The following is a 143,291-nucleotide window of genomic DNA, read 5'->3' as shown; positions in this document are numbered from 1 at the left end:
TAAGTATTAAAAAATAGTTGGTTTTTAGTTTTTTTTTCCTCAGGCATCATGGTAAAAGGGCGTAAAAAAAGATTAAATAGGGAATAGTTTTATTTAGGAGTGTGCAGCCAATCCGCCAAAATTAACCCAACCCAACCCAACTCGCTGGGTTGGGTCGGGTTACAATTTTTTTTTATGGGTTTGGATCAAAAAATTCTAAACCCGCCAACCTGACCCGACTAGACCCATCCATATATTTAACATATATTTAAAATATATTATATAATTAATAAATTTTTTTAATGTATAACTGAGTTGTAATATTAGTTTATATATTAATCTATATTTTGTTTATCAACTCAAGAGACAGATGTGATATATTTTTTACTGCTCAATTTAATAATAATAGTAATAAAAAAAAATTGTCTAACTTATGGATTCAACCCAATACAACTTAAGGGTTGGATTGAGTCAGGTTGAATTAGACTTATGTGATGAGTTGGATTAAGTTAAACTTACACGATGGGTTGGGTCAAAAACTCACCTCAACCCAACCAGCCCAATCCATACACACTTGAATAAAATAAAATAAATTTTGTATCTCGCTCTCGCTCCCGCTCCCGCTCTCTTTCTTAGCTCACATCTTTCTCAACCTAAGGTCCTAAACACAGGTTCTCAGTTCCTCACAGGTTCTCTCTCTCTTCCTTCCTTATGTGTTTTTCTGTTATTTTCTCGGTAACTATACAGAGTTTTTGACTTTGGTTGATTTTGCTTTGCTTCAGATTCACCAAGTTGGTACAATTACATCCAAATCTTGTATACATTCACACTTTTCCCTATCCAAACCTTTGATTAGGTATCTTCTATACATTGATGAATCCAATTTCACATTCTCCTTGAAAACCTAACCTTCAATTTTGTATTTCTTTGTTTTTCCATAGATAGCATAAACGATTTGATTTTGATTTTGAAATTTTTGTAACTGCAAATCTAGAATTATTGTTTATTAATATAATTACTCTTACTTATCACAAAAATGGCTGAATTGTTATTTACCGCCATTGAAGTTGACTTTCTTGACCAATGGAAATGCTAGTTTAAACATGAAATTGAGTTTTGATGATCAGATAATTGACTCTCAATCTTTAACAGTGGCTATACTAGCATCTTTGATATTTGGTGAGTCCATTGGGTTTGTTGGAGGCACAGGGCTTATACTTGGTGTCATAGGACTTTTACTCCTTGAGGTAAACATTGATGTTCCTTCATGTAAATGCAAAATGCCTTTTACCTTCACTTTGATTTTTGGCTTCAGATTATCTCCTTTAATTGCAGACTACTCATAGGAGGAGTTGTGTTAGGCATTAGGCAACTCTGATTTAGATAACTTACCCATCATGATGTGATGAGGAAGTCAATGATAACACTTCCTCAACTATAGAATAACTTTTGATAAAGCCATATGTTTTTAAATTGATATTTCCTAACTGCTGCGTTAAGTTGATGTATTTCTCATTGCTAGACTCCTTGACTGGAAGTGGAAAACATTTACTATCCTTTAACCGGTCTGTGCAAGGCTAGACATAGAGTATGTGTGCCAAGTGCTTGAGGAAATTACCCAGAGAGTAAATAATAAATTAAAAGGAAAACAAAGAATAAGAGATTTGTGGAGGATAATTAGTTTTTAGCTTTAATAGTTTAGATTTAAGTTGTAAATAGACGGAATTTCCAGGAACTAACTTGTGGACAATGGATATTTGTGGGCTAGAAGTTACCACAAATTATTTTGTCAGACTTCAATTTTTCACATACTTGCATCATACAAGGCCTGCAGTAGTCCTCTGTGGCTCTTATTACTGGGAACAAATAAACTACTTCATTTTCTTTTACTTCAGTCCATGTTTAGTGCACTTGTTTTGATATGAGTAGGAATGCTTTTCAGAGACTAATATGAGTGGGAATCAGATAAGTTGCCTAAAATCCCTCCAATGAGTCTGACCCTAGGTTATATGATATTGACAGTAGTATTAGTTTTCTATTGGTTTGAAGGATAGGTACTTTTAGTAATGAAATGTCCTTAAGATTTAAAGTTGAAAGGAATATTTCATTAAGTCCATGCTTATATGGAGGTGATTGGGCTATAAAGTTGTAAAATGCGTGACCCTTATAGTACTGTGCTGGTTGTCCACCTCAATTTGTGATGTCTTAGTCTGAATTCCATCTCCAACTATGATAATTGGAAGGCCAGAACTAATCACAGTAGGTGGCTTTTCAAAGTTGGGTGAAAAATTTAGATAGAAAGCTTAGTGCAATTAGGAAATTTGCTTTGACAAGAACAAGAATGATAGTTATGTTCATTGTTTTTACCTGCCTACTGTTTGCTAGTCTTTGTTGTAGTTTGTTGTATATCCTACAAATTGAAGAACCCCAAGTTGCAATGAGATCTATAATTGCTATGTTTACACTCTGTTTTGTTAATGCAAACTGAAAGAGGGTGAAAGGCAAGGATAGAAGAGAAGGAAAGGAAGCGGTCCTCACAACAACCCCCCCCCCCCCCCCCCCAATCTCTCCCCACTTTTTCTGATTTAATTTTAAATTTGTTAAGGTGAAGGACAGAAGGGGAGCAAAAAGGTTACCTATCCACAAAAAAAAGGGAAGTAAAAAGTTGGTTTAGGAAAATATAGTATTTCTTACTACCATAGTTTCTTGACTTGTTTCTTTTTCCACCTTATCCCCCTATCATAGTTGCTTGGCAGAAGTGTCAAGCACACTTAAGTGCACAGACCTGCCGGTGCAAGTGTGCATTTGGTAACCTTTTCCCAAAATCACTTTTGGGCCTCATTAGACAAAAGTGCTTTGCACATAAGCACCAATTTGGCAATTATGTAAAAAGCACTATTTCAGGGTCGTTCTGCAATTCAAGGGTCTCTTCTGTTTTTTCTTATTTTGATTATTTGGCTAGGTACAAATTTTTAAAGCCTCATTTTTTAAGATATAGCTTTACTTTTATGTAACTTATTTTTAAACAAATAAACCCATGAAAATAAGCTCATTCAAACAGATGGTAAAAGTGCCAACAAAATACTGTCAGAAATTATGAAACAGAACCTGTTTGGGCTTTCTTCGCTTTCTTGATTTGCTTTTTATTAGATATGGAGCTGTATATTGATGAGTAATCAAGTTCAAAAGGTGGGGGTTGGTTCCAATCATTGGTTTTTTCTTTGTTTCAGTGTTGATTTTGTGCATGGTTTGGTGAGCTTGATGGTGATGTGTTTACAATTTCTATTGGCTTATTGAGTCATCAATGGTGATGACTGAAGTTAGGACAAGGTTGGCAGTGACAGTGGTAGGTGGCTAGAGGTAAGTGGTGGCAAAGATGATTTTAAAGTGTGGTTTGCTGTGATGGAGATGGAGATTATTGGTGAAAAGTGTTGGCTTGGGTGGATTATGAAGGCAGTCATGAAGAGCAAAAGGGAAATTCTCACATTAATCTGGTGCAAGGAAGGGCTGGGATAAGGAGATCTAATTGTCAGTGGCACCCATTTCATATTATGTGGAAAGATAGAGAGAAATCTCATTACTTAATGAAAGATTGTGTTTATTTCCCCCGAAAATCTTTGAATGAAGTTTGTTTTCTGTTTCATCTCTACTCTATGGCAGACTCTAATTCAATCCAGAGTAGCACAAGCTGCAATACTTGTGAAATATATGATTAAAAATTTTAAATTTCTGTGAAAGCCTAGTGAAAATAAATAACTTGTTGATGTAGGTTGAGTAACACACTCAAGTATGGAGGTGGCTAACTCTCTCAGTTCCAGAAAAGAATTAGAAGCTTGCTGCTGCATGACCTGACCAGAACAGAAGGGGTGACAGCATTCAATTCGTAATGACTTTGTGGTAGAGATTTTATAGGTGCGGTTAGGTAAAATTTATCATTATAGATATATGACTACTTGGCTCTTATTTTTTGTTGTGTCACTTCTCCATATTTTCTATGTTAATTGCTTATATTTTGTCTCTGACTTCCACACACCTGGTTGTAAGAGTTAGTTGATATTATGTTATGTTCAGTTAAAGATTTTCTTGTTGGTTAATTACTTGTACTCATTGGCTCATTGCCATACCTGTAAGAGTAACTTGATGCCTCATTTATTTATAAAAATATTGAGTATCAAGCCTCTAGCACAAGAAAATTCTGTACATATAAATTTGGTTAGGGATATTCAATTTATTGCAATTTGATTAGATTTAAATCAGTAGGCCTCATGTATTAAAATATTAGTAGTTTCATGAATGGACGTGAGCTAGATATTTATTTTAGCAGTTCAATTAGCAAGAAAATGAAGCCTTTAATGAGTAGTTATTACAGGCATTGTTCACATTACCAGTGCATTTACTTTCATAAGAAGAACTCTATTATGTATCATGATGACTTAGTATGGTTGACACAAGTTGTTTACTTAGCCCTTGGGAATTTAGGTGACGCAAATTTAGCGCATTGTGCATTTTGGTCATAAGGTTTTTTTTTTTTTTTTGGTGAAGCAGTTTTGAAATGTTGAGAGCCAAGCAGATCAGGCTCGTACAAGAAGAAGAAAAGAAGAAGAAGAAAGATATGGAAGAGCAACAAAAAATTGAAAGGGATAAGAGGGTGCATAGGAGGAACCGTGAAGGCACTAAACTTTTGCTTCCTGAAAAGTGTCAGTACAACAAGAAAAATCAGCCTAAAGCTCAAGACAAACAGGTATTCTATAAACTAGCTTGTAACCCCATACAATGCATGAGATTTTTATTTAAATAAAATTTTAAATACTGTTTATTTAGTCTTAATGGAATGATGAAAAGTATAACATAAATTATTATGAAATTATATCTTGATATGATATATTAATGTTAAAGTGCCCCAAAAAAAAAAAAAAAAATTTTTTTAACATATTTGAAGGGATTCTGATGTAAAGCTTAAATTAAAATAACCTAGGCTGACTATCATAATACAAAAACATGCAACTGAGATTATATATTAATTTGAAGAAGGCAATAAGACTTGCAAAAATGAGTTTTTTTTTAATCATTTTCAGGCCTCTTTCCCACCTTCATTGAAGCTGCACCAGATGAAATCATCACTTGAACAAAACACGTTCTCACATTCACCACAGAACACAGAGGTAAGATTCTGTGAAGCATCAATTAGTTAAGCCTTTTGAAAGGTTATCTATTTATTTTTAAAACTTCAAATATTTATTTGTTTTCCTTTTGTTTCAATGTATTAAACAAATCATAGTTGGTCAGCCCATATGTAAATAAAGTGTTACATTAACAATAACAGCTGTGATGATAGAGTTAGCAGTGGTGGAGGACATTGCAGTGGTAGCAGCATGGTTTGAAAGAGGTTTAAGGTGGAGAACTGTATAATTATGTGTTTAACAAAAAAAAAAAAAAGTATAGACTATGGCTCAAAAGATTTCATGAATCTCAAGAATGATAACTATGCCAACAAAGAGAACAGTGCTATTTGGGCAAGTATACTGAGAGCTCGTGATTTGGTTGTAAATAGTGGAGTTAAAGGTTCATTGGAGGCTTATAATCCCTCTTTTGCTGCTCGCCAACTTGTATTTGAGCAACTGATTCCTCTCCCACCTATTGTCACTAGCAATGTGCCTTGGCATGAGAGAGCAACTGTAAAAATGGATGAGATCAATGTTTTGAACTCCAAAGATGAAGCTCAAACAGAATCTTTTAAATTGAAGTTGTTCTGGAGGTGGTCTGAATCCTCTAAACCATTTGAGGAATGGTGGGACATTTACTTGTCCTATTTCAACACCCCTGAAGCACTTCAAGGCTTGTTGGATACCTGGCCCAAGTGTTTAAGGATCATTTCAGATATATTTTCTTTGATGTTATCAGAAATAATATACCTTTAATGGGGTTGAGTTACATCTCAGGAAACCACAATGGATCCTTCCATAGATGTTGAACTAGATACCTTATGTAGTATACCAATAGTTGGTTCCAACTCAGAATGTCTTCTTTGTCAAGCTATTATTAAATCTTCTCACAAGTTTACATTTTTCTCTAATCAATTTTCTCCTTTTTCAGGATTTTGCTTCAATGAATCTGACAGAAAAAGATGAAGGAAAAAGAGTGCAAGAAGCTGAAGAACAAGGGGATGATGAAGACATATTTGCCAAGGCTCGTGCTGTACTTGAGAATCTCGAAACAAGCATACCTTCAGCATCATCAAATATGGATTCCGTCAAGCTGAATGAGACCTTACTGTGCATTCGCTCTTATTTGGTCAATTCTGTAGATGAAGTTCTCCTAGATGATGTTGCTCAAGGTCGATTCTATGAACTCTGTCAGTCCATACTCCCCTACATGCATAAAGAAGATGGGATTGAAGGTCCAATTCTTTCTATGTTCATGGACCAATATGAGAATTCTGTCAAAGACCTTTCTCAGATCAGAGATAAAAGAGACAGAATTGAAGCTCTTAATCATATCATCTCTCACACTCCAGATCCTAGAGCAGCATTCAAAATTCAAGTAGCTGATGCTTTGCAAGATTTGACCACTGCATCAAATGAATTGATGCAAGCAGAACAAGAACTTTGCAAGGCTCAAGCCAAAGTCAATAGATGTGTTCAGAAAAAGAATGAGGCTAAGGCATTTGTGGATGGACTGCTCCAACAGAATGAAGAAGTGTCAAGACAGTCCGAGTCTCTTTCTAGATCTGAAGAAGAAATGAAGAACCTGACTATTGAAGTAGTTTTCACTGAGGAGAAAATTAGAAATAACTGGTCACTGATTCGCAGTATGTTAGATAATTTTCAATTCGAGGAATAAACTCTTCTTAGTCTATATTTATTTTCTTTGACTTAATTTTGAAAAGCTAGCTTGTATACCTTTTAACTGTTTGGCAGTTTGCCTTTATAAATATATTTTTTAAGGTTTCAATATGCTCGCACTATAACTGAACTTCTCAATCCTATTACAAATGCTAGTTTTGACCATTTATTTAGCCTTTAATATTTCTTTCCTAAAGTTTCTTATGTGAATAAGCCAATTCATTTCACGAAATTTCCTTTTAGTATGGGGCTAAGGTTTTTATTTATTTATTTATTTTAAAAGTGTGAAGATAAACAGAAAAAACAGCTCAATGATCCATACATTTTTGCCTGCAGCAAGCTATGGGTGTTAATGTTTCTTTCTTCTGGAACCTGTAGATATTACCTACAGTTTCTTATGATATGGTTGATATGTGCCAATTTATTGAAGCTCATGAAAACATACAGGATGTACTTGGTGGTTCAGAACTTAATTAATATAAGTTCATTCAGGTGGATCTTGTCATGTGTTCGAGAAGTTCATAGTTCCTAAATAGGCAATCTTTCACTTTCTAAGTATACTTCAAGCCAACTTTTTGGTCAATCTGTATTTCTCTACATGACTACATGCATGTTGCACAAGAAAAAGTTTTGTTGCTTTTCGAAAGACATATGAAAAGCAAACTGAAAATGGTAATTGGCAAACAAAACAAGAAACTTAACATTTGAAAAGTTAAGGTAATTTGAGTTTTTTTTTTTTAAATGATGTGGCAGTACAGTTAGCAGTTGATGTGGTATGAAAATTAGTTTTTTATTATTTTGTTTGACACATCAAGGATATAGCGGCATAGACTAAATTGACACGGTATTGAAAATGTCATGGATCAAATTGACCCAATCAAAAAATTAGGGACCAAATTGACATATGGTATAAAAGACAGAAACCACCTTTGTAATTTACCCAAAATATAGCCCTAAGACAACACAACACAACATATGCACCAACTCCTTAATGTTAAGGTGGCTTGGTGGGCAATTTGTTTCCCCAAAGAAAGGGGTGGTTTTGGACCTTTTGGCATTAGAAATGGAGTTAATTGGAATAGGAAGCAATCTTGAGGCATCTATGGCACCTTTTGCTAAGGTTGGGTTTTTATGGGTGGCTTGGATCAAATTTATAATCGGTTGGAAGTTATTAAATGATTCTTAATTTCTTATCTATTACTGTAAGAAATTTTGAATTGAAGATCAAAACAACCTAATGAGTATGTCCACAACGAGTCCAATCCAATCTATACATAACTTCTTGTAACTACCATTGTGAAATTCTATAAATAGGGTTTGAGTGTCCAGTGGGTAGAGAGAGTGCATGTGTAAATGCGAGAGAAGAAAAGCTATTTCTCTCTCTCTTTCTGTATCTACTATCTACTCTCAATGAAGAACATTTGTATGAACTCATGCAAAAATTTAGGTTTATTTTAGCATACAAACCTACTTTTTCTATTTTACATACTTTTCAAAACACCATATATCCGATTATCAATTTTACACTACATTTCATTAAAATATCAAATTTTCTTTATTTTTTATTTTTATTTTTATTTTTTTCCCTCTTTCTTCACACATAAAAATAAATAAATACAAAATGAATAATGTCAGTGTACACGACTACTATTGCAAACACATATTTTTATACAACTTTACATGATCTGATGTGAATGAATTTTGAGCTTGATTGGTTAAAATGTGGTACTTTTTCTATTATATAAACTGTAAACACTAATGTAAGTGCTCTTAGGCAATAAATTTGTGCGTCTTACTCTAGTAGCTAACAGCTTAACACCACCATGAGCAAAGACAAGAAATTATTAATGGTATGATATGAGAATTGAATCAAATCCTACCTGTTTAATTGTTTATACACGTTTTATGACACTCGAATCTTATTTTCCCTGATGGGCCTGGAACAAATAAGCCCAATTAATTTTGGCACAAGAGTACACTTTGATGTGGTAGTGCTAAAGTTTAAGAACTTTGCATAATGACCCATGGAAATTTGCTCTTGCTTGGTCTGATGTGATTAATCACATTCAACAAATTACTAGAGGTGTAGATTGACTGATTTGAAAAAGTACCCCATTCTGTGTTTTGATTTTTCTTCTAGTACTGCCATGTTATGTTTAGTGTTTTTTCTTAGCATTGTGAGTTGTTTTTATGTTGCTGGTTTGAGTGGGTGCAGCTTGCTGCCTTGTCTCGTGTTCTGTTTGCAGGTCTCATCTGGTTTGAATAAAATTCTAATTCATAAAATTTTTAAAAAAAAAGGCAAAAAACAAAACTTATTAGCCACTAGACAGTTTCTTATCCCCATCAACAATTATCTCTCTCTCTCTCTCATAAGAAAACATTACAAGATTTATGTGGCCTTAATGACGGTTAAACTTTGCAAAAACAGTGGCAAGGTTGTTCATACAAAATGAAGCCCAAAAATTCTAACAAAAATAACGGTCATTCAGGAAACTAAGATAATAGGAGTAACAACACTACATATTACCTGTTGTGCTTAGGGAATGCAAAAACACTCCCATGGGGTCTTCTACTTGCATAATTGAGGGGAAAATTGTTTTCTTTTGTTAAAATTCTCAGGAGAAACATATGCGTTCAAATTTCAGCCTTAGCCTAGTCTGATGAAGGATTCTCTGGTTAATGGACTACGGCACTGATCTAGACCTCTATCAACTCAGTTCAATTGTAATTTCTCATCTGAGAATCAGCTTTTATCCCTAACTTTATATTGTCTCCAAAACAGCTGTATGCCTAGGCTTGATGCAATCAATACACACAGGAACCAATATCCTCGGCTTCAAGACCAGCATCAGCACAACCAGTGAAGAATAGCTCATTAAAAATGCTGGCCGGGGCAACCTGATCCCTGCTGCTGCCAGTAGGCATAAAAATAGCAGCAAGATTATCAATTTCATTCTCTATTACATATAAGCACAGGATTTGTTATTACTGTACTACCATTCGATTCAATATCCATTGGTGGAACTGCTTTGTTATCCTTGGGCTTGTAACTTTTGAGAAGAAAGGAAAGAGTCTTGATCAAGTTTGCATATTGTTTCACATCTACAGGCACACATAAACAAACATATTAAGACCTACTTCTTTTCCCTTTTCTCTTTCTAAAGAGGGTTTTTGTCTAAGAATATGTAATTTCCAGGTTGGTGTCATCAACATGGAGAGTACATGTCATTCAGGTGGTATGACAAGACAAATTCTTTCCGTAGAGATGGACATCATTACTTATTTCACCAGACAAACCTCATCTATTTTCGTTGCACATAATCTAATACTAACAAAACCATAGGTTCAAATATTGTGAATATACTTTAACATCTTACCAAATGTTCACAAGTTCATACAGAACTACTATCATAATTTTTGCTTCTTTTGATGTGAAACTACTTATTTTAAAGGAGGGGGTGAGATACAACTGGAGATCTGTCCTAAAATTATCTATGCAATCAAGGGAGAGACTAGAGAGGGTGGAAGGGTTCTCACCAAAAGAGCCATAAAGTATCCAACTATTAACCACTCTAAAACAAAGACTAACAATGCCATGATAAACATGACAAACCGCAAAAGAACTTATCCATGTAGCAACAACTGACAGTGGTATCGCCAGTTTTTGACACCAAGAGTGACTGCAACATTAACACAGGCAGGATCTCAATAAAGAATTCGAATGCTTCTGGTCTCCCCTTTAGCCCTTTCAGGATATTCCACAGAACTCCTAGCTAAGTATGGTAAATTTTTTGGTCACTGAGCTTACTATATTTCTTTTACTTTAAACTATCAATACAAGTTTTCTAGTTTTCTAGTCTTCTTTGATAACACATTCAATGTCATCTTGTGGTTTGCTTCCTTTTGCTGCTCTGTATACTTTAGTTGCTTATATTAATGTCCATGCATATTGAATTGGTTAATGGTTAGTGTAGCTTAAAAGTGATTAAGCCACAAATTTTGAAATTTGGAGTCTAAATTAATACCTAGATTGTTAGGTATATTTCTCACATAGAAATGGTTACTCATATATTCAATTGAGAAAGTCTATAGAAGCAAAAATATTCACAACTGCTATACAGATTTTTAATAGTAGATTCAACTTTGAGTAAATTGTCAATTTCCTCCCTATTCCTCTTTTTCTTATCGTACAAATTTGACAGGCAAAGGTAAGGAATGGATTGATGGCTGTCTGAATCCCCTTGTCACTAGGACTCAAGTCACTCAACATGTACCCGTGTGCAAGAATAGTCAATCAAAACTCAAATTATAGCAAGACAACGATATAGGCCAAAAGCAGTTTCTTTAATTAAAAAAATGAATAAAACCAAAAACTCATATGATTTGAAGTATGAACTATTATCAAATTGGTTTGTTTGGTGGAATCCAAAATATCTATCCAATATCATTTTTCCAGGAAAATCATTATTTATATGTGATATTCAAGAGATTTCGACAAGAAATTAATCTTTAAATCTATAAAATGTTACAAAATAATAAAAACATAAGGATATTGGACTGTAACAGCCATAATTAGTTGAAAAATTGCCAAAACAAATCCAAAAACTTGGAATATATCAAACCAGATTATAAAGTAATATTAAACAACAATCATGCTAATTGAAGCAGACCAAAAAAAAAAACAAAAAACAAAAAATTGTAGTACATTACAATGAAGTTAAAACTTTCAAACATGTTTACCAATACCAATACCAAATAATAAAAAATAAAAAACTAAATTAGCATATAACTCCAAAAATCAATTAAGTAGAGTTTAGTTTTTAACGATTATTCCTCTCTACCAAAAAAAGACAACCCATTAAGGTTATAGTGAGCGTTTGGATTGTGCTTATTCTTACGTTTTCAGTTCCACGTTTTTTTTTTTTTTTTTTTTTTTTCTGCACGTGAACAGTAACTTCACATGGGTTCACTGTTCACATACTGTTAACATACTGTTCATGTACTGTTCACGCATTAAAAATATTAAAAATGGGTCCTACGATACTATTCACACATTTAAAAATTATTTTGCTACAGTACTTTCAGTTTTCAGTATTCAGTTTTCAGTTTCAGCAACAATAAACTCAATCCAAACAGACCCATAGTTTAGAAAAAAAGGTATTTAAAACCTTGTACTCCCATAATTTAGTGCACCAAAAAAAGACAACCCATTAAGGTTATAGTTTAGAAAGAAAGGTATTTAAAACCTTGTACTCCCATAATTTAGTGCATGAATAATAATAATAATAATGAATGATAGAAACTAGAAATACCTAGATGCTCTGTTTATGGAGTAGACACGCAGGCAGTGAAAAGTATGTTATCCATTTAATGGGCCCAATTTCATACCAGACTAGGGCTCTTATTTAACATGATGGCCCACTTAATAGTCTATGATCACTATTTATATATATATATATATATATTTTTAATAGACATGATTGTATTTGAATTTATTAGTATATTTCATAATGATTACTTTTAATTTATTTTTAATATTGTTAAAGATTTGATTTTATAATTTTAATTTGACAACAATAAATTTTATCAAATTGAACTAATTATAACCGATTAAGAGCCTTGTAACTCAACTGATTGACATCTCTTATTGTTTTCAAATGAAACATTTAGAATTTAAATATGTTATATCCTGTTGTAACTATCAAATTATAACTAATTATATAACCCCCTAATTATAACATCTTTGAAAGTTCTTTTGAAGGGAAGACAATCGTGTTTGAATGTTGGCAAGATGCATTTATAAGTTGTTAGCTACATTTTAGAAGGTTAACTTTATTATTATTCAAATTTCAATGAGGAGTTTTTAACAATGACACAATGAAGACTATGTCTATATGTTTGCTAAATGAAAACTTATTATTACAATCTCGAATTTGTAAGAAATAATAGTTTCATCACAATTAATGCTAACAATCATGAATCCACATATTTAGCAACTAAAAAAAAAAAAAATCACGAATCCACAAATTTAGAAGCTCCAAAATACATAATATTCTCTTTATAGTAAAAAACTGAACTGACTAGATTGTTATCCACAAATTTAGTAGCTCCAAAATACATAATTCTCTTTATAGTCACAAACTGAACTGAACTAGATTGTTTCATTTGTTTGGATTGAAGTGCAAATTAAACTAGACCGATCTCTTATGAATCCCACCACCCAGAACCTCAAGTTTTTTTTTTTTTTTGATAATCAGAAACTCAAGTTGTTTGGCAAATAAATCCTATGTCCAAAATAGACTTTCCCTTTTTGCTAGAGGGTTTTAACAACACCCCCAAGTTGCTATAAGGGTCAGAAAGATCTAACATTTAATGAACATTAAAAAACTCAACACATATACCTTGTTGCTCATATTCATCAAGTTCAACACTGGGTTTTCTTTTAATTTAGCCACAATGTTAAGTCCTGATTTTCTGTTGGCTTAATTTCGAACAAATTTTTATTTGTAATTCTTTTAATTTATTGTAATTTGTAGGTTATTTGTAATTGGATAGATGTGCTTGAGTTGAAGTCACTGTTGTTTAGAAGAGTATTTCGTTCTCAAAAAATACTGAAGGCAGAGAAAATTGTTGCATGCTCTATTCTTTGGGCAAGTCAATCCCAATTCATTTATTCAGTTCTTATCCATGAAAAACTCTTAAGGGTTTTGAGAGAGCAATATTCAGATAGCCCATTTTATCAAGAGAGAACTATTCCCATTAAAATAGTCATACACATAGCCTTTCTTCCTTCTCTTTCCCTCTCACCATTGTCATATCAATGAGAAGAGATTTTATCTTTAATATCTTCACCATACTTGTGTGCTGAGAGTTGTTTTGAGTTGGGAATCATTGGAGTAATACCACAAATCCAAGGTGACTTGGTGGCTTGCAGTTGATGACTCAACTTACTTATAATTTGGTGATTAGATGGAGAAAGGATTCAACATAATCAATTGCTAGCTGGAGATTAGAGGGCCTAAGTACTAGAATAGCATTAGACTTAGAGGGTTTATTGTGTATATTGTACTACAACTATTCATTTAGTGGATTATTCTTTGATAACGCATTTGATGTAATCTTGGTTTGCTTCATTTTGCTACTTTTTCATATTGCTTTATATGCTTTAGTTGCTTATATTTAATGTCCATGCATATTGAATTGGTTAATGATTAGTGTAGCTTAAAAGTGATTAAGTCGTATAATTTGGAATTTGGGGTCTAAATTAATACCTAGATTGTTAGGTATAGATCTCACATAAAAATGGTTACTTATCTATTCAATTGAGAAAATCTATAAAAACAAAAAATTTCGCGACTACTGATATGACAAATTATTAGTAATAGATTCAAATAAAATCTATTAAAAACTTGTTAATTTAACTACCGTGAAAAATGTCAATTTGCTCTCAATTCCTCTTTTTATTATCGTACAAATTTGACAGGCAAAGGTAGTAATGAATTGATAGCTGTCATTAATCCTCTTGTCACTAGGCTCAAGTCACTCAGCTCCTCAACATGTAACCGTGTGCAAGATTAGTCAATCAAAACTCAAATTATAGCCAGACAACAATATAGGCCAAAAACAGTTTCTTCAATTAAAAAAAAAAAAAAAAAAAAAAAAAAAAAAAAAAAAAACTCATGCAATATGAAGTATGAACTATTATCAAATTGGTTTGTTTGGTGGAATCCAAAATATCTATCCAATATCATTTTTTTTCAGAAAAATCATTGTTTATATATGTCATATATACGAGATTTTGATAAAATTAATCTTTAAATTTACAAAATAATAAAACATAGGTATTTTGGACTGTAACAGCCAGATTAGTTGAAAAATTGCCAAAACAAATCCAAAAACTTGGAATATATCAAACCAGATTATAAAGTAATATTAAACAACAATCTTTTTTTTTTTTTTTTGGTAGAAATATTAAACAACAATCATGCTAGTTGAAACAGACCAAAACAAATCAAAACAATTGGAGTTCATTACAATGAAGTTAAAACTTTCCAACATGTTTACCAATACCAATACCAATACCAATACCAAATAATAATAAAAAATAAAAAAAATAAATTAGCATATACCTCCAAAAATCAATTAAGTAGAGTTTAGTTCTTAACGATTATTCCTTTCTACCAAAAAAAAGACAACCCATTAAGGTTATAGTTAGAAAGAAAGGTATGTAAAACCTTGTACTCTCATAATTTAGTGCATGAATAATAATAATAATAATAATAATAATAATAATAATGAATGATAGAAACTAGAAATGCCTAGATGCCCTGTCTATGGAGTAGACACGAAGGCTGTGACGTAGAGTATGTTATCCATCTAATGGGCCCAATTTCATATTAGACTAGGGCTTTTATTTAACATGATGGCTTACTTAACTATCTGGGATCACTATTTATATATATATATATATATGTATGTATATATTTTTAACATATATGATTGTATTTGAATTTATTACGTACATTCATTATGATTACTTTTAACTTGTTTTTAATATAGTAAGGATTTGATTTTATAATTTTTTTTTGAGAGATAATTACAACATGCTGTTAACTCCGCAACTCGAATATTTTCTCTTTAGATTCCTAAGCACTTTGTGCATGGAGATGTGCAAATTCAGTTACAAGACCTTTGGCATTTTATAACTTTAATTTCACAACAAGAAATTTTATCAAATTGAACTAATTATAATCGACCAAAAGCCTTGTAACTCAATTGATTAACATTTCTTATTGTTTTCAAATGAAACATCTAGAATTTAAATGTGTTATCTCCTGTTTTAACTATCAAATTATAACTAATTATATAAGTCCCTAATTATAACACATTTGAAAGTTCTTTTGAAGGGAAGGCAATCATGTTTGAATGTTGGCATGATGCATTCATAAGTTGTTAGCTACATTTTAGAAGGTTAAACCTAATTATGTGTTTTGTTAGGAAATAAATTGGTAACTCAGTTACAAAGTGCTGTCTCACATGCTCTTTCAAGGTAGTTAAACAAGCGAAGCGATAGAGTGGGAAAGTGAAGCGGAGGAATAGTAGGTTCTGGCCAACAGCCCATAGTGGACAAGGGCTAGTCCGACTAGCCCGCAGCCGAGCGCTTGCATCAAGCGTGAGGGCCTGTAGGATGTCCTACATCTGAAGGGATGAGGGAGGTATGACCAAACTCCGCCCAGCTGTAGGCCAGAACATACTAGTTCGTAGCGCAGCGTCATAAGTGCCTTGCCTCTTCATAAATGAGCTAATGAGCTAACTCATTAGAGCTGCTTCTTGTATGCAAGAGACCCCCAAAGAGTAATATGCAGTTTTGAAGCAATTGGCCCGCTATTCTTGACCAGAGTAAGGAATAGAATAAAGGGCTGACCATATCAAAAGCTCGTTTTATCATCCGTTTTCTCTTTCGCTTCATTATCTCTAATTTCTTGCTTGTAAATAAAAATAAAAATATCCCAAGATAACTGTAAAATAGATGGAGCAAAATAAAAACAAACCTATGATAGGAAACTTCCACGTTAGGTTTGGAGATGTGGACTTGAGGAAAAGAAAAAACAATCCAAACCCTAGTTATTAGGAATAAGATCCTCTTCATCTTACGATATAGAATATATATAGGGTATCAAATCAGTTAAAAATTTAAATAATGTGTCATTGAATACACTTTTAAATTTATAATATATAATTTGAATTTCTTGTCATTTCTTGTTTTCTATAAATCCTCGTATCACTTTGTAGTTTGTAATAACATAGAATATATGTGACTTCCTTGTCAAACAAGGGACCATTATAAAAATGGACAACCATCACAAATTATAGTTTAAGTTTGGAATGAAGACAATGTATTAAATTCAAAATTGATCTTTTAGAGTCAATTTTAGTATCTAACAAGGTCTTTCTTGGAGATGACAAATTTGTTAAGGGGCCACTTTAATTTTAAAGAAAGCTAAACAAACCCTTATTAGTTTTTTACAATACTTGGAGTTGGATGCATCTTATTGGCACTATCTTAGTAAGCATGGCAGGTATGTATGTAAATGATGCTTTTGTATGGAATCCATGGACAATTTTGAGAAAGCCAATTGGCTTTTTGTTGACATCGTTTACACCTTTTTTACTTTAAAAAGCATAATATATTAATTCAATTAATTAACAACATTAATTAGGAAATGCAATAATTTTTGCCGACCTGGAACCTTCACAAAAAGAGCACATTTTTTATGTATCTTTTTTTTTAAATCCATCGATTTGACCCCTCCTTGTAACCATCTAACCAACCAAATCTTTTATATTCTAGGTAATTATGATCTGCTAGAACATAAAGATTGGAGATCCCAAGAGCTTTGCCAAGCTTTTTGTTAGTGTAACTTTTGTTGGGTTAAGAGAGAAGTAAACAGAATTATGTTGCTCATAATTCAAAGCTTAGACAAATGGGACCTTGAAAGCACAATAGTTTTGGTTCCTTAATTTTCTGCTTCCTCCTTGTCTGCTGCTTAAGTGTTATATAAAATTGTAGTTATTTAAAAATGTAATTATTAATTCTGCTAGAGCTTAGATGGCACTGTGCTTAAGAGTTCCCCCTATTATATTAAATTAAGGGACACAATATTTTTCAAAATTTCATTCACAACATATAATATGTTTTATCTTGATTGGTACATAATAAAAATAGTATTAGTAGAAAACTCACGTCAAAGTAATGGCAATTATTAAATTGGTTAAGATTTTAGCAAGTGTATTATAAGCGAGTTTGGTTGCCAAAGCCACTCTCAAGTCTCATCGAATTCTTAAGGCTAGTCATCAAAGTTGCAGGCAATATATATAAATAAAATATTGTCATAACCCATCCAAGCATAGCAATTTAATATTCAAACTTAGTCTCCTGAATAATGAGAGCAAAAAGAACAATAATGCAATATAATAATGACACCATAATATGTCAAAATTTCAATGAGGAGTTTTTATCTTTTGTTTACAGTTTACACTGACATAAAGATGGTGAAAAAAGAAAAGAAAATAGGGAGCTCAAAGTCACTATTTTTTCACCATTGCAGAAGTGGAATGGTATGAGATGATGTATATTATGTTCTCCAATTGTTTCTATTACATTGATTAGTAGACACTGTAAACAAAATTTATTCTAAAACTTGTACTAATAATAGATTAGTATGAAAGTAACATTGCACTGATCGAACATCTCAACAAGATCAAAACTTTTACTGGGTGAAAATTTCACTAATACCTTCATCAAGAAGGGAAATCAAAGAGCAGTAATGGCTGAACCAGTCTAGTCATATGGGACCCCAGAAAGATTCCATCTTTTATTACAAATATTTGCTGGGAACGTGGGCTGTAACCATAAATGACCACACGCGACTGTGACTTTAGACATTCTCTTGTTTGTGTTCTGTATGTATTTGTGTGTGGATTTTGATTTTCTTCTCAATCAATGAGAGAGAGAGAGAGAGAGAGGGAGAGCATGAGCTGTCTGTGACCACAAGTTTTTTAAGCTTGAGTGTGACCTTAGTACTTTCTCCTTTTTGTTTTCTTGGTGTACTGCTCTCAAGAGAGAGATTGCTTTAAATATAATCAAATGAATGAATCAAAGGATAGCCCAAGTCCTGATTCCAAGAGCAGATCTTGGAATTTAAAAAGCAAAATATGGTTTACTATTGGTCCAGTACTTAATAGTATTTATTTTTGAAACAAGTGGTTTTTTTACCTTCTCAAAAAAAAAGTGGTTTTTTTAATAAAACTGGACTTATGTTATGTATAGACTTTCTTGAACAAGTTCCTGCTTTACAGGTCTCAGCCAAGGAAGCAATTGGAGAAACTTCAATCTTTTTCTGGACCCATGAAGACATGTGGTACCTTAGGTGGCTCCATAATTATGATAGTGAACTGACAGTTTTATTGCTCTTTTCTTTTTTCTTTGCACAAAATGCTCTTTATTATATATGAATGTATGGTACATATGCAATTATGCATTGCTATTGGAAAAAAGGTTAGATTTTTTTCATGTTTTTGTCTAGCAATTGATTAATGGGTTGGTGGGTATTTTTGGTTTGAGCTTCATTGCTTGGTGTATGTTAGAATTTTCATGAGGTTTTCTTATTAGGTGCTGTAATTGTACAATGACACGTAATAATTATGTGGTCCATGTTGAGTTATTGATCTTGTTTTGGCCTAAATATGGTACCTTGATTGACATCATCCATGTTAATCATTGACTTATAAGAAGTTGGTAAGATTTCTAATCAACATTGCCAAGATGTAAATTCCATATCGTTATCATAAATAGAAGAAACAAGAAATTATAATCACATTTTATGATTACTGAAAACTACTTTCTTATTCTTCTTGTCTACTGTATACCCTTTTGAAAATACTTTATGCAGATTAGTTAAACATAAGAAAGAGGTAAGCCACCCTGGAAATTTTTAATTTTTTGAGAACTCTTTGACAGAGATATGTTTCTTTTATCCTTCAAAGTCCAACCTCTATTTCTTAATAAGTAATGGTGACAAACAACCAAGAATCTAGCGCTTTTGCTTCTTATAACAGTCATTACCTCAGGTGAAGAAGAAAAGGAGAGGAAAAGGGGAAGAAAGTTAGTGGGGGAAGAAAAGAAGAACAAGTGGGGTTAAAAGGGTCAGTCTTTCACTGAAAACCAGGGAACAATAATCATAGTTTTTCTTCCATTCTATTAAAAATACAGCACATTTCTAACTGAATTTGCTTTATCATGCACGTGTTGATTCATGCTTTAGGCATTCATTATCAGTAGCCGTTTGTATAACAGTAGTCATGCTGTTTGTGTGATTCTCAATTGAAACACTGCTGTACCTAAGCTACAATTTGTTTTCTCAAGTAGGTTGTGTTGTCTTGTTTGAGTTAAAGAAGTCTTAAACCGGTTGTTTATCTATATTTTGTATTGCTCTAGTCTTGGTTCAGGTAAACTAATGATTAGTAGTTTCTGTGCACCTATAGTTGTAATGAATATTTTTGTTCCCTCAATTATTGAGCTGTTCATTTGTGGAACCATGTGTATTAAGCATATTTGTTGCTCAAATTATTGAAAAGTTTTTGCTACATCAGCTTAATGTAGGCTCTTTTTCTCTTTTCAATTTATTGACGTGAATTCTTCAAGCTTTTAGCAGAAAACTATGAATTTCAGTTTTGTTTAGTGTATTCTAACTCTTAATTCCCTTTGCAAAGGAAAAGAAGCAAAGTCTTGAATAATGGATGAGAAGCAAATCTCCGGTTTATGTTCAGCCGAATTTGAAAAGAGGAGTGATAGCTTGTATCCAATGTGTTTTGGTGTTTCTTGTGCATTCTTTGCCCTCCAACTATTGTCAAGACCTGAATCGGAAGGTGAAAGATGGTCCAAAGTATGTGATAAAATGCTTCAAGGAAGTGCCCAGCTGCTGGGGTTGCTTGTGTGGAAGGCCCAGAGAGAAGGAGCCAGTGAAGGAAAGTGTGAGCTTCTCTATAAACTTGAAACTGCTGAGAGAGAGACGGAAGAGTTGAAAAAACTGAGACGTGAAGATGCAAGAGCCACTGAGAAAGTTGTGAGTATCTTTGCTACAAAAGAGCAGAGCTGGTTGAATGAAAGGAAGATTCTCAGGCAGCAGATTGGGGCTCTTTTGAATGAATTGAGAGTCGTTGAGAAAAAAAAGGATCATGCTGTTTCTGAATTGAATGAAAAGTTGAAGGAAATGGAGATTATGGTGCAGCATAAGGATAAGGAGTTGGAGGAAGAGAAGCAGAATAAGAGTGAATTAGAAGAAAAGCTAAAAGAAGCTGAAAATGTCATCAAAGAATTGAGAGAAACTGCAACGCTTGAAGCCCAAGAGCATTCTTCTGAGCTATGGAAGCACAAATCTGCCTTCATTGAAGTTGTGTCAAACCAACGGCAACTTGAAGCTGGAATGGGCCGCGCACTTAGGAAAATTGAAGCTACAAAACAAGAACTTGAAGTAGTATTAGAGCGAAAGGAGGAGGCAGACTTGATGGTTCAAAAACTATCAATGGAGATGGTAAAAATGCATAAGGATTTGGAGCAAAAAGAAAAAATTCTGTCAGCAATGCTTAGGAAGAACAAGCTGGATACGACAGAGAAACACTTGCTTTTAAAGGAGGTTAAACAATTGAAGGCTAAGAGAAAGCAAGCTGAAATAGAAACTGAAAGGTGGAGGGCAGTATCAGAGTCTAGACATGAGAGGCATTCATTAAGAAGTATGTTGACTAACCAAGTAAATTCAAAATTGGACTTTTACACAGGGGCAAGAGGGGTGCATCAACATGCAACAGGATCATCACACATTGGAAAGACAAGATCACAGCCAACTGATCTTGTTCTTGAGTATGGGCATATTGGACTTAAAAAGGACAGAAAGGAGCCAGAACTTTCTCCAATCTCTGACTGCTACTCACTGGAAGGAAATGAGGCATTGGGTAAGAACAAAGTTCCCAATTTTCATTAGGATTTAACATATATGAACTCTAAGCTTTAACCAACATTATCAATAGTGAACTCTAATACACATGTGCGCATGCACACACATATTCTTGATTTTATTTTCCTTTATAAAATCCAGTCAAAATGCTTTTAATTCCTGATTTTGTATCAAATTCTAGATTCTTATTTTCTTAATACCTTCCCTTTTCTTGCTTTTTAAGCTATGACAGCTGATGTTAAGCAATTGGAAAGTTGGGTACTGACAGAAGCTGAGAAGTATGCAACTTTAATTGAGCAAAGGCATCACTTAGAACTAGATGCTTTTGCAGAACAAATGAGAATCAAAGATGAGAAATTAGAAACATTTCGTTGGCAGTTGATGAGCATGGAACTAGAATCAAAGCGGCTGCAGTCCCATATTGAGGGAATGAATGAGGATATGTCACAGCTCAGACATGATAATATGAAATTGGAAGCCTTGTTATTGGAGAGAGAAGAAGACTTAACTTCCTTAAAAGAGCAACTAGCATCACAATTGAAGGCCCTAAATTGCCAAAATACTAATTTAAATTGTTCTGTACATAGTCCAGTAATAGCCCATGAGGCCATTGGCTCTGAAGTTATCAATAAGAGAAAACAGAATGAGAGAGAGCAAGAAACAAGGACTCCAAATTCGGAGGATTTGTGTCAAGAGGAAGATGCTGAGAAAGAAGAAGGAAACTCATCCTTTAACCAGTCCAAGGATGTAGGTTTAATAGCCCATTCTCCTGAAAAAGAGTTAGAAGATGATAAGGAAATTGCCAAAGAACGTCCTGTAAAAGAGGGAAGAACAAGTCCAGTGGATATTGATGTTACTGAAAAGCTGGCATCATCTAGTCAGCCCTTGAATAAGACAAACAATTCTCTTTGGAGGATGGATCTTCATGCTCTTCAAGTTTCTTATAAGATCAAAAGGCTGAAGCAGCAACTTCTAATGCTTGAGAGACTGACAGGGAAGCAAGAAAGCCTTGAAGATACAGAAAGCAATGATAATGGGCAAATTGGGATCAAGAGTTTCCTTGCATTGATGTCCTTGCTGAATAAACAAGTTGGCAGGTACCAGTCCTTTCAAGAGAAGGCAGATGACCTTTCCAAACGCATGGTAAGCCTGGATTAATTCAGTAAAGTTCAAAAAACTATGACAATAAATTTGACTTTTGGCAATTCAGTGTTCTCAACACTTTGATAGTTGCAAAATTTCAACCATCTCTTTTAAATATCGGTGCTTCTGTTTGGCTTCAATTAGGGCATAACACACTATATGACATTCTCATTGGCCTCTCTTTTGGCAGTTTAAAAATGTAGTCATTTACTTATAGTTTCTTATTTATATTTTTCAGCATGAGCATAATCTAACTGCGAGTGGTGGAGATTCTAGTACAGCAAGACCAAAGGAAGAAACTAAAGCACTACAAAAATTCCTAGACGAAACATTTCAGCTGCAGAGACATATAGTTGCAACAGGACAGAAATGGGTGGAAATTCAATCCAAGATTGCTTCTGGATTTGTTGGGGTCACTGAAGAAATAAATAAGACTGCCAGCTTTGACATGAAACGCTTTGCTGATAGTGTCAGAACTCTCTTTCATGAAGTTCAAAGGGGCCTTGAGGTTCGGATAGCTCGAATTATTGGAGATCTTGAGGGGACATTGACTTGTGAGGGGATGATACATTTAAGGAGGTAGTGAGGAGAGCTAAAAAAAATTAAAGATGAGGCTTAATACATAATAGACAGTCTTGCAGTTTGTAAGTGTTTCTACTGATAACTATATAGTTGAATTTGTATAGTGAAAAAACACAAAATAATTTTAATGCTATAGAAATGATGTTGAATAATTGTTCTTTATACTGATTTCAAATGAATCATCCATCAACAAGAAATGATTTTGTGCAATAGAATAGTCCACCAAACACCAACAACCAGGCCTTAGTCCCAAAGTTTTTGGAGTTGGCTATGGATCCTCAATAAATTAATCACGGTCAGTCACAATTATCCATGTTCACCTTGATTTTCTTTCTTTAATGATCTAGCAGTTCGCTAATTTGATGACTATATGGTTAATTTATTGGATGTAATATATTCTTCTTTTATATATCCAAAAAAATTGTTGGGAAGAAAATAGGAATGATAAATTTTTTTTTTTTAAATACATGTCAATTGAGGCAGTAACAAAGAATATGACTTCAAATAAGATATAATGACAAAAAGGATTGCCTGTGGCAGACCATGATTAGTTTATTGAGAATCTATGACCAATCCCATAATTTTGGAATTAAAGCTTGGTGGTTGATTGCTTTCTTTGGGAATGGGAGATTGGTGTGAACATAGTCCTATACATGGTTGTCAAAATCGCGATCCGGATTGTAAAATCGCACAATTTTACGATCTCACCTCACCAAAAAGTTTAAAATTGTAGCAAGATCACAAAAATGGTAGGATCGTATGGGATCCTACTGATCCCACCATTTGGCTTGATATATATTTTTTTTCTAAAGTGGGATTCATTTGGGTTAGATAAGCCACCTAAACCCACAAGCCCAATGGGTTATTAGAAGCCCAATAATGAATTGAAATCCCAAATTTACCCCTATATCAACATAAAATCTCAAAAAAACCTATAGTATTTAAGTTTAACGTTTTGGATGTTGATACTAGGAAAGATATATATGATGAAATGAGATATAACAATGACAGTGATTAGATTAGAAAAACCTTAGAATGAGAATTCTCTTTTGGATTTCATATTTGTAATTAGCTAGTTCACCTTAGATTGAGAATTCTCTTTTGGATTACATATTGTAAATTTGTAGTTAGCTAGTTTTTATATGCTAACTAGCCTAACTTATTTTGGATTTGGAACTTAGAATTTGAAAAACATTTTCCATATGTGTAGATAATATTTTGGTACTTAGTTGCTAATTAAACATGTATTGAACCTTTTTAGATACATTATGTCAAAAGTTCTAAAAAGTTAAATATATTTTGTTTCGTTAAAATGACATAAGAACGATGTAGTGCATGCAAATGACATTTTATGATGCAATTTTTTTTTTTTAATGGATGGATTCATATTTTAAGTAATTATATAACATACAAAGTCACTATCAATAGGTTTTTTGCTTAAAATCTGAAAATATGTAGGATCTTACGATCCACGAACCGATTTTACGATCCACGATCTGATCTTAGGATTTACGATTTTACCTACCTCCCACAATCTTAGATAGGATCCTGATTTTGACAACCTTGATCGTATTTCATAAACTTGATAATTTACTCCATCTTTGACATGTTCTTTGATGTTCAAAGTCACTGATTTGGCCTTAATCTTTCTACCCTTTAGACTAGATTCTGGCTATAATTTGGCTATAATATCACAGTGCATTTGCCTAAAGTTTCTTTGATTACAGCTTAGTGATTGTGAATTGTGATGTGAAATTTTGCATGTAGGGGTGAGGTTGACAAATGACAAGCTCACTTTTTGAGTTTTGACTTTTTCTTCTTCATTTCCTCTGATTGGGCCTAAGAAAAATATCCACATCAAATTTCCACGACCCAATTGATTACCCGTACGTAACCTTGATGGGACTTTGGGAGTTAAAAGGGTTAGTCTGGGTTCAGCATTCATTTCCTTAGGCATATTATTGATTAACTTAATAATGAAGTTTTAGGATCATTCCATTCTTTAGCCACAAATGAAAGTTTTTTTTTTTTTTTTTTTAATCTATATCTATATATTACTAAAAGTTGAAGTATGATATTTATTGTTGCTGAGCTCTTGTGGCACTATCTCATCGCCACATCATTCGCCACATAATTATTATTTATTATTTATTCATATTTTTTTTACAAAAAAAAATATATATATATATATATATATAAATAGATTATTGACTTTGCATGTTTATCTTTGTTGGTTTTAATATCAATATATATTTCTTTTTTATTTCCAATTTTTCTATAATTTTTTTTACATTCACTTATTTTTTAAATATTTACACTTTCTTCAACCTTTTTTCTTCCCTTACCTTTTCATTTTCCCACTACCCTCTACTTTAATATTACTATTCATATTTTCCTTCATCTTCCTTTATTTGTCTCTTCTTATCCCTTCCCTCTTACTATAAATTTGTCACTTTTTTCCATTCTTTACATAGTTCTCTCTCTCTCTCTCTCTCTCTCTCTCAATGTTTTGGTGGAATTTTATTTTTTATTGCTTCTCTGGTTTAGGTTGATAATTTTTTGTGTTTTTAAGAACTCTAATTTAGGTTAATACGATTTAGTTTTGTGTTTTAAGTTATTATTATTATTTTGCTCTTTGATTGTTAAATTTTATCCGATTACATTATAAAAGATTAAAGATAGTAGATAAAAATAAAATAGTATTCCATTACATAGTATAATTTAGTGTTTATTGTTATATCTTTCAATTTTTCTTTTTCTTTTTTTCTATTCTATTTTACTCAATATTGAAATTCAACCACATCCTCCTTATCATTAAATTATTTATATTTTCTCACTCTCTTTTTGTTTTAAAAAATAAAAAATGTAATATTTTACTTAAATTCAAATAAAAGAAAATTGTTCTCATCAAATTGTACTCATTTTTTTTTAATTAACATTTACACTTTCTCCAACCTTTCTCCTTCTCTTTACATTTTCATCTCCCCAAACATTCTACCTTGATATCACTCTTCCTCTTTCCTTTTATCTTCTTTTATTTTGTTTCTTTTTATTATGATCCTCTTAATATAAATTTGTCATTTCTTAATATAAATTTGTCATTCACTCTTCCATTCTTTAAATAATTTTCTCTCCCAAAAAAGTGGTTATTTCCCACTCTTTCTCCCTTAATTTTCTGGTGGATTTTTATTTTTATTTTTCTTGCATCTCTATTTTAGCTTGATAAATTTTGTGTTCTTTAGAAATCTATTTTGGTTAATGGGATTTAGTTTTTTGTTTTAAGTTTATTTATTTATTTTTTATTTTTTTATGACATGATTGTTAAATATTATCAGATTGCATTATAAATAATTACAAAAAAAGTATATAAGAATGTACTATTATTATATTACATTGAATTATTTGAATAAGTTAGTTTTTATTGTTATGTATTTTTTTCTCATATCATTTTATTTAACATTTAAATTCAGCCACATCCCCTATATATATCATTAAATTATTTATATTTCCACTCCTTTTTTATTTTAAAAAATTTAAAATATAATATTTTGCCTAAATTAAATAAATAAAATTGTCCACATTAAGTATGCTAGGGAAACACTCGTTCTCACACCCAATGCATCAAAGGAAGAATGAAATACAAAAAAAAAAAAAAAAAAAAAAAAAACTAATAATGCATATTTAATGTCATAGAATCATCATCAAATTTTGGAAAACAATAGGTTGCCAATGGAGAGAGAGAGAGATGGTATAGAAAAAAACCAATACAAAGTAATAAAGAGTAGATAAAGAAAAAAAAAACTAAACATCTATTAATAATCATTGATTGGAAAACAAAGAGGTTGTAAGGAGAAGTAAAAAAATAAAATAGAGATTACTGTGTGGAGAACATTAAAAACTGTACAGAGTAGTAACATAAACCGTTAAATTCACTTAAAAAATTAAATCAACAGTCAACAATTAGCCAAAGGTCTTGTAGCTGAATTGGCACCTCTCCATGCACAAAGTACTTGGGGGTCTAAGGGGGAAAGGGTTCAAACTGCGGGGTTAATAGTATGTTGTAATTATTTCTCCAAAAAAAAAAAAGTTAACAATTAAATACAATCATAGTACTAAATTTAAATTTAAAACTAATCAAACTCTAACTATGGAAATCATATTAATCATAATTAAAAAAGAGATGTTCTCTGATAGTAGTAGAAATTACATAAGAAATAAAGAGATGTCGAGGTTTCTCTGACCTAGGGGGCGGCTTCACAAACCCTAGACGTGCAGTAGAACGTGGTGTCTGCTTTGGGTAGTCTTCTAGTTCTCTTCGTTGCTACGACAGTGAGTGAGAGGTGTCGTGGTCAATTATGGAAAAGCTATCTGTTTTGTGGGAGAAACTAACTTTATCGGAGGGAGAGGGGAATATGTATAAGTCTGATCCTTTTGAACAGGGTAGTGGACAAGTGGTCGCGGCCAAGTTTTTCACGCACAGAGCACTGAACATGGAGGCCATTGCTAGAACGTTCAGGCCTTTTTGGTAAACCAGGAGTGATTTCGAAGTAAAGGACGTAGGGAACCACACGGTTTTGTTCGTGTTCTTAGATAAAATAGATGCGAAGAGAGTTCTCATGGGGGAACCATGGAGTTATGATAAACATCTTGTTTCGCTTCGCCACCTGGAACAGAGTATTGCGATCAAGGATTTGGACTTCAATAGGATGCTCTTCTGGGTGCAAATCTATGATCTTCCTATTGGTGATATGAATCCTCAGTCCGCTTGTGAGATAGGTGCGATTATTGGGGAAGTACAATCGGGGATGAAAGAATGGAGAACTCAGGACGGAAGTAGTTATATGCGTATTAGAGTGTCAGTGGATACTTCAAAGCCGCTTTGCCGGGGACGAAAAATCTGTTTGAAGGATGGCACGGTTGGCTGGGTTCGGTTTAAGTATGAGAGATTGCCTAACCTGTGTTATTGGTGCGGACTCCTAACGCATAGCGATAAAGATTGTGATCTGTGGGTTCAGAGTAGAGGAAGCTTGACTGAGAGTGATCAGCAATATGGAGGCTGGTTGCGTGCCCCATCTGCCAACTCCAAGAAGTGCTCAGTAGTCCGGGTTGAGGGCAGTGTTGTTTCGACAAATAAGGAAGTTCACTCTTCTTCACTGGCTAGGGGTGAGGAGATGGACACTAGTGAGATAGTAGTGGTTGACCGGTGTAGGGAGAATGAAAACCAACAAGGCTTGCGTGAGGAGCAACCCGGGTTAAAGGTAAATGAGGTAGATCCTGATCCAATGCCGGAACAAAATCTGAATGTTCAATAGAATTTTGAGGATAAGTTAAACGAAATTGATGTGGAATTGGCTAGGTTCGATGGTAATGCTGATTGTGAAGGATCTAATGGGGGTTGTGAAGGAGTTAAGGAAGGAATAGACGTTGACTCAGGGGGTTTTTTGACAGCATCCGTAGGTACTGTGCAGGAAGGGGTTGGGGATGGTGTTATTGAGATTGTTGTTATGAATGGAGTGATTGATGAGACTGATGCATTGGGAGGCCCGGTTAGAACTTGGAAGCGTTTGGCCCGTGAGAAGGCTTTATTGGTTAAGGTTAGTCCTCCACTTACTGTAAAAAGGGGCATTCAGGACAGTTTGGAGGGGTTGGAAGAATTGGTTCCTAAGAAGCGACGATGTGCTAACATCAAAAATAAAGAAACGGTGGAGGCTGGAGTCCAGCCCCGCCGAGGCCAATGAGTTGCTTAGCTTGGAATTGCCGTGGGCTTGGGAACCCGCGTGCAAAAAGAGAGCTTAAGGATTTGATTCAAGCACAAGGTCCCCTAATTGTTTTTTTATCTGAGACGTGGGCTGATAAGGAACAATTAGAAAGTTTGAAAGTTAAAATTAAGTATGCTGGTTTATTTTATGTTCAAAGCCAGGATAGAGGGGGTGGGTTGGCTCTTTTTTGGAAGCAAGGTGTTTCAGTTTGGGTAGATAGTTTTTCGCGTTTCCATATTGATGCGGTGGTCAATGGGCGTACTTTGGAAGTTTGGAGATTCACTGGGTTCTATGGCGAACTGGATACTAATGAAAGGATGGAGGCTTGGAATATGCTTAGAATGTTACATTCAAAACCTCATTTGCCTTAGGTTTGCATAGGAGATTTTAATGAAATCCTTTTCTCTGAAGAAAAGAGAGGGGGGCGAGTTCGTCCACATTGCCAAATGCAAGCTTTTCGAGATGTTTTAGATGTGTGTGGTTTTATGGATTTAGGTTTACAGGTCCGAAATTCACATGGCAAGGAGTGAGGCATGGGCAGGTTATTTGGGAACGTTTGGATAGGGGAGTGGCGAATTATGATTGGATGGCAAAATTTCCTACGGCAACCATTCGACACCTTCATTGTATTTCCTCAAATCATCGGCCACTCTTGTTGATGTTGAATCCGAATGGTGAGTTGGCTAGGTGGAAAAGAAAGCTGTTTCGCTTTGAAGAAATGTGGTTGGCGGACCAGGGTTGTGGTGACATAGTTCGTCGGGCTTGGGACATTGGGACGGATGGGCACAAGATGTATAAGGTGGTGACTAAGATAAAAAAGTGTAAAAAAATGTTGAAATCATGGAGTAAGGATCACTTTGGTAATGTGAAAAACCAAATCAAAGCTAAGAAGGACCTTTTATGGAGGGTTGAGGAGGCATCGGCAAAAGGTGGAGATTACGGCATGGTAGTTCAATTAAGGAGGGAGCTTAATGTCTTACTTGACAAAGAACACCGCATGTGGGTCCAACGATCTAGAACCCAATGGCTTGCTAATGGGGACAGGAATACTCATTATTTTCATAGGGTGGCCACAAATAGAAAACGTAAGAACTTTATAAAGGGTATTATGGATATGCATGGCACTTGGGTCACGGATGAAGAGACTATTGGAGCCACTTTTGTGGACTTTTATTCCAAGCTGTTTACTACATCTTGTCCATCAGAATTAGAAAGAGTTTTGGAGGGAGTCCAACCCGTGGTCAATGACACTATGAATGCTAATCTTACAAAGCCGTATGTCCAGGAAGAGGTTGATGTGGCACTTAAGCAAATGGCGCCTTTGAAAGCACCAGGTCCGGATGGAATGCCTCCTCTCTTCTTTCAAACATTTTGGCCTGATATTGGAAGGAATGTGTCTGAAACTGTGCTTTCTTGTCTCAACTCAGGTACAATTTTAAAGTCAATAAATCACACATTTATTACTTTGATTCCTAAAGTTAAAAATCCTGAAACCGTTGCTCAATTTAGGCCTATCAATCTATGTAATGTTATTTATAAAATCCTGAGTAAAGTTATTGCGAATAGACTTAAGCCAATCTTGAATTCTATTATTTCTAAGGCTCAGAGTGCTTTTGTGGCTGACAGAGTTATTACTGATAATATTTTGATTGCTTTTAAATCCCTTCACCATATGAAAACTCAGTGTTCAGGTAATACAGGTTTTATGGCCTTAAAACTTTATATGAGTAAAGCCTATGACAGGGCGAAATGGGTCTTCTTGGAGAAAATTTTATTGAAGATGAGTTTTCATGAGACTTGGGTGGCTATGATTATGCAATGCATCACAACAGTCTCTTACTCGATTATGGTGAATGGTGAACCCAAGGGTCTTATACACCCTTCTCGGGGTTTACGGCAAGGAGACCCTTTATCTCCCTTTCTGTTTTTATTTTGCGCAGAAGGATTGAATGCTCTCCTCACTCAGGCGGCTAAAGCTGGAGAAATTCGTGGCTACTCTATTTGTAGGTCGGGATCGAAAATCACCCATCTCTTTTTTGCCGACGACTGCTTGCTATTTTGTAGAGCAACCTCTTCTGAGTGTGAAAAAATCCAGAATATCCTTACCTTGTATGAAGGGGCTTCGAGGCAACAAGTTAATTCTAATAAGACTACAGCTTTCTTTAGTCGTAATACTTTTGAGGCGATACAAGGGGAGCTTCAAATTTTGTTGGGAGTACCGGTTATTAGAAATTATGAGAAATACTTAGGTCTTCCCTCTTTTGTGGGGCGACAGAAGAAAGCTTGCTTTAATCAGATTAAGGAGCGAATTTGGGCTAAGATGCAAGGTTGGAAGGAGAAATTACTTTCCCAAGCGGGCAAGGAAGTGATGATTAAAGCTGTAATTCAATCCATTCCGACGTACTCCATGAGTGTTTTTAGACTTCCCATTGGTCTCCTCAAGGATATAGAAGCAATGATTCGAAATTTTTAGTGGGGGTTTTCAGAGAATTCCAAGAAAATTCATTGGGTCAAATGGGAAACACTTTGCTCTTCAAAATCAGTGGGAGGTATGGGTTTTCGAGACTTGAGAATGTTCAACGATGCTATGTTGGGAAAGCAAGTGTGGCGACTTTTTCATGTGAGAAATTCTCTAGTTTTCAAGGTCCTTTTAGCGAAATATTTTCCTTCGGGTAACATCTTTGATGCGGAGATACCTCCTCGTTGCTCCTTTGCTTGGAGAAGTATTCTACAAGCTCGCGAGGGGGTCTTGAGGGGCGCACGATGGAGAGTGGGCGATGGGCAGAGTATTCATATATGGCAGCACAATTGTTTGCCATCTAAAGGGGGTGGTCGTGTTATTTCACCACAGTTGGACCCATCTGTGCGACTGGTGAGTGATCTGTTCCTACCAGGTTCAACAACTTGGAACGAGGCACTTATTGATCAACATTTCTATTCGTGGGAAGCAGCAGCCATTAAAAGTATCCCAGTTAGCCCGTTTGGAGCTGTAGATGCTTTGATTTGGCCACTGGCGTCTGATGGTGCATATACGGTCAAGAGTGCTTATCAGTTGCTATCCATGTTAAAGCAACAAGAGCAAGCTAGTCCGTCGGATATGGAGGCAGGGAAAATTCTGTGGAATGGCATTTGGAAGCTTTGGGTACCAAACAAAGTGAGGCACTTCCTATGGAGAGCGGTTCAAAATTCTTTACCCACTAAACTCAACTTGTATAAGCGTCAGGTGGTGTCTGATGGCTGCTGTGACGTCTGCAGAACCTGCCTTGAAGACAATACCCATGCCTTGTGGTATTGTGATGTTGCACGGGCTATATGGCAAACGGATGTTTGTTTTAATTTTATTCGAACTAAAAAATTTTCTACCTTTGCAGACATTGTTCAGTTCCTGTGTTCACATGGTTCTTCTAATCTGTTTACTCGGTTTGCCATGGTTGCTTGGAGTATATGGGAGCGCCGTAATAGGATGCGAGTGGGACAACCCTCATGGAAGGTAGATGAAGTAGTTCAGTGAGCTTCAGAGCTCCTTCACGAGTTCCAGGATGTGCAGAAGCCGGTTCGTTAGGCTGTTGGTCGAAGTGAGGATTTACGTTGGAAGCCACCTGACTTTGGCCTTTATAAAATCAATTTCGATGGTGCTGTGTTTGGTGATCAGGTTAGTGCAGGTATCGGGGTGGTCATTAGAGATTGGGAGGGCCAGATCATCGCTGCCTTGAGCCAGAAAGTGCGGTATCCGGGTTCGGTGGATTTGGTAGAGGCCTTAGCTGCGCGTAGAGCAATCAGCTTTGCCAAAGAACTAAGCATTCATCAGTTGGTGATTGAAGGTGACTCTCTGCGAGTTATACAGGTGATCAATGGGTCTAGACCAGTTCGGACTATGTATTGTCATGTTATAGATGATATTCCTTTTTTGTCGTCTTCTATTTCTTGTAGTTTTTTACATGTTAAGCGTAAGGGTAATAGATTAGCTCATGCCCTCGCTCGTCGAGCAGTTTCATCTGCAAATACTAATGTGTGGTTAGAAGATCTACCACAGGATTTGGATGATGTTTTTCAACTTGATTTTCAGTAATAAAGTGTCTTTACCATTTTCTCAAAAAAAAAAAAGTTAAAAAATTTAAAAATCCATTTTTTGACATTTCATTTAACCTTATTTATAATATATATATATATATATATATTTATATAATTTTCATAAACTATTACTTTCGAAAATCTAATGAACAATGCTACCTCTCATTTATTATCTTTGTTGTGCAAATTATCAGTTAGTAAATATATGATAATGATAAGAAGCGTTACAAATGAGATCACTAAAAAAAAATATAAAATTATTTAGCCACTATCATTATGAAGTAATAATCTATAATTTTACGTATCCAAAAAAGTGGAATATATAGAATTTTATTAAAGGTATGTGTAAAGATTCACTATATGTGTATGTGTGTGTGTGTGTGTGTGTAAAGGTAAACAAAAAAAAAAAAAAAAAAAAGGTATATTCAAGGTTTTTATTAACTTAAAAACTAATGAAAAACCAATAGTTAATAACTAAAATTATAGTATTAATAAAATATTTAATGAGATCATCCTAAAAAAATTATCACACGCAACGCACAGGTATGAGACTAGTTATTAATAAAAAAGAAAGAAAGAAGAAGAAGGTTTTGGGAGTTGGTTCATCAAGCTCCTGTACTGTAGCAATCAACAAGCTAAGAGAAACTACAATTAGTTGTTTGCATTCTATCTCTACCACTTCTAAATTTAGTTGTTTGCATAATGAGAAATGATATGTCCACAACATTTTCACAATATTTTTACAATAAATCCTAAGTGATAAGTTGTTATTAGTTGTTATTGTTGGGGTAAAAAAGTAATCTTAGTGTTATGTTCAAATTTGAACTAACAACAACTAATCACCTATGATTTGTTGTAAAAATATGGTAAAAATGTTGTGGACGAAGCATCTCTCTTGCATAATACATCAAACAAAGTTTGGCTCCAAACACATTTGGAGCATAAGGTTCCAACCACCAATAGGAAAATGGTATTAGTCCTATGTCACAGTTCAGACATAAGAATATGAAAATGGAAGCCTTGTTTTTGGAGAGAGAAGAAGAATTAACTTTCTTAATGGCCTATTTGGATTGAGACAGAGAAAGGGAGAGTAGAGTAGAGTAGAGTTTACTAAAAATACTTAACTTAAATTGTTTTGTACATAGTCCAGCAAATAGCCCATGAGGCCATTGGCTTGAAGTTATCAAGAGAAAACAGAGAGAGAGAGAGAGAGAGACTCCAAATTTGGAGGATTTGTGTCAAGAGGAAGATGCTGATAAAGAAGATGGAAACCCATCCTTTAACCAGCCTAAGGATGTAGGCCGATTTAATAGCCCATTCTCCTGAAAAAGAGTTAGAAGATGATAAGGATATTGCCAATGACAATGAGTCTTGTCAAACAGGGAAGAACAAGTTCAGTGGATATTGTTGTTACTGAAACATGTTTTTTTTTCTTCTCTGAATAAACTTTTACCAACCCCATCTTTATCATTTTTAAAACTTTTGAACTTCATAAAATGTTGACAAGATAGGAAATATTTTTCTTAACAAAAAAAAAAAAAAAAAAAAAAAAAACTAAGAACTAGGGGGAGTTATGTGTGACCAAGGACCAATTCCTCTCCTCCCCTCCCCTCCCCTCCCCTCAACGACATCGGTATTGTAATTACTGTTCAATGTGACAAAGTTATATGTGACATTGTTATTGCTTAATTTGCTTCTTCAAAATGACATTGGAGGAAAAAAAAAAAGGATTATAATGTAATATGGTGGATCCTATCATCGGATTTGTAGAGTGTAAAGTGTAAACACCATTTTTTTTTTCTTCCTATCACAATCTAGCATGAACAAGTAAAATTAAAAATATTTAAAAAACTGTGAAGTTAATGCTTATTGTCATGTGTGACCCTATTACTAATAAAAGTATCATAAGACAATAAATATATAATGTGTGGTATTATAGAACTTCTCAGTGACGATGACGATGATGGTAATAAGTGATATTATAGTAGAATTAGGCTGTGTTTGGCAATATGTAAAATGTTTTCCGAGTGTAAAATATTTTCAGTTGAAAACATTTTATAAAAAGGAAAATATTCTAAGTTGTTTGTTTGTGTTTTGGAAAATTTACAGGAAAAGTATTTTCAGTGTTTGGTAATGCATGTAAAAACCTATTTTTAGAAAACTCAACTACCACAGTCACCACCATAAACCCAACCACCACTAGCCACTACAAACCTAGCCACCAACAACCACCACATAACCAATTAACCTAAAAAAAATCATAATCAAAATCAAAACCCATTAATTTCAAAATCAATATCAAAACCCATCTACCAAAACCTGATAATGCCTTAAAATGTATACTTGTTATATATTTATATGGACGTTATCTCCTTATTATTATGCTTAATTTGTATAATTAAGTCATGATTTGCATTAGTCCCTATTATTCATCTTTACATAATTTCTTGAATAAAATGCTATTTATTGTGTGTAATTTTCTACTTTCAGGAAATTATGTGAGAAAGATGAGTTTACAGGAATTTGTGAGAGAATGGAGGCCAAACTAGAATTAAAGTGGAGCTAAAGGACCATGCTTAAATGTCTAAGGAGGTGCAGCTGGAGTGCTTGGATCGTCTACCATGATTGGAAGCTTCAAATAAGGAAAGAAATCAAAGAAGCAGAATCTGAAAAGGAAAAAATCTGATTTGAACACTGATCAGTATTTTGGGCGTATCTCTCTCCTCAAAAATCCAATTGACACAAGGTTAGATGGGTTGAAACCGTGACTTAAATATCTACAACTTTCCAGTTTTGAGTTTTTTGAAATTCTCAATTTTTGAAGGCCGCAATTAACTCACAAGTTACCGCTGTAAACCTAGACGAAAATTAAAATAGTAAATGTTTTATTTTCTTTGGACACTTAGACATTAGGGGTTTTGGAGGGAGGCTGGTAGAACGAATTTTGGAGAGAAAATCTTATTTCTTTTTTTTTTTTCTCTAATGGCAGCCTAAACTTTTTGCTAGGACTAGGGGTTATGTTTCTTCTATGCGGTATGAATATTCAATGTGATTCTTTCTAGGATTTTATATACAACATATTTGATTGTTCAATTAGATTTCTTTTGATGTATTAGTTCTTCCATGCTTTCAATAAGTTCAATCATGTTTTTCTTATTGTTTAGATGAATTTTTAATAGTTTCAAATAGAAATCAAGTTTTAAAGTGAATGAGTTTTTCTGAAAACTTTTCTAACCACATTATCAATCGAGGTTATCATGCGTTCTTGAATTGTCTCAGTTCAACCGAATCATAAGTTCTTAATTGTATAAGAACAATCAATTATGAAATAGATATTTTCTTAGATCACAAAGAATTTCATATCGATATAGGGAAACACTCCAATGCCCTAGTATTTACATTATTGATTTAAATCAGTTTTTATTATTATTCTTGTTAACAATCACCAAGCAAAAGTATTTTTCTTCTTCACTCAAATTGTTATTTAATTATATTGTCTTTGAATTTACCCTACTCCTTGTGATTCGACCTCGGTACTCCGAGAATTATATTGCTACGATCTCCTGCACTTGGGAGTGAGCAAGCAATTTTGGCGCCGTTGCTGGGGAGCTGCTGCGTGTTCAGAGGCAATTTTTTTGGAGCAAAGCATAGTTAGTGGAAATTCTTCTATTGGTAACTTCATTCCATTTTTTCCCTTATTTTGTTTTTATTTTTTTGTTTGTTTTTATTTTATTTTATTTTATTGTGCATTCATTGTTGCATGAGCATTTGGGTTAGAAACGAGAGAGGCAGACTAGAAATTTTTGAAACTTACTTTGGTAATCTTTTTGACACACCTTTGCCTTCACCTTCTTCATCAATCATGGGTGATGAAACACGTAATAATCATGAGGAGAATAGAAGAACTATGTATGAATTGTTGCATCCCACACAAAATTATGTTCCTTCATGCATCATGTTTCCACCTAATGCACCACATGTAGAATTGAAGCAAGGTTTATTAGCAATACTTCTTGACTTTAGGGGACAAGAAAATGAAAATCCTTATGTCCATGTTAGAGCTTTTGAAAAGGTAATTAGTAGTTTCTATGCACAAAATGTTATTGAAACTGCTAAGTTACGTTTCTTTCCTTTTTTACTTAAGGATAAGGCAAGAGGTTGGCTTTACATCTTGAAACCTAGGTCTATAGGTAGTTGGAGGGAGATGGCCAAAGAGTTTTTTAAGAAACATTTTCCTCCCCACAAAGTCCAGCAAGTAAAAAGAAGGATAGCTAGTTTTGTCCAAGGAGAAAATGAGACCTTATACCAAGCTTGGGAAAGGTACAAAGATCTTTTCAATTTCTGCCCAACTCATGGGTATGAAGATTGGAGGTTGGTTAGTTATTTTTATGAAGGACTTACACCTAGGGACCGACAGGTTGTTCAACTCTCATGCGAAGGGGACTTTTTACAAAAAGAACCCGAAGATGCAATGGATTATCTTGATGAGATAGCTGAAAACTCTAACACATGGACTGGAGCTAGCTCAATGGACTCCACTGATAGGACTAGAATTAACACTACCACTTCTAGTGGAAGTGTTTTCAAGTTGAGGGAAGATGATAACATGAGTGCAAAAATCAACATGTTAACTAAAGAAATAGAGGCACTCAAAATGAAAGGAAGTAAGAATGTTAGTGCTGTCTTTAGAGAGGACCCAATGGAGGTGTGTAAAATTTGTCATGAGATAAACCATGCTACAAATGAATGTGCATCACTTTCATCATTCTTGAATGTGCCAGAAGAACAAGTACATGCATTGAATTCATACTGGCCAAATAATTCTTCATATTCTAACAATTATAGCCCAAATATGCGAAACCATCCGAATTTGAGTTATAAAAGTGACAATGTGTTGAATCCTCCTACTCCAAGGAATTTTCATTCACCACATGCATCATCATCTTCTAGACCTTCCTTGGAGGATGCACTTAGTACTTTCATTCAAAGGCAAAGTGAGCAAAATCAAAAGTTTGAATCCATGATCACTAGGCTAGATGAAGAGGTAAGAGAGACCCAGAGTCATATAACTAGGCTTACAAATTCATTGTGTGGGATAGAGAGAGGGAAGCTCCCTTCCCAAACTCACCCCAATCCCATCAATCAAAATCTAAAAATTGGCTTTAAGGATAAACATGAGGAAGTAAAAGCTGTGACCATTTTGAGGAGTGGTAAAGAGATTGATAAAAGTTCTCCTTTAGTAACTAATAAATCTACGGAGACCATAGTTGAAAAAGAGAAGGATGAAATTAAGCCACTTGGGCTTGATGACATTGAACAATGCCCAATCCCTCCACCATTTCCCCAAGCCTTAAAATTACCTAGGAAATTTGACACCGCATCTGAGATATTAGAGCATTTGCATCAAGTCAAGATAAATTTGCCATTATTGCATGTTATCAAGTAAGTGCCTGCATATGCCAAGGTAATTAAGGGCCTATGCACATCAAGAGAAAGCATCATGTGAAGAAGACCGCATTCCTAATAGAACAGGTAAGTGTAGTTATCCAACATAAGACCCTGCCAAAGTATAAGGATCCAGGTTGTCCTACGATCTCTTGTACTATTGGAGATTACATCATGGAGCATGCATTGCTAGATCTTTGGGCAAGTGTTAATTTGATCCCTTTCAGTGTATATCAAAAACTTGGACTTGGTGAGTTGAAACCTACTTCAATAACTTTACAGTTGGCTGATCACTCTGTAAGGGAACCGAGAGGGATTGTTGGGGATGTGTTGGTGAAAATTGAACAATTTTATTATCTTGTTGATTTTTTGTTCTAGATTACCAACCTGTTTTACATCCTAATGTTCATACTCCTATTATTTTGGGTAGACATTTTCTTGCCACAGCTAATGCTTTAATTAATTGCAGGAATGGGAGAATGCAACTCACTTTTGGTTCCATGACTTTGGAGCTAAACATATTTCATGTGGCTAAACAACCACATAAGGATGATGACTGTGCTTATGTGAACCTCATTGTGGTGGTGGTTTAAGAAGAGTTTAATAAGAATTGTTTTTCTAATCCTCTTGAAACTCTTCTTAATAATTCTGTTGGTTCTTATGATTTAGAATGTGATATTCATGTATCTAAAAATTTTTCTTTGTTGGATTCCTCACAGGTTTTGGAAGAACAACAGATGATGGCAATTAATAAAGGGTGGGAGCCTTGCTTTGAGGAGCTACTAGAAAATGAAAAAAATATCGTGCATTCAAGTGAAGAGGCACCACAACTGGGAGCTTAAGCCGCTGCCCGGTGGTCTTAAATATGCATATTTAGGCTCAGGTAAGTTAAAACCTAGATGGGATGGCTCTTTCATTGTAAGGGAAGTGTTTAGCCATGGAGCTATAGTAGTTGAGGACCCTAGAGATGGTAGGATTTTGAAAATAAATGGACAAAGGTTAAAACCATTCTTAGGGGGAGTTATACCAAAGGAGGAGACTATGTCACTGAAGATCCCTTCCTATTGGGATGCTACGTGAACTCTGAAAGAGCCTTATGAAGTTGTACCATATTTGTTTTACATTTCTTTTTGCCTTTTGTTTTTGTTTTATTTTTTTTTTCTTGTTTTTGTATTTTGTTTTGTTATTTTTTTTTTTGTGAGCTAACATTTGCAGGTGTGAAAGAAATTTCAAAAAAAAAAAAAAAATTAAATGGTTAAGGTAACTTCTTCCCTTTATACTTGAATTTATTTTGGCTTTGATACATTGAGGACAATGCAATATTTTAGTTGGGGGGAGAGGTCTACACTTTTTGCTACACCTTGCATTATTTTTCTTTCTTTCTGTTCCAAAAAAAAAAAAAAAAAACCTTGAATTTGAATGTAGTAGAGTTATAAGCTTTATTTTTATATCATGTGATGGAATGAATAATGCTGAGTTGGTTATACTATTTGCTATATTAAGACTCTTTCATGAAAAGCACAATTGGAAACTTCTGAGCACAATAGCCTGGTTAGTGGACGGTTGGATGTTGGATATGCATGGATCATGAATAAGCCAGATATAAGCTGAAACTCAACCCATAGGGAGAGTTCTTAAGCCTTACTTTTCTTTGTGAGAGTATATCTTTGTTTGAACTCTTAAATTTCTCTCATATGCTTCACTTTTTGTAAAAGATCTCTATATTTTTTTTTTTTGGTTGACTACTGGAAACATTATAGGGAGATATACCATGATCTTACTTATTTTTGTCCTTAGGCATGCTGGTTTATGTGGAATTTTAGGAGATGAGAGCTTAAGGCCATCAATCTTCTATCACTAGCTAAACAAATATTCAGCCTATCTTTACATTAACCATTGCCACCATCATTTGAGCCATGAGAAATACTTCTACAATACCATAAAACATTTTTATTTATGGGTATTCTCATGGGGGTTCAAGTTTTGAGCAATTGATGTGCTTAGATACCACCATTGTCTCTCTTTTCTTCAAAAAAATAAATAAATAAATAAATCAAAAAGAAGAAGAAAAAAAAGAGAAAAAGAAAAAGAAAGAGGAGACATACATAATCAATCAATAAATCATTGGTGTCTTACACATCTTTCATGTATTTTAGAAGTGTTATATGGTTGAGTAAAGGTTATTTTGATTCAAGTTGGTTGCTACTGCTATGAGTTGGGTTTGGCTTGAATTTTCTGCATTTGATTCATATACCTCATATTTCAAAGAGAGCGGTTTGCCTTTACCTAGCCATAAGATTATACTACCACTGAGCTTAAAGTCCTACTTGATCCTAAAGGTGCATGGCTGGTATGTGTTTGGGATAAAAACTAAGGATGAGAATGGTATTAACCTTATGTTTCCAGGAATTCAACATCCTTTCCAAGAGATCTTTTTCCATTGTTTTAGCGGCTGTTTTTGTATACTCATGTGATATTCTTAAAACTTCTTCTTTCCTTTTTGTTCACATGTGATTTGAAGAGAGAAACCATTACTTCTATGTGTGTTCTTTCAAAGTGTTGATGACTTAAGAGAGGTTTTGGAGTAGAGGCTCTAATCTAGATTATTCTTGGTCTATGCATGTTTGGAAAAGCCGGTTTGATTGGATGGGCTATGCACACACACACTCCAAAAGTGAAGCTAGTGAAATCTCTTTAATATGATGAATAGTATCCCAACTCAAAAATTGAAAGTTCATTTGTATGATATAATGATAAAGCAGACTAACATTTGCTGCAGGAATTTTCAGGAAACCTTTGACTTTTGTGGGTAGAGTCACTGCAAACCCTCATGAGAGTAAACTCATCCACTAGGGTGACCTAAGGGTTCAAAGACTTGCTGCACATGGGAAGTGCAGTCGTGTAGCCTACGAAAGTGGCTTGTATTTTAGTTATAATTTTTCACTTTTAGTAGACATGGGTGCTTTGTAGATTGCTAGGGACTAGCAAGATTTAAGTTGGGGGGTGTGATAACACCTTAAAATGTATACTTGTTATATATTTATATGGGCGTTATCTCCTTATTATTATGCTTAATTTGTATAATTAAGTCATGATTTGCATTAGTCCCTATTATTTATCTTTACATAATTTCTTGAATAAAATGCTATTTATTGTGTGTAATTTTCTACTTTCAGGAAATTATGTGAGAAAGATGAGTTTACAGGAATTTGTGAGGGAATGGAGGCCAAACTAGAATTAAAGTGGAGCTAAAGGAACATGTTTAAATGTCTAAGGAGGTGCAGCTGGAGTGCTTGGATCGTCTACCATGATTGGAAGCTTCAAATAAGGAAAGAAATCAAAGAAACAGTATCTGAAAAGGAAAAAATCTGATTTGAGCACTGATCAGTATTTTGGGCGTATCTCTCTCCTCAAAAATCCAATTGACACAAGGTCAGATGGGTTGAAACCGTGACTTAAATATCTACAACTTTCCAGTTTTGAGTTTTTCGAAATTCTCAATTTTTGAAGGCCGCAATTAACTCACAAGTTACCGCTGTAAACCTGGATGGAAATTAAAATAGTAAATATTTTATTTTCTTTGGACACTTAGACATTAGGGGTTTTGGAGGGAGGCTGGTAGAACGAATTTTGGAGAGAAAATCTTATTTCTTTTTTTTTTTCTCTAATGGCAGCCTAAACTCTTTGCTAGGACTAGGGGTTATGTTTCTTCTATACGGTATGAATATTCAATGTGATTCTTTCTAGGATTTTATCTACAACATATTTGATTGTTCAATTAGATTTCTTTTGATGTATTAGTTCTTCCATGCTTTCAATAAGTTCAATCATGTTTTTCTTATTGTTTAGATGAATTTCTAATAGTTTCAAATAGAAATCATGTTTTAAAGTGAATGAGTTTTTCTGAAAACTTTTCTAACCGCATTATCAATCGAGGTTATCATGCGTTCTTAAATTATCTCAGTTCAACCGAATCATAAGTTCTTAATTGTATAAGAACAATCAATTATGAAATAGATATTTTCTTAGATCACAAAGAATTTCATATCGATATAGGGAAACACCCCAATGCCTTAGTATTTACATTATTGATTTAAATCAGTTTTTTTTATTATTCTTGTTAACAATCACCAAGCAAAAGTATTTTTCTTCTTCACTCATATTGTTATTTAATTATATTGTCTTTGAATTTACCCTGCTCCTTGTGGTTTGACCTCGGTACACTGAGAATTATATTGCTACGATCTCCTGCACTTGGGAGTGAGCAAGCAAAACCCACAACCCACCACCATTGAAACCCATAAACCACCCCAACCACCAATCCACCACCCCCAATCGGCCACCATCAAAACCCACGAATCAACCCACCACTGATCCTCCAAAACCCAAGAACAAATGTTATTTTAAAATAAATAAATAAAAACCAAAGAGGGTAGCGACAGCGTTGGTGGGGGATGGTTGAGGCGGCGAGATCAATGTGTGGAGGATCTAGGCTTGGGTTTGATAGAGATGGAGGAGTAGAGGTCGAAAATGGAAGAGAAGAAGAGATGAGGAAGAAGAGAGAAAAGAGAGGAAGCTTGGCTGGTTCGGTGGGGCAACGTGATCTGTGCAGTGTGGCGGTGGGGCAGCTGGTCTGAAGCTTAGCTGGGTTTCTAGCTCTCTCTCTCTCTTCAAGTTTTCAGTCCGTAAAAATGGGTTTGAAGGTAAATTAAGAGTATAAATGATTTTATGGGTGAAGGGGCAAAATTTTACAATTAAAGTAAATGGTTTTCAGTTTGGCCGAGTTTTACATGTGTACCCAAACACAAATCAGGGTGTAAAATATTTTCTCAATTTCATTTACACCCAAAACAAACACAGCCTTAGTTATTGACTTTCTCCAAATTCAACTCATGTGTATTAAATCGGCTCAAACTACTCATATCATACTGATACTGATACTGAGTGGTCTTTTGTGATTCATTTGATTTAGTATTGTTATAGTGTTTTACACTGACTAGGTATTATCAAACTGATATTAGTATATAATTAAAAATACTTTTACTTAAACTAAGTGATGTTAGTATGTAGTGTTTTTAATCAACTGATTGTATGTAAGTGCATAGATGTTGCAAGCGGAGCATTTTTGGATTGTAATTTGTAGATGCATGATTTTCACATTGGTAAGCTCTTTTTTGTTTTTGTTTTTGTTTTTGGGACTCTCAAACTATTTTTTATTTTTTTTTAAAGAAACCAAACTAATTGGGTTTTAATGATTCTATTAGGGGTGTTTGGTGGAATTAGAGGTGGCAATTTGTGTTCACATGTTGGGTTCATGTCATGTCGACTCATGAGTATCCGACTATATGAGCCAACACTGACCTGACATGTTTATTAAACGGGTTAAGATTCCTAAACCCTAACACGACCCATTTATTAAACGGGTTAATCGTGTTAACTTGTTTATCATATTTTATCAAAATGAAAGAAAAAAAAAATAGTAATAACCAAATTGAATTATGAAAAACCAAAAAAATATAAAATTTTAATATAAAATTCAGAATTAACGAGTAATTGCATCACAAATAATCATTCAAAATTAAAACATATCTCAATTTCACAATTAATCAATCATAATATGTTAAAGAAAATAAACCATAACAACTAATAAGTTTATATACCTAGGATTTATTTAATTAAATGGGTCAGACATGTCAAACGACCTGTAATGGACACTAACCCAACCCATTTATTAAACGAGTTAGTCATATCAACCAGAATATGACACTAACCCATTAATTTCATGTCATGTCAGGTTCGTGTCCAATTTTGCCATCCCTAGGTGGAATGTAGAAGGAATTTGTGTTTACATTTTGGAATTGTCTTACTTTCAGTCATGGTTGGATTCCATGAATCTTCGCTAATTTTAGATAGTTACTTTGTTCTTGCTAATGTAGAAGAAATGTTGAGAGCTGGGCATATCTCGCACATGCAAGCAGAAGAAGAAAAGAGAAAAAAGGAGAAGGAGGCGAAACAAAAGAAGGAAAGGGATGAGAGGAAGAGCAGGAGGAAAGGGAGCCAACAAGATAAAGATGAAGGGCCCTTTCCTATGCATCAGGAGAAGAACATAAGGTCTTAAAGCTTAGGTATTATTTATATATAATAGGTACTAAGATAAAAGTAAACAAGGTTATCAAAATCGAGATCCTAAACGAGATCGATGAGAGAGTTCAGGGATCGGATCGTAAGATTGGCACGAGAATCGTAAAATCCTACTTTTTGATTAAAAAAATACCTATAATTATAATTATAAATATATATTAAAGAAACATTGAAAAAAAAAAGTAATTCTTGACACAAATTAGTAAAATTATTAATAAAGTACCAAATTACAAATCACTACAAGAAAAAAAGCCTTATTGCAACAAAATGTTTTGTTGCAAAAAACTTCAAATTGTTGCAATAAACTTCTATTGCAACAACAAAAATTTGTTGCCCACTATTGCGATAAAGTTTGTGGCAATACTCTATTGCAACAAATATTTCATTGCAATAGAGTTTTGTTGCAATAAAATATTTTTATTATTATTAAAAATACTTTATTGCAAGAAAAAATATTATTGCTATAATTTGTTGCCACAAAAAAAAAGAAAAAAAAAAGTGAGGTTATAATAAGCTGTACCTAGGGGGAGGGAAAAAAAAGAAAAAAGAAAAAAAGTGAGGGGTCATTAGCTGCTCAATAAGCTGTAACAAAGTATATTTTTTTGTTAAAATATATAACAATACTAACAAAAATATATAACAATACTAAATGCGGCTGTAGAACCAGTTTTTTTAGTGTAACTTTCTAAACTTATTGTATATGGTCGTTGTGCCTACCATTTCGCCTATACAGTCCCCTTTTAGTTTATGTTGGCAATATTAATGTTACTGGTTTTGTTTTAGTGCTATATGTTATGCTGTAGTATTTCTCTTCTTTTTCTATTTGTTGTATAAGTTGTTCTGTTGTAGCTCTGTTTATTTTACTTACGGCGTTAGTTGCTTACTGTGACCCCATTTAACACGTTTTACTATAATATTCAGCTGTGGTATATTTTTGCTGTTACAGTTGTCCAGCCGCAACTACACCTTGCATTCAGCATGCAGTGCTCTCCCCAGTTTGTCTCAACATTGGGTAAGCCCAACTCGTGCATAAGCTGGCCTACGGTGCAATCCAAACTAGGTCAATGCCAACTCCCTTACCCCAAATTCACAAGCCTTAGTACAGCAGAAGGGTCAAGGCCTAAACATGCAAAAGGCCCCCACAATAGGATTTTACGATTTTCGTGCCGATCCTTGAACCCTCTCACTGATCCCATGTAGGATCTCAAACCTGATAACCTTGCTCGTATGAGGTATCAATCCATCATGATTAAGTGCTTAAAATGAGAAATTTTAGTATTAATCTAAATGTTTGCAATTGCTTAAGATTTAGTCATTGATTACAAGATGCCATGAATAATATACATTACCTTCATCTATAAGTATGTATCATAACCCATATGTTAATTAGCGGGTGACGAATAATTAAGGTGTTGTCAAAAATCTTGTATTGATACATCCTCATGCATAAAGTACTATCTCAAAACTTTCTCCAAAAAAAAAAAAATAAATAAAAAAATAATACCATCTCAAAAAAGAGAAAAAAAAAAAAAAAAGGTGTTAGTATCACTCATAGCTCATTGAGACATTGTAGCGTAATTCTTTCTAATTCTTAAAAAATATTTTGAATAATATTACTTGGGGTATTGTTCGAGAAGAAAACCACGTTGTTTTGTGCTTTTGGTTGTATTAATCTTTATTAAATTGCTATTAAATGCGATGGTTATGTGGCAATGGACAAAATCTGAGGATTTCTATGTAAAATATTATGAAAAACGAAAAAAGTTTCGTTTTATTTTTTGTTTTGGGAAGACATTATTCCCATAACATGTAACAAAATATAAAATAGCAGAGAGAGCTGTAGCGTTTGTGTACACATTTCTTTCTCTGCATTTTTTTTTTTTTTTTTTTTGTTGCTAAAATTCTCTGCATTTTTTAAAGTTGTGTGTGTGCGTGTTTTTTTACTTACAACAAATAGAAGATGAGAGAAGGCAGAGACCAAACAGTGCTAAAAAAGTTATTTTTTAACAGCTCACACCATAAAATAAGTCTCCATCAATGATGCTATTGCTATAATATTTAGCATCCAAGCTACAGTAAAGTGTCATATTTGACACTCTACTGTAGCTTCAAAGTTATAAATAATAATAATAATATTTTATATCATTCTCTCTCTCCTTTACATTAAAATAATATTTCTCTTTCTTTCACCATATCTTGTCACTCCTCTTTCTCTTCCTTTTTCTGTTCAATGACTTCAATCTTCACCATTTCTATCTCCTATTTCTGTCACTCCGTCTTCTCCCTTTCTTCTCTCTCTTTTTTTTTTTGTGTGGGTCGAATTCGTGGTTCATGGGTGGCTCAGCTCGTGGGTCTCGCAATGGGTTTTGGTGGGTTTTTAATTAGAGTTGCGGTGGTTTCCAGCGGATGTGGCTGGGTTTTCCGGCGGTGATTTTGAGAGGATTACGGGTTTGTGATTTTGGTGAGTTGTTTTTCTTTTTCCGATTGTTGGTGGTAATGAGGTTGTGGGTTTGGGTTTGTGATTTGGTTGTGATTTTCGTGGGTTATTTTTCTTTTTCTGCTTGTTGGTGGTGATGAGGATGTGGGTTTGGATTTGTGATTTTGGTGGTTGGGGGTTGTGGTTGTGGGAGGTGGTGGCAGTGGCAATTGTTGTAGCTGTGGTGGCTGCTGGATGGTAGTTTTTTTTTGTGTGTGTGTTTGGTGGTGGTGGCTGGCAGTAGCTAGCCGTGGGTGTGGTTATGGCTGTGGGTTTGCTTGGATGGAGAAGAAAGTGGTAGCTTTGTTCACGAAAAGGGGGAGACGGATAAGAAGAGAGAGAAAGAAACACACTGAGAGAAGAAAAATAATAATATTTAAATAAAGTTGTTAAGAAAATAAAGATATATCTCAAAATGATACGTTACAAATAAAGCAGTGTTTTGAGGTTTTAAATACTAAGAATTTTGTCCTCACAAGATTCCTCACAGTACACTTCACTATTTGTTTGTATGACTTCTGCTACTCCTTTCACGAGTCCAGAAAGTTTTCACATCGGTATTTTACAACTATCATTTTATCTATAGATAATAAAATAATACCAATAATAAGTTCAACTAAAAAAAATTAATAAAAATTTGTTAACTTAGTTGTAAAAAGTTGTATACGTAATGTTGATCTTTTTTTTCTTATTTTCTTCTTTTTTTTTTTTTTGGGGGGGGGGGGGGGTGTAAAATATTGCTTCTAAACCTCCTCTTTCATAGGATGAATAAGAATGTATTAACAATATTTTTTCCTGTGTTGAAATATCGCTTTCCCCTCCCCTCAATTTTTTTTTGTTTTTTTTATTCCAATAATTCTTAGAAGTCAATAATTGCTTCTTATTTAAGCACCACATTTTCTGGTGGTAGTTGAAGCCTGAAAGGAAGTGAGAAAGGTATGTGAGTAGAAAGGGATGTGTAGTAGAGGTGGTGGTCGGCAGCTCAAGAAAATTGAACAGTTTTGGATATACTTTGTCACTTGCATTTGTTTAGTTGGAAAATTTGCCATTAGACAAAGATCAGATTCTCTTCCTATATTGTCCCTTTTGGCCAGTTTTTGTTTATGGAGTTTTTAGGATTGTTTCTTCATGTAAAAGTATTATTCAACCCTCATTAAGGTTCAAGGGTGCTAGACAGCTAGAGCTAGGAGACAAGTTGCAGCATTTCATGTTACTTTGGTAGAGGTTGAAATTTCAAGCTCTTCAATAATGATTAGGGGTTTGCATCATTGAAAGCAATCCCTACTATATCAATAACTATTACATTTACATACAAATGTTATATATATTACACCACCGGGCCTGTTGGTCCAAGTAGTATCCAGTCTCTTTAGTGACCTTCAGCTTAGGGGATCGAGCCCTTGTACCTGCATAAACAATTACCTAACAAAAAAAAAAAAAAAATGTTATATATATTGCTGTCATGATATATAATTTCATATATTAAGATGTGTTTGTATGAGCTATTCAAAAATTATGTTTTGAGTTTGAAATGAATGTAAAAATTTTTGAGAAAAATATTATTTTAAATTTCCAAAATACTTAATTTAACGAACCCCATGAATATACCAAACACATAATATACATTTTTTTTTTTTTTTACATAGCACTTGATATCTAAAAAAAGAAACAAAAAAAGAACCAAGGATTGAATGAATCCAATTTAGATGCATGGTTTTACTGCCCATGAAAAGGAACATCTAGCAAGCTACAATGGTTCTCTTTGTTTTTTTTTTTTTTTTTTTTTTTTTTTTTTTTCTAATAATAAATAGCTAGTTCATATGTCCTATTCCATTTGTGATTGGATCAGAAATAAATGTTCTGAAAGAAACAAAAGTCTGAAAATCAAACTTCTGGATGTGACTATATAGGGGCAGCTGAAAAAAGGGTCATTTGTTAGATGAGGATGTCGGAGGAGTAAGATTCTGGCAGGAATGGGCTTACTAGTCTTAGTCACTTCCTCACTTTGAATGGTTAACATCTGCATTCTGCACCTGTTCCCTCTCTCCAGTGCACATTTCAATAGATTTGAGGTGGTGGAAATTAAATTTTATGAGATTGAGAGGTCAATGAAAGTTGTGGTGGATTCTGCTTGTGTCCCAGATTGTTCCATAAGTTGGTGTTTCAGGCCTTAATTTTTAAAGAAACTACAAGACAGTAATAAAACCAGGTGGGTGGGTGGGTGGGACAATGAATTCACTGAAAACCTCATTGATATTTTATTTTGTCTTTTTTTGTTTTTTGGTATTAAAAAATGGGGCAAAGTATCCCACCCAAAAAATAAAAAATAAAAACTCTTACTTTATCTTTTTGGACTACGTTAAATACTCATTAATTTCATTTGTGAGGATGAGATTTGTTGGAATCTTTTTTCAGTACATTTGTGAAAGTCTCGGGTTCTACAAGTGTTTCATTTAGAAGTATAGGATTTTATGTGTTCCAATTCCAATAATAAAACTATGAGACTCTTTTTTTGTACTTTCACTTAAGAATTTCATCTAATGAGGTTGAATAAAAGGAACTTCATACACTATAGAATCAAAGTTAACTCCATCCAAATACTTCTTACAGTATAATTTAAATTTAAAAGAGAAGAGATATCCATGGGTGGATTAATAAAAACAATAGAATCCAACAAATTTTTTGTGGGTTAAAAATGCAAAAACATCCTTCTGTTGTAAAAACATGCCCTATGGTTTCAATTCTTCCTTATAACTTAATGAGATTTTCATATCTGCCAAATCGATTTATAAGACTAACTTTAGTTTTTATGGATTAGAAAATGATGCAGGGCGAAAGCAACAATGAACACCTAGAATGAGTAGTTTCTTAATTGGATTTGTATTCAGTATATGTCATGTTATTTTTTAGATAATGTGAGAAGCAGTTTTGAATTCTTCATTTCATGAGACTCACATCCATTCTATTTTAACTTCAAAACATGTGTCTTGATCATGTCTTGTAGTGATTTTGTGCAAATTCTTTTTCCCTTATTAAGCCTAACTGTAGTTAGCGACCTTAACTATAGGGTTCATTTACAATTACATCCTAAATTATAAAATTATGAAAATATCAACTTCAAATTACTATTTGCAATCTCTACACGCCACCATCCAAACTTAGAGTTACAAAATTAGTGGTTTGATGCAATTGGATATTGCAAATTAATAAGAACTTGTGTCAATTTTGACATATTAGTACACTCCATCACCCAACAAATTTACTAATTTGTTAGATTTGACTCTTATTTTAGATGGTGGAATGAACATTATAAATTAATCATGGGTCATGATATTGCTCATAAAAACTTAACAGTTTAGAGTAAAGTAAACAATGTAGTTGACTATATAATGAAAGAAAGTTATTATAATCTTCTTTTCTATGATGTATCCCTCATTTCTAGAAAATAGAGCAAGAAGTGAATGACACGAAATAATCCAAAAACATGAAAAAGGAGACCTCGTGGGGTACAGAGTGGTTAGACTTTTTTGAGCTGGAATTTATTATTATCTTCTTTCCATGCTGGAAAAAACAGATCTTCTTTTCATTCTCTTTTTTGTTAGTTGGAATATATATTCAAGACAACCCCAGATTATTAAAAAGGGACCCTAGCAAAGGTCCTGAAAAACCATGGAGATCATTATTTGGGCCCCAAAATACCTTTCATGTTCAACTTTACAGGCCATCTAGCAATATGGAGTCTCCTCTAAAGTTTCCCTCCATGTACATACATGTTTCATGCATATTAATCTAAACACTCTTTATGATATCAAAGTTCACATAAAATTACAAATCTCATTACATTTGTTCGCTATATCATATTAGTCATGATGTGTCCTTAATCTCACATGAGCTTAATTCAGCTGCTAAGCATATCAAGTCATACAAAGTCTAAAAAAATTTATATTGTTTATGTAGGAATAGGAATGATTAGAACTCAGAAGTTTAGAACATTAGAGCTAGCAGTTTTTTTCAGGGAAATTTGATGATAATCAGTAAGACGGCACCTAAAATTTACATTTGCTAATGCATTCTTTTGTCCTCTAATTGTGAAGATGGTACCAATTAAAGCTTACAAATCTTATTACATTTGTTCACTATATCATATTAGTCATGATGTGTCCTTAATCTCACATAAACTTAATTAAGCTGCTAAGCATATCAAATCATACAGAGTCCAAAACAATTTATATTGTTTTTATGGGAATAGGAATGATTAGAACATTACAGAAATGTCTCTTTTATGGAAATCTGATGATAATCAGTAAGATGGCACCTAAGATTTACATTTGCTAATGCAATCTTTTGTCCTTTAAATGTGAAAATGACACTAGCATTATTAGGTTTGAAAAAAAAAAAAAAAAAAAAAAAAAACCCAGAACAAAGTCTAGCCCTTCCACCTTCACCACAAGAGGTAGCTAGATGACACACGTATGAGTGTATGACCCGAGGTACAAGTCTCCATGACCTTTGAGTCGCTATCTTTATTATTTTAATCCAACATTTGACTCACAGAAAGGAAGAAAAAGACAAGAAACTTTAGTCTTTTACTCTCTTGCAAAAATCTATCAGTATCGAAGTTTATGCCACGCCAAGGTCAAGATACTAATTTAGAACCAAAGAATAAATCAGATGTAATGTAATAATGGATCACCATCTTTAATTTTCTGCCAAGATTAAGATCTAGCTTGTTTAGGAGTAAGATTCTATTGTCAAGTTGATGTCACTATAAACAATCTCTTTTCAGCAAAAAAATTAAAAAAAAAAAAAAAAAAAACAATCTCTAGTTTTCTAACTTTCTTCCTACGCTATGCCTATTCCATTTGGAATATATTTTTCCACACAAACTATTACTTCCACTAATATCTATAAATTATCCAAACACCCCAATAATAAGTTGACACAACCTTTTTCCCCAATTTGTCACATTGATGTGATCTAAGTGAAATTGATATTAATCTAACATAGCCAACTACCCCTCCTCCCCAAAGTGTTTTGCTCGTTGACAAGAATTTTAATTCCAATAATTAGATCCGTAAAAAGTAATATCAGAGGAACGAACTTTTTACTAACCTTTTTTACAATTTGTTAAAGTCACAATATTAGTCAAGTAAACATCATTTTTCCTATGCTCAAACATCCACAATATATTTACATCCCACCAATCACAATAAAAGCATAAAACAAGCCAAAATTTGTGAAAAAAAGTGTGTTACATACATATTTATTGTGACTTGTAGTAGTAGTAGTAATTGTCAATTAGCATGACCCTTACCTAACCGTTACAAATTACCTATCACACTTTGCTTTTCTCTTCTTTTCTTATCAAAAAAACCCTCCCCAGCTATATATGACTTTTCAAAAGACAAAATTAGCTAATGAACGTTGATGATCAATTTACCAATAAGATCCATAGATCTCTCTAAAAGGTAGGGCCAGGGTGTGCAAATTTTCGTCAACAAAGGCTTGCTAATGAATATAAAACCTCGCAATTTCTCGTGAAGTAGAAGCGCCAGGAGCGTTTGCCTGTGACCGTCACAATTCTCATTCCCCACCACCTTTCAACCTCTCTCTCTAAAAACTCACTTTCTCTCTCTATAAAAACTCACATACCCACATAACAGAAAGACAAAATAATCTACTGGGTATGCATATTTTTCTTCGTAGAGAAATGGGTCTTTGAGTTTTTAGAGAAAGCTTAAACCTTTAGATATAGAGGAAGAAAGAAAATCAATGGGGTCCGAGGCAGACTGCGAAGCAAACTCCACACCTAAGCTCTCTCTTTTCTCATTCCCAAGCAACCCACCCGAGCCTACAGGAACGTTAACACCACCACCCCGAATCCAAGCTTCGGTTCCATTCCAGTGGGAGGAAGCACCAGGCAAACCTAGGCCATGCACGAAAACAACAACCGAATCTAGTTCCAAACCCAAGTGTGTAAGATCCTTGGAACTGCCTCCGAGGTTGTTGTTGAGTGAGAGCAAAATGACCAACACACCCTCCCCAACTACGGTGTTGGATGGACCTTATTTGGGCCGGTCTATCTCTTTCAGGTTTTCACTTAGGAGCCCAGAAGCTTTGGTGGGGAAGAAGTTGGCTAAAGACAAAGGAGGGTCTATGAGGTGGGGGAGTTTCAGGAAGACTAAGGAGGTTGTTGAGGGTATTTTCGACTTTTCATCATATCCGGTGGTGGATAGTGGTGGTGGTGGTGATACAAAGATGAAGATCACAAGGGTTAAGAAAAGGTCTGGGAGCTTCTCGAATCTTTCTCACACAAAGCCACATTTTTTGGTAAGTTCATTCCAAACCTTACTGTGTCTCATGAATTAGAATTACACATTTCTATTGCATGTTTATTTACCATTTAAAGAAAAAAAAAAGTGTATGATTATGAGTTTCTGTGTCACAAAAAGTTAAAGTTATGATTTTTAATCAAGGATCAGGCCAAACTTTCCTTGTTGTTTTGTGTATCTGCAGGTTGTGTTGCGATTTTAAGGTTTTATGCTTTCTTGTCATGTCATGAAGCTTTTTTTTTTTCCCCCACTTTTCTGCATTTTTCTTTTCTTCTCTTTTTTACTTGGTACATGTGAATATGGTCTGACTAGTTTGTTGATTATAAAGTTTTTTTTTGATAATCTTGATTATAAAGTTTTGGAACTAAGGCTTAATTGATTGTCGATGTTTACCTGTGAATATATACATTAATTGCTCTCATAGTCGTAGTGCATGCTATAACAAGTAACAGCATTCCATAACACGTTAAAGGGGTTTCAATTGCAACCAAGTGAGAGCTTATGGTCTTCTCAAAAAAAAAAAGTGATAGGTTATGGCAATTTTGTAGAAAGCTTTCTCTATTTCTTTCTATTTTTTGCTTTTTATAGGCTAAATTTTTTCAATCATTTAAAACCAGAACGATGCTACATGTTCCAATCTGAACAAGGCCATCCAGAACACAATTGCATAATCATAATTTGGTGCAAATTCATGTGCTACGTTTTGTGTTTCTTGTTTTCAACATACACAAACAGATTGTTCATCATTTTCCTTCAAACTGATTTTCCAGCAAATTTCTGTGTTCTCATACCATTTTTAATGCGCATTAATAATTTAATATAGCTAAGGTAAACCTCTTTGGCTCCTCTAGAAAATAAAAACACAAAGATCTTTAATGTATTAAAAAAATGTTAACAAAAGAAAAAGTTTCTTTAATGTATTAAAAAAATGTTAACAAAAAAAAAAATTTATCTCTAACGAGGTGGTTGACTAATTTCTCTAATCATTCATGTTCAATTATTTAATCGTACCTTATATATAATATAATTGCAGGCAAACATTTATGAAAGCTTAAAGCAAGCGGTCCCATGGAGACGTAGGCAAGAAAGACTAAGAAAGAGGGACTCTCACTCTGTGACTTTTTAGTTTTTACCACCCTCCTAGCTCCTCAATCATGCTGCCATAAATATATGGTCCTCTTAATTCTGTTTTGAAACCTTGTATATATAGCTCCAAAATAATTCAATAATATGTTTATATGTATATTCTACTTTAAGTGATGGAGCACCATTCTACAATAAAAACAAGTAATAATTGCTACCAAATTATTCTGAAAATCAGTGTAAAATTCATCAATAGCATATTTGGCTAAAAAAAAAGGATTAATAGGATTTTCACTTCTCAGTTGTAATATACTAGAAGATCTAAGAAAATTTATTAGTGTAGAGATGTGCTTTATATATATATATTATTGTTATTTATAGTTCTCAATGCAAGAAAAATTAAAATGGATTTTGTTATAACAATTGAGGGAGAAAGATTTAAATATTACTATTTTAGAATCAAGATTCTCTCCTTTGAAATAGCACTAAGCTACTATAGTGTTAACAAGCAAACAGTATTATTAGCCAAATTTGACTCTTAATTCTTATCCCTTATGTACCAATAGGCTACTGTGTTAGAATGAAAAGTGAAAACTAGTGGTATTGATCATTGACTCCAATGGTAGAGATTAGATTGTTGATATTGGTGACATACATTGTATATGGGCAATTGACAAAGTCTACAACCGCGTCTGATTTTTAATAGCTAGATAGTATCAGAAAAGTAAGCAAGAAAAATAATGCCAAGGAGTTTTCCTTGACTTAGAATATTTGGAACTGAAAAGCACAATCTATAGTCTTTAAGCAAATATCAACATCAACTTAATCCCACAATATAAGCCAGAAATATTTCTATGCTTTCAAAGCCTAAACTCTAAACAGACTAATTCAAAGTTTATCTTATCATTTCCCAATACGATTGCGAACTTGTATTGTCATTTCTGCTATTCTAGATAACAAACTATTAATTAGACCTTTCTCTCTCTCTTTCTATGTTTAAATGACTAGGTAGTCAAGCTTGGATAGCCATTCTTTTCTTCTTGTAGTTTGCTTTGAAGCAAGCCTGCCTCAGCCTCTTAATTTCCTCAGTCAGCTCCGTATCCGGCAGTATCTCTAGAAGTCTCTTCTGATCCTCCAAGATGTCTGCCTCCCGTTTGAAACCTAAATCCTAAAATACATATAACAAACAATTTTAGACATTGACTGTTGAGTCATGAATATGAAAGATTGAAAATAAAAACATCAAACAGGAATTATCTGTCAATTCTTCTATGTACCTCAACCACCAGAAGTTCTAACTCCAATCTTTTGTTCTGAAAATATTAAAGGCAAATTTTTAACTTTTTTTTCTAGTCAAGTATATCATTCATCCAAATAAAAATTTCAAACTACGAAGAATACAATTTTTACATGCCTTTTTACCTTAGGAAATAGAATACCAATTGAACATTAATGTGAAAAATCTTGACAGTAAATTTTTTTTACAGTAGACGAAGTTGAAATTTCGTAGCCAAACAACCACAAATTCCAAATTGTCAATGCATGACATTCAAAGATTATGAAAGCTTTGGCAGTGACCAGAACATTCCTCACTAAAATATGCATGTTGAACACAATAAACAATGTGTTATAAACTTATAATCCAATCACAATCAAACAACAAAACAATATTTTCTTTAGCCTTGAACTTGATCAATATGGTCAGTACCCTTTGAGGCATATCCGTAAACAAACACAGAGCAGAACAGAAGGTTGCAAAAATCCTTATTGAAAGGCTTATTCTGTCAACTTTCGAGACTCATAATGATGACAATTGTATATATAGTAACCCATACATATTGGACCTATCTGGACCCAAAAATTGACATGCATGCACGTACCTGAACATTCTTGATGAGGGAATTCAAGCTCTTGATCTTCCTATGTGGCCACCTCATGATGTTTAGCTCCCTACATCTTTTTTTCAACACTGTCAACCCCACATTCATTTCTTTTGCTGCTTTGGTGATTGGGACATCAAAGTGTTTCTGTATCTCATCCAACTCCAATAAAGTAGTTCTCTTTCTCCTACTACTTGTCCCTTTTTCCTCTTCACTCTTGCCAGAACTTGCGTACTCACTCTGACTTATCACTGAAGACTCACTTCCAGAAGGAGCAAATTCTGTAATGGGGTTAACAGGACTTTGGTCGAGTACCACATGATCTATGTCAAAATGGGATGCAAAGTCTTGTACTTGTTCCATTGAGAAAAAGTCATAAGGGAAATCTTCAAAGTCTTGGAACTCAGTGAAAGGAAGTTGCTTTGTGTAGCTATATGATAATGGAAACGAGTCAGATAACTCGTCAAAGTAGCTGTCTAGTGCGGGAAGTTCGAAGTTTCTGCAGAAAAAAAACACACACACACAAAATAGAAAACTTGCATAGTGAGTACATAATAAGCAAACCGAACAATACAAAATTTAGTATATATATCTTACTTTTTAGAATGTTCTTCCTGGTATACCCAGTCAAACTCATGTGGGTTCTCAATCTTTATGGGAATGTCATTTTGGATAGAACCCATTTGAGAGAGGGAGTGTGTGTGTGTGTTGGAGAGGGAATGAATGGAAAACACAAAGGTATAAATTGAGAATGAGATGGATTGAAGTTCGTGCACACACCTTGGGGGGTTACATTCTCGGTGGAATCTAGTAAATGTGATATTTAATAGTGAACGATTACCAATCAAGAAGAGGGGTATGTATCATTCGTGCTAAATTAATGCTTTACTATCTCTTTATATATTGATTTCACACGCATGTACATTACATTCACATGGTAAATTATACCATATGCATGTATACATGTTCCAAAAAATAAAAATAAAAACTTATGATATGATCTAAAGACTTTTCAAAAGTGACCAATTTGGTCTCTAAATCCAATTTAGTCCTAAACTGTTACTCATTTTTCTCCTCTTTCTCATAGTGATTAAGGACTAAGTTGATCGATTTGAAAGTCTTAAATTTAGTTGACATTAACCCAAATATCAAGGATATTAAACTGTATTTTACCTAATTTTTATTATTATGGGAAAACCAAAATTGAATGTGAAATACGCTGATAAGCAAAAAAAAAAAAAAAAAAAAAAAAAAAAAGTCTAATATTTAGTATAATGGTGGCAAACTTCTTTATTCACACACACAAGAGACATGATGACTTAGTGTTACTTTAAGTCTTTTATTTTTTTTTTTCATGCATGCATGTTACATAATTTTCTTAGAAATTAAAACCCCACCTTTATTAGAACATTGCATGTCCAAAAAAATCAGTATGAAGTTGGGATCTCTTAATTTCAAGTCCATTTTACCATTTAGATTATATATATACACATCATTTAATTTAATATTTTAAATAGTTTGGTACTAGATATGTTATTAGATTTATAATATCTCATTTTAATCATAAATAAATTTATATCAAATAAAGAGTATCATTTTCCAAATTATTCACCATATTTTAAGGGAACTTAATTCATTATTGTGGAAATAAGTTGAGATATCAATAATGAAACTTAAGATATAATTGGAGGTGCCACTAAACCAAATGGCTAGGGTTGTCTATGGGTCGATCCGACTCGGGTTTAGTAGCAAAACTAACAACATGACTTTAAAATTGTGGGTCTAAAGATTGCAAACCTGCTGCTATCCATGACTGCATGAGTTTCTAATTGCCACAAAACGAAAATCTGGCTATCAGATCTGGTCGGAATCGTTGACGCTTGAGCTTTTGTGGCGCTAGCCAGATCTCGTGTAGATATTGCTGGATCTAGCATAGATCTCGTCAGATCGAGCGTATATCTTGCCATATATGGTAGAGATCTAGCCAATTTTGGCTAAGATCTGATCGAGATCTTATTGAATTTCTCAGAAAAAGTTTGATTACCTTGTGGCGGCACACAACGAAGCACCAATGAAGAATGCTGAAACTTGCAACATTGGACAAAGGAATAACACTATATATGGACACACTCATTGACACACCCTTCTTATGTGTTAACTCATGATTAGTGCATAAGCTGACACAATATGTTCAAGTATCAATGGTGGACCTACGTGAATGTGCTAAAATCCAATCACAATTTAACACATAAGTAAGGTATGGATTGTATGTGGGAATATGCGTATTGGAGTCGAAGTCGTTGGTGCTTTAGACAAGAAACCAGTCACTTGAACCGATATCGACGATTGACAATGGGGAATTGTTGTTGACTGACTGAGCATTCAGATTGAACAGTTTTATGTTTAGGTGACTTGTTTAGGTGACTTTCGGGTCAGAAGGATCCTTCGGGTCCGGGTTATGCTTGGATAGTCCTAGCCATTAGTATAAAAATTTATTCAAATTAAAAATTAAAATTTTATCTTGTTTGCACTTAGCCGTATGCATCAACATTGGCACATACATGCATGCCAAATTAAGATGTCTATAATGAGAGGAGGTTACAGCACAATTACAGAGGTTGAGAGCATAAATTCGCATTAAAATGAATTAATTATCATACTAATACACATGAGTTCACTTACCCTCTTCATCATTTTTATCTTAATTCCGATTTAGGGGTTTTTGAGTATTAGTATGTATTTAATTAATGGGTTGGCTTCTCAAAAAAAAAAAAAAATTAATGGGTTGAGCCGTCATAACCGCCATTGGCGGCCCATTTATACATCGCTATACATATACTTTCCCTACTATTCTTACCTGCACATTCTGAATGGTGATGGCGACTACTAAAACGGTAGAATAGAATGTTTTGGCTTTGTTTGTTTATACATTTATGGACTTTATTACTTGCATATGTAGGATTGTAACTTATAATTGGATCTCATAAATCTATCTTGATGTACATTTAAGGAGGCCTTAGTGAATATTGATTGTTCAAATGGTCACGATGTCAAAATTGTCGAGAGTTACCAAAAGGCTTGTAACTTAAGTAGTCAGAATTGCTTAGTATTTCTAAAGGAGATATTTAAAGTTTAAATTTCTCACCCAAAAATAATGACAAGAGTTTTAAAATTCAGTAATATTACTAGATATTTTTTATGAGTAGAACCATATTTTGAATCGGCCTCCACCACTAGTAAAAATTATTTCAAAAAAAAAAAAAATTCATAGTGGTTATCATATTCTACTTAATTTTTTATGCTTGATAGTTGATAGATTTGAGTCATTTGACTCACCATTTTTCCACACCTGATAACAAGGATTAAGAGAGGAAGTTATTGTAAACATGGGACTTGCATATATGCATTGAGGTCGAGATTGAAATCAATACTAGAATTTGGCCCCCAATTACGGTGATTTTGTGTTAGACCTTTTAGCAAATGATGGGTTAACCTTTCACCCCCAACACTCTGGCTTCTAATAAGAAGAAGAATCCGAAATCTCCAATTTTGTTTGAGATATGTAATTGCCTAATTAGCCTTAATACATTTTAGGCCATAACAATGACCATAATGAATTAGGCATGCACTGCAATGACAATAGACAATATGAATTGTTTCAAAAGATGAAATTCCATTCCATTATATCAGAAGCCTTTTTGGAAATCTACCTTAAAAAGGCTTAAAAGCCCACATAGCCTTTCTTCTATCTTTGTGTTACTAAAGTTGTGTATAACTTTCTTGATAATCACAACATTCTCAATAATTCACCTATTTTGGCACAAAAGCAACATGGGCTATAGGATCTATAATCTTATAAAGAAGTGGCCTCAATCTTATTGACTAATAACCGAAAAGAAAAAGGATTGTTTCAATTTGATGGGTTTGGGCTTCTATGAGCCATGTGACCTCTTCTTGTGGGCTTTGCCTTATTTGGCCCATATATACACTGGATCCAAGTAATCAAAGATATAGCCCAAGTCCTTAGAAAGTTGAAGATCTACCAGGCCCAGGTGAAAGGCAAGCTACTAAGCTAGCTAGCTATGGGGAAAGAGAGACTCAACTGAGTCAACTCGGCTAGGCTAGTCTAGTCTGCAGCACAAGGGACAAGGGGATGAGTCCGCACGAGATAAGAATGAAGAATCATCATTCCTAGTCTCTTCTACGGGACCCATATGATTCCCACCAATCACGCCACTGATTAGTACTTTATTATAAAAACTAAATTAATGTTGTCACTCTGCAAATCATGGATTCAAAAAAAGTCCATACATTCAACCTAATAAAACCAATGTTTCTTTCCTTTTCTTTTAGTTGGACCCACGAACTAAGATTATTATTTGTTATTATAGTATTTATTTATTGGTAAGACAAAATTAGATTGTTTTGGGAAAGGAAAAGTAATCATAGGAGTCTATCAACTTGATTTTAAAAATTAAAAAACTAATAAAAAGTCTATCCCATTCTCCTTGTTTGCTTGTGGGGGTTCATAAATCATTGGGAAAAAAAATCTTATAAATGTATACATTTGACAAATTATCTTATATTTTTAGTTGTGTAATTCAAATCTCACACTTTCAAAGTATACAACTAATTTTCTTTAGAAGAAAGTATACCACTAATTAAATTAAAAAATAGAGTTAGATTTATCATTTGATGAGGAAATTACTAAATAATTTCAAAGATTTTGTACTCCTAGAGTGCTAAATAATATTTCACACCTATATTAGTGTAATAATCAAAAACCTCTAGCCCATTTTGCACACACAATAACAACACTAATTTTTGTTTAAGACAATGGTGGGATTGTTTTTGTTAAACTTTGAGAGAGAGAGAGAGAGAGGTATTGATAAAGTTTTCCCCTCTCTTTAATGTGAGGAAATAGAAGGTTAAACTAGTACACTTTTTATGTACTGGTTTTTTATTTTTCACACAGAATCCAACAAAAGTGAAACAGAGGTTTTGATAAATAAAAATGTTAAGGTTAAATTGACATAATTAAAAGTAATTTGTTTTTTTCTCCTCCTAAATCCTCATGAGATTAGGCCCATGGGAAATAGTTTGAAGCATTGATGGATCATCATGAATTGACATGTACACCTTTTCAGGCAAAAACATGTTGAGTATGGAAGAGAAGAGTGCATGTGGGTTATGATTGCTGACAGCGTCCTGTGGAGACTTCGAATTTCAAATGATGGAGTCTGCTGCTGCTTTCTGCTGAGTAGTGCACTGACTGACCAAGTACTATTGATGAGTGACTCCAAAGCTCACGTTTTTTCACCAACCTTCATATTGTCTCTAAAATCTTCATCTCTTAACGTGGAGCTCACTCTCTGATTTATTTATTTTTTTAGTATTAATTTGATTCCAACAATTCTGATTTGTGTAAGAAAAGTTTATACAGAACACATCAAGGAATATATGAAAATAAAGCATTTTGAAAGCTTAAAAGCGTATTTTCAAAACTCAAAACTTTGTTTCATAATAGCAACTTTTCATAACTTTTTTATAAATATTTATTTAAATTCAAAATACCGTTTTGCATCAGCTTATACAAACCTAAATTTAGAGGGGTTTGTTCTAACCTATTGTCCACCATTTTGAAAGCTTTTTGACAGAGGATTGTTCAAAATGTGAAACTTAAGGGCCTTCTCTGTTTAGTCTTTTTTCTAAATTATTCCCATGGTATTTGGAAGTTTTTAAAATAATGGAGTAAATAGATAGATCATAAAATAACTGAGTGAAATGGATTGTGGTGTATTTTCTTTGATATGATTTTTAAGAGTATATGATATATTTTGATATTTTCTTTAATGTGTTTGGAAATTTATAAAATAGGGAATGAAAAGAAAATAACAAATTTACATCTTTCACCTTTTGAATATCAAAATTGTTGTTTCCAGCTATTATTCTTCTATCAAAAGGCAAATTCTTACATATTACTCAACCGTCCACTAGCTTTTCGTTCAACTTGGATATATTAAGCATGTCGTCAACATTCATCATAAACCAATATTGAACTTTTCATGAGATTAATTGTTACATTATTTATAACTTTCTTCTTTATCAAATATTATCGTATCGGAGCAAGCTGCCTTTCTATAACTTATCTTTTCTTGTTTATAAAATCCTATATGTGAATCATTAAAAAAAAAACTTGTTCATAAACAAATAAAGCAAATTCATAATTGTCTTTCATTTCAATACATGACTTTTTATTTTATTTCTTTATTTTTGAGTAAAATACTATTTTGATCCTTAAACTTTACCAAACGTTTGTTTTCCATCCTTAAATTTTAAGAAGTTCATTTTTCGTCTCTAAACTATTGAAAGTTCATATTTCGTCCTTAAACTATTGAAAATGTTTTATTTATGTCTTTAAATTTTACTAAAAGTTTATTTTTCATCTCTAAACTATTGAAAAAGTTCTTTTTTCATTCTTATTTGTATTTCTATACTATTAAAAAAAACATTTTACAGAGTTTATAAACAAAACACAAACTTTTAGTAAAGTTTAGGACCCAAAATAGTATTTTACCTTTTATTTTTTTATAAAAGATTTCAAGACATGCCTTATATCCAAATGCTTTATTATTATTATTTTTTTTTGGAGTTTACTCCAATAAAAAGAGCCATCCCTACCCCTTCACATCAATCTCACCAATCCCTTATCTATTGATTCTATTCTCACTCCATCACAACGGGAGAGCAAGTCAAAATAGAAAGATTTACATTAAATTTGGGGATAATTAATCATGCTCTAATTGTTGACTTCCATCACATTAATGTGACACTCTATAGTTGAAAAAACATACACTTTTGGCTAGGAAAATAATAAATTGAATTCTCTAGCTCCACGAAATACTGAACTGACGGTCTCTTCTACTTGTCTACTCTTTTTTTTTTTTTTTTTTTGTCTACTTCAACAACCATAAGCTCGTGGCTCTCATTAAAGGACTCAAAAGTTGTTGTTGAATTAGAGTGTTGACATTAATGGTGATTAGAGAGCTAGCGTTGGCTTTAGGAAGAAAAAAAAAAAAGGCAAATGATAAAAAGTACTATCATCTTGTATCCATTTCTTTTCGTTTTTTTAACTAAGTTTCTCTCCCTTTTATGTGTGTATATATATATATATATATATATTTATATATTTCCCCCTCTACTTCCAAGTGCTTTTCTTTTCAATTTTCTCAAAATGGGATTTGTTTTTCTAAGAATCTTACATGAACACACAAAACAAAACAAAATTTGCATCTTTACATTTTTTTATATAAAAAAAAAAAATAATAAATACACAAACCTCTGTCAGGGGCGGTTTTTTGTGCGTAGCCACATGTCTTTCGCTGGAGGTGTGACTTTGCTAGGTCCAAATTTGTTTTGGAGAGTCTAATCCGGAACTCGACATTAGGTCACATAGACCAATGGCTTCCGGTGCATTTTAAGCCTACAAAATAGATAAGGTCCAAAGTCTCAGAATCATGATAATAGTTGAAATATATAAATAATATGCTTAGCATGATAGTTTTGATTAAATGGTGAGTTGATATGTTATTATTATGTTTCTTAAGTGATGTCCAATATTAGAAAGTGGTTAATTAAGTGTCATATATCCCATAATGGGATGAGTCCAATAGTCCATATCCAGCTGCAGTTCATGGTTCATGTTCAACATAATAAGGTATGTCTAGCAATGGCCCATGTCCAAATAATATATGTCCAATGGTAGTTCATTTCCAAAAAATATGTGTTTAGTGGTGGTTCATGTCCAAATAATATATGTGCAACGGTGGTAGATCGATTTATTAATATGTATATTCATTAATAAAGTATTAGTGAGATCATGTTTATTAAATAGTGAGATAATATTAAAGTAACTTGCATTTAGCGGTACAATAATAATGAATTAACATGTACTTAATAATGTAATCTTAAAGATAGAGAGATTTTGACTTATATTGTATGTTTCTGACTCCAGTTGTACATCATCACTTTGTTTTTTATATGATTTGTGGATCTAGCCGTATAGTGTTAGTGAGTTGATAACATTCCAACAGCAGAATGATATAAGTACAACAGTACAATGATAATAAATTAAAATATACTCAATAGTATAATTTTTGAGATAAAAATATAATGATTTATCTTCATAGTTTGTAGCTCCAGCTATATAATAGCAGTGGACATAATATTTCAACAGCATGATGAAGTGAGTCCAATGGTGCAGTATGATATTATGAGTCATTTCATGGTAACTTCATGATTGAAAGGGAAAAGTGGGTACAACTAGAAGGAGAGAGAACATGTCTAGCCGTATGCATCGGTTTGTTAAGTTTGTCCCCTTAATCATGCACTTAAATGATTTTCCTCATGTAATGATCTTTTAGTTTTTAGTCAAGAATGATTGATATTGTCTTCCATAAGAAGGGCTTTCAATTTTATAAGTTTGTGTCTTTCATAAGAACAACTTTAAGTATTAGAAATGTATGTCTTCAATAAGAATGACTTTAATATGAAGTCTGTTGATGGCCATTTTGGAAGTCCAAATGGAAAGAAGAAGCCCAGCAACGCGGACAGAAAAGAGTTGGTAAATGGATAGAAAACTCATTAAGCCCAAACGATAGGAATAATGGATCACAGACCCATGAGATAAACAAATGGGCCTTGAGAGGGTAAATGGGTTTAAAGGAACCTGGAAAGAGAAAATAAAATAAACCATGGGCAATATATGATATGGAAAAGTGAGAATGGGTCACGACAGACTCAAAGTAATGAAAGCAAAGAAAGTAAGGGATTGATGACAAGCTCATGAGCCCCAAGGATGAAGAATAATGTAATTAGGTCTGGGAAGCCCAAAGAACTCAATAAAAACCCATGGGAATGCAAAGTTAAGAAAATGGCCAAGGAAGCCCAAGGAAAGCAAATGGACTAGGGACACCCAAGAGAAAACAAATGGGACACAAAAGCCCGCCAGTGATGTAATAAAAGAACCAATGGCCGTACTGGGCCATTGGGAGAAGAATAAATGACAGACCTAAAGAGGCCCAGTAGGATTGAGGCAAACAATTTCGCAGCAGGAATGATAAAGTGGTATGGCAAAAGATGGTAGCAGAAAAAATGGTGGGCTGAAGAAAGGCAAAGCCCACCATCAAGCAAGGCCTAGCCCCTAAGTGGGGCAAGCCATAAAAGAAAGGGAAACTAGAAAATAGTCAAAAACGGACGGCAGACTGTGCAAGCTAACCACGGCAAACGCATGAGTAGTAGGCAGATTTTGGACATACATGGAAGAGAGGCACGCATAAAACCTAGACCTCACCAGCCTGTACCCAGCCAATACAGGACACAGTGAGGTCATGGGTCAGAGATAACAAGGCATGGTTTGGCGGTGGGGAAAGGTAAAAAAACCTATTCTGAGGTTCCTACTTGGGCTCTTTTGGGAGAAATGTCCTGCTGGGATGACATACCACTTAAAAAAAAAAAATTTGAGTTGGAACCACTAGGTGCATGCCCTGAGGGATAGAAAGAAAGAAGACACCCACACCATAGCAAGGAAAGGTGCCACAGCAAACAAACAAACAAAATAGTTTTCTTTTGTCTAGTGATGGGGAGTGGCATACAGACGGACCAGTGGTAGTCAGCAAGTACACCCAAACCAAACAAAGGTTGTTAAGGGCTAAAATAGTAAAACTTGGTCACGACAGGCACTATAAAAAAAGGTTTTTGCCGTGTACAGGGGATGACACCAGCACCATGATATAGGAACTTGAAAAATGGGAATAGAAAACAAGTATTGAGAAAAAGAGCTAAGAAAGGGGAATATTAGAAGAGAAGGAAATAAAAAGATAGAGAGTTAGAGCGGTAGGTATGCACCAATATGTTGATTCCCTCTCTTCCTCTCAAAGTCTTGCTCTCTACTAGAAATAAAGAATTCTCTTGTACACTAGCCATTCAGGTCTGTTTCCCTCAAAGTGATTAATTTCCACAGTAGGATTTCCTTCGGAGATTATTCACGTTGAGAAGAGACATTCTTCCCTCTCTGGTTTTGGTCCTGTGGATCATATTTGATTTGATTTCTTTCTTTTTTGGATTATCCCATATACTACCCACTTATTCCCCTTACTTTTCTTTATAAAGTAATTGTTGTTAAACTGTGATTATCTTTTTTTGATTAGGGATTATCTATTCACTTTAATTAAAAAGTCAAAGTACTTTCTTTTGTCTTATTATTATCATATCTATCTGCCACAATTCATCTAAAACAGCTCTACCTGCCGTAAGTGCACTCTTGGCGAACGAGGCATAATTTGTGCAAAAGTTGAAACAAATTGTGTTGCAGCTGGACCGATCTCAACTCCCTTACTCAGAATATTTGGGTCTAGTACCGCAAGAGGTAGCCTAGCCTGATATAACCAAAAAGGCCCACTACAAAGTCTTTATGCCTTTTAAGAGAAATACCTTAGTATTGATGTTCATATGTCTTTCATGAGATGGGCTTTTGTAATATGTTATTGGAAGAATGTTTGGCATCTTTTAAGATGTATGGAGATTATAAGAAATATATATATATATATATATATTATATTTATGTTTTGTGAGATATGGTGTTTATAAGATAGATTAGAAATATATATGAGAAATATGTATAGATAGTTTGTGAGGAATGTATTTGTGAAATATATGGAAGTATGAGATAGATGATAAAAGGTTAAATATAGTAAATACATGAGCTTATAGTTACTGCTGGAGTGATTTTTTGTGTTATGTCATGAGTTTTGTTGCTTTTTAAGAAGAGAGGTATTGTAAGAGAAATAGAGAAAGAGACGGAGACATTTTTTGTTCAGCAAAATGATGCAGTTTCAGAATATTAAAGTGTGGGAGAGATGGGTAGTAGTGTGTGTAATAGGTGTTATCTAAGTAGAAGGATTTTGTAAGAGAGATGAAGAAAGATATGGAGATATTTAGAGATAAGACAGCAAAGTGAATGAAGTTTCAAAATCAAGGGGTGAGAGAGGGATGGATAGTGGTTCAATTAGTGTGTAGCTTGGTCCTCTTTATATAGAGCCAAGTATGTAACTAGATTAGAATTAATTGAAGGAAAATTTAACAAATAAGGAAAAGTATTTGACAAAGTAAGTAGTTTCATTAGTGGATTTTTGTTTTTTAGCCAAAACAAAGAAAGTTTGAGACTTTAATGCTACTGGAGCTGCTATTACAATTGTCAGTCACAGCTGTAGCTGCTGGATGATGTCATCTTTTGCTGGAGGATAATATTTGACATTAAATTCATGGTTTGGTTAAAAATGGTAAGATAACCTTTATGGGACCTTCCTATTTCTGGTACTGCAACTGGAGGCTAAGGATCTTAGCTTAAAATGATAGGATTTTCTTTTATAGGACTCTTACTTCTTTGGGTATGACAGTAAGCTGTTGGGATTGGGCATTAATGGGCAAGTGATGTCATTTTAAGACATGTGTCAACTACCTAAGTTGCTGTTGGAGCTACTGCAGTTTCTGCTGGAGCTGTTGCAGCTTCTGTTGGAGTTGTTGCAGCTTCTACTGGAGCTGTTGCTAGTATTTTTGGCTAAGTTTCCTTTTTTGGAAAATTATATGTTTAGTCCATATATAATTTTGGTAAGTAATAGACTAGTTGATTGATATTTGATGAAATTTTAGAGATGTAATTATGGTTTTTTTTTTTTTTTTTTTTTGTATTTTAACCAAATCTTGGAGAGTAAGGAGAACATTTAATGCTAGATATGAAATATTAATATATATTTAGCCATGCGCTTGGGATTGATTTAAATGGAAATAATAATATAATTTATATGAAATACTATAATTACATTTTTAAACTTATATTATATGATGAACATTAATTTTTATGTAAAAAGCATGGGGAGTTTGATCATTTTAAATGTTATGTGATATAAGAGGCTTACCAAATGTTACCTATTGTACACTAACTTGTCAGAGTTCAGGGAATTGGGGAAGACATGTCAAGTAACATGCTTTCCTTTACCAACTTTGAACCATTGGAGTTTTATTGAATATACTTTTTGGCCCTCCAAACCACGACTCCCAAAATCCCCTCGTTGAGACTCATGAGCCGAAAATGAGATGTTGTGCCATGAGCTCGAACTATGGGCTTTGATGAGATTATATCGCCATGAGTTTTGGACCATGGGCTTCGGCATTATTTTGTGAATATGGACTCTTTTGGGTTTTAGAAGAGATTTTTCCAAAATTCATGATAGTGTTGATGTGGTGCGGGTCGCCAATGAAATGAAGTCATGTGACGTGAAAAAATTTTCCTCAACAAGGTATAAGAAAATAATAATGACCCCTAAATTTTAGTAACAATGACAATCGCACCATTGAGCTTATGAGGAGTACAACAAATATAATGAATTCCATGTTACATTATATCCCAATTTCCCTTATATGACCTCATTAATGTGAACCAACATGCTCTCTTTTTTTCTTTTTTCTTTTTTTCTTTTTTTTAAGGGGGAACATGCTCTTTGTTAAGAACATAAAATGTTATTTTTGTGTGACAAAAACTAACTATAGCAGTTGTCATTTGACTCATGCTTATTGTGCCCACTACCTTTTAAATAATTCATTCGCTTTTCTTTCTCCTGCACCCATGAGGGAGGGATGGATTGATTGATCATAAAACAAATTGGTGAGCCGTTGCTTTATGAATCACAAATAATTCATTCGCTTTGCTTTTTCCTGCACCCATGAGGGAGGCATGGATTGATTGATCATTAAACAAATTGGTGAGTGAATCAAAGCTATCGCCCATCAATTGAGTTTCACTAAGAAAAAGAGTGTTTGAGTAATAATATTATTAATATGCCCTTGCTTAATTGATAAATCTTTTGTTTTACCTATTGGTTAATTTATTAACACAAAAATTAGGAATATGAGTCCTCAAAAATAAGGTAATTTAATGGCTAAGTAAGGTTTTAATGGTATATGTTATGTTTATGGTAAAACTTAAGGGGAAGGCAGTCATTTTTTCCCTATACTTTGAAGGTTATTATTGTCTTTTTATACCTTGAGAAATGTTGGTTTAAATTTGAATCTTGAATATTGGCGTTCAAAAATTAAAAAGTGAAATCTAAATATTTAATATTCAAATTTGCTTTGGAATAAATAAACCATCCAGAATCATTTCGGAGAAAAAAAAAAAAATAGAATCTAGATATTGAAGAGTCGGATTTTATGTAATTCAATTCTCCATCATTCAAATTCTTCACATTCATAATTTGTCTCATTCAAAGTTCAAACCTCAAAAATGAATTACCACTATAATATCATATAAATGAAAAATTAGTCCTCATATTACTGCAAATTTTTAATGGGGAAGCTCCCAGGTCCAATTTTTTGTTGGAGATGTGATGGACGAGTTGTGATGCATGATTTAATAGCAAGATTGGGTTTTGAGTTCAAAACCAAACTCAAGGGGAGGGCTGTCATTTAAAAATAAAAATTTATTATTGTTTCTTTATATCTTGAGAAATGTTGGTTTAAATTCTTAAAGAGAATATTGATCTTGAACATCTGGCTTCAAATAAAAAAAAAAGTGGAATTCAAATGTTCAATATATGAATTTGCCTTGGAATAATAAATATAATTAAATGCATATGTCACATTTTGATTTGTTTTCAAGAGCAAAAAGACTTAGGCTCGTTTGGTAATATTGTTCTAGTAACGTTGTTTAAGTGTTGTAAAAATACATGTAGGTGAAAAAATGTTGTGGAAATATGTGTTGTGTTGTTTAAACAACACTACCAAACATCTGAATTTGCTTTTTGAAAAATATATTATACAATTTTTTTAATTCAACATTCAAAATGTTGACATTAATAATTAATATCCATTAAACCCAAAAACCTAATTTATATAACTATTTCACCAAATATTTGCCAAGTACCTCTAGAATGACAATAAGAGCATCTCTAGGAGTATCGGTATCCGGGTATATTAGCTAAAATTTGGAGAAATTGTGCATTGTTTATGCTCCAGCAGTGCTCTAGCAGATTCGGTAAACTTGGTTTTTTTTTTGTTTGCTAATGAACATAGCCCATCAGCCATCAAGTCTGATGGGCTACTGTTCATTCTTCAAATCATTTTTTTCTATTATAATAATTTGGTGTTGAATAAAAAAATGTTGGAAAATGTGTAGTTGTTAAAAAAATAATAAATAATGAATGAATAAATAATATTTAAATAAGATAGAGAATGTGATAGAGAATCTGTTAGAAAGTGTATTTAAAAAAGTAGGTAGATAAAGGTAAAAATCACTACTTATTCTTCAAACAATACAAAAATTTGATAAATTTGCTGAAGATGTTCTAATGAAATAAAAAAAAATTTGTCTTCATATCAATGTAACTTTTAATGGGGAAGTAGGTTCCCAACAACTCAAATAATATTGTTTGAGTTTTACCATTTTTCTTTTGTTCTTCTATTTTTTAAAAATTGGTACGCACTTGAAGTGGCGCGTGGGGTTCGTTTGGATAGAGTTGTGAGAAAGTGTGACAGAGCCATCTTTATCAAACTCAAACTTCTAAGCGTGCCTTTCAAGGCCGTGGATGTACTGGAATACTTTAGACTATTTAGTGGCCAACTTGCATATCATGCGCGTGGGGCTACCACTTTACCCAAAAACTGATAAAATCTTTACATTTAATCAGACGGCTGAAATCAACCCACCAGTTTCCCCGTAATTAGAGGAAAAGGGAAAATAAAATATGGGATGGGACCCAATAAAGTTGATATGTTTTGAAGAATTAAAAAGATTTTTTTTTTTTATTATACTAGAAAATGAAGGAAAATGCTCATGTGTTTGCAATCCTAGGGTAGATATATGTTCTTTTTTTGGCCTGTTTGGTCTTTGGATGACAGGATTTGGGTAATTAAAATCTAAATATCATATTTGGATAGTTTAGAGAGGGTTAATGATTTAGACTTGTCAAATCCACCTCAAAATTCTTGAATTTAAAATAACTTCTTAACCTATATAATTTTAGAAATTCATATGACATACTTAGAATTAACGCATTTCAAATCCATCATTTTAAAATTCAAACCTAAATTCAGGTATCCGAATGCAACATTTGTGTATTTCCAAACAAACATGTTCATGTTCTCATTTGGATTTGTTTCCTCCAAAATGGGACATGAAGTATGATTTCTTAATTACTTGTGTGGTGTCAACTTTTGAACACGATTCAAAAAAGTAATTGATAAATTTATCAATTACGTTGTAGCAAAATCAAATATTTGTATATCATGTTAATTTGTAATTTTTTTTTTTGGTAGTAAATTAAATTTGACAATAACTTTGGCATTTTCCTTCAAGGACTTTTAAGGAAATAAACTTATAATGTCTGATAGTTCAAATTATAAAATCAATTAAAGTAATCAAGTATTATTTTTTGCATTAGGTAATGTTAGGGACACAACTTTTTATTTTTATAACTTGTTAAGTTGTAATTAGAATAACATTATTTTCACATAGATTAACCACTCTAAAAAAATTACAACATGTTACATCACCATTCTTCTATATTATTTAGAGTCAAAACTTAATGGTATTGCCTCCTTAGTGAACCTTTTTTGTAAAGATAATGCTAAGGTATGTTCTTTTTGTTTTCTAACTTGAAAAATGTATTAAAATTTAAATATATAGAAAGAAATGCATTTTTTTTTGGGGAGGAGGCCCAGGAATGTTAACCATAGGTAAAGAATAATGAATTTTCCTTCATATTTTATTTAGGGTGCGTTTGATTCGGCTTCAAACGAATTCAGGAAATCGTTTTCTGGAAAATAGGGCGTTTGGCTCTCACGGAAAACATTATTTTCCGGAAAACATTTTCCTGTTGACCGAAGTTTGAAGCCTTGACCACGGAAATGAAATTCTGCCCTCATTTTCACTTCATTTCATTTCCGTGGCTTGCAAAACGCAGAGAGAGAGAGAGAAAAAACAAAGAACACAACACATCGGCGAGAGAGAAAGAACAAAAAAAAAAAACAATCGAAGAACACAACGATTCCAAGGAGCGAGATCACGAACCCCGATCCACGAACGAGATCGAAGCCAACGAGCGAGATCGAAGCCAACGAAGTGCGAGAGCTCCGATCGATCCAGCCACCCAGAGCTCCGATCGCGATCTCCGCTTCGATCTTCGTGCGAAGCGTCGATCTTCGCGCGATCGCGATGCGCCGATCGGAGAGATCGCGATCGCGATCGACGCCTCGCGCCGCCGAGCGCGATCGCGCCGACCGCTCCGATCACGATCGCGCCGATCGCGATCGACGCATCGCGCCGCCGAGCGCGATCGCGCCGATCGCAATCTCTCCGATCGCGAGCTCGCCTTCGTTTGTCCGGATTTGATGATTTTTTTCTGGGTTTTGTTTGTGTTTTGATGAATAAATGATATTATATAATCGTTTGGTAACCAAGAAAATGTGAGAAAATGTGAAAATGTGTTTTCTATGCTATTTTCAGAACACAACCAAACATCAGAAAATATTTTCCGAAATATTTTTTGAAATGCAACCAAACACATTAAAACATTTTCCTTTCCGGAAAATAGCATTTCCGGAAAATAGAATATTTTCCGGAAATGATTTTACGCGAACCAAACACAGCCTTAACGTTGAAACGGTAATCTTATTAAATATAACATAACACATATGCCTATTAAAAAAAAAAAAAAACACATGATTAAATAAATTTAACATAAGTTTCATCCTAAAAGAACTACAATGGAAGGACTTGAAAATAAAATAATCGAAATTCTTTCTTCTGATTATACTTGTCGACCGTAACAAAACAAGATAAAAAAGTAAAATGATTCTCTAACCCTTTTTAAATTAACATGGAGGAGTCAACCGGTTACTATATTAATGAAAACTAGAAACAAAGTCCATAGATTAGCATTTGAATAAGCGAGACATAATTTGAACCTGCACATCTTTGCTATAAACATAAAAAATGTGTCCATTGAACTTAAAACTCCTAACTTTGTTATATTAAACATCAATGTTTGGGACACTACAATTTTCACTTGTTAAGACAACATTGTTTTCACATAAATTCCTTATTCATATTATTTTAATTAGTGGGTTATAATTAATTCAATCGGTAAAGTCTTTCGTAATCGAAAATTTCCACCTACATTAAAAATAAATTTGTGTTTTAATATGATAATAAAAGAACAATTATCCCGAGTGACTATAAGATAAAACTCTACCTAAAAAAATATATTATTTTTATTGATATTCATTACAATATTTGATTTTATCTTAATGTAAAAATTCCTTCCACAACATGAGGGAGTCTGGGAGGTGCTGAAAAACCAGGAGACGATTTATGTTTCTCATCAGAGGCCAAAGCTCAGTTAAATAGAAATGGCGAGGGACCCACAGAACCAAGAAAAAAAAATGTAGGACCCAACTAAAGGCAATGATGAGTGAGAAGTGAAATTTCAGCTTGAGACCAGTTTTTGCTTCCAAAAGGGGCAGGCTTTTGCTGTGTTTGACAAACAAAATGCTCCGGATTCCCTGCCTAAAGTGCCTATACAGACGTGCTCTCCTTGATGCCTGTCCCTCTATTCTTCATCTCTCACTCTCTCTATCTAACTCATTGCTTTCTTTGTGTTCCTCATTACCTACCCTATAGATACAATTCGAAGTTGTCTTTTTCTCTAGTGTAGTCAAAATCCTGTACCAAACCACATTTGTCACTGTTTCAAAGAGGTTTTTTTATTTTTTATTGGTCAAAGAGTGGCTATTTATTATGTACTGTTAGTGTTTTTTGGCTGCCTTCATTTGTTTCGCATTTGCCATTCAAAGTTTGAATTTTTTTTGAAAGTGGGTTCATGCTTAAGGTTTTGAACTGGAAGTGGGTTTTGTCAGTTTTGTGTTATAGTCTCAGCTACAGGATTATAAGAGGAAGTTCAGTGTAAAGAAACACCAGGTTTGTCTCTCTCTCTCTTCATTTTTTGCTTGGACACAATTGCTTGTCGTTTTTGTTTTAGCTCTATTGAAAGAGTTGAAAGAGATTAACCCAAGAAAGTAACAGCCTTTACTCAGCTGAGCCTAATATATCAATTATTTTTTTCATTGTGCATAAGGTTTTCTTTTTCTTTAACTCAGTTTTATTAGAAATTAAAAAGAGGCTATTGAAATTTTACGGCTTTTGATGTTTTTAAGGTTTGGTTTGTCTTGTACTTTATCTGGGTTTAATTTTTTTAAAATTTTTTGATACAATGTGAGTATTGGTGAAGATTCAGACAAAATGGGCTTTTTGCAATGGTATCGAATTCCAGTGTTTAGTTTATTCTTTGTCTGTTGATTTTCCTGACTGGGATAGTTGTTGAAGCGTGGCAAAGCACTACATGTTTTATGCTGTTGGATTTTCGTAAATTATGTCATACACAACTAATCTTATTTTTTTGAAGGGGTTAAGTACAGCTAATCTTTTATTTAAATAGAGGTTTCTGGTATTTTATTGATGGTGACTTTTTAAAGAAGAGTCTCTCTCTCTCTCTCTCTCTCTCTCGCTTTCTTTTACACACTCAGACTTGCTGCTGTTGTTACAAATTCAATTAGGGGGTTTCAGTTGTCATAGTTATATCTATTATTTTAGACAGCTATTGCTATATAAATGTCAGGGTTGAAATGGGGTTTTGATTTTGGTTGCAAACTCTCTCTCTTTAGAAAAAAAGAGTCAAGTTTGCTATTGTTGTCATTGAAATATATTGGGGTTTCAAGTTCTCAGCATTTTAATGCTTTTCTGATGAGTTGTAAGAAGACAGCAACTTCTGTTTTTCAAAATTTTAAAACAAATTGAGGTTCAAAATTGGAATGTTTTCTCATCTAGTTCTTGCTTTTCCCTTTGCTTAATATTATCTTTTTTTCTTTCATACTAAATTGATCATCTTGGTTGCTGCAGGCTGAGAAATTATTGTCTTCCATCTTCTCTATCATGGGGACAATGACGACATCTTCCACACTGCCAGTCCCTCATGAAGCATCTAATTTCGATGAGGTTTCCATGCAGCAGAGTTTGATTTTCGCAGATAGTCTGAAGGTACTCCTGCTCCTTGTTTACACTTCATCTATATAAGCTTTACAATCTTCCTTAAAACTTCAAATATTGGCCAAAAATTGGGATTCGGACTTTCGGTTCATCCCTTTAGTCTGATAAGGGAATTGAATATGCTGCAGTTTTTTAAGACTTGACCAAGCTTATGCAATCAGGCTTCTTAAGATTTTATTTTCTGTACCAACTGTATTTTCTTATAGCATATGTTTGTTCAGGACCTGAAAAATCTAAGAACACAGTTATACTCAGCAGCAGAGTATTTTGAACTATCATACACCAATGATGACCAAAACCAGATGTGAGTTAATCTGATTCATAAATGCTGGTGTTTTCAAGTGAGGTTTCAATTCTATCATTTCTGAAAGAGGTTATCCTCACATGTGTGCAGTGTAGTAGAAACATTAAAAGATTATACGATTAAAGCTCTGGTGAATACTGTGGACCATTTGGGTTCTATTACATATAAGGTTAATGATCTCTTGGATGAGAAGGTTGATGAAGTTTCTGGAACGGAGCTCCGTGTATCTTCCATTGAGCAGGTGAGCTGGGATTGTTTCTTTAATCAATAAGATACTTGTAAACCTTGAATAGGCACTTATGGTAGGGATTCTCATTAGCAATCATTAGGGTAAAGATTTATGAGTTAACCTAAAGGGGATAGAAATAAAATTACTACTATTTTGGCCATTCACTTGATTTTGTTTGATAAAAAATAAATAACAAGTCAGTTCGGAATAGCAGCCCTAACAAAAGTTCAGATTCTTTTAAAGTTGGTGTTTAGTTTTGGTAAAGCCTTGTATTTAGCAAAGAGGGAGAATCATGATTTGTGTATTTCTAAGATAATGCGGTGAAAATATTGGTCAAATGTCTCTTGCACCACATTCTGATGACTTACTTTTCAGATCAAACATAAGATTTACCTCGCTGTTCTAGTTTAGTAACCATTTCGATAAATTATGCTTCTGTATTACTAATATAAAGGCAATAAGAAATGTAAGTGTACTTATAATCCTTATCAGTAAACATGAACAACTTTGATGTGCAAAGTATGATGTTAGGATATCCTGAAAATAACTGGGAAAGAAATGAAAAAATGAATACAAGAACTTACATGGTTTGAAGTGACCCAATTTCACTGGTGGAGAAGGCAAGAGATTCAGATGATTGGGGCTGAAAAGCATAAATCACCCTATGCCAAATAGCTGCTTCTTGCTTTAAAATTAGAAAGTTATTCTCATTATACTCAGAAAATATTTACTGTTAAGATGTCATTCATCTTTTTAAGGAATTTTCCTACTTACATTGTCAGCCTACCTATACTAAATATGACAATTAAACCTTGTTTGTAAAAAGTCCAACCCTTTACCTATACTAAATAGTAAATATGGCCACCAAGCCTTTTTCCTTTTACTTGAAACTATCAATGTACTCAAATTTTCAAAGAACGTACACAATTCTATATGTTCAATATACACAATTTTTTGATGTGTGGAAATTTTTCTTCAAAAATTACATTCATTACCCAAATCTTCAAAGAATGTACACAACATAAAGTTTACCTGGACACAGTGTAGTTTACAAATATGGGCAATTATCATAGATTTGGATATTGGGCTCTGCTTTTGGTTCTCTTACCAAAACATTGATATTGCCCTCAGATATGGCCATATGGGATTTAAGAGGCAAATGATGGATGATTATTACCCAAGAACATGCCGTGCTTAAATATTTAGTAGCAATGCTTTTATATCATTTTCATATCAACATTGTCATTACTGAACATGAGTGAATTGATTATTGGACCATAACACTATAACAGTATTTGTGTCATTAGCTATAGTTTTCACTCTATGAAAGCAAAATTTACATAATACTCACTTTTATCATTGCTTGGATGTGGAATGTTAGAGATTACGGACCTGCCAAGAGTTTATCAATCACGAGGGCATTACCCAACAGTCACTGGTGATAAATACTCCTAAGTATCACAAGCGATACATCTTGCCAGGCAAATATATAATTCTCCAATTTTTTCATTTATTAAATGTTATACACTAAATGCAAATTTAAACCCCCCCCCCCCCCAACCCCCTCTCTTTTTTTTCCTTGTCAGTTTTTTTAGTATTATGGGAATATTAAATTTGGATGCTTACAATTCCTGGAATTCATATCAGTTGGGGAGACCATGAGTGGTGCCAACCGTACTAAATCAAAATACCAGGGCCGCAGCCTGGATGATGAAGATGACTGGCATCAATTTAGGAATGGTAGGGTATTTTATCTCATGATCTGTGTCATTGCATATTTATTGGGCAACACTTTTACATAATCTAATTCTTCTTGTAATCTGATTGATTTCCCAAAGCTGTTCGAGCCACAATTAGAGAAACCCCACCATCTACAGTCAGGTATATACTAATGTTGTATCTTTGTTATGCATTTATCTGGTACTCTTGGTTTATTTTGTAATGAGGATTCTGATATTATAAGTCATGTTTCATGCAGTAGAGGGCATTCCCCCTCACCTTCTCCACGACCTCCCCAGCGATCTGCAATTTTTTCCTTTACTGCAACCATGCCCAAAAAAGAATTAGGTTCGTATGAATGTTGAGCTGACATATATAAATCTTCCAAATGCATTTTATTTTGTAGTCTCTCTCTAAATATGTCTTATTTATATGCATACATCATCTATTATCATTCAACTGAGATGTTTACCTTACAAATCAGACAAGAGAACAGTTTCACCATATCGGTTTCCACTTTTACGATCCGGATCTCTTTCAAGTAGGTCAGTAACCCCGAGCTCAACTCGGCCCACTACCCCTAACTCAAGTAGGCCGACCACTCCAAATCCTAATCCAAGACGACGGGTGAGTACAAAATAATATTGTCTGAATGTTGTGCGATTATAGTTGAATTTGTAATAGTATGCCATTTCACTCAATCTGAATTGAAGTATATCTTTTCAGTAGTCCATGGTTTCCTACAACTCCCCCCAACCCCCTTTTCGCCCAAAACTAAAAGATAAAAAAAACTCTTGTATTCTCTAACTGAAACTTTGGAGTTTGTTATACTTGTACCAGTACCCTTCAGAGCCTCGAAAATCGGCTTCAATGCGATTACCAGCTGAAAGAGAAAATGTCAAAGATGTTGAACAATACCCTAGCAAAAGTAAACGTCTCCTGAAAGCCTTGCTTAGCCGACGCAAGTCAAAGAAAGATGACATGCTATACACTTACTTGGATGAATACTGAAACAAATAGAATACAATGGGTTGAGAAAGAGGCCATGGGAGCAATGCTATGTCTGTAGACTTTTGCTTTCAGTTTTTCCCTTTTGTTTTGTACTTTATATAGTATTTTCTCTTTTATTTACACCCCCCCCCCCCCCCCCCCCCCCCCCCCCCTCTCATTGAAACATTCAAGTAATTCATTGATAATGTGATGTACCATTCTGAGTAATCTTGCAGTAATGTACTTTGTCTTCAATATTATACATAACATTTCTTTTGTTGAATATGTATAACATCGAGCAGTAATGAGAAGTGAGAACTACATATTTTAAGAAAGTTTGGCCCTTTTTTTGCTGTGTTTGTAGATAGTATGTGGGTAAATTAGGGTTTTTATTTTTATTTTGGCGCATTGAACGTCCACAAAGCTTGTATTTTTTTATAAACAGGTTAAACTTTCTCAGTAACTTCAATAAGCAAATGTCCAATTCAATCAATGCGAGGATCCAATTCATTTCATGGAAGCCAGTTAATGAACATAAATAAAACCTTTTCCTGAATGCAATCTCCCTGTCTTTCTATGATGCAACATCTGAAATTGCAAATTTATTAAATGGTCACTATGGACCTTGCCCACCCCGCTTTTGGTTGGTGACCATCTTGCAAGAAGATTGGTTTAAGTTGCAACTGATATTGACTTACAAATCAAATCCATTTCCGAATACATATAAGCATCTCATCAGCAAGGACGCGGTTAAATGAACATTTTTCTTTCCACATCTATATTGCACGATTTCACTCTTATCAGCATTTCTTGTGTACTTGGAAAATTTCAGTTTGAGTTTCTCACTCTATTTCATGTAACCTTGCTCATGCCGCAGGGCAGAGGAGAATCTGCAAGAATTATAAAAGGCGTGATGATTAATAAAAACAACCCCAGTAAATTTGGGTTATGGATTATAACCAGGCAAATCAGGTTCTACAAACAACTAGAGCAAAGCCATTTGGGCTGCATCACTTTCTCTAAAAATTTGAACACATATCAGTGATCATTCTAACATTAGTTTAAAATCTGTGTATTTAGTATAGCTATTGTACATATAAAAACTTCATAAATTAACCATTACTCAAAGTAAAACTCATACTACTGCATCTTAGATAAAAAAAAGAAATTTCATAACTCATAACCAAAAGTTTGCTACAGCCTAAGGTAACAAGATGTCACAAACAAAAAAAATGATCTATTTCACGGAACAACCAGCAGTGCCAGTTGGTGAATTACATATGGTGTCACAATTCCATTCCTTGTCCAAATTCTTCAATCGTTTTTGTGGCAAGTGTAAGGACGTCCACAAAAGCACTAAATGATGCACGAAGAAATCTTGCTTCTACCGCCTCAAAGTGCCTGTATTAGAAAGACAAAGAGATGGGAAGTTATATAAGGCAATCAGAGAGTTCATTTATATATAAAAGTGACAGGTTGTGGATTCAAGACTAGAAATCAGCCTCCCCCCAAAAAAAAATTGGGGTTAAAGCTACCCACGAATCACCTCTCCCAAATTGATCAAAAGTGGGAACTTGTGCACTGGGTATGTCCTTTTTTTATCGGTAAGATACATATGCATCCATTGGGTTTTAAATCCAAGACATCACCCTCAATCCCATTATTATGGAACAAGGGAGTGCTCTTTGAGCTAAAGCTCATTGGCAAGGGCTTTTATAAATTAAAATAATAAATTTAGTAGAAGATTAATACAAGCAGGCAAACAGGAATTCGTCCCAGTTTCTCAAACGATATATTGTGGCATCCTGCCTTTTTTTTTTCCTTAACTTTCCCCCCTCCTGCCCTTCTTTGCTGAGGATTTTCATAGTATTAATCAATACGCTATAATGCAATATAGAACAGTTACAATATTAATCATTAACATATAACATTATCACTTTTAATATTTTATTCAAAACAAAAATTCTTCATTGAAAAAGGTTCCAACTGAAAAGAGAGCTTACACTATAAGCTTTCCATTAGACACTTCCATCTGTCTTTTCACTTTGTCTGGCTGCAACTGCAATCAGAAATGGAATTGAGTAAGAATCTAAATTTGTGCCCACCCCCGAAAACAAAGAAAAAAAATGACTTAGGCAGCATGAAGGATCACCTCCTTATCAACAGCTAATGCTGCATAGACCATAGAAGCATTCTCCTCAGACTCATAGTCTACTTCCAAGTCGCTGCAAATATCATTTCAACTTAGAATTAACTTGGAGGTAAAATTTAAGTACCACTCTAAGGAAATAAATCCTCAAAGGCAGATAAAGTGAACCTGAACATCATGTCACTGAAGTAAACATGTAAACAATGATCGATGGAATCCATACTCCTTCTCAAAGATAGTTACCCTTTGAAGTTTGTAGTCTTTCATTAGGTCATTTCTAATGGTAAAGAATCTCCTAGATGTATGGTTTGTACCTACATTAGGATTTATGCAATTATCTATCTTAAAAAAAATTTAAAGTGCACCTTCACCTCACAGATGCTCATTCTTGCATATTTTCAGAAGTATCTCATAATTCCACTACTAGATTTACATGCCTTTCAGATAAACAATTCAAAATGATTTTTTTTTTTCCCTTGAATTTCTAAGTATTTTTCCTGAACAGAGCCCCTGTTCATAACTATGAATGAAATCAGTAAAAACTCAAGTGAAAATTTGGAGAAGAATGGCCAAGCAGGCTAGAAAAAGACACCCTTCAAAGAGTGCATAGTAGATCACTGATTGAGAGCTCTTGTGCAGATGATTAAAAAAAAAAAAAAAAAAACCCTTTCCTGTTACTAAACTCCTTGTGAAAACAAGTTTAGGCTCACTTCAATGGGAAATTAAAATGGAGCACCTAATAACAAAGCTTAATCTCACCCACAGTAATTAATATGGATATTAAGGGCCCATTTGGTTAGGCGTTTTGGGAGCTTAAAAGAGTGTTTTTAAAACCCAAAACTCTGTTTGCAACCACAACTCCTCATAGCTTTTTTAGAAACACTCATTTTAAACTCAAAACACCATTTTTCAACAGCTTATACAAACACACCCTAAATATCTGAAAGCAAGCAGATTGTTAACATAAAGTAAAGGGTTACAAAGTAGTAGTTGATATCAAAGGTTAGTGCCACTAAGAACTAATTATTTTCCTCATGTTAAAAGGTTAGATTTTGGTTTGTCCACACTCTTCCAAATTTGTTATACTTAGGTTGTTCTGCCACTCATAAAAGTTACCAAACCAGGAGATAAAAATAACCAATTTGACATAAGCTCTATGCAAAACTAAATCACTACTAACCAACCTTAAATAACCCAACAGAGAACACAGACAATAACAACATAAGCTAAAACTAAACAACAATTATATGAAAAATTACAAACGCACACACAACAATTACAAAAAAGATATGAAGAAAGTGAATGAAGCCCACATTGGTTTGGCAATAAAGATCCCAACTTTAAGAATGTAAATTGAAGAAAACGCTGAAAAGCATCAAAGCCCAGAAAACCCAGTTTACACTGAGACTTAATATGACAGAAAGTATTCAAATTCACATACAAATTAGAACAAGAATTCAAGAGAGAGAGAGAGAAACTAACCAGTTGAACTCCCATTGGGGTTGTGTGCCTGCCATGTCAGCAACTGGAGCAGCCATAGCTTCAAGCTTTGCGAAAGAGAGAGAGATAATGGGCTTTGGAAATTAGGGGTTAATCAATTAGGGCACTGAAATCGTCTCGTTCTCTCAAATGAGTCAAATGCTTTTATTTTTTGAGTTTGGGCTTTAAAAAAAACTCAACAGGCCCGGTAATAACTAAAAAAAAATAATAATAATAATACAAGAGTGAATGTTGTGTCCGGATTACGCCCACCAGTAATGAATCTCCACGTCAGCTATATATTAGAAAGTGAATATAATATCTCATTTAATCCCAAATTTTATTACATCTCTGTTACACGTGAGCTGCTGACAATCTCTGTCTCTCTTTTCTTTTTCTTTTTCCTTTTCCTTGGATCTAATCTAACATTTGAATCTCTCTCTTTTTTTTTTTTCTTTTTTTTTTTTCAGTATATTTTTTTATCCTTTTACAATGGCAATTGGGTTGACTGGATTTTGGGTGTGGCTGAAGTGTTCATTTGGAGTTTGATGTGGTGGTTGATGGCCAATTTTGTGTTAGAGGTTAGGTCCTTAGCCGATGTGGTTGAATCAAGGCGATGTTTTTTGGGTTTCTATGTGAAGAACTTGAGGATTTTCCTTTTGGTTTTCTTGGTTACCAAACATTGAATGAAGATGGAAATTTTTTTAGCTTTCCCTTTCAATTTTCTAGGCTACCAAATACAGAGTGGAGAAAATTTATGTGGCTTTTTTTGATTTACTCAGCTACCAAAAATAATCATTAATAATTTGTATTTTTAGAAAAAAATCAAAGAAAATCACAAACTATCAGAATCACCATGGATTGGAATTCGTGTGGAGCTTTATTACTCCGCCATCACCTGAGCCACAAACAATGACTCTCAAACCCAAAATCGTCTCATCCCTCTCATTCAATACCTCAAACTCTCACTCATCAGAGGCTGAGTGAGGGTTTACAGGGTGACTTGAAAAAAAACATTGCATCCATCGGATTTTCAACAAAGGACCCAGCACCAACCATGGCCATCTTCCTCATCATTTTTGTTTTAACTTATGTATTTTCTCATTTGGGTTTGTCTAGTTTTTGAAACAAGCTAATGGGTTTTTGTTCTGTTATTGATGTTGGTGTTTCTATAGATTTTTGGGTTAGGTTACTTCTTTGAGAAGAGCACTGGAAATGAAATGGGTCTAAATTTTTGTTTGTAAATTAGGCTCATTGAGGTGGCAGTGCTTGGATTTCTCAGCTAGGTTTCATTTTCTTGAATTTTCCCCTTCATAGTGGTGTGGCGGCTCCAGTGTTTTTTTTTTTTCTTCGGAAGTGACTCAGTTGGCTTTTGTGGCAACATGTGTGGTGGAGTGGGGGTGGAGTTGTGGAGGTTTGGTTTGAACGTGAGGAGGAGGGTTGTGTTTTGAATTTTGAATTTGACATTGTAAGCTGTTATTGTATGTTGGTGCTTGTATTCATATTTAGGTAAAGTGCTGACAGGGCACAATCTTATTGAAGGGCGTAAATACTTGGGTTTACGCCAAGTCCTGACTGAATTTAAACTCATAATACAAATATCATATTACCATCTCACAAACACACTTCTCTCACCAAAAAAAAAAAAAAAAAAAAAACAACTCACAAACACACAATATTTTCACTATCACTCCTCTCATTATTTCTCATTGTTCTTTATCTCATCGGTGTTGGAGCCATCTTATGACATGGCATCACCGATCCTGCCTATTTAAACCCGAATTCAACCTAGAATCATAATGTTAGATTGTTGATAGTGTGACACTTTTTGTTCATCTAACCAACCCGTGTATATTTTTAAGATACTTATTAATACATTTTTTCATGTTATAAATGTACCCAAATCCGATAATACAACGTGATGTTGTGTAGTGTAAGAATCAAATTGGATCATTTTACTTTTTTTTTTTTTGAAGGATTTGAATGCTACTTTTGCAATTCTAAGAGACAAATTAGAAAAAAGGATAAATTTTAAGTACGAAATGTGATTTTGGCCGTAGATTTTAACAACTTTGCTCTAATGAGTAATGTGCTTGTTATAGGTCATATATTCATTAGATATTAATCAAGAAATAGATATTGTGGTTTTTAATGAATTAATTCTGTTTACATGTTTCTTATATTTAGATTTAAAATAAAACATTTGTTCCATTTATTTTATTCTATAAAATATTTTATTTTTATGAATAAGTATTTAACAAAATTGAATACAACATATTAACACCATGGGTGAGTTATCCAATGGCGTAGTCACTTTTTTTCTTCTTTGGTAATATGGTCATCAAGATACATGTGGCCGAGTCTAACTATTCTATTAAAAGTTCATAATTGATAATAATAAAAAAAGGGGATTAAGGCTTAGTTGTTGTTGTTGACATAATCACTCCTGCATGCTTTGGTTGAGGTCTACATCTTGAATTATCCCCTTAAACATGTAACATTGATTCACTTAAGATACATACCGATTGAAGCTATAAACACCTTAGTGGAAGTCACTAGGTCAGGCTATAATCTTTAGTTGTTGGGATAAGATCCCCTTCCATTGAATCCACAAATTCCCTTCCATTCTTATTTATTTGTCAACCTATCATTTTCTTTCTTTATATAATAATAATAATACAAGGAAAAAGAAAAAAAAAAAAAGTTTGGTTCCAAATATATTTAAAAGTATCTTACTCCAACCGACAATGTAGCAATTGAATAAACCATTTATGTGTACTTTTAGGTACATAACTTTTTAAATGAGTCATGTAACTTGTTAAAATAATACACCTGGATAGCTTTATAATTTACCACATAATAAGTTAAAAAAAATAGCTTCTAATAACATGTTGGAGCCAAACTCTGTCCTATTATATGAATACTAGCCTCATCACATGCGCTTTGCTCGTGCGGTAAGGCTTTTTTTTTTTTTTTTTGGTTTAGTGTACGTGAGATTAGGACTTAAGGAAATAGGAAATTCAAAAAAAAAAAAAAAAAAAAATTGGAACATGGTCTTGAGGGAAATATTAAAGTGGACTGAGAAGTTTTTTTATTTTTTTATTATAAGTTTGTTTTGAAGATATGAATTAGTAGGAAAGTGTCATATTTTGTAGGCATTTTATGTAAAGTTAGAGATATATTTTTACCAAGTTATCTTCAAGTTTTGTCCCTATTAAACTTAAGGTCTAGAGGTATGTTTGAACAACACAAAAGTCCAATCAAAATAGAAGAATCCTCTTGTAGATAATATGGATGGATATGACATGCATATATTCGGTTCTGTGCCATGCCAATGATGCAACACCAAGGCCAAAATGAAAAAAAAGACCACTCAATGGTCCTAAGTTTTTTAAGATATTCATAATTTAAAAGTGAAAAGAGTTTATAATTTATAATTAGGATTCTATTTTTTATATTTAATTAACAATATACATATCATTCTCAAAAAACAATATACATATTATATGATATACATCAATTAATTTAAGTTAAAATCTTAAAAATGAGTACATTTAAAATGAAATGAAAAATAAGAAAAACAGGTTGCTAATTCAGAGAAGAAGAAAAAAAAAAGACAAGTTGCATGTTTTTGTTGCATTATCCATTTATCCTATCAATGAGCATATTGGTATATTCGAGCGGGATTCTTAGGAACATAACACGTAAATAATAGGATCGTACATGATTATATAGTAATCTAGTATAACTATAACTATTCTTAATTTCTTCTTATTGGATTTTAATCTACTCCTCTTTTATTGCTTTAAATATGCATGGTATATTATTCAGCACAACCTAAAGATTCTCTCTCTCTCTCTCAAAATTTCTTATCTTTCTTGTTTGTTTCATTATTTACCAACCTCTCTCTCAATCAAACAAAACTGAAAAACCTCAGACTCAGAGGATGTTCATCTCTCAGAAAGAAGTGACAGGCACGTTCTCTTTCTCTCCCTCGGTAAGTTTTTTTTTTTTTTTTTCCTGTGAGAATTCAAATGCTACCTTAATATTGTTGCTGACAAACTGTTTTCTTTGAAACCAAACATTGGATTATAATAACATATTAATTGTTTTAGGCTAGTATTTATATATATATAGTATATTGAATGTTTGATTTAGTCCACCATAACATGGAGGACATGAATATTGGATCACCTGAATCAAACAATAGTGCTTCATTCTATCATCTCTCCTTTTTCTATACATATGATGTTTATAGCTTTCTATAATCTATATATGTATTTTTTTTATTATGTGATTTCTAATTAGCTCGCCTAATAAAATCACTTATTTTTGGATAAGAGTTTTGGATTCAAATCATACTCATACTAAAAAATCCGATTATGATATTGATCTGAGGATGTAGAACAATCATTATGAACTGAAAGGAATTTCGTGAATTTTAATATCTATATATATACATATAATATGCTATTCCAGCTTTTCTTATAAAAATTTGTGGTTTCTTCTGCTATGTTGTATGTTTAAGTTGTAATAAGTAATAACAACTTTTGAATCTCATATTTAGTTATAGTTGGTTGCATTGTAACTGGGAAAACCAGTTCATTACAGCAGTGCTCTTTAAACATGGCCTTTTTGCAACATGGATGCATCACTTCCATTGTTTGGAAAAATTGAGGTGGCCGAACTATAGTTTTGAAACTGCTAATATTCCTGTGTTCGATAGATTAATTAAAATTTATGTAAAAAATTTAAATTTTTTACTAGTAAAATTGAAATTATATAATTATTTTGATAATTAATGAGTCATGTGATAAAAGTACACAATTTTACTATGTGTAATTCATGTTGATAGTCACTTGGCAGTTAGCACAAATTTAGTACCTAAGATGTAACTCTTTTATATTAAAACACAAAACTATGAAAAGTGATCAACATAATTAAAATATATAATAAATTTTATTATAAATTTTTTGAAATTTTGGGTAGTAAAATTTTAGTTGGAGTAGCACTCTATGAAGATTTGACCAAGAAACAAGTGAAGAAAAGATATTCATTAAATCTTGACAGCAATCTCGACAGAAAGACTTCTATCGAGGTTTATAGTCGAAACTTGACACAAGCTGTTTCTGTCAAGACTTACGAAATCAGAACTTCCAGATCTAATTTTCGGCCCAAGCTAAAATATTTGTATAGGGTTTATTTTCTCACAACCCTAGACATATATAAGGCTTATTTTAAAAGGTCGTCATGCATGCAGAAAGTGCCCTAGTTCATTTTTCTTTCTAAAGAAGCTACTGCGTCTTTATGCCAAGGGTTTTGTGACTAAAGAACTTCCTAATTTTTATCGTTGATGAATTAAAGAACTTTGCAGCCAACAACCTCTTCAAGTTGCTGGAGTTAGTCACGTATTGGGATTCATGCACATTGGTTAGTCACGTACTGGGATTCATGCATCGAGAGAAAGATTGTTGCTACAATACAAGTCCAATTGGGTATTGAGGTAAGAGTTCAACTGAAGGTTAGTATTTCGGGATAGGCCAAAAGGTTTGGTAAGATTTACTTATACTTGTAACCGCTAGTGATTGATAATAGTAGATTCTTGGGAGTGGTGACCTTAAAATCACTCGGTAGGGTTTTACCTCGGTGGTTTTCCCTATTCGTAAACAATCACCTGCGTCTTTATGCCAAGGGTTTTGTGACTAAAGAACTTCCTAATTTTTATCGTTGATGAATTGAAGAACTTTGCAGCCAACAACCTCTCAAGTTGCTGGAGTTAGTCACGTATTAGGATTCATGCACATTGGTTAGTCACGTACTGGGATTCATGCATCGAGAGAAAGATTGTCGCTACAATACAAGTCCAATTGGGTATTGAGGTAAGAGTTCAACTGAAGGTTGGTATTTCGGGATAGGCCAAAGGGTTTGGTAAGATTTACTTATACTTGTAACCGCTAGTGATTGATAATAGTAGATTCTTGGGAGTGGTGACCTTAAAATCACTCGGTAGGGTTTTACCTCAGTAGTTTTCCCCATTCGTAAACAATCACCTGTGTCAAATTTATTTTCCGTTGCATTTAGATAATTAGGTGATTTGTTTGTGCTGCCACGTTGTTGCATTAAATTTGATCTAATTAATTAACTTGAATAATTAATTAATTAATTAATTGCAAGGGTTAATTCATTTTAACCCAACATGGTAATAGAATTTTGTTTAAAATAAATTATCTTAATCTATATATATATATATAAAACCGAAACTTTTGAAGCTCCCACAATTTTCCACGTCAGCACAATATTTAAATTAAATTTAAATTAAATTAAATTTTCCACCTCATCACTGTTTTCCTTTTCCAATGCAAATTAGACTTCTAGCCAAATAAAGACACTCTCCCACCGCCTCTACTCTCTCCTATTTAAGAATTGCTTGCGTAGAAAACCTAAGCCCCAAAAACTTATTTTTGCCGCAACACAATTTTCTCTTTAAAACTTATTTTTCTTCAAGATTTTTTTTGAGGGCGGCTCATGCTTCACAATTCACATATTCCACTTATGTATTGGATTCCCCTCCTTCTTCGGTCAATGCATCAAGGTTAGGGTTATTTGATTTGTTCAATAAAAATTATAGATTTGTTGTTTTTTCTTATAAGTTTGTCAATTGTTGTTTTGTTTATTTAATTGCTGGGCCTAAATCTTTTAATTAAATCTTCAAATTTTTATTGAACAAATCAAATAACCCTAACCTTGATGCATTGACCGAAGAAGGAGAGGAGTCCAATACATAAGTGGAAAAGCTATAATCATGGATTCCCTTCTTTCTATTGTATTTCTCTATTGCGTAATTATATATATATATATATATATATTGTTTTATTTCAATACTTTTGAAGCTTTGAATCTTCTGATTTAAAAAAAAAAAAAAAAAATTTGGCCTTTTGGAAGTTTTAACATCATAACTTTTGGGTTAGAATATCCATGGATTATTCTTTTTGAGGGTAACCTATCTTTATCTTATATTTCTATTCCTAACTTTTTTTTTCCTATATTTTTTCTTTAATTGTCCGTGTTTACGTCTCTTTTGTTTTTCTTATTTTTTCTTTAATTGTCCGTGTTTATGTCTCTTTTTGTGTGAGTATGTGTCATCGTATCTGGGTACTTAGGCAAAATCTATAAAGACTAAAGATGCTTTTTTTTTTTTTTTTTTTTTTGTAATGAATCCTTTGTTTTTCATGACTTTAGTGAGTCATATTCTTAATGATCGAAATGAGTTTATTTCTTGGCTTATATTATAGATTGTAATATATTTATTCATCAAACTGTTTAGTTGAGTTTGTTTTCGAAATTGTTTTCAGTGTTGGACATTTTCTTGAAGCATGTTGGTATCATATATTAAAATACTGTTAAGTTGATAATAATAATAATAATAATAATAATAATATAGTTTAATAAATGTCTGAAACGTATAGCTGTTAACAAATGTTTTAGCTATATGATTTTATTTTACAAATTCAATTTTGGTGTTGTAGTAAAATAAATAAAGATTAAATTATATATTGTACTCAATACATTTCCCGTGCATCGCACGGGTTAGCGACTAGTATGGTTGATAAGCCACGTAACGCCGATTAAATAAAAAACCCTCATAACTCAAAAACCCATTACAAGAGATGTAACACATATTTTGAAACTATTGGTGCAATCATCTCAGTACTTGAAAACTCTTTTGGTGAGACACATGTTTTGATCTTGGTGTATGGAACATCTCAATGGGAGAAAGCTCCAGGTTTGTTCAGATATAGTCTCTCTTAGTTCTATGGAAATCAAATACATGAAAATCATTCCACTTATAATTTTAACTTTGACATAGAATTTGCCAACACTAAAATGATCATTTGTGTAGTTTCTAATATACTTCTAACTTAATTATTATTATGAGATAATATTTGCTTCTTTCATTCTTTGGAAGTTCCAGCTCTTGAATTTTGGACTTCTTTGGAAGTTCCAACTCTTTAATTTTGAACTTTTCTTTTTATTTTTTTAAGGGCAAGCTATTGTTATATATGCATCTGATAGGTCATAAAACAATATCACATTCCATAATACTCCAGAGAAAGTTGGTTATCTAAACTTTTCCCCCAAGTTTTTTATTTTTAAAAGGGAAGCTTATAATCTTTGGGGTCAAATCCCAAAATATTATTAAATTTTGATTAGAAGATCTTTCTTTTTATGTTTGGGTTCCATCTAGTACACCCCCTGCTGGGCACTTTAGAGCTGTTTGAAATTTCATTATTTTCTGTGACAAGTGACAGCTGCATTTCAGTACGTAGGTTTGGTACTTGTCCATTTCAAAGTTCCAACATGACTATTAGTTTAACTAGCATTTCATGGTGCTTCCACTAGAAACATACATGGTTTAATCCCCTTTTCCCACGATTATCGATTATAAAAATAAAAAATAAAAAATAAAAAAAAATGTTCCAGCAACCTTGTAAAGCTTTCTTTGTAATTAACTTATAGTTGCACTTATGCCTTTGAGATTCCAAAACTATGATTATTCTGTATCTCAAGTGTCAAGAAGAAGAGAGATTTTTAAACAAAGGAGTCAAGAAGCCTTTTTTTTCTTCTTATAAATTGCCACTCAAAAGGGCATTGAGTTTGTTGAAGATTAGACACAAGGGAATTTGCTACATCATCTTTTGTAAGTATAAACAATTAAAAATGAACCGATAGCAAGGGGAGAGGTATCTGCCTAAATATTGGCTGTCCCAATCTCCCACCTTTTTTGCCTCCAATCGCTTTGAAAATCTGAATGGCCGGATTGTCAGCCTCTCATCTTTTGTTAAAAAAATCGTTTTACGAATCCTGTGTATTCAGTATTCATCACTTTTTATGAATCCTGTGTATTCAGTATTCATCACTTGTTATGGTATATGAAGTAACGGAAGGGTGACATATCAATAAGCCCCTGCAAAAAGGAAAAGAAATGTTTAGCTTCTCTTATTTATGCTCTTAATCAAGAAAAGAGAGAGTGACAACAACAACAACAAAAAAGAAAAGAAATCTTGGAGTGGAGGATTACCTGTAAAAACATGGGTTCATTGACTATCATCTGATGCAAGGGAAGGTCCAACTTTAACTGGTTTTAAACTTTTTAGAAACCTTCGTCCATTCTCAAATGCCAAAAAAATGAGACCAAAGAGGTATAACAGGAAAATATTCAGTCTTGATAGAATGTAAAGCACGTTAGAGATATTGCTTCCTCTCTCTGTGTTTATTCTGATTAATGTCACCCTTGGCCCTATCCACCCTGCAGGAAAAAAGAAAGACAGCAACATGTATCAACACATGATTTCAAAAAGGAATGTAGAATTTTATATTGCACATGTGATTTGGTTATTGTTAGTTTGTTACTTATGATTTAAGTAATAGCATATTTTTGGTTAGTAGTTAGATTCATCAAAAGTTGTTCAACTAGTCTATTGAGGTTAATTTTATGAACATGTTACTTATTAATAGCCCAACATTCAATATCATAAAACATAGCTCATCTTAGTTCAACTTGGTTACACCCTGAAGCTATGATGGTTAAGCCCTTATTATGGTATACTCTAAGCAGTAACTTTGGTTAGGAGCTGAGCTAGTTTTTTTATCACAGCATACTGAAATCTAGAATTATAGTTAAGAAATTCCAGTGCAGTGAATTTCCTGTCATTAATTTAAATTTCCAGATCACTTTATCCACAATATTGATATGCAATGGCTGAAGGGCTAAAACTAGAATGTTACTTCTAAGTGCTATAAGGAATTATTGGGCACTCCTACAGCACTATACTTCCGATTTACATGCATATCTGTCCTACTCCTATCTGTGAACTCACATGCAAGGCCCTATTTTATGTTAGTAGGGATTGTGGTGCTCTGATAGTATTGGATAATGACTCCTGAGCTACAGCTAAAGGTCATGATGTCAATCCAATCAAAGGAAGAAAGAGAGGCTTTTGTCTTCAATGTGGAATACTTACCAGACTTTTTCTTTGGCAAATTAGTCCATTCATTAGGATTGATACTCACTTCTGATGCCTTCATTAACTCAAGAATTGCTTGATTGACCTGAAATTTAAGGGAAAAGAAAAGTTTTTAGGTTCTGTTCTCCTTGTAAACTATGGTCCAATCAAGTCACAGTCATAGATTTCAAGAAGCACTAATAATAATTATTATTATTATTAAGCACCAATTATTTAAATCCTTTTGTCTAAGATTTTCACCATGCCATAATCCAATGAGCTGCTTTATTGTAATCAAATCAATTATAGATGAAAAATATACCTCTTCGGTCCTCTCATGGCTCACTAGATGACCTCCATGAAGTTCTATCATTCTAGCAACAGGATGCAGTTTCTTTGCAAGTCTCCTTGCATAATATATTTGAGCAATTATATCATGCCTACACATTCACAAACAAAGTCTTGAGTGGAAATCCTGAATCAATGAAATTAAATGGTAAAATGTTCTAAAATTTATCCCTTCTGAAGCTTTAAAAATTGAGTTTGCAAGATATGCTTATTACTCATTGTACAAAAGAGTATTATCTTGATACATATCACAGAACATAACAACAATGCTCAAGTGCAATAAGAAATAGAGTTGAGAAAAGATTTTGTGACCAAGCACTGTTTAATTAATACAGAAAATATGCCTGCACACCTGCCATGGATGACTGAAACTAGAAATCCAGCTGAACGGATCAATTCAATTTCTGTTCGTGTCATTTTATGGGTCCAGCAAGCATTAAGTTGACCCTCAAAACCATAGTTAGACTGCATTCCAGTTGATGATATACCTTTTACATATTCCTGCAGCACACAGATTGTAGGTCAAGTTAGGGACATCTTAATGTAAAGTCTATGAACAATTAATTGAGAATGATTTTCCATTAATAGAAAATCCAATTCTATGTTTAACCTCAATACTTCTAGGTGAGTTTTCAAAAATTTACAACAAATAGTTAAAGGAACGCAATTGAGAAGTGATAAGCTTTTAACATTTCTTACTTGATATAAGATTGCTCTTCTTGTGTTAGGTCCAACACATTCTTCAAGATATTCCTGCAGATTGTAGATAAAGTGAAATTGTACGAGTTAACCACAAAAAGAATGGCAGTGTATTTCTAGTTTAGAATAAGTGAAAGTAAACCAGTGCAAAAAAAATTGTAAAATGAATATCAAGATTATCTTCCACTAAATGTTCAAATAAAACAGTTTTTTTCAGCAGTTGAACATCCAAATACATAAATAGCAAAACTCTGGACAGAACTGAGAGCATCTTTTTACCTTTGAGTAGTGGGTGTCCAAGTCAACAGCTGCCCGTTGCTCAGGAGATTTGGCCCGTAAGAAACGGATTGCAACGGATAAAGTTTTTAGATCAAGCTGCAAGAAACAAAATAATTTGAGCATCATTTTGAGGAATAAGTTACTTGCAAAATTAAGTTACTGAACATAATAAATTTATATCAGGTGAGAATTTTACAATAATATATCGCTACAAAGTAGCTTTTGATACAGGATATCCAGCAGATCCCCATAAGTAGAACATATCATGTGCCCATGTTGGGCAATGGACATCTTATGTTTGCAATAGACACCAATACATCTCATATCTGTAAAGCAAACCTATTGGTGATTGCACTTCCTTCTTTTGTTAAATATGCAGAATTACAAGCATATGCTCATAATTTGTGAAAACACATGAAATTTATCTGTAATTGATGACTTTGATTCAAGATGGCTAGAGAAGAACAGACTTGAGTCGAATGTGGGCCTTGTGCCATTCATGAAGTCCATGATAGTCTTTTGGCCCTTGGTAGCTTAAACTCTACTCTTGTGATAATTAGGGTATTTATGTACAGTTGGGATTTAATTAAACTAAGGATTAAAATTAGCTTTTATTAGGGGTTTCTGATTTATAAGGCTAGTAAATCTTTGTTATTGTGATTTCCAAATGAGATTTAACAACTCATGGTTTTTTTAATCTTGTGTAGTTTTTTCTCTTCTTCTTCTCTTCTTTACCTTGTAATCTCTGCAATCTTCTCTGATTTCTTATTCTCCTTCTTGGCCTCAACTTTCGAAACTACTTTGTTCTCCAGTAGTATCACCAACAGAACTGGCTTTGTTATTTTCTAACCAAAAATCTTATTTTAATATCCCCTTACCTTTCTACACTAAAAGCCATCTTCATAACACTCCGCAAAAGTTCATTGTGCACAATTGCCAAAAGAAGAAAAAAAAAATCACTTTTTAAGTTGCACATGATTGATCTCTGCTCCCTCATCCGGAGACTAAATATGATATACTGAAAAGGAGCATCTCTTAAGCCTTGCAAAATCAACAGTCCTCACTTCTTCTCCTCTCAATTCACAATCATCTCCTCCAATGACAAGTGGTGGTATATCTATTTGATTCAGTAATAAAATAATACTCACATTTACCTCCATTTAGTTTTGTACGAAGCTAAAGAAGTTTTGGTGCAGATGGTAAAACATATCTTTTGCGTTATGAGTCAAACTATGACAGCAATGCAACAGATCTCAACTGTGTGCATTCATACTTGATCACAAATCATGTTCTTGCAGTTCTTCCAGAAATTACACCCTGAAAGACTCATCTAGTCCAATATAATGTATAAAAGCTGCTGCATAGCTAACAAGATTTAGTTTCAACTGATAACCAGTACCTGTCCACCCACACAACCAGCCAACCAATGGCAATAGTATGGATTGTGGACAACGTGGTAACCTCACATTAGGATACAAGACAGTCTGCAATAATTTTGTTTGGCAATATGGATCTTTTTATATAATGCAAACCTTTTTTAAACTACTGAATACTTATTTAATAAGAAATACCCAGATTAGATTGGCCATGAGTAAACATAAAATTACAAGACTTGGTAGTTATGCCTCCCCAACTATAGTCATCTAAAAGCAGTCTTCTAAGATGAGTATGTAAACTAATGACAGAATTTGAGCAAGGACGAGCTAGATGTTTGAAACCAACATGGGTTCCACTATATTAAATAAAAATGTGGAAAGCTGCCACGTTTATTAAACATAATTGGAAAGAAACAATGAGGTTGTACTCATATGATAGACATACATCAATATTCCACAGTTCAAGAAGGAAATAAAGATAGTCAAGATGAGTGGTGCTGAGAGATATAAAGTACCTTTGGAAAACATTCGAAACCTCCACCCGTCACATTAAGTAAAGCCAAAGACAGAATTCTTTCAGGCACCATTGCTGCCAACTTGCAAGCTATCATAGCTCCTGTTTTGATAGTAAAAAGAAAGAAACTTAAAAAGGATTTGATTCAATATCAATCAAAGAAAATATTTTTCCTGCAATGTGAATCTAAATCAAGGTACCAAGGCATTATGAAAATCAACCATTTCTGGGTTCTTTATAGAACCCTCTTTGATAAGTAATAAACAACCATTTAGAGAATCTTAAAGTTGAATTTCAATATTTCAACCAAGTGATTACTGAAGCTTCATCAAAGTTGGAACATTTTTCTCTTAAACATTATAGCTAAAACACCACCAATAGAACCTTGAAAAATTCAGGGTCATAGACTTACCCATGGAATGTCCAAAAACATGAGCTTTTTTCCAGCCCAAATGATCCATCAGTGCAATTGCATCATTTGCCATAATCTTTGTTCTGCACCCCAACAATCAGAGCCCATTAATTAGAAATTCAATTCATATTTTAAAAAAACTAACCTCCTAGTAAAAGAGCCATTTGATTACTCAAACTTAAGTAAAATAAAATTGAAAAAAAGAAAAAGAAAAAAAAATTCAACTTTGTTATTTGACTTTGACTTGTACAAGATCAAAAATTCACTCCAACTAATAGTTTCTAGATAGTCTCATCAAGGAGAGAGCTGTCATTTCCTCCAATTCTGAATTTAAGTCACATAATCATTCAATAAAATGGAGTAAGGAAGAAAGAAGATTAAAATCCAAGCAAATGTGAAACATAACAATCCCAATGAACCAAAAATTTGGCAGAAAATTCACATGGGCACAAGCACACACGCGCGTCCACAGCACGCGCCTCAAAATGCAAGTGTGGATTCAAAAAGAGAATGAAAAAGACATTATATCCTCATCTCTGTCATGCTATGTGAATTGTGACCTTAAAAAACCAAACAAAAATCAAGAAAAAACTGAAAAATTGAACAACTTTATTAATTATTATCCTTGTCTATGTTATATCAAAGATTCAAGAACACGCACGCGCTAGATTAAACTAGTATAGAATTTTAAGAACTCAATTAACATACGTGTAATGAGATTTTTTGGTGGGTACGGAGCTCTGACCCATTCCACGATTATCAAAGGCACAGACCTCGATGCCACCGCCACTCTCATTGTCATCTGGAATTGGATTCCAATCACAGCCACCGCCACGGCCACCGCTCCTCGTTTCATCTTCATTGGGCAAATCGCTTCCCACCATACCTTTGATCTGTGGGCCCCATGACTCGTGGGTCCCAGCTAATCCTGACCATCCAAATTCATCAGCAACCAAAAAAAAACTATCAAAATTCAATCACAACCCATTTCAACACATACAGATTCTGAATTCAATTGACCATCAAAAATTCTAAATACCCAGAAATGAAAAATGAAAAAAAAAAAAGAAGAAGTGGCACCTATGATGAGAAGGACCTTGGTGGGTCCATGACCATAGGTTCTGTAAAAGATTTTGGTCCCATTGTTGTTGTTGTTGTTGTTGTTGTTGTTTTGGTCGTGATTGAGCTCTGTGTCTTCGCTGTCTTGCTGGGTTTTTCTAACCTCGCAAAACGGCATCGTTGTTTTTTTTTTTTTAAAAAGACACAGAGCTGAGAGGGAGAAAACAAAGAAAAACAAAGAAAATGTGGGCTTTTATTAAGGTTTGTACTGAATTGGAGGAGAGAGAAAGACAGAGAGAGAGAGAGAGAGGAGGTTTGGTCTGAGAGTCCTATGGTTTTTAAAGAGTTTGGTGCCGGCTAATACGTATACCTCGGATCCTACCACGTAGGATGGTCGGCTCGTTCCTTCCTTTCTAGAATGTAAACCAAACTCACTAAATCGGGAAGTTACTGTTATAAATTATGTTGCACTATTGCCTATGCAGACCCAAATAAAGAAAATAGAGAAAGCTTGTTTTTAAATTTTTTTTTTTTAATAATAGTAGTTGAATAATTAATTCTAGTGATTTTGATAATTAGGTGAGAAAGTAATCATGTTTGAGGGTCTCGTTTGAAAATTGAAAAAATTGTAAAAAATTTGGATTTGTTTGGAAACAGTTTTCAGTGTACAATATAACATATATTTTCATTACATTTTTTAACATGTATTTTCACAATATTTAAACTACGTTATTAAAAATATTTTATAAGCAGGTTTTAACCATTTTCTCATAAAAAATTCTGAAAATGGTATATAAGTTAGTAAGACTCTTATTTTAAGGTTTACCAAAAAAAAAAAAAAAAGACTCTTATTTTAATAATTAATAAACTGATGATTAGTTGATGATAATTGACTTTTTAGAAATGGAAAGTTTTCAACTCTCAACGTAGTTTCCAACTAATCTGGTGAATAATGGTTTACATTCTTGTCCAATTGCAAGAAAGTTGGGGTTCTTTTTGTGGGGGAGAAAAGGTCTGTTTGGTGGGGGCAAATTGCCAAAGAGTGGTAAAATGGGCGGTGGGAACAATGTCTAAGGTTGAGTCAGAGCCGCATACTTTGAATATTTCTTTCCATCTTTCGGTGTCAACAACATTTTTAAATAAAAGCTTTGACTTCATTTTTTGTGTGCCACTTCTTGTGGTCTACATAAGACAGCAGAGTACTATTTACCCTTCCATCATACTGATGTGGTTTTTTTTTTTTCATCTCATATGAGAAGGTTCTGTTAATTAAAGTCATGGTGAAATTTATTGTTGATGTATGTGAGAGAATAGAATAAAACGTCTTCTTACTTAATGGGAATAGACAAAATATTGTGAGAATTGGAATCTAAGATTTTGATGCTTCATATGGACTTTTTTTTTTCGTCTCAATACTAATACGACATTTTGAAAATGAAGTTTTGGATGAAAATCAAATTATAATAAAAGAAAACAGAGTAGATGGGGTCAAATCATGGACGTCATGTACTCACAATGTCTAGTATTTTAGGTGGGCAAAATCCATGCGAGGCAGGTTGAATCTAGGGCAAATTGAAAGTAGTTTTTACCATCTTTAATGAAGTCACTTTCAACATTAATGGAGTAGATATGAAAAAAAGAAAAAGAAAAAAGAGAAAGGGTAGTTTTGAAAAAGTTAGGAGAGAGATATATTCGCTCAAGGTATTGTTGGGTCTAAGGCGACAACTTTAAGTGAGATCTATTCTTTTAAGCTTTGAATATTATTAGAATATTTATTTAATTTTTGATTTTTTTTCATTTAAAATCTATTTTTTAGAAAAAAATTACAAATTAAAAAGAATCCATCGCATTATTCAAGGACTATACAATTAAAATAAACACTATTTATTAAATGAAGTAACCAAATACTAAAAAATTATGATTGAAAAGTTTAATAAAGTTATATATTTGATATTTCTAAATAGAATTTGAGTATAAATTTATTTACTAGTGTAAGATTAATGAGTTCTAATAACATTTATGTGTGAGAGATTAAATGATTGATCCATCCAATGAAAATATTTTTCTTTAACTGGTTTTTCTTTGATAAAAAACAACTACTTTTTATTTATTGGTGAATATTTAGGGCTTAATTAATACTTCTATTGGTACAAGAATATCTCTATTGGTAAAAATTTAGGAGCCTTTATTTATTGGGGGTCTTAGGCGGTTGTTTATTTGGCTCACCCATTGAGCCGGCACTGGAGAGAGAGAGAGAGAGAGAGAGAGAGAGAGAGAGAGAGAGAGAGAGAGAGAGAGAGAGAGAGAGAGAGAGAGAGAGAGAGAGAGAGAGTTTAGTTACAATTTCTTAAAGTTTATATCTTAAATTTTCTAATTAATTAAAACAGATGGTTGTAAGTATCATTTCCAAACTCACATCCATCTAATTTCTAAGTAGTCAAGACACTTCCTTACTTTAAGATGATTCAATTACACATCAAAATAGGATTCCGTGGAAATATCTTAATTATATGATTATATTTACAACTCTATCAAGTAAGTATATTTATCACATGTGTGATTTTTTATTCATTATAAATTTTACAACATAAATTACAAATTAATGTATTTACTTCTAAAATACCAAAAAAAATTAAATACTTTATTATTATTTATTTTTGTATTTTTTTATGTGACAACTAATTGTCAGTTTATTAGTAGTTCTAACATTCCCCCCCCCCCCCCCCCCCCCCTTTTTTTTTTACCTATGATATAAATTTATTGTCCAGTCACTAGTGTCCTTAGAATTTTCCTTACATAAATGGTTACATTAAAAGATTCTGGATATACATATCCTTGTCAGATATGGATAACATCTCAGATTCACAATGATCCTATTCAGCAAAAAGAAATTACATCCTCTAATATTAGAAAGATAATCTAGAGAAGGAAAATAAAAGAGTGCAATCCAAATATCCAAATTCTGAAACAGAGAGATAAACATCTATATACGTATATTGACATATTATTTATTGTTTGGTGGGTCATCACTATTCAATTTTGGAAGGTAAGGACGTGGCAGATAAGGAGTCCAACATTGAAATTGAATCCGCGTTACTGCGTTAGGTAGTCAGCTATCTAGGGGTGGATGGAATTATTATTGAGGACACAGTCAAGCCTTCAACAAGGATTCAAGGTCGAGTTTGGCTCCTACCCCCAATCATTATATCTTTGTTTGGGGCTCTATATATAACAATGTCTTTGTTTACAAATCCATCTCTAAAAGGTTTGGCATATTAAAAATGTGTTTGTATAAGTTACTGCAATCGCCGTTTTGGGTTTAAAATGAGTGTAAAAAGTTATGAGAGTCGCAGTTGTAAAATGGCATTTTAGAAGACTCCCAAATCATTTAATCAAACGGACTCTTAAGTATCATAGGACACAGCACTGCATGCTATTTTTTTTTATTTTTTTGTGTCTTTTTTCTCTATTTCTAGAATCAAACAATAGAAAATTTTACACCTATATATATATATATATATAATACATACTTTACGTTTGAGTTTGGTTAAATTATCATTTTCACCAATAATTATTTTTTATTTTTTATTTATTTTTGATATCATTTTAATTCATATACTTTAATATTTTTTGTTAAATTGATCATTTTGTTTATAAAAGTGACACTATTCATATATGTGATATGACATCGTTTTAAATTTTAATTAACTTAACAAGAAGTTATCAATTTTATAGACGACAATGGATGAAAAAATCAACTCAAGAGAAATATTATTTCACTTATTTCGGTGAACGTAATTATGTGAGGTTGGGCTTTTGGTCGTTGGAATAAATTTAAGGTAATTAAGTTTAACCGCTAGAAATCATTCAAACCAGCACCAAGCATATATATTCATGAAATTCGTTTAGGTTGGAGCATAAAAAAAAGTGGATGGCCAATTTGATAAGCTTATTCCCATGTTTAATGTTGAGGAGATATCTTGTACACCCATTATACATAGTTGTCTCATACTTGTGATTCCCACGAATACATAATGATATATACATGGGGCAGAGAAACTATTTTGCCTACAAATATCATCTCCAATTAAATTAGCTTGGTAGGATTTATTCCAATATACTGTGTGATAATTTATAAGACTATTTATGTATATTACACCAAATAAGTTATGTGATTAATTAGAATTACATATAAATGGTCTCTTCAACAACTCAATTGCCACGTAAACCGTTTTGACAATACGAATTGTAGTTTCATATTAAAACTACATATAGATAGTCTTTTTAATTGCCACATAGTGAGTTAGAGAAAGGTTTCTCTAAACTGCTTTGGAGGTAAATTTTTTTTGAAATTATAATTAAAGTTTTGAAGTGTAGCAATTGCCGATAGATATCGCAAATATGACATAGCACATGAAAGTAAGAACAAAATGTTACATTTGGCCTGTCGCTTTCATGTTCCATCATTCAAGCAGTAAGTCTCAACTCTCACCATATGTTCATAAATAAATAAATAACTAATTTTAAAAAAAAAAAAAAATCAACAACAACACTAAAATAAACTCCACCATATAAAAGAAGAGAAAAAGAAAAATCTCACGCAAACTCATCTTTCACATCATCACATATTCACATGTGTACAGTGTATGATCATCAACATATGCTACACGTTTAAAATGGCTCAATCATTGTTCTTTTTTGGCATGAAATGGCTTTCGAATCTCACTACTAGTGGGGATGCTATTATTCGTGATCATGATGTCAAGCATAAAGTATACAATATGCTCATCCATACGAGTTTTTACAAACAAATTTGTGTTATTACTATTTCTAAATTTGCAATAGTCTAATAGGGTAATAGGTCAACATTTTTAAAAGGATAAATTAACTTCATCTATGAAATAGATACAATATATATCACATTTTTTGTTGAACTGATAAATTAACTTCATCTACGAAATGGATACAATATCACAATTTTTGTTGAACTGATAAATTATCACAGTCTCAACAACTTAAACTATTATCAAAATAATTATGAAACTGGATAAATTTGGTTGTGAAACAAGTCCATATACACCCATTCATACATATGCTACTCTAATATATCAACTTACCTATTTAAGTTGAACACATTATAAATTAATTTCTTTCGCTGCTGGCATTTTTATTCCTTTTTTTTTTTTTTTTTTTTTTTTTTTTTTTTGTGTGGAGAAAATGAGTGAACAAGTTGTTTAAATAAATATTCTACAAAAAAAAAAGTTGTTTAAATAAAAAAAATTAGCTTGTCTCATGCTAAATCGATGCCAACTTTGCTTTTACCTTTAACAAACATATCACTTTCAGATTTAACCATTCAAAATATTTGGATAAAATGTTCATCTCTTCTCTAATATTCCCTTTAAGACGTAAGGGTAATGAACAGAATAAAATGGATTGATTTGGATTTTGTAGAGAATATTTCATTAATTCCTTCATTTGGAAGTCTAATAAGAAGGAATTGAATGATTACGAGGGAATGACCATTTCATTTCACCTCCTCCTAAATATTATTCGAAAGGGTAAAATACTATTTCGGTCCTAAAACTTTATCAAAAGTTTGTTTTTTATTCTTAAACTTTAAGAAGTTCATTTTCTATCCCTAAAATATTGAAAAGTTCATCTTTCATCCCTAAGTTATTGAAAATGTTTTATTTATGTCCTTACACTCTGTTTGTTTCGCTGAAAAACCTTCTATAAAGATAGTTTTCCACATTTTCCAGTGTTTGGTAGCATAAAAAAAACCTGGTCAATGGAAAACTATCTTTGGTCAACGGAAAACTCTAATAAAAATAAGACTTATTTTCTATAAGCTGTTTTCCAAAATTTTTTTTTGGAAAACAATCTCTCTCTCATACGTTGCATCTCCTATAAATATTATCTTTGTCTATAGCCATGGGAAACATAATTTTTTGACGCCTTCTCTCTCTCATGGTAAGTTTTCTCACTTTTTCTCTCTTCACACCCTCACCGTCACTAACTCTGGTCTTTCCTCTTCCCATAGATCTCTCTCTTTACTTTAAATTTCAAGCTCGATTTTCTTTTTTCTCTAAGAAATTTTCGGTTTGATGGATTCCAGGCAGAAGTTACTTCTTTTTCGTACATAAAGTGCAAAAAAAAAAAAAAAAAAAAAAAAATAATAATAGAAGAAGAAGAAGAAGAAGAAGAAAGAATGAAAGAAGTAAAAGATGAAAATTTTAAACATAGTAACTATATTGCTCTAAATTGCTTTTACATGGGACAATCTTTACCATGAACTAATAATATTGTTATATAATGAATGATAATTGTTTAGGAGAATTGCATTTGTTGGCAAATACATTTTTTGTTAGCAAATACTATGTAGTTATGATATATTATGCAGTACATTATGTAAATACATAATTTAGAGTAATATTGAAAACTTTTAGTTGACCATAGTAGACAAATGGTTGATATGTGTGTGTGTGTGTGTGTGTGTGTGTGTGTACGTACGTTACTGTCTATATATATGAGCAAGATGAGTGGTAGAGATCATGAAAATTTGACAACTAATTAATTTTGATTGTATCTATTGTCAAAATTTTAGATTAATTAGTATGAAAACCAAATTCATTCTTGGTTTTTTATTTATAATGATTACATTAGTTAGTTTACATAATATATATGTTTTAAATTATACAAGAAATATTTAAAAAAAAATTGCATACCAAACACTAGAAAACATTCTCAAGTGCATTTTCAAGGTCGTTACCAAACACTGGAAAATAAGACAATTTTCTAGAAAATGCTCTTTGGAAAATGAACCATTTTCCAGAAAACGTTAATGCTGAAACAAACAGAGCGGACTTTACCAAAAGTTTGTTTTTATCTCTAAACTATTAAAAAAAAGTTCTTTTTTCATCCCTATTTTTGTCTCTAAACTATTGAAAAAATTATTTACAAAGTTTAGGGATGAAAAACAAATTTTTGGTAAAATTTAAGAACCAAAATAGTATTTTATCCTATTGGAAATCACACTAGGAATATAAATGTATTGAAATAATTTGGATTTTCACTAAATCCAACTTTTATAATAATGAGAATTATTTTTTAAAATGTGGATATCCACACTCCTATGGATGATTTTTTTTTTTTTTTTTTTTGTTGAAACCCACTCCTATGCATGACAAAATTAAGTTGTATAAACTAGTAAGTTTACCCTACTCCTATTCTTTAACCAATAGAAATGGATCTCTTTTTAAGTATTAAATTTTCATGCACATGTTATGTTTTATTTTATTTTTTCAAAATAAAGCATAATTCCAAGGGTTTGTTTTGATACCGCTTATTTGCTGAAAATTGAAAACTTATTACTGAAAACACTGTAGCAAAATAATTTTTAAAAGTGTGAATAGCTGTGGGATCCAAAAATGCATGGGTATATACGCATTTTGCTGAGTTTGGTAGTCCCATTAACAGTGTAGTGAGACCCAAAAAAAGCCAAACGCACTGAAATGCGCATTTAGTGCTATCCAAACTCACACTAAATTTATCAAAAAATTATAAGGTAGATCAATTAATTTTTTTTATAAGACAGATTCCTTTGACAAGAACTAAAGTATAATTTAGGGAAGCTCGAAGAAGATAAGGGAGGTCCTTATATTTTCACCTAAATTCAAGGATAGTTAAAGAGTATTTTGCCCAAAAATATATATTTATATATATATATATATATATATATTGTGTGCAAAGACAAAACTTACTTTGTGTATTTTTCTTTTTATTGAAAAAAATTTTAATTTTAATTAATTAATTAATTAATTTTTATTTATGTAGTCCTTAAACTGCGTAGAAGAAAGACCTACAGCTAGTGTGGCATGTATATTATACACACATGCCAGTTCAATTTTATGACAACTTTCATGAAAGGCTGTCTATCACTGCTTATGCTACGCATAAGATTAATAATAAAGAAAAACAAACAAACCATTTGAGTAATCGAACAGATATTAACAAATGAATAAAAGCAACTAAGATTTGCAGGCAAATAAGCAAAATTTTATTTCATCCCTCGCTGGCTGATAACTTCATTTTGGCTTGTTTTCTATTCAAACAAGCTGATTCCAACTATATGGCTTTTACAAGAGCTTGAGCTTCTTTCTTTCTTTTTTCTTTTTTTTTTTTCTTTTAAAGAAATAGTCTCAATTTATGGCATGCACTCTGAGAGTTTAAAATAAATATAAGTTAGCTCATGAATCATTAGGGGGGAAATTATTAGGTACTCTCAGAGCATCATAAATGCATACTCTCCCCTCTCACATAAATGATGAGTCCCACTATGAATTTAATTAGTGGGACTCACCATTCATGTGAGAGGAGAGAGTACACATTTATGGTATTCCGAGAGTACACAATAATTTTCCAGGAAGGCCATAACTTTGTTTGCAGTATCATAAGTTCATACCCTCTCAAAGAAATCTATGAAAATTTGGCAAGCAACATATAGCCACTGGTGTAAGAGAGATTCACACAAAGTATGATAAAGCTTGAATTGGACTTCTTAAGCTTGGACCAAGCTTTAACTGAATCAAAAACTCAGCCTAGCCCTCATCAAGGACAGGGTATTGGATGGTGGGCTTGGCAATATTTTGGGGTCTTGGTGGTGAGTGTGGATTGGGTTTGCTGCCAATAAGGCCAAGAGCCTCTAGGAAAGACTGATGTGGGCTGGTTTCTTTCTAGAATGGCTTGCCTAGGTTGCCATGGACTTCTAAATTATCACATGTGGCTTCTAAAATAATCATAGTTAGTAAAATTATGTGAACTTTATCATAAATTATAGGCAGGGGCGGAGCCACATGGCTAATTCACCACCCCCACCCCCTCTTTCAGTCCAATAGCAATCTTTCTAGCACCAAAAAAAAGAAAAAAAAAAGTCCAATAGGCATCTATTATTGTAATCAAATAAAACAAAAATGGGCTCAAAACAAAACTTTCACATTTCATCCCCAAGTCAAGATAGCTAGGTTATTAATTTTTGGGTAAACTACATATATGATTCCTATCTTTTACACCATATTTCAATTTGGTCTTTAAGCTTTCAATTGTGTTAATTTGGTCCCTAACCTTTTAGTGTCGTGTCAATTTAGTCTTTGTTGTTATATCTTGGATGAAAATTGATGACATGACGAATGATCAAAATAAAATTTCAGTTTATTGTTACATTAACGAAAGCTAATTTTTTAGTTTGGCCATTAGAAGTGTCATCAATTATCTTCTAAAAAATGATTGTTAGGACTAAATTAACACGGTATTGAAAGGTTAGGGACCAAATTGACACAATTGAAAGGTTAAGGATCAAATTGAAATATGATGTATATAATAAGGACTAAATACGTAGTTTGCCCTTAATTTTTTTTTCTCCTTTGAAGCACTGCCAGCCCAGCCCAGCCCTAAATCCCAACTCAAACAAAACAAAACATTCATCAGTCTCATCTCTCATGCCTCCTTTGCTGCTCACCATCTGAAGAAGAAAAAAAAAAATGACCTTTTTTTTTCCTTCACGTGATGCCGCAGCCACCACAAAAAAAAAAAAAAAAATCTAGCTTTTTATTGAAAATTTTTTGCTGAAAGTGTGCTAATACTTGTACGTTGAAAATTTTTGAAAAAGTGAGAAAATGTGGATAAGAGTGAGGTTTTAAAAAGATGTACATAAAAACTAAAAACTAAAAGTTAAAGCTACTCCCAAACAAACTCTTAGTATATCGCTACTATGAATTGGCATCCCCAAGTAATAATTTCTGGCTACGGCCTTGATTATAGGTATATAAAATTAAACTCTTGTTTGTTATATACATTACAAAAATATTCTAAATGTGTACAGTTTGTATTAAAAGTTTTTCCTATTAAACATATACTGATATACAAAAATACTTCAACTTAACTTAATTTCATATTTTTATTGAAAGTGAAATTGTTTATTTTGTTAAGGTAGGTACTTCGAGATAGGCCTATAGGGTAAGATTTCTTATACTTGTAACCGTTTTTTCTTTTTAGTGGTTTTTTGGGAGTGGTGTCTTGAAATTTACCCCGTGGGGTTTTGTCTGTAATTGTTTTCCCCATTGTTATCAAATCACCATATCAAACTTATTTTCTATTGCACTCTAATTTAGTTTGGTGATTTGATTGTGCTTTAATTTGATTTCCATTTAATTTGACTAATTAATTAATTTGAGTAATTTAATTAATTACCTGAGGTCAATTTATAACCCAACAATGCCAGAGCTAGGATTTGATCATTGGGTGGGCTGAATAGAATATGTTGTCCACATTGCAGTAACAACATTTTTGTATTCTATTATATATATCCATATAGTTTGTAAATCTTAGCAAACATTATTGTGCTAACAAAATATGTTGATTCTATTATCTATTTATATCATTATATAAATTTTCATTACACATAAGCATAGCAAACCTTAACCTAACCTTAAGGAAATAAACGTTTAATATCATATAATGCATATTATACTAAAAATATTATCAATACAATTTTATTAAAACTTGAGAAACATAAAATACTAAAAAAAAAAAAAATCACCTTCCCAAGTTTTAGCTTCCAACCTTGAACTCAATATTCAATAATTTTCTAAAATTTTGTAGTATCTCAAGCCTTTGCTGCAATTTATGAATCAGGATAATGAATCTCCTCCTACCTTAATATAATGCTTTGGAATAAATAAATTTTCAATATTTAATACCATCAAGAAACAAGACTAAGTAAAGCCAATCCCAAAACTGGTAAGGTTTCTCTGTGAACTTCCACTGGGCTGTAGAATATTGTGTCCCTACTTGTAGGTGCTTTTGTCCCTTAGGATAACAAGTTTATCCTTAAGGTTAGTGGTTTTTTCTTTCGGGGGTTTAGGAAACAGTGTAATCATGGATGAGCTCATAAACCATTGTAAAGGTTTGTCGATTTTTGACAAAGAAGGGCCAACCTTCAATCTTGAGGAGGAAATAGCTACGCCAAAATTTATCATTGCTGGCAAATTCTACACAAGAAGGGCTCTGAATATGGAAGCTATTGCTTCGACTTTTATGCCATTGTGGAGATCAAAGAATGGTTTCAAAAGTCAAAAATATGGGCAATCACATAGTCCTCTTTATGTTTGATAATAAACAAGAAGTGGACTCCATTCTCTCAAATGAACCTTGGAGCTTTGACAAACACCTTTTGGTGTTGCAACGGTATGATAAGGATACGCAAATTGAGGATTTGAAATTCAATAATACATCATTTTGGGTGCAGGTACATGACATCCTAGTGAGATTCATGAATCCAAAGGTGGCAGAAGGGATTTGTAGTATTGTTGGCACGGTCATTCCGAAGGCTGAAACGGAGATGAATGGAGGGAGTTTCATGAGGGTAAGAGTTAGTGTGGATGTCACTCGTCCACTAAGTCGAGGAAGAATGGTGTCAGTTGGACAAGGCAAAGAAAATTGGGTCTCTTTCAAATATGAGCGCCTACCCAATATTTATTACTGGTGCGGCTGTCTTAACCATGACGGTAGGGACTGTGAGGTGTGGTTGGACAGTGAAGGCTCACTCAAAGTTGAAGAACAGCAATTTGGACCTTGGTTTTGCGCACCACCTGAGAGTCGTATACAAAAAAAAATGTCATTTCAGTGCTAGGTTTTTTTCACAAAATGAAAGGAAGCTCGAACACCCAAAGGGCTCCGTTTCCTCCAAGGCGAGCTTAGGCAAACTCCACGATGGTCCCTCCATCTCCAACGGCACTTGCTGACGTGGAACAGAATAGAGGGGAGCAGTTAATGGATTAATTAATGGGATTGGTTACAACTTCACAGAATAATTCACCCACGGTTTTGGCGCAAAATAATGATGAGGTAGAGTCATTGGTGAGTCAATTAGAGAACATGGATTGTGAATTAAAGAATATTAAATTGCCACCTGAAGAGACACGATCTCCAACCCACCAGCAATAAATCCGATTTTAAACTCTCCCAAAAAGGTAGCCAAGTCTATTATTGGCCCAAAAGACCCGTTGCACAATAATACTTTCCTTTCTAAGCTCGTTGAAATTGATGTGGGTTTGTCAAACTTAAAGGCCGGGCCAAGCACAATTAATGACCCATTGAATGCTGATATCTTAATCAATGAGCATGTGATCACTGAAGAAGCAAATGAGGCGGCTAGGGTTTCTCCTGTCCAAGGGGCCGTAACCCATGCAAGCACTCGAGCAGCCAAAACTGAAACTCAGAATACACAACCTCTATAGCAACAAGGATCATGGAAACGTTTGAACAAGGCAGATGCACCTAGTAAGACGGACAGAATCACAAGCACAGTAGAGTCCGTGCTATCGACGAAAAGAGTTTATGAGGAACTCTCCCATTCCAATGTGGCCATAGAGGCGGTGGTTTGGTTTTGTTGTGGAAGGAAGATATTCAAGTCACAGTGGAAGATTCATTAAAGTATTGTATTGATGTACTTATTGAGAAGAATACACCTCAAGAATGGCGTTTCATAGGTTTCTATGGTGAACCAATGACAACTAGAAGGCATGAGGCATGGATAAAGCTTCGAACCCTAAATGATAAGCCACACATCCCTTGGCTGTGTGCTGGGGATTTTAACGAAATCACAAGACAGGAAGAAAAGATGGGAGGAGTACACCGTGAAAATAGTCAAATGCAAACCTTTCGAGATGTTATAGACGAATGCAGTTTTATGGATTTGGGTTTTATTAGCCCAAAATTCACATGGAGAAGACATTATAATGATGGACACTCGATTTGGGAGAGACTAGACCGCAGATTAGCAACCAACCCGTGGTTCTTGAGGTTCCCTGGCACTCGAGTTCACCATCTACCTTGTCTTTCTTCAGATCATTACCCGTTGCTTATAAACCCAACAGGAATAGAAAATTCCCTCCTATAAAAAACCCTTCAGATTTGAGGAGATGTGGCTATTTGATAGTAGGTGTGGAGAGGTGGTTGAAGCAGCATGGAGATCATGTGTATCATTAAATCCGAATAAAGAAATCCTTGGAAAAATAGAAAAGTGTGGCAAAGATTTATCATGGTGGAATTACAATGTCTTTGGCAATGTAAGGAGGGAGTTAAAAAAGAAGAGGGACATGCTAGCTGAAGAGGAGGCCGTGGCATTAAGAACTGGTAGCAATGTACGGATCAAAGAATTGCAAAGAGAGATAAATGAGTTGCTGGATCGAGAAACAAGGATGTGGAATCAATGCTCCCATATTCTTTGGCTGAAAAATGGAGATGGAAATACAAAATTTTTCCATTGTGTGATTATGGGAATAAATGACATCCATGGAGTATGGAAGGAAAGGTAGAATGATATAGCAGTTGTCCTCATCCAATACTATAGTGAACTTTTCACTACCTCAAGTCCAACCATTCACCAAGAAGCTTTACACCATATCCCTCAAATGATCACCGAAGACATGAACAAAGAATTGACAAGCAGATTTAAGGAATGGGAAGTAAACTAAGCTTTGAAACAAATGGCACCAATGAAAGCTCCTGGACCAGATGGAAAGCCCCCCCCTTTTTTTTTTTTTTTTTTTCCAGTATTTCTGGCCAATGATTGAAGGTGATGTTACTCACTCGGTGCTATCTTGGTTAAATTCAAGTACTCTCCCAAACCTGTTGAATCATACCTTTATTACTCTAATCCCAAAAAAGAAAAACCCAACCTTAGTGTTAGAATATTGCCCTATTAGTTTATGCAATGTACTCTACAAAATTTTTGCAAAAGTCCTTGCTAATAGGCTGAAAAAATTCCTCAATTCTGTCATAAATGAAAACCAATCAGCTTTTGCTAAAGGCCACCCCATATCGAATAATATCCTTATTGCCTTCGAAACTCTACATTGCATGAAAAATTATAATTCAGGTGCAACAGGTTTTATAGCTCTGAAGCTTGACATGAGTAAAACCTATGATAGGGTTGAATGAGTGTTTTTAGAAAAGGAGATGAGGAAGATGGGTTTTTTTCTGAAAAGTGGATTGGGCTTATTATGGTGTGTGTGAAAACAGTCACCTACTCTATACTAGTGAATGGAGAACCAAAGGGTCTGATTCATCCCTCAAGAGGTCTTAGACAAGGAGATCCTCTCTCTCCTTTTCTCTTCCTCCTATGCACAGAGGGCCTTTATGGCCTAATCAATTAGGCAGCAAGCAATGGTGATATCCATGAATTCAATTTGTGCAAAAGAGGACTCAAACTAACCCATTTGTTTTTCGTAGATGATAGCCTTCTTTTTTGTAGGGCCAATTCCAAAGAATGCAGCAAGGTGTTGGAACTTCTATCATTGTATGAAGTAGTCTCAGGTCAAAAAATAAATAGGGAGAAGACAGCCTTATTCTTCAACAAAGTAGTTACTGAGGCAAACCGCCAAATCATCAAAGGGATTTTAGGGGTTCATGAAATCCATCACTATGAAAAGTACTTGGGGTTACCATCTTTGATTGGAAGGGGTAAAAAAGTAAGTTTCAATTATCTTAAAGAAAGAGTGTGGAGGAAGTTGCAAGGATGGGAAGGTAAACTCCTTTCCCAAGTTGGTAGAAAGGTGCTCATTAAGGCGGTCATTCAAGTAATCCCAACGTATGCAATGAGATCCTTTAAATTACCATTAGGGTTGTGTAGTGAAATTGAGGTGATGGTAATAAATTTTTGGTGGGGAAAAAGAGGGGAGAAGCAGAAGATTCATTGGCTAAAATGGGGTGAGATGACAAAAGCCAAAACGGAGGGTGGTATGGGCTTTTGTGATTTAGTGTTGCACAATGATTCCCTCTTGGCCAAACAAGCTTGGAGGTTGATGGAGGATAAAAATTCACTATTCTATAAGGTCTTCAAACCATGCTTCTTTCCAAATTGCACGATTATGGAGGCGGCAGAATCAAGTCGAGGTTCATATGCTTGGAAAAGGATACTCCAAGGTTGTGATGTGATTAAACGGGGAGCGTGTTGGAGAATAGGTAATGGATAGAAAGTCAAGATGTGGCATCATGCATGGCTACCAACTAAGCCCACTACCAGAATACTATCACCTGTTTTGGAGGGATGGGAGGAAGCCACGGTTGATAAACTCATTAAAGAAGGCACAAGGACTTGGGATGAAGATGTTATTGATGGTATATTTGTGCCTGAGGAAGCTGCCCTCATAAAATCAAGTCTGCTGTCAAGATATCCAACCAAAGATAAATTGTTTTGGCCATGGACAAACTGGGAAATACACCTGTAAATCTGGGTACTGTTTTTTGAAGTGCGAGGTTGAAGAATCAAGGGCAATGGAAACACAAGTGGAGGAAAGGAATTTTTGGCATAGCATCTGGGTTTTGAGAGTTCCAAATATGATAAAAAAATTTGTGTAGCGAGCTTGCCATGAAGCTATCCCCACAAAAGCAAACCTGAGTCGGCGGCACATTACTGAAAACGCACTGTGCAAACGGTGCTTGATGGAAGAGGAGACCACGTTACACGCACTATGGTCATGCAGCAAGCTCAGTTTGGCATGGACAACTTCGGAGTGGAGTGCTTGCTAGAATATAAGATCCACAAACTTCAAGGAGCTCTTATCTTGGATACTCAACAACCATGGCAGTTTGGAGCTTTTTGCGATGATGACGTGGGGCATATGGCACCAGCGGAACCAGGCTCGGCTTCATAGACCGTTCTACCCATCAGACCTGATCGCAGCCCAGGCAAAGGAGAGGCTTGATGAGTTTAATGCCACAATTCCTCCTCAACCCCCAGCGATGCCACGACCAAGAACGAAGTGGAAGCCACTTGATGTAAGCAGTTTCAAAATAAATTTTGACAGGGCAATCTTCAGACAGGAAAACAAGAGCGGGATAAGGGTGGTAATTCGGGATCACTCAAGGGTTGTTATTGCATCTTTAGCTCAACTCACTGCACCAGCACTTCAACCAATTGAGATAGAAGCAATATCAACTGCACGGGCTCTGGAGTTTGGACAGGAAATAGGCATCACAGAAGCAATACTTAAAGGCGATTCTGAACTTATAATTAACTTACTCAAGGCAGGTGGTCAATCAATAGCTTCAGTGGAGCCACTACTTTAGGATGCCATTGTTTTTTCAAATTGTTATTCAAAATTGCTATACTCTCATTGTAGAAGAGAAGGCAATAGATTAGTACATAGTCTAGTTAGATATTCTATTAATGTCTCTAACTTTGTACTTTGGATAGAGGAAGTCCCTACTCCATTATTGACAGTTGTTCAACAAGATGTAGCTGATGGGGCAATCCAATTTCAATAAAGAACCAAGTTGTTTCTCAAAAAAAAAAAAAAAAAAAAAACCATCAAATACATAAAAAGAAAATAAAAGTTTTATACTTAGTTACTTACCAAAGCTTTGAAAGAATAAATTTTAATTTTTTTAAAGTAAAATTGATTTGAAAAATCAAATAAAGATGGACTTTTAATAATAAATAAAAAGCACTGAGAAATTTCGTTTTATTAGTGGCCTTCATATGGCTCCGCCATTGTTCACAATGGTGGAAAGAAGACCCGTTGGGGGAGATTTTTTAAGAGAATATAATTAAACAGGTTTGGGGAGCTTGATATATGGTACCTGACCACCTCATCCGTGTTGGAGAACTATGGGATGAACAATGAAAGAAACTAGAATAAATAAAGAATAAATAGAAATTTTAGTGGCATTGAAATTGTTTTTCCTTAGACAATATTTGCTTACACACTTAAGTTGCTAAAATGTTATTGTAAACTTGTTCTCAAGATACAATCAAACCTATTGGGTTTCACAAATAGTAATTTTGGAGAAAACCTGTAGGATTTCTAATGCTTTTAGGTGAAAATCAAAAGTTATTTTGAAAATGGGAGTTAAAACCATATATATAGGTCATGTGTAATACCTGCTAAAAAAAAAATTAATTAGAAACAATTAATCTCCCAACACGCACAAATGCTTCTATATTAAGTGGTGCAACTTTAGAGAAATTATAGAGTCCTCTAGTGGATCATGTCACTTGTCTACCATTCTACTAAAAAACTTCCACTTGTTTAAAATTGCTGAGTCAGTAATTAATTTTTGTTTAAAAAATTTTTCTAATTAACAATTTTAAACAAGTGGAAGTTTTTTAGTGAAATGGTGGACCACATCACTTGTCCACCGTGTGGATCTTATAATTTCTCCAACTTTAGGCCATAAAAACTGCAGAAACCATCATTATCCATAATCTTCTCGCCTGATATTTGCCTGACATCTTGGTTAAGCCAGATTTCAAGCCAACTTATCAGAATTTTAGATAGAGAGCCTCGCCTATAACTTGCCTAAAATCTTGATCAAGCCAAAACTCACTTATCATCTCTGTTGACCTAGAATCCAGGCCAACTTCACTAACCTTATATTTTCTCACTTGTTTACTATTGTTTATTTCACTCTATCTCTTCTAAAGAGATAATAACACTCTTCTTGTACTTATGAAGTGATATTGTTGGAGAGACCACCAATGACGGCTCCAGAAATATTTTTTTGGGGGTCATTTAGAAAGTTAAATTAAACAAAATTTAATAAAAAGAAAACTTAAATATATTTAGTTATTGACAAAAAAAAAAAAATAGCAAATACATAAAATGTTACAATATCCTTCTATGAGTTTTCATATTTTGAAATCATTACATGATAATTCATTATCAATTCTTATTATCTATTGTCAATGTGGGTAGATATGACCATTTTATTTTATTGAGTTTGTATAACATTTTTAATTTTATCCTATTGTCACTATCTATTTGTCATTGTTTTTACAAAAATATTTTAAACTAAATGGCAAAACTCATTTTCACTTGCACTGTATGAATTATTGACTCACACAACCATCCACATCCATACATCAATAATACACTAAGTGTCTACTTAACTAATCAAACGCCTAAATCTCTCTCATGAATCTCATCTCATCTCTCTTCTTTATTTGACTATCTCGATATCTCTGATTCTAAGAGTAAAGAGTGAAAATTTGTTAGTTGTGCGTATGTGTCTAATATGTGCATCATCATCATCATCATCATTATTATTATTATAATAAAGTAATTTGTGTGAATTGTGATGTGTGTGAATATGGGCATGTATAGTGTAAATATAATATAACTTAATATAATTTAATAATTAGGAAATACAGAGGGTTTGATACAGGTATGTGTATTGTTATTATGCCATAATAATTTTTTATTATAAAGTCAGTGATTTGAGGAAAAAAAATAGTAAAGTTAATATGTGATCAGGGTGTGCAAGATTTAAGCCACAGTATACAAAAATATTTTTAATGATAGATTAAACATGTAAAAAAAATTATATATAGATATATAATATTTTTTTTAATAAAAAGTCAAGGGGTTCATTTGAACCCCTTGAAATCAAAGGAGTCAATACCGTACCGGAAAGCGTTTCGGTCTATTCAAAGAAATGAAATATTTCAGTACCGGTTAATATCGGCATACCGTTTCGAGATTACCTCTAATACATATATACCATATATGCATTGAGTTAAAAGTGTGTATATAGTTATTAAATTTATATCCAACCTGTATGTTGGGTAATTATTGGGTACTCTTGGAGTACTATAAATGCGTACTCCTTCCTCTCACATAACTATGGATCCCATTTATTAAATTTATGGTGGGACCCACAATTTATGTGAAAGGGGGAGAACGCATTTATGATACTCTCGAAGTATTCAATAATTTTCCTATAGGTTTAGTTCAACCTACACAATAAAAATGGCCAAAGTCCAACATATCATATCAGTCTAACATTATCTAAGACTTCATAAAAAAAAAATTTTAATTGAACATAAGAATGGAAAAAAAAAATAGAAAGTAAAATTTCAAAATTGAAACTTGTAAAACCCACGTGATTGCCTTGGAAATAGAAGAGAGTTGGTGTGGACAATAAGATTATGTTTGGTAACAGTTTTTATTTTCTATTTTCAAAAACTTATTTTTAGAAATATAAAGAAAAAAAAATGTCTTGTATTTTTGAAATAAAAAACATGTTTGGTTAGTTGAAATTAAAAAAATATATAGTTTTTTGAAGAAAAAAAAATGTTGTTATTAGGATTTGAACTTTAATGTTAACTCATTAAATGAGACAGATTTATTAAATTTAATGCATATTTTCATTAACTTTTGAAAATTTAAAACTGAAAATAACATTGTGCATGTTTTCAATTTCCTTCACAAATTGAGTTTTAAGAACAGTTTTTGTTTTCTGTCCATTTTGAGTTGCCAAACAAGCTTTTTAGTTTCAAAAATAGAAAATTGTTTTTGAAAACAGAAAATAAGGGAAAAAAATAGTTCCCAAACATACCAACTCTCCTGCTTATTTTCAATTTTCACCCAAATTATTGTTTAATTATATTGTCTTTGAATTTATCTTGCTCATTGTGGTTCGATATCGATACTCCAAGAATTATATTGCTACGATCTCCTGCACTTGAGAGTGAGCAAGCACACCCCAATCACAAGTTTTGTTATAATTAGGATGATGATTACAAGTTTTTTTTTTTGATGCCGATGATTACAAGTTTTCATAGTTTATGATACAAAATATAAATATCCTATAGTTTAAATTAATGATAGTTTATAATAAAAGTGTTTTTTTTTACCTTCTTCTTAGATTAAAAAAATAAAAAAATAAATAAAAAGAAAAGGAATCAAAGTTAAATGCCATATAAAAAAATTGACGTGCAAGGCAAGCAACTTATGGCTACTACATATAATATTTAGTATTGTCACAAATGAGAAAATTGGTTGTAACCTCAAGTTACAACCTTACTCAATATTTTTTCATTAGAGATGAGAAATCCACCATTAGATTACATTTTTTTCTTTTATCCTCCATACTTGCAAAATTTCTAGAAAACTAAAGATCAATAGCTATGCCATCAATAAATTGTTTAAATTGCAAATTTTTTTAGTTTAAAATTATGCATAAAATATAAGCTTATAGATCATGTAGTAAATAATATTTGATTGATATAAAAATTGACATGTGTATTAAGAGCGTAAAGAACATACAATTTAATGGTTGAATTTTAGTAATGTTTATTTTATTGAGTAAAGTTGTAATTTTAGGCTACAACCAATTTTATAACTTTAGGCTACAACTAATTTTGTAACTAAAATTTATCCTATCACAAATATCTACTTCAATATATAAAATTAATAATAATAAGAAGAAAATTCTTTATTTACGTTGCAAATACAATGTATACCTATAAAAGTTCATAATAAATTTTATAGTGCACATATACCACCCAAAGTTTTATTTTTTATTAGTATAAAGTTTTTAATTTTTGTTGCAACTATATGCTCTAAATGGAGACAAAACCATCCATTAACTCTAGTGAGATTTGAGACATTGAAATACTTCCACTAACACGAGAAAGTATACCATGATTGAACATTACCAACTCAGCATTTGAATTGGTGTTTCCAAACCAATAAAAAATTGACATGTGTCTTTAAAAAAGTAACACATCAACTTATTAGATCAACTCCAATAAAAAGTCGAAATTATTCCTAAAAAGTTTAAAAGCACCCGCCTCTTTCTCCATTAACTCTAGTGAGATTTGAGACATTGAAATGCTTCCTCTAACACGATAAAGTATACCATGTTTGAACATTACCAACTCAGCATTTGAATTGGTGTTTCCAAACCAATAAAAAATTGACACGTGTCTTTAAAAAAGTAACACATCAGCTTATTAGATCAACTCCAATAAAAAGTCGAAATTATTCCTAAAAAGTTTAAAAGCACCCGCCTCTTTCTCCCTCTTTTCTAAACTCTAAGGGGGAGAGAGGGTGAGTAGAGTAGAGTAAATTTGGTCCAAAATTAGTCTATTTTTAGCCGACTCTACTCTACTCCCCTCTACTCTCTCTCCTTCTCCCCTCAATCCAAACGGACCATGAAATTGCATAAACCTAATTTTTTCTCTTTCTACTTCTCAGCTCTCACTTTGCATCTCTCTCCCTGGAATCTCCTCTCTCTCTCTCGAACTCTGATTTGCCGCCAGCACAACACTGTTTGGTATCTTCAGACTCAAGTGCCTATGAGATCAGCCCTTGTCTTTGTCAAAAAACCCCATATTCCCCTGTTTCTAGTTAAATTTTTGTTGTAGGTTCTTTTGTAGAAACATAAAGCTTCTTTGTTTATTAGTTGATAAAAGTATTTGGTGGTTGTGCTTGAGTTTCAGCCATTAACTATTCCTTTGGGCGTAATTGCTTTTTCCAGCTATGCATTTTAAAGTTTGTTTCTTTTAGATGCATCTAAGTTTGCAATATATGCTAGTTTACTTGAAATTTTTAGATTTTGATCCATCCCTTATAATAATTTTGTTACTTTATGTTCTACTTTTTTTTTTTTTGTTGTTGTTGTTGTTGTTGTAGTAGTTGGTTTAGTTTGCCATTGGTGGTGGAATTGGAATAGTAATGCAATTGCTTTAGTGAAAATAGGGAGTTGAAGTGAATAGAGACTATGGTAACGAAGAAATGATGGATTATTGGACTGGTGGCAATGGAGGAAATAGTGGCAGGTATTGCCCATATGCTCCTTCATTGCCACTATGCACATAATCTATAGTCACTGATGTTTTCTTTATTCAGGATACATTGAGTTATGCCTAAAAGTCTCTTAGATATGTTGAGAGTATTGGAGAACAGGTTCTGGTAGACATCATTGTATGATAGTTAGGGTGCAATTCTTTTGTGAATTATATAGACTAAAGGGGTCTCCTTTGGAGCTGAAATTGTTTTTATTATGTTCTATATTGAATGTTTGCCTTAATTATTCATTCTTGTTCTCATATGCTGGAATTTTTGGATTTTTGTACTTCTAAATGATTTTATTAGCTACCCTCTAACACTTATTGTGTACTTGGGCTATGATGTTTCTATTTTTTGAATAAGAAATTTTGTTATAAAAAAATAGATATTGAAATATGTAGTAAGTTGAGAAAGAGATATTATTATTTTTGTTTCCTATGTGACTTGGATTGGCATTTACTTACTTTTTTCATGGGAATGGTTTTACTAATTTGAAAGTTTGAGCTTAGGAAGTGAATGGGAATGAATTTGACCATTTCCATGTCTCCTATGTTGGGATGGATCTTCTCCTATTCCTTTCAAACAAAAAGTGTTTGTTTTATTTAGAAGGTGTGTAGTATCACTTTATGATATGTTATTTTGTGTGATATATTCAATGTGATATAACATATTTATTTGATCAGACATCATTTATTAATGAAAGTTGCCGGTTATCCTTTACAGAAATTGTTGTTGTTGTTTTTTTTTTTTTTTTTTTTTTGAATAAAGAAATTGTTGTTGTTGGGCATCATATCAATTTTCCTAATGTGGAATTATAGTATCTTATGGCAATGGAGGGTGTAGGATTTCCAGCTTGAGCATTGTAGCTGCTGTGATGTGTTTAAGAGCCTAAGCTGAGTGCCATGGTTTTAAAAATTGGTATGGTGAAAAAACCGAAAAAATAACTGGTTACTGGTTTTTTGGTTGGACCGAGGTCCAACCGGTGGTCAAACCAGTAATATCATAAATAATTTAATTAATAATTTTTTAAATTATATAAATAAATAATAATTTTTTATACTAAAACTAATTAATAATTTATGAATACACATATAAACCAAAATGATCCATAAACTATAATGCTCTATAATTCATTAATTACTAGTGCAGTAGTAGACTGAATCTAATAATATATATATATATATATATATTATTTAAACGTTTATAAAATTTAATTTTTGGTGAAAGTCCATATAATATGTTATGCATTTTTATAAATGATAATAGTAACTAATTAGTTTATATTCAGCAAAAAAAAAAAAAAAAAAATTTAACTAATTAGTTTATACCTAAACCAATGGACTTATAAGTTATATATATAATTATAAATAAATAAAGGGGAAGAAAAGACTATGAGACAAGACAACATTAAATAAGAAATGGTAATGATGGTCACATTGGGGGAGTAAAAAAAGATTAAAAAAATTAGAAACTTTGGATGGAAACCCCAAAACTCAAAAGGCCGGCCATTGCCGTTGGAACTAAAAAAAAGCTAGCCACTGCCAGTCATTTTTATGTTTCCCACGTCTTCCAATATTTTACTGAAAGATTTTTTTCCATATCACGTCTTCCTAGTACCCACTTCAAGTTTAACTCTTCACTTCAAGCTTTCAAGTTTCAACCTCTTCCTCTGTGTTCAAGCTTTCAAGTTTCAACATCTTCCTCTGCGTTCATGCCTTCAACCCCAGTTTGCAAATGTCAATGAATCAATGGTGCCACCACTCACCACCACCTAGCAACGCTGTCCCAGTGTTAGGCTCTCGTCAGTGGCGTAAAGACAGAGTGGCCGATAATCGGTTCAACCATACTGGTTTCGGTTTTTACGGTTCAACCGTCCAGTTTCCAGTTCATTCCGACTTTTTGTTAATTTTTGGTTTTTAATCATAATCAGACCGGATTAATGACTGGTTTCCGATTGAACCGATCAAACCAACCAGTCCGGTCCGGTTTTTAAAACCATGCTGAGTACTGCTATTATGATAAGCTGAATAACTGTTGATAAGAGCAAGTGATGGAAGTTATAAGACCTAGAAGATAAGTTAAAATCACACAAGTGCTGCAACTAATGTCATGTATTCTATAGCAAGTGCAAATTCCAACTTAGCATGTGAGAGATTAGAATTAGTTAGAATAATGTTAGTAGTTTCAAGCACTTAGTTACTTGTTAGTAATGAAATGTATAAAAGGTCATGTACTATAAATCATAGATATCAATAAAATAAGTCAAGTTTTTTTGTTCTAGAACACCTTCCCCCTCTTCTTACGCTCTATTCCATATTTCTAACGAGGTTGGTTCCCTTGAAGAACCATTAAGAACTAAATATATTCTTAATCAACTAAAGGATCTTACCACTACACATTGATAGCTTTTTAGACATTAAATAATTTGAATGATTATTTGTCTAGAATCTAGAATTGTGCACTTCAACCGATGCCTTATTTATAAATTCAATTGTAAATTTCAATTAGATTTCTTTAAAATAATATTTTAGCTATGACAAATAGTAAAATAGAGGCAAAGGGAGCAATGAGAGAAAAAAAAAGATTTCAAATAGGTAACCAAGTTAACGTTCAAGACTTTAAAGCAAAAAAAAAAAAAAAAAAAAAAAAAAAAAAAAAAAAAAAAAAAAAAAAAAAAGTGAGAATCAATCCTAAAAGGAATGAAAAGAAAATTTTTGGGAACCCTGAACTTTTTAGGAATTATTATGAATAACCACTAAAGTTCTTATACACTAAACTTTATAAACAAAGTGAGAATCAATCCTTCAAATTTAATATGTGTTTGGATTTGGATGATTCTGCGTCTGGCGTTTTCAACATTTTCCTCTTTTTTTTTTTTAACCAGAAGTTGGTTTTACGTGGGACAACAGACCTGCCAATGGGTCCTGTGCACAGGACCCACTAGCACTTTGAATGTCCACACATTGGTCTGAAATGGCACTGTCAGTGGGTCCCGTACACTATTTACAAGACCCACAAACATCTTTTTTCACAAAAACTTTAATTAAAAATATGTCTCACACCAATATTCACACATTTAAAAATTATTTTGCAATAGTGTTTCATTTTTCAGCAAAATAAGCTGTATCCAAATGAACCATTTTCAAAATAATCTACCATTACCAAAAAAGAAGTATCACAAGATTGGGAAGACATTTGAAATAAAACCTGTTGCAGTTAAGTATACAAAAAGAGGATCATAGAATTGGAAACATGCTTAAATAAAACCTATCACAATTCTTTCTAAAAGTTATTAATTCACAATATATTGATATGAAAGTTTTGATGATTCAGTTGTTCTCCAAAATGCAGGATTTTTAGGATTCATTTCCATGTCAGTATAGGATGACAGATTGTTCACTAACTCTAGCCACATACTCCAAGAATTCAGTCAAGAGGTAGGGCAGTTTTCCTTTTAAGTATCCAAAACCATCTATCTGCATCACAGGGGAAAAAAAAGAATCACAGCTGAGAAAAAAAAAAAAAAGAAAAAAAAAAAAGGAGAGAGAATAAGCTGCAGCCAACATTAGCAGAAAAATCCAGACAATATAAACACTTAAAAACCCCCTTGAGTCATGAGAAGTCATTACAAACGAAGGGCACAACTACACAACAAAGCAATAGAAATATCAAACCTCACAGTGAACTTTTAGTCATGCTTGTGGTCATCAATCTAGTCTGAATATTTTTTCTTTATCATCAATCCTAGTGTGACACTCACCAACAGATCTGTAACATCTAGAAAGATTACCAGTTTTACTAAATGAAATGCATAAATTCACTCTCACATTGTTGTAATTGTCACATTAAATAAATAAATAATTGTTTCTCAAAAAAATAAATAAATAAATAAATAATTTAAAAAAAAAAAAAAAAAAAGTTGATTGGTTACTATCATTTTAAAGTTACATTTTTACATTCAAAGACAAAAAGTTAGAAGCTTTCATTCTAACTTATCATCTAACGCAATCATTGGCAAAAAACAATATTGGTAACTGCAGAGTAAAATTCAAAAATATATGAATAGCTTATTCCTAGTTCCCATAAAACAAGACCAGCATTAGCATTCCATTTAAATGTCATTCATTAAATAATTGATGTTTTTTTAAAAGAAAATTAAAAGGAGGAGAATATTTTATGCCATCAATAGAATGTGCCATGGTAGTAGTATATTAAGGGGAGAGAGAGAGAGAGAGAGAGAGAGAGAACATTTGTGATGTGTGTTGCCCCAAATTTGGTGTCCTGGGCTTTGCTGGTGTAGAAGGTCCGCTTCTAAAAGGCTGTGAGAGTTTGAATCTGCTCATCCTATCCAACCTCTCCAACGTAGTCAAGTTCTTTGAGGCATGGCTAGTGGAGATGTTAGCCAAAATCAACATCTTTGCATCCTCATCCAAGTATGGCTGTTTACGCAATAACAAATAAAAACATCAACAACAACAACAACAATAATAATAATAATAATAGTAGTAGTAAAACTAATGCTTTAGGTTTAAATGTTTTAAAAAGAAAACTGCACCTTTAGAAAACATGTAAGCCCCTCGGGCAATGACAAGCCAAAGATCTCAATTTCCTTTTCCACAGCTTCACTAGCCATATAAATGAAGTTTAAAACCCCATTTCTTGGTTGCTTAAAACCCTAGGAAAGCAAGAAAGAATTATGTCAGCAAATTAAAACCTACAAGAAAGATTACTTTTGAGTACAAACACAAATAGAACCATACAAGAAAACATACCTCAACACAAGATATGTGCAATGTAAGAACAAAATGAGTTCTAGAAGACTGCTCATTCATTTCCGTCCTGCACAGAATTAACCCAATAGTTAGCCTTTTTGCATCAAAACTATTCAACTAAGTAAAATGAGCATTAATGACAAGGGAGGGGACTTAAAGAAAACCATACATTAAATGAAATATGTGCTATCTTAACTAAAAATATGACAATTGTTATGCACAATACAATAAAGTAATTAATTTTTATTGATAAGTATAACAGGATTAAATTGATGTGAACCAAGTAAACTTTAAAATGCATTTACCTTTTTTCAACAAACTTTTGAAAAGCAAAAGAAAACTCTTCAAAATTGGACACGTCAACATTTTCTTCCGTGTCACACAATAAATTGTGGACACTATCTTTGGATATTGCACTCATGAATATCTGCACATATTTATGACATTCTTAAGAGTTTTATTAGAAAAGATTAAGTAGATTAAAACAAACATTAGTTTACCTGCATTGTGATTTTCTTGCCAAGCTTTAGAAGATGTTGTCTTCTTTGACAAAAATGCTCTAAAGAGCGATATAGTAGTTCATCTTCATTAGTGTCAAAGCTTTGGCCAAAGCTAATTATACAAACCTGCCAAAACATCAATACATCATTAGATTAATGCAAGCTCATTATAAAAGGCAAAGCAAAATTCTGCGATAGATGATATGTAACCAAGTGATGTAATAAGTTTAGACTTGGCCAAAAAAAAAAAAAAAATACAAATACAAGCGAAATGGTAGGCACAACAACTATATACAATAAGTTCAGAAAGTTAACAACTGAAAACACAAGTGAACTAATGATGCAGCCAACTAGATACGTTTAATATTTCTCAAAATCTGGTACCACAATGTGTGATGTGGATTATTTGGTGGGAACGTAATAATTGTGTATTTGAAGATATGGAGCACACCGGGGATCAACTTATTGCTTTATCTGTAGGGACTTTATTTGATTGGCCTTGTGTGTGTGGGGGATTCACTTATGGGACTCCATTCCGATTTTTTTGATTCTTCTGCTTGTACATAACTTCTTTTTTCCTTTGTTGATTGTACATATATTTTTTGGCTACTTCATCCTTTTAATGAAGTAGTCTTTTCTCAATAAATTTTTCCTTACCTATTAAAATTTTTTTTCGTTAGATTACTATTTAAGACTTTATATTAATTTTACCAATTGATATATAAATTTTAGAGAATCATTCTCAACATCCCCAATTTGGGTTTGTCTCTTTACCTACACTTTCTATTCCCCAATTTTCTTTGCTATAAATCAATTCCACCAGCCCATTGGTTACTTTGACTGCATCACCCAATATACTTGTCGATTCATTCATAGATCTAATTGTACATTATTGCCTCTTCTTTTGTCCATATCTAAAATTGAAAGAGATCAAGAAACTCAAACTGCAATTACAAGCCTTGGAGCAGAAACTGCGGCAGGGATGAAGTACTACAGAGAGACCTTGATAACTACCGATGAAGGGATAAATCTGTCCAACCATATTCCCCACCACCTCAAATCTATCCAACACCACCAACTCTTTCACCATCACCTTCACCATACCTATTTTCACAACCACCTGCCCAAAACATTTATATACGTTCCTCCCATTAACTTTCAACCCATCCCTACACAATTAAGCCAACACCATGAGCCTCGTAAAACCCATGGGACACAAAAAAACCCGCCTACCAGAGAAAAAACCAAACAACATCATCAACCTTAGAAAGCCCTTGAGCCACAAAGAACCCACCTACCAGAGCCACAAACAACCTAACTACCAGAACCACAAAAAACCTTTCCACCAAACTTGTTGACCCCTCAACCTCTAAAGCCTCGACACGTTATTTCCAAATCAAAGAGACTTGAGACTAGGTGAAATTTATGTTCTTTTTGCATTGATGCAAAGACCTTCACGTTGGTCCTTGAGAAAAGCAGAGCAGATCCTTATTCAATCCAAGAGCGCAGGGGAAGTTATAAGGGTCCCATGTGGTTTGGCTGGTCCGGTCTAGATCGGATAGTGGCCAAACATTTCAGAATTGCACTCTTGGGATTTGGGCCAGAAAAGCTTTTTACAGGTTGGAAAGCTCCTGCTTTGAATGCTTATGGTCAATTTTTATATTTGGGGGAAATTCTGTAATTTCTGCAAATCCTGCGAATCAAGGGTATTTTGGTGATTTGGTTGAGTCTAGAATCTTCTAGGAGATCCTAAGTATCTTAGGTTTATTTTCTTTCAGTCTGTATCTATTAGGTTTTTATTTTCTTTCAGTCCGTATCTATTAGGTTTTATTTAAGTAGTTAAACTAGTAGACCTAATAGAACTAGGAGTCCTATTACTACTAGTACAAGCATGAATCTTTATATATTGTGCTCAATGTATTCAAAGGAAGTAGAATGAGTTGATTAATAAAATTGAGTGTTTTGAGCAAAAGGCCACACATTGGCCTTTTTCTTTCCCCTTCTCTCTCCTCTTTCTTTTCTTCATCTTCTTTTTCTTAAGTTACTGTTTATGGTACTGTTCACACAGCCCTGAACAACCCTAATTTCTCTCTAATGCTTCCTTTTTCCTAACCCTAAACCCACCATGCATGGACTCAAGGCCTACTGGCCTAGTAGTGTTGACTTGGGTTTTGGCCCATCAGGTTCTAAATCTTGTGAAGCCCAAACACAATATTTTCTGCAAGGACAAACCTATAGGGATATATCTTTACCTATTTCCTCACACACTTGTGTAGAGTAGGGAGGGGGATGCCTCAATCGTTACAATAGAACACATGAGGCTTTCCATGGGTTTTTCTTGAGTTTTCTCGGCAAAAGTTACAGCAATATCACAAGTTCTTTGGGGATGTCATCAGATTGGTTCATTGAGTTAAAAGGAGGGCAATGCCTGCATATTCTGACAGAATTCAAACAACCGACACCTCTCAAAAATAATGAGAAACCTGTTGATGAGAATTGGAAGCTCTTGGGAGTGGCACAAAAAAGACCGAGAAGAGGGTGAATGGTGCAATGACACTGGATCGAAAACTGAGGTTTATTAACCAACACCACATGCACTTTGTTGGAACTAAAAGAAAAAATGTTATTCAATCATTTCTGAGGAGTTGGAATCAAGTGGGATAGGCGAATTTGGACAACTTTCGGTTCCGACAAATGAACATGAACTTATTTCTGTCTTGGAATGTCAGGGCCCTAAATCATGGGTATAAAAGATCAGGATCAGAAACTTGCTCAAGCTTTGGAAGGCAGATATCATTTGTTTCGAGACACAAAGGTGGAATTATTTTCAAGATTAATGATAAGAAGCCTTCGGGGTTGTCATCACATTGATTGGTTATATTCTGTTGGGGCCTCAGGTGGAATTTTATTAATGTGGGATGAGAGTTGTTGAGAAAGTGGATGAGGTAGTGGGTAATTTTTCTGTTTCTTGCAAATTTAAGAATGTGTCGGATCATTTTGAATAGGCATTAACAGGAGTTTATGAGCCAAACATTGATGGTGAGAGGGATAATATGTGGGGGCTGAATTATCTGGTCTTATTGGTAGGTGGGATGTTCCTTGGTGTGTAGGTGCAGATTTCAATGTCATCAGATTTCCTACAGATAGGTTAGGGGCCAGACTCTTACACTTCAGCAATGCATAGCTTTTCAGATTCTATTTCTACTCATGGTTTGATTGATATCCCTCTTGGAGGCAATTTCACTTGGTCAAATAATCATGAGTTAGCATCTTTTTTTTTTTTGATAAGTAAGAATGATATATATATATATATATATATATATGAAAGGCTACTCTATGCATGAAAAGCACAGAGCAAACCCAAAAATTACAAGAAGAAAAAAACAGAGAAAATAAATAAAAGAAAACCAAGCAACAAATTAATTACAAAAGAGAAAGAAAGCAAGAAAAGAAGTGAGAGAATCACTAGTAGTGAGTCTGCAAGCCCGAGACCAATAAAAAAGAGTTCCACTGAAAGAAGCAAGCATCTGATCATCGGAACTATCCAAATCCTCAAAAGTCCACCGATTCCGTTCCTTCCAAATACACCATAGTATGCACAACAAAACTAAATTCCAGATCTGAGACGAATGCTTCTCCAACCAATTCCACCAGCCAAAAACCAATTTTAGCATCTATGTCTAGAATTGATAGATTTTTGTCCACTTCTGATTGGGAAGAGTGTTTTCTTTTCTAGTTCAATGACTATCTAGAATATGCTCATACCATTTCCTTATTCTTTTGAAATGTGGTAGTATATAGCAGGGAAGACCTTTCAGATTTGAAAAGATGTGGTTGAAGGTTGAAGGGGTCTTTCAGATTTGAAAAGATGTGGTTGAAGGTTGAAGGCTTTAAGGAGAGGGTTAAGGAGTGGTGGAATTCATACCACATCCAAGGAACTCCAAGTTTTATTTTGGTCAACAAACTGAAAGCTTTGAAAGGGGACTTAGAGACATAGAATGAGAATGAGTTTGGCAATGTATTGTTTAAGAACCAATTAATCTTTGATCTCAAAGAATTAGACGCTTAAGAGGAATCTAGGCCCTTGTGTGTGGAAGAGAGGTAAAAAAGGGTTCAACTACAGGTTGAGCTTGAAAAAAGTCGTATAAAGGAGTTCATTTGCAGCAGAAATCTAGAGCCTTATGATTGCGGGAAGGTGACAAGAATGCTAAAATTTTCCAACGGATAGCAAACTCTCACCATCAGAATAATACAATTAGTCATCTGCTTAGTGATGGGGTCCTTACCTCTGACCAAGTAATGATCAAGGGTCATATTACTCAATTTTATGAAACTATGATTTGAATAGGAGAATATGACAAAATCCTATTCAATATGATCAAGGGTCATATTATCCGATTCAAATCATAGTCATCACACATATCTTTTCACACATATTTTCCTATTCAAATCATAGTTTCACACATATTCAAATCATATTCTCACACTGAGGTTGCTGGTTGGTTGGAAAGACCTTTTAAGGAGGAAGAAATTCTTAGCGTGGTTAAGGACAATTACGGTGATTAACCATCAGGCCCAACAGTTTTTTGTTTTCATTTTTCCAAAATTGTTGGGATATAGTGTCCGCTTGGAAACAGCTTATCTAGATTTTTGCTAAAAGTGTGCTAAAGTATACTTATACCTTGAAAAAAGAGAAATAGTTGGGAAAAGTGAAAAAAAAAAAAAAAGAAGTGGGAAAAATTAAGGTTTTAAAAAACTGTACATAAAAGTTAAAAACTAAAAGCTGGTCCCAAACTCACCCATATTAAAACAGGATTTGTTGGTAGTTTTCCAAGAATTTTATAAACATGGGACATTTGAGAGAGTCTAAATGCTATATTTATTCCTTTAATTACGAAAAAATCAGGAGCTATGGAGGTGAAAGATTTTTGGCAATTAATCTGCTTATTAGGAGGCATTTATAAACTTATTGCTAAAGTTTTGGCTAACAGACTTCGATTGGCATTGGGAAATATTATTTCAGGCTTCAAGAATGCCTTTGTGAAAGAGAGATAAATTCTAGATTCTATTTTAATAGCTAACAAATGCATAGATAGCATATTAAAGTCCAGGATTGCAGGTATTCTTTGTAAATTGGATTTGGAAAAAGCTTACAACCATGTCAATTGGAATTTCCTCTTTTATGTATTGCAGAGATGTAATTTTATAGAGATAAGGAGAAAGTGGATTTTCTTTTGTAACTCCAGTGCCCAGTTTTCTATTTTGGCTAATGGCAGTCAGTGTGGGTTCTTTGAAAGTTCTAGAGGGCTTCAACAAGGAGATACCTTTGTTACGACCCTAACTAAGTGTATCTAGTAAGGGAAGCTGTGAGTGCTGTACAAGATTGTTTTATAGGATTTATCTCAATGCATTGTACTGTATAAATACCATAGTTAGTTGGTTGGTGGTCAGTTAGAATAACCAACTGAAAGTAGCAGCAGTGTATTACAAGAACCTATAAGAGGGAAACGTGTGGATGGAATGGATCATAACTGAAATGATAATCTTCTTCTTAACTCCTTTCCTTTGTTCCTATCTCAATCTCCTTTAGGAGACTAGGTTCCCTTGAAGCAACCATAATCATAAACCATATCAATTCCACCATTCTCATTACCAAAACTACTTAGAAGCTTAACATTTGGTATCAAAAAAGCTGATGGTAGTTGGAGAATGTGTATAGACTATAGAGCTTTAAAGAAGGCCACTGCTAAAGACAAGTTTCCAATTCCTTTTGAGGATGAATTGTTAAATGAACTGGGGCACGCATTTTTTCAAAACTTGGCTTGAGGTTTGGCTATCATCAAATTAGGATGAGGGAAGGTGATATTCCTAAGACATCTTTTAGAACTCATGAAGGGCATTATGAGTTCTTGGTGATACCCTTTGGATTAACAAATGCACCCTCTTTTCATATCAGTCTCCTATGAATGTTTTCTTTAAACCTTACTTGAGACACTTTTCCCTAGTGTTTTTTTTTAATGATATTTTGGTCTTTAGTAGCAGTTTGACTGACCATGTCATCCATTTAAGGGTTGTCTTAGAGGTCCTGTTTCAGCACAACTTATATGCTAAAAGATCTAAATGTGTTTTTGGCTATGAGGAGGTAGAGTATTTGGGTCACATTATTTCTCGCCATAGGGTGAGAGCTAACCCAAGGAAGACAGCTGCTATGCAGCTTTTGTAATGCAGGACGATTAATAGAAAAAGAAAATTAATGGCTAAACCTAAGAATCAACACTTAGGTCGCTTGGAATCAGCGCCAAGCTAAACCCTTAGGAATCAGCACCTAAGGTGTTAGGAGTCAGCACCTAACAATTGGAAAAAACATCTAATCTGAATTTCATTAATCACGTCTAATCCTCAATACAAATAAATTAGTCTCTTATATAGAGCTAGAGATAAAGATAACAACATACCAAAACTAATCCTAACCAAACTCAAATACTAATACTTATCTAATCTCAAAAATAAACAAAGGAATCCTAAACAAATCCAACTACACAAGAAATCCAATCTAATTAGGTGTGCTGTCCTCATCATTTTGCCTATTCCCAAGTCTGTGAAGGCATTAAGACGTTTCGTGGGGCTCACAAGCTATTGTAGGAAGTTCATACAAGGGTAAGGCACAATTGCTCAACCCCTCACTGACTTGCTCAAGAAGGATTCCTTCCATTGGAGTGATAAGGCTCAGGTTGCTTTTACTCAACTCAAGGAGGCAGTAGCTAACCGTCTAGTTTTAGCCCTACCAAAATTTTCTAAACCCTTCATTATTGAGTGTGATGCTTCTGGATTTGGGGTGGGAGTTGTGCTAATGCAGAATCATAGGCCCATAGCCTTCCACAGTCAAACTGTGAAGGGTAAGAGATTTCACTTCTCCACTTATGACAAGGAGTTGCTACCTTTGGCCACTGCTATCAAGAAGTGGAGACCCTATCTGCTTGGTAGGCCTTTTGTTGTCAAAACTGATCACCAAAGTCTCAAATTCTTGCTTGAACAAAGAATTGGAACCCCAGCCCAACAGAAATGGATAACCAAGCTTATGGAGTATTCTTTTGCAGTGGAATATAAAAAGGGCATTGATAACAAGGTAGCTGATGCACTTTCTAGGAAGCTGGATGAAGACCATGAGACAGAACAGTTCGAGTGAAAATCTAGTAGTCTGTTCTTGTTGTCTTTTCATGATCCAACTTGGATAAACCTTCTTAAAGATTGCTATCAACAGGATGCCTTGTCATTCAGTTGATTCAGTCCATTCAATCTGGGTTTGCAATTCCAAAAGGATTTTCACTGCATAATGGGTTCCTTTTATACAAGGGAAGGTTTTATTTGGGGCCTCACTGCCCACACATTCCTCTGGTGCTCCATCATATTCAGAGCAGTCCTACTGCACACCACTCAGGTTACTTAAAAGTCTTTGCATATGGCCAAGCAGGAATTTTATTTTTAGGGCATGAAGTCTTTTGCATAATGGTTATCAATTTGATTGACAGGAGAACTAACTATAACCACTCCTCGGCTAACTAACTATTCGCCTTTTGGTTAACGGGGTTCGGGAGAATCCAAGATACTGAAGTTTGAGGCTTTCCAAACCAGGAACAAGGAACATGTTTCAACCCATAAATTGCTTAAATCAAGGAGTGCAATCCCTGTCAGAGGATCAAATCAGAAACTACACCACCAGCAGATTTGTTACAACCCTTACCTATTCCCAATAAGCCTTGGTCTGATGTCAGTATGGATTTTGTTGAAGAATTGCCTAAATATCAGGGTTATGAAGTGTTCCTTGTGGTTGGTGATAGATTGACTAAGTATTCCCACTTCGTGCCTTTAGACCATCCTTACACAGCTTCTAAGTTTGCTAGTTTGTTTATGCAATATATTTTTAAGCTTCATGGTATGCCAGTGAAAATTGTGAGTGATTGGGGTGTTACTTTCACATATCTCTTTTGGTCTGAATTATTCAGGTTGCAAGCTGTGAATTTGGCCATGTCAACAGCCTATGATCCACAATCTGATGGTCAAACTGAAATTGTGAATAAAATTTTGGAACAGTATTTGAGAACCTTCACAGGAGACAGGCCTCACCAGTGGGCTGAATGGCTACCCTTGGCTGAATTTTGGTTCAACACCAATTTTCACACTACCCTCAAGCTAACTCCCTTTGCGGCTTTATATGGTTACCCTCCTCAAACGCTTCAGGATTATATTCCTGGTACAACAAGGGTTGCTGCAGTGGACTCTTTCTTGAGCCATAGACAGCAGGTTCTAGCTGTTATCAAGACCAACTTAGCTGCTGCCCAGGAAAGAATGAGGGAGCAGGCTGATAAGCACAAAACTGAGAGGTCCTTTTAGGTTGTGACTTGGTGTACTTGAGGCTCCAATCTTACAAACAGAAGTCTTTAGCTTACAAAGGCAAATGGAAACTCTCTCCCAGACAATTTGGCCCTATTCAGGTGCTTCAAAGGGTGGGGGAGGTAGCTTATAAGCTAGCTTTACCTGATGATAGCAAAATTCACCCAGTCTTCCATGTCTTTTGTTTGAAACCGAAGCTGGGACAACATGTAAATCCAATTTCAACTCTTCCAACACTCATTGAAACAGGGAAATTAATTCCAGAACCTATAGCTATTCTGCAGACCAGAACACAGACTCTAAGGGTTAAAACTATCACTGAAGTTTTAGTGCAATGGCTAGGGACTGCTCCAGAGGATGCTACTTGGGAATCCATGCATTAGCTAAGGCTGTCCTTCCCTCACCTTGTGGGCAAGGTGCTTTAAAAGGGGAGGGGTATGTTAAGACCCTAGCTGAGTGTATCTAGTAATGGAAGTTGTGAGTGATGTACAGGATTGTTGTATAGGATTTATATCAGTGCATTCTACTGTATAAATACCATGGTTGGTAGTCAGTTAGAATAACCAAGTGAAAGTAGCAGCAGTGTCCTACAAGAACCTATAAGAAGGAAATGTGTGAATGTAATGGATCATAACTAAGAAACTTAACACCCTTATCGCCGTTGCTCTTTGCTATTGTTATGGAGGCTCTCAGCCATATGATGGAAAAAGCAGTTGTTGTTTGTCTTATTTCTGGTTTTTCTGTGGGTACTGAGGTACCTAATAATACCACGATTTCTCATCTTCTTTTTGCAGATGACATTGATATTTTTGATAAGATGATCCAAGCCATCTGTGGAACTTGTAGTTTTATTTACTTGGTTTGAAGCTATATCTGGTCTGAAAGTAAATTTGGCCAAATCTGAACTATGCTTGCATTTGTCAAGACTCTAATCTCATTAGAATCACTAACTAAAATGGAAGTCCCAAACTATTATGATTCCTTATAATCTAATGGATCAAAAATCAGTTATAAAGAACTCTATCCTTAACTTACTTGAAAAAGGATTCTAATCTCATTGGAATCTATATAACTTTTAATTAGAGCTTTAATCTCATTAAAAACTTCTAATTAAAATAAATTAAGGACTTTTAATCATACAACAACTCCAATCTCATTAGAATGTTTCTTAAAAGACAAGTCCTAAACAATTTAGGACTAAGAGTTCTATTTAATTTGAGGTGGGAGATGCGTCTACTATGAAATTCTAGACTTCTTACAATCCAGAAATGGGTTAATTCATTGGAAGTTGAATTTTGATCATGCAATTCAAGATTGGGAATTGGAATCTTTATCTATGTTCTTATATCTACTATATTCCACTAAGGTGGAGGGGGCTAGAGTAGACAAGTTTTGCGGGAAGCCTTCAATTCAGAGAGCTTTGATGTTCTTTCTTATTAAAGAGTGTTAGCTCCCCCTAGTGGTGACAGTTTCCCTTGAAAGGGTATTTGGAAACCAGGAGTCCCGAGTAAAGGGGCCTTTTTCCCTTGGGTGCTGCTTTGGGGAATATCCTCACAGCACAAAACGTGAGGAAGCATACATTTCAGCAAGCTGGTGTTGTATGCGCAAGAAGGATGAGGAACTTGTAGACCATTTATTGTTACACTGCCCTATTGCTAGTGAATTATGGGGTTTTGTTTTTGCTCTTATTGGGGTGAAGTGGGAAATGCCTAGAAAGGTTGTCAATCTTCTAGCTTGTTGGCAAGGTAGTTTTGGGCATCATTGAAGCTGTAATATATGGAGAACCATTCCTCACTATTTAATGTGGTGCATTTGGAGGGAAATAAATGGAGGAGCTCTAAAGGATGTGATCGATCTACTTTAGAATTAAAGGAAAATTTTTTTAAAGACCTCGCTTGAGTGGATGGTAGCTTTAGGGAAGTTTTCTTTTTCAAATTTATTTCATTTTATCATTCATTGTAATATCCATAATAACCTTCAGCTAGTACAATTTATGTGTACTTATTGATTCTTTTTGAATAAATATTATTGCTCATAAAAAAACATAGTAAAATATATTCTAATGCACTCTGTAACTACGTTAAAATTCAAGTTGACAAGTGGTAGACACAAAATTACCTTATAGCCATCGAGTGCACTTTGTAAGAATTCAGATGTTTTTTCAAAAACATCATCTAGATTAGATTCATGAGAAAACACTTGATCAAATTTGAAACGATGGTTTTTCTCTACAGACATTAAGTAAGCTTACATCAGTGTCTTTGATAACAAATTAAAAAAAAAAAAAAAAAAATGTAAAGTATAAAAATTCATACCTTCTACTTTCAAAGCAATATGCAGGTCAGGAACATTAATTGAAGTTCCATCATTAATTGAAGTTCCATCACCATCAACAGGCAACAAATAACACCGGCAAAAAAACTGCAGCTTCCCTTTTAACTCCTACAATAAGAACGAATTTATTACAAGTGTTAAACAAATTGTCCCAAAAGCTTGTGCTATTAGGAAATGATAATTTAATCATTTAACCATAATTCTAACACTTCCTCTCACGTGTGAGCCTAAGCTCCCCCTTAATAAGTAAGGCCCGAAACCTAGAATTTTTAAAATTTTAGATGGTAAGTAAAGTAATGCAGGATCTCCTACTTTGCTGCCTTGCCGATTGTTCTAAAAGATTAAGTTATAGAAATGGTAAATTTAATCATTTAACCATAGTTCTAAAAAGTAAAGACTCATAATACTAGTAAACAAGGAAAGAGGAAAAAAAATTACCATGATAGTGTTGTGTTGCTCCTTCCTAACATCATCATAAGTATTCCAGCCATCATCTGCTTTCTGTTAAAAAATTTATAAAAAAAAAAAAAAAAAAAAAAAAAAAAAAAAGAATAAAAGCAACTCAAAGGATTAATTTGGCAAAATTGAAACTTTTTTTCTAAGAATAATTTTATTGCAATGAGACTACTTCATAAAGAAAGACACAAGGTAGCCAAAAGAATTACAAAGAGAAAAATATCTACATATGAATTGACTCTATGAAAGATTGAACACAATTACCATCCGTGAGTCCCAAAAGCCAAAGACCACAGATGAAGACAAGGAAGAGCTCAAGGGAAAAAAAAGATTTAATATACCAAGATTCAAGAATTGTAGTCTAGTTTTTTTTTTTTTATATAAGTAAGAAGTTTATTGATATCAAAAAAGGAACACCCTAATACACAGGGAGTGTACATGGGGTTTAAACAATTCAAGAACAAAAATTACAAGAATCTAGGAAATCAAATTGTGGTCTAGTCTTGATATCGGACCCTTTTAGCACCTTTGATAGGTCATTTTAGTTATTAGTATTGAGTCTTTTAGGTTGAGAAGCTGCTGGATCAGTTTTAATTTAGTTCTATTAGTAAGGGAAATTTGGTAATTTAAAGAAATCTGGAATGGGCTGTCCTTGGCTTTACCAAAGGCCCATAAGTCTTATTTTATGTTTATGTATTATTAAATCTTTTATTTAATTATTATTAGTATTCCTATTTATTCTAGGAATAGGTTATTTAGAGTCCAAGTCCTACTAGAAAGAGATAACTATAGCCTCTATATAAAGGCTCTTTTGTAGTCATGTTGTTTTAGAATATAGCAATTGATTAATAAAATTCAGCAGCTTATTTTAAGCTTAGTTTGTGTGATGCAAACTTCTCCAAGGTGTGATGCTAAGGAACCCTATGTGTGATTGTGTTTTATTTATGTTATTTTCTGTTTATCCCCTGTTTCAGCCCCAAACAGCCGTCAACATTCATTCTTTTCTAACCTAAACTCTTAAACATCAATCCTTATTCAAGAATTCATCAAGAAACCTAATATATGAACTTCTTAACGGTCCTGCATCAACCACTCATAAGAGAACTAATGTATGACCAAAATGAAAATTAACCAAAAGTTTTGGGTGTAAAAATGAACTTTAGCATGCAGATTAATTAAGCCACCAGCATTACCTTCACTTTTTTGCCTAATGCAATGAGCTCCTGCTCAAGCTTCTCTATCTGCATTGCAAGTGAAAAATAAACTTAGTAGTGCACACATACTATATACATATTATTTATTCCCAAAAGAACCATCAATAATACCTCAATTATTTCAACACTGAGTTGCTTTAGTTCCGAGAGCAAAGTCTTTATGAGCTCCTTTTTCTACCCACATTTTTGAGATGAAAATCAAGATCAAATAACTGAGAACTTGAACTAGAATTTCCTTAGAATTAAGAATCAAAGCTTGAATTATAGAGATAAGTTAGAGAAACATAGTTTCTATCCAGGTCTAAAACTAAGTTAAGTTGCATAAAAAAATAATAATAATTCTACGCTTACATAACAAGCCTATTTATAATCTTTAACTACTAGGAAATAGTTACATCTAAACAGACTATCACAACATAAGTTAAAGCTGAAGTTAATAAGAATATATGGCAAATCTTAGAAGTCAAAATAAGGGGCTGCCTACTCGCCTAGTGTTGTTAAAAGCGCACTTAAGCACAAAGCGCAAAGCCCTTGGAGCTTTTCCCCTCTAAAGTGACGCGCCCTCACAAAAGTGCTGAGTGCGCCTTAGGTGCGCTTTTTTGAGCTTTTTGTAAAAATTTAAAAAAAAAAAAAATCTGATTTGATTTTTAGCCATTAGATCTAGATATGTTTGATATAAGCCATTGATTTATTATATCAAAACTAATAGTGTGGTGTGCTACCATACACCTAAGCCTATCTCTTTAGATATTTTAGAACTTTTGACCACAACCACACAAACAAACACTAAAGTCAAACACTCCTAACCCCACTCCCAACCCCACTGCTCTCTTGGTATCAAGCTCAAAGGTCTCTCTCTCTCTTATATTCTTCCTTTTTAAACCTTTCCTTTTTACTCTTTTTGAAACCAAGTCCTCAATCTTCTTCTCTCCCTCTCTCTCTTTTTTTCCCCTCATTCTGAAACCCACGACACAACTACATAGCTCCTCTTTCTTCTTTTGTTTTGTTTTGTTTTTTTTCTTTTCTTAAACCAGTTCCATTTTCCCTCTCTCTGTTTTTTTCCCCTCATTTTGAAACCCAAGACCCAGTCACACAGCTCCTCTGTTTCTTCTTTTTTTTCTTTTTTCCTTAAACATGTTCCATTTTTTTCCCTCATTATGAAACCCAAAACTCCTCTCTTTCTTAGTTGGGTCACTCATGAAAAAAAAATAAACATGTATGAATGTATGAAATTATTTACATGTAGTAATTGTTTAGTAACTTTAGTTACTTTAATAGATGTCAAGTGTCAACATAGCACTTAGACCTGGAAAGCACGGGTGTGGCTCCAGGGCCGTTGCACCCACCCAACGCGCACCGACGCAACGTGCGATACGCGACGCCGCTGACCGCGCGTCCGTGCCGCATCATTTTTTTTTTTTTTTTTCATTTTCGAACTCGCGCCGACTCATGTCGATTCGGGCCGAACTGGGCCATATCAAATTATATCAGCCTTGTGTTGATATAACAAGGTGGATGTATGAAGCAACAATTCCATTCAATGTTGTTAATTATGATAGTTTCAAAGCTGCAATTCAATCTATTGGACGATATGAAATTGATATGAAGCCCCCAAGTTACCATAAAGTGAGAGATCCTTTATTGAAAAAGAAAGTGGCCCACACCAATGATATAATGAAGAGCCATAAAGAAGAATGGGCAAGAATTGGATGTTCCATTATGTTTGATGGATGGCAAGACAAAAGTCATGGATCTTTGATAAATTTTTTGGTGAATTGCTCTAAGGGAAGCATGTTTATCTAGTGTATTGATGCGTCTTCATATATGAAGACCAAAGAAAGAATGTTTCATCTATTTGATAGCATGGTGGAGAGAATTGGAGAAGATAAAGTTGTACAAGTTATAACTAATAATGACTCAAGTTATGTGATGGCAGGTAAGAAGTTATTTATTGAACTATATATCTTAATCTCATGAAATTAGAAAACAGTATTCATATTATATTTTTCTTTTTATCTTAATTGTTACTAATTGTCATACTTATATTTTTACATTATTAGGATGATTATTGGTGGCAAAATGACCTCATTTGTATTGGACCCCGTGTGCTGCCCATTGTTTGGATTTGATGTTGGAAGACATTGCAAAGCTTCCTTAAATCATGAGAACAATAAAGAGGGCAATTGAGCTTATTGGGTAAATATATAATTGTACAAGTCTCATAAACATGATGAGACACTATACAAGGCAAAGGAACTTGCTTAGGCCCGCTAAAACTCAATTTGCTACTTCCTTTCTCACATTATCAAGTATACATAAGCAAAAGGAAAACTTGAGAAAGATGTTTACTTCAGAGGATTGGACCCATAGCAAGTAGGCAAAGGAGCTAACAAGAACAAGGGTGGCTCAAACAATTCTAATGCCTACGTTTCCGAACATTGTTGTTTATAACCTTAAAGTGTCAGGTCCTCTTGTTTGTGTGCTTAGATTGGTTGATGGGCAGAAAAAACCTTCCATGGTGTACATTTATGAGGCTATGGATCAAGCTAAAGAAGCAATTGAAAAATCTTTTAATGAAAGGGAAAAAAGATACAAAGAAATCCTTGAAATAATAGATCGAAGGTAGGAATGTCAACTCCATCGGCCTTTGCATGCAGCTGGCTATTTCTTAAATCCAAAATATTTCTATGATAATCACACTAAAATTGAGCAAGATGAAGAGGTGATGACTAGCTTATACAAATGCATACAAAGGTTGGTTCCAAACATTAATCAACAAAATAAGATTATTGAAGAGTTGACATCATATAAGAGAGAAGAGGGCATCTTTGGGTTGGAAATGGCTATTAGGCTGAGAAAGAAAAAAGCACCAGGTATTTGCTTTGTTAGCTTTTGTTAGTTGTTACTTATTAGTTTGCCCATTTTATTAAATGGAAAAATTATTTAGTTCTTATAAAGTTTGAGTTAAGTGTTAAGAGTTAAGACCATTTTTTATTTTCCTTAACAGTTGATCAGTGGTCTGCTTATGGAGTTTCAACTCCAAGTCTACAGCAATTTGCTGTAAAAGTTCTTAGCCTAACTTATAGTTCATCAAGGTGCAAGCAGAACTGGTTTGAACATGTGAGTGACTAAAAAGTTAGGGACTTAATTGTGAAATTTATTTCATGATTTAATTATCATGATATCATCATCTATGCATATTAATATATGGCTATACAGATTATGTAGGTGCATAGAAAGAAAAGAAATAGGTTAGGCTGGTTAGCACAATGATGAATGATTTGGTATATATTAAGTACATCAGAGCCTTGAAGCGGAGATATAATTTGCGTGACACAATTGATCCAATCTCCATGAAAGATATAGAAGATAGCAATGAGTGGTTGACTGGAAGAGTAGAAGAAGATGAACTAGATGATTTTCTAAAGATGATCTTGAATTTGATGATGATATTTTGACGTGGGGTGGGGTAGTGTTGCTAGAGCTTCTAGTGTTGAAGAAGAAAGATTCAACTTGGGATCAAGAATGTGGCCACTAGGGCAAGCAACAGGTTCGAGTTCTAGTTCACAACATGCTCCTCATGATGGAGATGAAGATGATGAGGAAAATGATGAGGGCTACAAATCTTGTGATGACAATGATGATGGTCGCTTGCTTAATGAGGAAGATGATTATGTAGATTAGGATTGCAATGCATATTTGCATTGATTTTGTTAGGCAAAGATATTTTGTTAGACAAAGATAACATTACTTATCATTCTAGTACTTTTTAGCCTTTGTCTTTTTGGTTCTATACTTCAATTTTGATTCAACCATGTTTTGTAACCATGGCCATCAAATATCATGGTTGCATATATTTTGTAAAGCACAATAGAATTATATAAATGTTATATAAATTATATAAAATGTTTTATTGCAATTTATATGATTAATTGATCACTTGATTGTTGTATTGATCATTAATAATATTTTTTTTAATTTATTAAAAAAAAATTTAAATGTGGGCTTCACATTGATCAGGCACGCACTTGTGCTTTGCGCTTTGCACCTAGGCTCCAGGAAGCCCTTGCGCTTAAGTGCGCTCAGTGCTTTTATCAACATTGTGCCTGCCCTAAAATGTCAAAAATGTTGGCTAGTTGTTTTGGCTTAAGAGTAGAGGGTGGATGGTTGACAATCCTCCAACGAGTAGAGGAGGTTGGTTGGCTGGCCTAAGGTAAAGGGTGCCTACATCAATTTGTGCGTAAAAAATGTACAATTAACTTAGTGTAGAACACACTTTTTTTTTTCCCTAACCCATCAGCATTACCTTTGATTCCAACTGTTTCTGCTGCTGCTCTTTCGATAGAGACGTCTCCATGAGCTCTTATTCCTGCAAACACACACAAATAAGTATATATCGATTTTTTCTTTTTTAATTTATAAACTATCAGCTTTACAAACACATAAATGTCGTACCAAGTGCACATAGATTTACACATGCATAAGGAAAAAAGGGGATAATAACCATCCAAAACATCAATCACAAAAAAGAAATTTCATACAAAAATGTAAAACAAACTACTTTCTTGAAATGAAAGATAAATAGTGATGGATGAAAAATAGTGAAAATGAAAGATGTTTTAGAAAGCTAAGTTGCTTAGAGAAAAAAAAATAATGAACTAGCACTTCAAGAGACACACTCTTTGAATAATACCTCATAGGTAGATTTCTTGGATTCAAATTCAACTAATTACAATCAAGATTTTCAAACCCGGACCATTCATTGAACCGTAAAAAGGAGAGGTTCAAGGTTTTGAGGTCGAACCGAGGTTGAACCGAGGTCGAACCATGATGACGTCATAATTAATTTAATAATTAATTAAAGCCTAAATATAAATATTAAATTTATAAAACTAACAAAATTGACTAATATATCTATATATGTGAGGAAAATTTAATGATTTTCAAGCATATATTTAATAATTAAATAAGAAAGTTAATAAAATAAAATAATAACCATGAAAACATTAAAATTTATGATTAATTTTTGAAGTGAAGTTGAATATTTTTGAAGGATTTTAATTATGGATAATTTAATTAAGTAGAATAAAACTGTGATAAGTTGTTTTTATTAAAAAAAAAAATGCTAAGGGATTGGACCGCACGGTTCTTGCAACCGGTTTGTGCAGTCCAACCCCGGTTTTAGGGGTTCATGGAATTGCCACATATGCCCGGTTTTTTATGCTTAAAAACCCGGTTTTCATCCCGTTTCCCAATTTTCACGGTCCAACCTCCCGGTCCGGTCCAGTTCTGAGATCTATGGTTACAATGAGGGCAGCCTTACTTATTTATAGTTACAAAAGCAAACAGCTGAGTTTGTTACAAGCACCCAATATGTGGTGGCCATGTGATTGGCCAAAGCCTAACAAACTTCTCTACCTAACTAATAAGCTAATGCACTTATCACCAACAACCTATCAGCTAACTAACTTTCTGTTACAAGTGATAAAGGCTATTAAAAGTAAAAAGAAACTACTTATTATAAACTAGTAACAGATAGATTTAAAAATGAACTAAACCCTTTATGTCTTATAGTTTTGCTAACAAAGTCCAAACAAATTTGGGCCATGGCCCACAATCTTTAGTCAGCACCGATTTAAAAGACTGACCCTCTGTGCTACCATTGGGCTTAAAACAACACGACCCACCTCGCTAACATTAGAAAAATCCAAGGGTATGTTTAGTAGCTGTTTTTTCAACTTATTTTTTGTTTCCAAAAATAATTTTTTATTTTTGAGACTAAAAAGCTTGTTTGGGTACCCAACATTGACAGAAAACAAAAATTGTTCTCAAAACTCAATTTGTGAAGAAAATTAAAAACATGCAAAAAAAAAAACTGTTTTCAATTTCTAATTTTTAAAAGTCAATAAAAACATGCATTTAATTTAATGAATCTGTCTCATTTAATGAGTTAGCATTAAAGTTCAAATCTTAGTAACAACATATTTTAGTATTTTCTATTTTTTTCTTCAAAAAAACTATTTTTTAATTTCAGCTAACCATACATGTTTTTTATTTCAAAAATATAATTTTCTTTATATTCCCAAAAACAAGTTGTTGAAAATAGGAACCAAAAACTGTTACCAAACATAACCCAAGATTTTCTCTTTTCCTTTATTTCCTATCCCACTAGTGCACAATCGTGGTTCCTCTTCCGCCACATCTTCCCTTCTAGTATATTATTATGAAGCCCTTAGCCAAAAAGGTATTGGACCCCAATTGGAGGATAAAAACATTGTCCCCCTCTTACCGATAGGTAAAATTCTCTTAGCACTCTCCTCTCGCATACAAAGTATGCCGACCTCTTTCATAGATACGTAACAAATAGAACGACACCCCTTACTCAATTGCATACTCAAAAGTTTTGGATTCAATGAAATCAAACACGGAATTTCCTTTTAAAAAAACTTACCGTTGGGGAGACTGAGAGAGGTACGAGTGAGATTGAGAGAGCTTGTTTTGTTCCTGAAAGAAAACAACAAAATATAAAAAATAAAAACCCATGAAGCAAATGCCTCAAAAAAAAATTCAATCAAACCCCAGCTTTACTAATACCCAAAATTGAAACCCTAAACCAAAAATCAAAACAAAAAAATTTTAAAAAACTTACCGTTAGGGAGATTGTGAGAGTGTCTTGAGTGAGACTGAGACTTAGAGAGAGTGTCTAGAGTGAGATTGAGAAGGTTTCACGGAGAGAGAGAGAGAGTTTGAGAGTGACGTGATAGAGACCCAAAACCCAAATTGTGTTTCTTGAGAGAAAACAAAAATATTCGGATTACCAGTGACCCGAAAACCGACCCGAATATACCCGTCCAAAACATATCGGGTCGGGCGGGTATATGCTCACCCCTGGCCCAAACCCATAATTTTTCCTAGTTTAATGATTTTTGAGTTCCCATAATCCGAGCCCCACACAATCAACCAATTCAAGCCCAGCCCCTCAAATTTTGGATAAAGGTTTTGTTTTTAATTAAATTTTGCATA

General features: G+C 33.6%; 10 protein-coding genes and 2 long non-coding RNA genes across 30 annotated transcripts; 8 read left to right on the top strand and 4 right to left on the bottom strand.

Moving 5' to 3' along the window:
* Positions 1–533: 533 nt before the first annotated feature.
* LOC126699732 (uncharacterized) lies at positions 534–6,930 on the top strand. 7 transcript variants are annotated; one of them, XM_050397700.1, is made up of 8 exons: positions 576–668; positions 762–835; positions 1,132–1,226; positions 3,210–3,507; positions 3,749–3,891; positions 4,525–4,720; positions 5,055–5,141; positions 6,073–6,930. In XM_050397700.1, the coding sequence occupies exons 6-8, from the start codon at positions 4,532–4,534 to the stop codon at positions 6,817–6,819; spliced, it is 1,023 nt and encodes a 340-aa protein (XP_050253657.1). In that variant the 5' UTR covers positions 576–668; positions 762–835; positions 1,132–1,226; positions 3,210–3,507; positions 3,749–3,891; positions 4,525–4,531; the 3' UTR covers positions 6,820–6,930. The 7 variants fall into 7 exon arrangements, with proteins under 7 accessions (XP_050253659.1, XP_050253662.1, XP_050253660.1 ...); XM_050397702.1 differs by having other exon boundaries at positions 534–650; positions 3,210–3,891; XM_050397699.1 differs by lacking the exon at positions 3,210–3,507.
* An 11,558-nt stretch (positions 6,931–18,488) lies between these two features.
* LOC126699317 (uncharacterized) lies at positions 18,489–23,221 on the top strand. 7 transcript variants are annotated; one of them, XM_050397063.1, is made up of 4 exons: positions 18,489–18,742; positions 20,094–21,332; positions 21,558–22,477; positions 22,716–23,221. In XM_050397063.1, the coding sequence occupies exons 2-4, from the start codon at positions 20,117–20,119 to the stop codon at positions 23,058–23,060; spliced, it is 2,481 nt and encodes an 826-aa protein (XP_050253020.1). In that variant the 5' UTR covers positions 18,489–18,742; positions 20,094–20,116; the 3' UTR covers positions 23,061–23,221. The 7 variants fall into 7 exon arrangements, with proteins under 7 accessions (XP_050253020.1, XP_050253021.1, XP_050253016.1 ...); XM_050397064.1 differs by having other exon boundaries at positions 18,489–18,751; positions 20,100–21,332; XM_050397059.1 differs by having other exon boundaries at positions 18,489–18,751.
* A 13,530-nt stretch (positions 23,222–36,751) lies between these two features.
* Positions 36,752–39,176, top strand: LOC126700677 (uncharacterized). The gene is made up of 3 exons (XM_050398887.1): positions 36,752–38,331; positions 38,804–38,921; positions 39,054–39,176. Exons 1-3 carry the CDS (start codon positions 36,752–36,754, stop codon positions 39,174–39,176), a joined length of 1,821 nt encoding a protein of 606 aa, XP_050254844.1.
* A 13,313-nt stretch (positions 39,177–52,489) lies between these two features.
* Positions 52,490–54,539, top strand: LOC126699454 (uncharacterized protein At4g00950). The gene is made up of 2 exons (XM_050397283.1): positions 52,490–53,281; positions 54,317–54,539. The coding sequence occupies exons 1-2, from the start codon at positions 52,724–52,726 to the stop codon at positions 54,407–54,409; spliced, it is 651 nt and encodes a 216-aa protein (XP_050253240.1). The 5' UTR covers positions 52,490–52,723; the 3' UTR covers positions 54,410–54,539.
* Positions 54,540–55,198: 659 nt separating this feature from the next.
* Positions 55,199–56,929, bottom strand: LOC126700676 (protein RKD4). Its single transcript, XM_050398886.1, has 3 exons — positions 56,844–56,929; positions 56,247–56,745; positions 55,199–55,534 (listed from the first exon to the last, which is right to left on the bottom strand). Exons 1-3 carry the CDS (start codon positions 56,927–56,929, stop codon positions 55,379–55,381), a joined length of 741 nt encoding a protein of 246 aa, XP_050254843.1. The 3' UTR covers positions 55,199–55,378.
* A 16,851-nt stretch (positions 56,930–73,780) lies between these two features.
* LOC126698809 (protein ABIL2) lies at positions 73,781–78,979 on the top strand. 5 transcript variants are annotated; one of them, XM_050396268.1, is made up of 10 exons: positions 73,781–74,277; positions 75,256–75,393; positions 75,609–75,706; positions 75,797–75,947; positions 77,317–77,416; positions 77,583–77,675; positions 77,774–77,816; positions 77,914–78,002; positions 78,139–78,281; positions 78,495–78,979. In XM_050396268.1, the coding sequence occupies exons 2-10, from the start codon at positions 75,289–75,291 to the stop codon at positions 78,663–78,665; spliced, it is 993 nt and encodes a 330-aa protein (XP_050252225.1). In that variant the 5' UTR covers positions 73,781–74,277; positions 75,256–75,288; the 3' UTR covers positions 78,666–78,979. The 5 variants fall into 5 exon arrangements, with proteins under 5 accessions (XP_050252225.1, XP_050252229.1, XP_050252228.1 ...); XM_050396272.1 differs by having other exon boundaries at positions 73,789–74,277; positions 75,624–75,706; XM_050396271.1 differs by lacking the exon at positions 73,781–74,277 and adding an exon at positions 74,414–74,434.
* Positions 78,980–79,794: 815 nt separating this feature from the next.
* On the bottom strand, positions 79,795–82,442 carry LOC126698810 (uncharacterized). Its single transcript, XM_050396273.1, has 4 exons — positions 82,276–82,442; positions 80,797–80,869; positions 80,648–80,703; positions 79,795–80,045 (listed from the first exon to the last, which is right to left on the bottom strand). The coding sequence occupies exons 1-4, from the start codon at positions 82,329–82,331 to the stop codon at positions 79,931–79,933; spliced, it is 300 nt and encodes a 99-aa protein (XP_050252230.1). The 5' UTR covers positions 82,332–82,442; the 3' UTR covers positions 79,795–79,930.
* Positions 82,443–86,035: 3,593 nt separating this feature from the next.
* Positions 86,036–88,500, top strand: LOC126698921 (uncharacterized). Its single transcript, XR_007646639.1, has 3 exons — positions 86,036–86,269; positions 87,637–87,793; positions 88,170–88,500. It is a non-coding gene; the product is annotated as an uncharacterized LOC126698921 (long non-coding RNA).
* A 2,374-nt stretch (positions 88,501–90,874) lies between these two features.
* On the bottom strand, positions 90,875–97,280 carry LOC126698688 (uncharacterized). Of its 2 annotated transcripts, XR_007646562.1 has the most exons (12): positions 96,985–97,280; positions 96,613–96,832; positions 95,905–95,987; positions 95,494–95,594; positions 93,603–93,698; positions 93,324–93,377; positions 92,977–93,125; positions 92,599–92,716; positions 92,295–92,382; positions 91,352–91,579; positions 91,193–91,237; positions 90,875–91,158 (listed from the first exon to the last, which is right to left on the bottom strand). XR_007646562.1 is itself a non-coding variant. In XM_050396076.1 (11 exons), the coding sequence occupies exons 1-10, from the start codon at positions 97,139–97,141 to the stop codon at positions 91,368–91,370; spliced, it is 1,278 nt and encodes a 425-aa protein (XP_050252033.1). In that variant the 5' UTR covers positions 97,142–97,278; the 3' UTR covers positions 90,875–91,237; positions 91,352–91,367. The 2 variants fall into 2 exon arrangements, 1 of the variants encoding a protein (XP_050252033.1); XM_050396076.1 differs by having other exon boundaries at positions 90,875–91,237; positions 96,985–97,278.
* Positions 97,281–109,943: 12,663 nt separating this feature from the next.
* Positions 109,944–110,339, top strand: LOC126700675 (uncharacterized). Its single transcript, XM_050398885.1, has one exon. The coding sequence runs from the start codon at positions 109,944–109,946 to the stop codon at positions 110,337–110,339; it is 396 nt and encodes a 131-aa protein (XP_050254842.1).
* Positions 110,340–121,773: 11,434 nt separating this feature from the next.
* LOC126699382 (kinesin-like protein KIN-14N) lies at positions 121,774–143,057 on the bottom strand. 2 transcript variants are annotated; one of them, XM_050397142.1, is made up of 14 exons: positions 142,918–143,057; positions 142,720–142,772; positions 140,575–140,637; positions 136,380–136,442; positions 136,248–136,295; positions 135,037–135,099; positions 134,580–134,706; positions 134,383–134,492; positions 123,874–123,999; positions 123,679–123,800; positions 123,374–123,440; positions 123,157–123,276; positions 122,850–123,040; positions 121,774–122,077 (listed from the first exon to the last, which is right to left on the bottom strand). In XM_050397142.1, the coding sequence occupies exons 3-14, from the start codon at positions 140,623–140,625 to the stop codon at positions 122,074–122,076; spliced, it is 1,092 nt and encodes a 363-aa protein (XP_050253099.1). In that variant the 5' UTR covers positions 140,626–140,637; positions 142,720–142,772; positions 142,918–143,057; the 3' UTR covers positions 121,774–122,073. The 2 variants fall into 2 exon arrangements, with proteins under 2 accessions (XP_050253099.1, XP_050253098.1); XM_050397141.1 differs by lacking the exon at positions 142,720–142,772 and having other exon boundaries at positions 142,918–143,028.
* On the top strand, positions 124,402–127,144 carry LOC126699383 (uncharacterized). The gene is made up of 2 exons (XR_007646784.1): positions 124,402–125,665; positions 125,698–127,144. It is a non-coding gene; the product is annotated as an uncharacterized LOC126699383 (long non-coding RNA).
* Positions 143,058–143,291: the final 234 nt, after the last annotated feature.

The sequence above is a fragment of the Quercus robur genome, chromosome 9, assembly GCF_932294415.1.
Source record: "Quercus robur chromosome 9, dhQueRobu3.1, whole genome shotgun sequence".
Taxonomy (NCBI): Eukaryota; Viridiplantae; Streptophyta; class Magnoliopsida; order Fagales; family Fagaceae; genus Quercus; species Quercus robur.
This window is presented reverse-complemented; position numbering and strand designations above follow the sequence as displayed.

What these genes read in the sequence shown, in the direction of transcription:
- LOC126700676 (XM_050398886.1), bottom strand. Translation starts at nt 56,929, where the DNA reads ATGGGTTCTATCCAAAATGACATTCCCATAAAGATTGAGAACCCACAT. An exon ending in CAGGAAGAACATTCTAAAAA is followed by an intron (nt 56,746 to 56,843) that starts GTAAGATATATA and finishes TTTTTTCTGCAG; the next exon opens with AAACTTCGAACTTCCCGCAC. An exon ending in CCCTCATCAAGAATGTTCAG is followed by an intron (nt 55,535 to 56,246) that starts GTACGTGCATGC and finishes TATGTATTTTAG; the next exon opens with GATTTAGGTTTCAAACGGGA.
- LOC126698809 (XM_050396268.1), top strand. Translation starts at nt 75,289, where the DNA reads ATGGGGACAATGACGACATCTTCCACACTGCCAGTCCCTCATGAAGCA. An exon ending in GTGTATCTTCCATTGAGCAG is followed by an intron (nt 75,948 to 77,316) that starts GTGAGCTGGGAT and finishes GTGGAATGTTAG; the next exon opens with AGATTACGGACCTGCCAAGA. An exon ending in CAAGCGATACATCTTGCCAG is followed by an intron (nt 77,417 to 77,582) that starts GCAAATATATAA and finishes AATTCATATCAG; the next exon opens with TTGGGGAGACCATGAGTGGT.
- LOC126699382 (XM_050397142.1), bottom strand. Translation starts at nt 140,625, where the DNA reads ATGGAGACGTCTCTATCGAAAGAGCAGCAGCAGAAACAGTTGGAATCA. An exon ending in AGAAACAGTTGGAATCAAAG is followed by an intron (nt 136,443 to 140,574) that starts GTAATGCTGATG and finishes AAATGTGGGTAG; the next exon opens with AAAAAGGAGCTCATAAAGAC. An exon ending in CATTAGGCAAAAAAGTGAAG is followed by an intron (nt 135,100 to 136,247) that starts GTAATGCTGGTG and finishes ATTTTTTAACAG; the next exon opens with AAAGCAGATGATGGCTGGAA.
- LOC126699732 (XM_050397705.1), top strand. Translation starts at nt 4,532, where the DNA reads ATGTTGAGAGCCAAGCAGATCAGGCTCGTACAAGAAGAAGAAAAGAAG. An exon ending in CTAAAGCTCAAGACAAACAG is followed by an intron (nt 4,721 to 5,054) that starts GTATTCTATAAA and finishes AATCATTTTCAG; the next exon opens with GCCTCTTTCCCACCTTCATT. An exon ending in ATTCACCACAGAACACAGAG is followed by an intron (nt 5,142 to 6,072) that starts GTAAGATTCTGT and finishes CTCCTTTTTCAG; the next exon opens with GATTTTGCTTCAATGAATCT.
- LOC126700677 (XM_050398887.1), top strand. Translation starts at nt 36,752, where the DNA reads ATGGGTGATGAAACACGTAATAATCATGAGGAGAATAGAAGAACTATG. An exon ending in CCATTATTGCATGTTATCAA is followed by an intron (nt 38,332 to 38,803) that starts GTAAGTGCCTGC and finishes AATTAATTGCAG; the next exon opens with GAATGGGAGAATGCAACTCA. An exon ending in TGAACCTCATTGTGGTGGTG is followed by an intron (nt 38,922 to 39,053) that starts GTTTAAGAAGAG and finishes GATTCCTCACAG; the next exon opens with GTTTTGGAAGAACAACAGAT.
- LOC126698810 (XM_050396273.1), bottom strand. Translation starts at nt 82,331, where the DNA reads ATGGCTGCTCCAGTTGCTGACATGGCAGGCACACAACCCCAATGGGAG. An exon ending in CCCCAATGGGAGTTCAACTG is followed by an intron (nt 80,870 to 82,275) that starts GTTAGTTTCTCT and finishes TGATATTTGCAG; the next exon opens with CGACTTGGAAGTAGACTATG. An exon ending in CATTAGCTGTTGATAAGGAG is followed by an intron (nt 80,704 to 80,796) that starts GTGATCCTTCAT and finishes TTCTGATTGCAG; the next exon opens with TTGCAGCCAGACAAAGTGAA.
- LOC126699317 (XM_050397063.1), top strand. Translation starts at nt 20,117, where the DNA reads ATGGATGAGAAGCAAATCTCCGGTTTATGTTCAGCCGAATTTGAAAAG. An exon ending in GGAAGGAAATGAGGCATTGG is followed by an intron (nt 21,333 to 21,557) that starts GTAAGAACAAAG and finishes TTGCTTTTTAAG; the next exon opens with CTATGACAGCTGATGTTAAG. An exon ending in ATGACCTTTCCAAACGCATG is followed by an intron (nt 22,478 to 22,715) that starts GTAAGCCTGGAT and finishes TATATTTTTCAG; the next exon opens with CATGAGCATAATCTAACTGC.
- LOC126699454 (XM_050397283.1), top strand. Translation starts at nt 52,724, where the DNA reads ATGGGGTCCGAGGCAGACTGCGAAGCAAACTCCACACCTAAGCTCTCT. An exon ending in ACACAAAGCCACATTTTTTG is followed by an intron (nt 53,282 to 54,316) that starts GTAAGTTCATTC and finishes ATATAATTGCAG; the next exon opens with GCAAACATTTATGAAAGCTT.
- LOC126698688 (XM_050396076.1), bottom strand. Translation starts at nt 97,141, where the DNA reads ATGCCGTTTTGCGAGGTTAGAAAAACCCAGCAAGACAGCGAAGACACA. An exon ending in CAAGGTCCTTCTCATCATAG is followed by an intron (nt 96,833 to 96,984) that starts GTGCCACTTCTT and finishes TTGGATGGTCAG; the next exon opens with GATTAGCTGGGACCCACGAG. An exon ending in GAAGAGCAATCTTATATCAA is followed by an intron (nt 93,126 to 93,323) that starts GTAAGAAATGTT and finishes TGTGTGCTGCAG; the next exon opens with GAATATGTAAAAGGTATATC.
- LOC126700675 (XM_050398885.1), top strand. Translation starts at nt 109,944, where the DNA reads ATGTGGCTATTTGATAGTAGGTGTGGAGAGGTGGTTGAAGCAGCATGG.